The sequence below is a fragment of the Buteo buteo genome, chromosome 4 (assembly GCF_964188355.1).
Source record: "Buteo buteo chromosome 4, bButBut1.hap1.1, whole genome shotgun sequence".
Lineage (NCBI taxonomy): Eukaryota > Metazoa > Chordata > Aves > Accipitriformes > Accipitridae > Buteo > Buteo buteo.
The window spans coordinates 55279407-55407015 of record NC_134174.1 but is presented as its reverse complement, the minus strand read 5'-3'; the positions used below and the strand labels follow the sequence as shown (position 1 = coordinate 55407015).

At 49.1% G+C, this 127609-nt stretch overlaps 6 protein-coding genes across 18 annotated transcripts; 2 read left to right on the top strand and 4 right to left on the bottom strand.

The window, feature by feature from the left end:
- Positions 1–3461: 3461 nt before the first annotated feature.
- AS3MT (arsenite methyltransferase) lies at positions 3462–7828 on the bottom strand. 2 transcript variants are annotated; one of them, XM_075026289.1, is made up of 11 exons: positions 7748–7760; positions 7344–7384; positions 6708–6835; positions 6448–6598; positions 6234–6370; positions 5862–5931; positions 5540–5621; positions 5323–5454; positions 5058–5200; positions 4506–4640; positions 3462–3649 (listed from the first exon to the last, which is right to left on the bottom strand). In XM_075026289.1, coding segments are annotated over exons 1-11 (1119 nt in total). In that variant the 5' UTR covers positions 7749–7760; the 3' UTR covers positions 3462–3550. The 2 variants fall into 2 exon arrangements, with proteins under 2 accessions (XP_074882390.1, XP_074882389.1); XM_075026288.1 differs by lacking the exon at positions 7344–7384 and having other exon boundaries at positions 7748–7828.
- A 1394-nt stretch (positions 7829–9222) lies between these two features.
- On the bottom strand, positions 9223–11899 carry BORCS7 (BLOC-1 related complex subunit 7). Of its 2 annotated transcripts, XM_075026286.1 has the most exons (6): positions 11743–11898; positions 11226–11237; positions 11082–11144; positions 10572–10615; positions 10112–10132; positions 9223–9643 (listed from the first exon to the last, which is right to left on the bottom strand). In XM_075026286.1, the coding sequence occupies exons 1-6, from the start codon at positions 11881–11883 to the stop codon at positions 9592–9594; spliced, it is 333 nt and encodes a 110-aa protein (XP_074882387.1). In that variant the 5' UTR covers positions 11884–11898; the 3' UTR covers positions 9223–9591. The 2 variants fall into 2 exon arrangements, with proteins under 2 accessions (XP_074882387.1, XP_074882388.1); XM_075026287.1 differs by lacking the exon at positions 11226–11237 and having other exon boundaries at positions 11743–11899.
- Positions 11900–12685: 786 nt separating this feature from the next.
- CYP17A1 (cytochrome P450 family 17 subfamily A member 1) lies at positions 12686–16478 on the top strand. Of its 2 annotated transcripts, XM_075026971.1 has the most exons (8): positions 12686–13227; positions 13771–13909; positions 14489–14718; positions 14947–15033; positions 15142–15351; positions 15607–15776; positions 15861–15964; positions 16210–16478. In XM_075026971.1, the coding sequence occupies exons 1-8, from the start codon at positions 12910–12912 to the stop codon at positions 16476–16478; spliced, it is 1527 nt and encodes a 508-aa protein (XP_074883072.1). In that variant the 5' UTR covers positions 12686–12909. The 2 variants fall into 2 exon arrangements, with proteins under 2 accessions (XP_074883072.1, XP_074883071.1); XM_075026970.1 differs by having other exon boundaries at positions 15142–15776.
- A 6316-nt stretch (positions 16479–22794) lies between these two features.
- On the bottom strand, positions 22795–83187 carry WBP1L (WW domain binding protein 1 like). Of its 4 annotated transcripts, XM_075026284.1 has the most exons (5): positions 47772–48060; positions 45701–45888; positions 37662–37764; positions 26614–26775; positions 22795–25164 (listed from the first exon to the last, which is right to left on the bottom strand). In XM_075026284.1, the coding sequence occupies exons 2-5, from the start codon at positions 45764–45766 to the stop codon at positions 24425–24427; spliced, it is 1071 nt and encodes a 356-aa protein (XP_074882385.1). In that variant the 5' UTR covers positions 45767–45888; positions 47772–48060; the 3' UTR covers positions 22795–24424. The 4 variants fall into 4 exon arrangements, with proteins under 4 accessions (XP_074882385.1, XP_074882383.1, XP_074882386.1 ...); XM_075026282.1 differs by lacking the exons at positions 45701–45888; positions 47772–48060 and adding an exon at positions 83061–83187; XM_075026285.1 differs by lacking the exon at positions 45701–45888 and having other exon boundaries at positions 47772–48058.
- Positions 83188–86620: 3433 nt separating this feature from the next.
- SFXN2 (sideroflexin 2) lies at positions 86621–93539 on the bottom strand. 4 transcript variants are annotated; one of them, XM_075026969.1, is made up of 13 exons: positions 93487–93529; positions 92201–92459; positions 91743–91913; positions 90530–90628; positions 90297–90372; positions 90134–90219; positions 89401–89461; positions 89261–89327; positions 88872–89183; positions 88651–88700; positions 88293–88342; positions 88005–88052; positions 87269–87599 (listed from the first exon to the last, which is right to left on the bottom strand). In XM_075026969.1, the coding sequence occupies exons 2-13, from the start codon at positions 92359–92361 to the stop codon at positions 87500–87502; spliced, it is 1281 nt and encodes a 426-aa protein (XP_074883070.1). In that variant the 5' UTR covers positions 92362–92459; positions 93487–93529; the 3' UTR covers positions 87269–87499. The 4 variants fall into 4 exon arrangements, with proteins under 4 accessions (XP_074883069.1, XP_074883067.1, XP_074883070.1 ...); XM_075026965.1 differs by lacking the exon at positions 88872–89183; XM_075026968.1 differs by lacking the exons at positions 88005–88052; positions 88293–88342; positions 88651–88700 and having other exon boundaries at positions 86621–87599; positions 92201–92373; positions 93487–93539.
- A 144-nt stretch (positions 93540–93683) lies between these two features.
- Positions 93684–120822, top strand: ARL3 (ARF like GTPase 3). Of its 4 annotated transcripts, none has more exons than XM_075026279.1 (6): positions 93684–93812; positions 103413–103556; positions 104689–104805; positions 109670–109720; positions 111678–111863; positions 120531–120822. In XM_075026279.1, the coding sequence occupies exons 1-6, from the start codon at positions 93810–93812 to the stop codon at positions 120576–120578; spliced, it is 549 nt and encodes a 182-aa protein (XP_074882380.1). In that variant the 5' UTR covers positions 93684–93809; the 3' UTR covers positions 120579–120822. The 4 variants fall into 4 exon arrangements, with proteins under 4 accessions (XP_074882380.1, XP_074882378.1, XP_074882379.1 ...); XM_075026277.1 differs by lacking the exon at positions 120531–120822 and adding an exon at positions 117535–120498; XM_075026278.1 differs by lacking the exon at positions 120531–120822 and adding an exon at positions 114120–117527.
- Positions 120823–127609: the final 6787 nt, after the last annotated feature.

Below are 127609 nucleotides of genomic sequence, written 5' to 3'. Positions count from 1 at the left end.
GCTCTGCCCCGAGCCGCCGTCGGTGCCGTACGGTGCAACGACTACAGATTCGGCCGTCGCACTCCGGCCCCCGGGCACCCTCCGCCCCGCCGGGCACCCCGCCCCGCCGCCCGGCGGTTCCTTGGCTTTGTCGTTCGTGCGAGCAGAATTAACCATTAAGCACAGAGCCGCGCTCCTCTCTCTCGTCGCCGCCTTTTGCTCAGCCCCCCGGGGCACCCCCAGCCTCCTCAAGTCAGGCGAACCCCATGCCGAGACTTGGCGTGAGTGCAGCCGGGGCTTTGGGGCTCCCACTGGGGACGGTCGAAGCCTCCCCAGGCGCTCCGCTCCACTCGTCCTTAGCGCGTGGATGCACGAAGGGCTGATGGGCCCCGATTCAGGGAAAGACCTGTAATTTTGGTGTGTGTTTATGTCCCACCGCCCAAGAGCCGGGCTGTTTCCGAGGCCTCAGCTGCTGTGTCACAGCCCCGGCTGGGGCAAAAAAATGCCCCACGGGCCAGCCATCGCCACTCCACTTTCCGCTAGTGATGAGCAATATACAGCGCGGGACACAGTTTAGCATCCCAGACAGCCAGAGACAAACAGTTGTGGGAGCACCCGCTTTGGCTCATGGTGGCCGAGACTGCATTTTTGGTTGAGGGTGACCCTTTAGGGGAGGTAAAACAGCCTCCCTTCCACTTAAGTGCTTGGGAAATGGAAGAGTAGAGCATTGCGCAGGACAACCCAATACTGCAGGGAGCAGAGCACAGTGCTCTGGGGGCTGTAGCCACACACCTTTCCTGGTCCCAAACCTCATTCAGCTTATCCTGGGGGAGTTCTGCAGGTCTGCTCCCCCAGGGAGGTGAAAGATGCCCCTGAGCCACAGTGACTCCCTGCTAACCACAGTGAGCCAGGACTCGGGAATCTCTTCCCCTTCACCTCGGGCTGAATCAGAGCACCACAACCTACATACGGCTCCTGCCCTCACCACACCCTCCCTGCCTGCAGAGGAAGGACACCAACGCTGCAGAGCTTCACAGTGGGAGAAGGGGATTTGACCCATCTCTGCAGTCACCAAAACACCCAGACCGGGGTGTTGGACAGATTGGTTTGGGGTTCCTCACATGGGACGGGGCTGCAGGACCTCCTCTTTTCATGGCTTGGGGGCTAAAAACCCCAAGGCTGTGCATGCACAAACAAAACCAGGCAGACAAGACACTCCCACATCCACAGCCTGGTGAGGACCCCTACTCTAATGCTCAAAATTAAAGTCAAGTCCTCTTAGCTGCTTCCTCCCAGAAATGCTGAGAATTTGGAAAAAAAATAGTGCTATGCAAATGCAGTGGCATTTAGCTGTGGCCTTTTTCTGTATGCATGTGAGGGGGGGACCTCGCCGCAGGCGCCTCTCTCCCCAGGCAAGCTGAAAGGCCGCGGCAGGGACTCATGCCTTTTTAATGAAGGGGTTTGCAGGTAGCACCCCCTGCCCCACCTGCTCTTCCGTTCGTGCTGGGAAGGCTTTCTTTGATAGCAGGAGCTAATTGCCACAGACCTCCCAGGATGGGCTGTTTAGGGACTTTGAGGAAGTCTTTGTAAGTAATCGCAGAAGAGAACTATGTGGGAGAGGGATTAAACAGCATCTTGGTTGTGTTTTCAGCAGGTCCTTCACAAGGTCTCAGCGGTATGGTCCTTCCACACAATTTCAGAGCTCCTCTTGCCTCCTGGGTCACAGCCGCCCCCATGGCTGGTCTGCCAGGGATCCCTACCTGAAGCCAGCTCATACATGCCCTGCTGACTCCAGATAACACCAAGGTTTATTTTATTTTTTTAATCATGGTGTAGCTCTAAACCCAACAACCTAACAAATTTTTGTATACCCAGTAGGTCAGACTCGGAGTCTCATCCAAAGCCAAAAGGACAGGCTTGCAAGGCAACTTTCCAGGAAACCATATTTATGGGCACTGTTTATATGTTTAATCTCTAAATTGCAAATTAATCGCTCCCCTATTTTGCTGATGGGAGAGGACAGGTTAAGCATTCTGGTCTGTCATGCCTGTTACTGGATTTCCCATCACCATGTGACAGATGGGTGTTACCTGACTGCTCACGCTCTTCATTCCAGATGTTCTGGAAATGCCTCCTTACCACCTGGGCTGTCTTCACTTGCCGCTACTGCTACTGCAGAGAATCCTTGGCACTTGCCCGCGTTTCTTTTTGAACTGAAAAATTTTATTGTTTGCTTTTTATCTTCCCCCATGCCACAGCAAGGTGCTGTTTAAACGGCAGAGAGGGGAAATTTGGTCCCTCCTGGAAAAATCAGTGTTTGAGGAGGGGTGGAAACAGTCCCTCATTTCTAAGCTCCGCTGCTCACCCAAGGGCTCCGTCACTGCTGCTGTTCAGCAGCTCCCAGTCTTTCCCAAATGACCTCTGCGGGTCAGGGCATGCGGGATTTGCACAGGGCAGCAGGGGCGCAGCCCATCACCTCCCACCACAGCCTCGAAGCCCTCGCTCCTCGCTCCTCGCCCACTGTGGGACACGGTCGGCCGGATTTCTGCTTTTCCAGAAGGGCTGCATTTCCCTGCAAAACTCTGCAGGTGCGATGCTTGCAGGGGACTCGGGGCTTTCCCGCTAGATGGAGTGCGGGGGAAAATAGAAACCTCAGCGATGCTGCACAGGGAAAAGGAGAGCAATTCCTGTCTCCTGGAATGGGCTGTGGGGCTGCAAGCGAGACAATGCATGGGGAGCTGCGCTGGGGGCAGCCCCCGTCCTGAATGCAAATAACGGGGGACATCCCTCTGCACCCTGTGTGCCATGTTGAGTTCTCCATGGAAAAGCAGGGCCAACCGAGCCCCCAGGAGGTGACGAATGCTTCTCGCCCACCGCCCTGGCGAGATGCTCGTTTGCAACCACGAGATGCTCATTTGCAACCACGTTCTTGAGCCGCTCACCCCGCTGCCAGGAGCTGGCATGGACAATGCCTAGCGGATGCCTGCAGCTCCCTGCGTCTGGAGGGTTAGCATGGGGAGATCAAAAGAAGAAAACAAGCAACTGAGCTGCTTAGTGCTGTGCCTTTCGCTTCTCAGAAGCATTTGCGTCTCGGCTGCAGGCTCCCCAAGACCTCAAATTGGAGCCAGGCTCATGCAGAGGGGTGCATGACACAGGGACAGGCCCTGCACAGCACCAGGGCCTCCTTTTGCACGCCGCTTTGCCAAGCTGCCTTCTGCAAACGTCTCCGCTCTGCTCCGTGGGCTCAACACCAGCACACAGCTGTTGCCATCCCACGCACAGTGACCCACAACCCCTTTCCCTGCCGGCGTGTCCAAGCCCTGCAGCCACTGCCAGCCCCATAGCGAGGGGAGCCACAGGACAGCTGCCCATCCTCACTGCAACCAAGCACGACCTGCCCCACCAGCCCCAAAAGGAAAGCACAGCACCCCACGGGCCCCGTGGTGCCGGACTCAAGCACACAGCCTTCGAGCTTGGCCATTTATTTGCTCTCTGGTGGAAGCCGCGTGCCGCTGGGGCCACATCCTCCTGCCCCACTGGCATTCACCAGCGCGGGGACATCACTCACTGCTCAACAGCACCCTGGGGGACCACAGGTGCCACCGGGACGGCAGGCAGGACCTGGGGCCGCCAGCCGCTCCAGCAGCTGGAAGGGATCACAGATCTTCTCCTGGAGGTTAGAGAACAACCCGGGGCAGGATCAGGCCAGAGGGAAGCAAGAGGCACATGGACAAAGCAGCATTTACCCCCCACTCACTCCCAGCCAGCGGGGCAGCCCAAGCAGACCCTCCATAGCTAATGTGGGGGCAGCCCCCGGTCACTCCAGCTGCTTTTCTCTGCTGCAGGGAGGAAGCCAAGAGCTCCTCTGGGACTTTGGCTCTGCTTTTATCTGAGAAACGCCTCCTGCTTGGACAGGGACCCAAGAACATCTCCCCCTCCCCAAGGACAAGGTTGTGTTTCAGGGATGCGCAGCTGCAGGGCCTTATCTCCCTTGCCTCTCCTGGCCCATCTACAGGCTGGAGGGACCACTAAGGAGAGGAGGAGGGAGGCTTCCAGCAGATAGAGGTGCTTTGTACTGCAGGGTCAGGGCTGGCAGCCAGGGCCAAGCTCACATCAGCAGCTGGGAGAACAACGGATAGGAAGGAGCTGCAGGGATGGGCCATCACCTCTCTAGGGCAGGCTGTCTCCAGCCATCTCCCCACAGGAAGGATGCCTCCCCTTGGGAGACCTCAGGCAGTCCAGCTGTGAGCCTCAGCAGCCCCCCTGGACATGTTGGAGGGGCAAGACTCCTGGTGCTTAGAGCAGACCCCCACTTTGGAGGGCTCCAACCTGTGCTGGGCTGTAGTTGCCCACACTCAGGCACCAGGCACCACTCTCGGTGCCCCATGGGCTCCTGCCTGGCTGAGAAGGACTCAGGTCTCTTGGTGTCATGCCATAGCCCCTCTGATAGCCCAGGGCAACTCTGATGGCACGGGACACCCATGTCCCCACCCCTGAACCCAGCCGTGGAGCTGCCTGCTACCAACCTTCACCGCCTTGAAACAGCAGCCCTGCGGTGCGGCAGCGTTGGCCCTGCCAGCTTGGATCAGGAACTTGTCCGCAAACCTGGAGCTCCGCAAGATCGCAGCCATCTCGGCATCCACATCTACCACCTCTCCTTCCTGGGGGCAGAGGGACAGTCACAGGGCTGGGGTCTGGGATAAGTGGCCCAGAGGTCCCCAGCCACCCAGCCAGATGATGGGGAGAGCGAAACAGGGGCACAGCCTGGCCCAAAACCTTAAGAAACACCCACAATGACCAAGCAGCTGGCTTCAAGCCCTCCTGTGAAGCCACCATAGATGTCCTGCTCCTACCTTCACCCCAACACAATGCAGGGGTCTGGCTCCCTTTCCCACCCCTGTTTGCTCCTCTCCTGGTTTATACAGCCCCTTTGCTCCCGCCCACCACCCCCTCTCCCAAAGCTTACCCCCAAAATCACAGAGGATGCTGCTGAGTAGCACTGTTCCATCAGCTTTATCCCATCCCCACAGACCAGGACTACCTGGCATCCTGGGGAGCCCCAGCCTGTCTCCCCGTACCTTGAAGGTGAAGTTGGCGTCAAACACCAGCTCTCGCTCGTGCCCCACGATCCCACCATTATAGATGACCTGTCCTGGCCCGGCCTGGCTGCTACCCGGCAGCTTGAACAGGCGGAAAGTTGCAGAGACAAAGCGGCAGTCACCTGCAAGGTAGATGTTGGTGGGCTGGACACCCAGCACCCAGGCTGGGAACCAGCAAAGCCTGAGATCCCAGCACAGCTCCCCACAACTGCCTGGAGTCAATGATCCCTGGTCAGATGCTCACCAATGATGCCCTCCAGCTCCTTGTCAACGATGGTGATGGGGCTGGCGGTGACCAGGCACGGGGGGCTGAACCCCACCTCCTCAGCGATGCTGTACAGGTCTCTCCAGTACAGAGCTCCTCCCAGGCACTCCCCTGGCACGAGACCGCAGACACGGGTGACGAGGCAAAGATCTGGTCCCCCCATCCCGTGCCACCCCCATCCTGGAGCCCTACGCACCCCACAGCACCCTGTGCTTCTGGACGGTCTCGCTCAGGCGCTGGCTGGCATAGACATCACTGAAGTACATCTCTCCCCCAGGCTGGAAGGCAGCAAGGAGTGAAGGGAGATCCCCAAGAAGCAAAAGAACAAAAGGGGCAGGGAGAACTGGGCACCCCCCAACACTACCCTGCTTGGAACCCTCTGCAGATGTGCCCTCCCCTGGTCCCATCCCACATCCCTGCCTTGCTGGATCCCGTTTGCTGCATCCCAGCGGCACCCCGACAGCAAGGCCACTCCAACTCCCCTCCGCTCCCGCTGCAGGCACCGGCCCCAGCATTACCTTCAGCACGCGGTAGGCCTCCCGCAGCACAGCCCTCTTGTCGGGGGCAAGGTTGATCACACAGTTGGAGCTGGGGAGGAGGAGACCGAGGCTCATTTGCACCCTCTCGCACACTTAGCACCACCGGCTGCTGCACATCCACCGGCTGCTGCATGTCCCGTTGCTTCATGCAAGATTTGCAGACGCTGGTTTGACCATGAAAAGGGCAGTTTGTATATTCTGAGGATCCAGCCCAGATTCTGCCTTGGGATTTTACCTTTCCTAACATGTGCTCCTGAAGCAGGCAACCCAGTGGGATGCGGACCCAGACCCCAGCCCATGGCCCCGGGCAGCAGCAGGACTGGGGATGGGAGTGCCCTGCATGGTACCTACATGACAATATCGTAGCTGTCATCGGCCAGCCCGGCATCACGCAGCTTCTCCATGTAGCCCTGGAGGAACTCCACGTTCGGCTTTTGGTAGCCAAACTTGTCCATGTGGTAGGCAACGTGCTTCTTCGCCACCTCAACCTGGGAGGAGGAAGGGAATGATGGCGGGAGGATGCTGGTGGGACAAGGGGAAGCCCCGGCTCCGTACCGTACCGTACCTGCCCTTCGGTCATGTCTATCCCGGTGATGTGGCCCTGCTCCCCAACCAGCTGGCTCAGCAGGTAGCAGTCTCTGCCGCTGCCACTGCCCAGATCCAGGATCCGGCATGACTCCAGGTACTCGGGGATCACCAGACCGCAGCCGTAGTACCTGGGGGGATGCTGAGCTGAGCTGGGCAGAGGTGCCCCCACGGCGTGGTGGTCCGGGGGGGCTGCAGCCCATGGGGACGCAGCAATGGAGGGGAGACCCTGGGGTTTACCTGGCTACCACCTCCTCATGGACACGCTCCAAAGCATCTCTCACCGCCTTGGGAAGGGGCCTGGCCGAGGTGACACACGCACTGGTTTTCAGGTCATCTGACTTCTGCAGCTCTTTGCCATAGTAATCCTGAGATGGGAAGGACAGAGGCCACTAAACTATGGCAAGCTGTGCCCTGGGAGCACCCCGTGCACCAAAATGTGGGGGGCCATGCCTGCACTTGGCTTGTACGTGCCCCCGGTGTCCTCTGGCACTGTCATTTGTGCCCAGCTAAAAATTAGGCTAACATCAGGCATCCCTTTGCCCCTATCCTCCCTGTCTCCCCTTGCCTGCATGGAGAGATGTGTTTGTGCAGCGAGGGATTTAATTCCCACTTGCAGTAACTTTGCAGGCTGCAGGCACCATTTCCCCAGCTCAGGATGAGTGTGGGGAACAAGGGCAGGGAAACATCGGGTTGCTCAGCCCCCCCTCCCTGCGGGAAACGGGACCAAAGCAGCCGACCGCCCCTAACGTTTTTATCTGGGCCCTGAAACAAGCTTTGTCCTCTGAGCGCAGCAGGCATCCCGGCACAGCCTGGCCTTGGCCCCCCCCGTCCAGCCGCCCCGTCCCCCCGCCAGCTCCCACCCACGCCCCTCACCTGCACCTCCCGGTGGATCTGCTCTCCGCAGGGGGTTGCCACTGCAACGGGATCGTGGGGCTGGTGCCTGACGCCACAGTGATGGGCACTGCGCCAGGCCTTCCCGAAGGCCCTGAACCCCCCTCTTCCTCCAAATACAGGAGCACTTTTTGCCGTCCCCCCCTCCCCCAGCAGTACCCAGGGACACCCTCCTTAACTTGCAGCCTAGTGGGATGCTCCTGGGGGCACCTGACAACATCCCCCCCAAAAAAAAACACCCAGTCCCAGCTGCCCTGGAGAGATGAGCACCCAGAAAATTCCCCGTAGGACAAATCCACCCCCCAGCTTGGTAGAGAGACCTCGGCCCCAGGGATACCCCCAGGGAGACCCCAGCACCCCGCAGCAAGGGCCCTGGGCTTCCTTACTGCCTCCAGCTGCAGCGACTCGGCCGGACTCTGACCAGCCTGGGCCACGCTCCGCCCCGGCACCCCGCACCGCCCCGGCATCCCACACCACCCTGGCACCGGCTCCTGCCTGTCCCAGACACCGGACACACGGCCCCGTAGCCTCCCCGCAGGTCTCCAGGCACGGTGGAAGGAGCTGGCCCTGCTCCCACGGAGGTCACGTTGCCGTCACCCACAGTCCATGCCTGCACCCACAGCCCCAAATCCCCCCCTCTGTCTCCCCCTGCCAATAGCTCTGCACCCCCCAAGCACTGTCCCTCCTCACCCCAAATGCAGGGAGAGCAGTGTTTAATGCCGCACGGCTGCTCCGGCCCTCCAGAGGACAGGACCTTGGACGGGACAAGCCACCTGCAGCAAGGACACACTGCAGCTGCAAAGAAGCCCCCAGAGTTGAAGCACAATGGTGGACACCAGGGGGCAGAGACCCACCGTCCCAGTCTCCCCCCTGCACAGGAACCGCCAGCGATAGCATCCAGCACAGACTGCTGCGGTTTGGTAGTGTTCAGGGCAGCTTTTATTCCCAGCAAGTGAGTCACAGCTTCTCCAACAGCTCAGGGAAAAGCCTCATTCCCACAGTGCATCTGCAAAGCCGGGGATCAGGACCCCTCCCAAGGCAAAAATACCCCCCATGGCCCCTGGGCTAACAGTGGCAGCTTCACGGGGATGCAGGAGCTGTGGTGCCACCAGGTGACACCCAAACAGGCAGTGGCACCGGAGGGGACGGTGAAATCCAGCCCAGAAGGCTCTGCAGCACAGGAGCCAAAGCCCAGCAGCGCTCCAACAGGAACGTGCCAGGCCGATGCCCACTCTCAGCCTGCCTTCTCCTATCAGCTGATGAAAAGCACACTCGGGCAAACAAGTGCTTCCCGTGCACTCCAAGTGCTCCAGATAAGTGACTTACCAAAAACAAGACACAGTATTTATAGCCTGGGCCTGATGTCGCTCCCCGGGATGTGAACGGGAGCCCGGTCTCTAGTCCTCCCACACAGAGCAGTGCAGAACTGAGCACACCAGCTCATGATGTTCTCCTGCCTGCTTCCCGGCCGGGCCTTTGGATACCTTCCCAACCAGATACAAACACACACCACAGCCAAGGTTGCTTCACCAAGAGCTGGAGCAGCAGCCCAGGAAGAGGAATGCAGTTGAAGGCCAAAGGCAGCGCAGACCGGTTGACAAGGGGATGATGTTCCAAACTCTGGCAGAGTGGAAAAGAAGATAACCTCCGAGCAGCATGCTGGCCAAACCATGTCCAGCTGGACCAGTGAGAGAGGTGTGTGCCCAGACTCCCGCTTTCAGAAATTCTGGCCTGGAACTGACACCTCAGTCTGCACTGAAGCACCTCTCTCACCCACCCAGGCACTTACAGCTCCCGCTGATTAACATGCCCTAAATAAATTGCACTCTGTGCCATCTCTGTGTCTAAATACAGACCAGTGTCAAACGGCAGGCGCCTGTATTTAAAACCCACAGCTCAATTTTACACATTTCTTGCCGAGGGTGCTGGTGTGGGCTGAGCACCTCACACTACATGGGAAGTAAGCAGACACAGGAATTGTTGGGGGGAGTGAAGGTTCAGGTAAGTTTGTTTCAGTTAGGCGCTGGCGAGCAGGCGAGCATTCTGGAGCAGAGACACAGATGGAGGCATGTGAGAGGGGCCCACGTGCCCACAAACACAGACTCTGCACACATCCCAGCTGACATCCAGCACCATCCAGACACAGGTCTGAACCCCAGGGTCTGGAGGGGAAAGGACATTTTGCTGCCCTCAGTGCCAGTCAACATGTCCTCATGCCTTCGGTTATGCTTCATTTCAGCAAGTGACTCAGCTGGTCCTGTAGGTTTGATGACTGCTCAACGCTGGGGACCAAACAAAAAGAGGTTCACATTGAGATCTGCTCCCCAGATTACGCTGTGCTGCCTGTGCCCAAGGGACCAGAACAGCTCTAGTGCTGACACTACAGCGAAGAGAAACCCTGGGGTTCCCCAACCCACCTCCATGTCCCCACAAGGCAAACCTCATTTTGTGCACCCATAAGCAGACAGCTCTGCTCTACACCACCCTCATCTCCTATCACAACCAACCTCACAAGCTCTATCATGTTAATGAAACAAATGGAAGGTTTGGTACAAATCATCCCTTCGCTCAAACTCCCGTTTCTTCACAATACTGAAATACTATCCCGCTGGGCCCGCATCTGCTTCAAAGGCAGCTGTAAGAAGCTTTTTGCTCCGTTTTCCCCCACCCTACTCTATCACTTCTCCCTTTCCATCAACCCCACACATGTCCCCCAGGTCCTCCTGGCATTCCTTCAGCTGAGTACTCACTTCTTCTGAATTGCTTCTTGCCTAGATGAGAAAAGGAGACAAAAAGAGCATTAGAAAAATAAAATCTCAGCAACAGGGTTCATGTTTTGTTGAAGAAAAGCGACTTGATCAAGGGCTCAGGAGGCCAAAACCCCAGTGTGTTTCTGGATTAAGTCCTGAGAGGGCAGCAGCGGCACTGGCTTTTCCCCCTTAGTCCTAGATGCATGACACACTCTCACAGGAGACACAGTGCATGGCAAACAGGAGGCAAAAATCTCAGCTCCCATCCCAAAACAGCCTGAGCCGTACCAGTGGAGCTGGAGAAGGCTGGAAGATCCCAGCTCCAGGGTCTGCTCAGCTTTGAGGAGCTGTGCAAGAGGGATCGGTCTGAGTGGGCTTCATGCAAACTCTTTAAGTAGAACATAAAGGAATCGAGGGATCCATTCAGCTCCCCAGACAGAACATGCTGTCCCCTACTTACTGGTACTGTAGATGAGTGGTTATTATGGCCATTTTCCTTAAACTCTGCGGAGAACAAGACAAAGAATGAATGTCTGATGGGAGCAGTTCAGCAGAAACACAGGGCAAGATGTCCCAATGCCCCAGGTTGTTCCTCCAGCACGGCCATCACTGTACCACTGCACTGCCTCCAAAACATGCCCCCCCCCCATATCTGCCAGCAATGGCACACTCCCCTCTTCTTTCCCAATGACAGCCACTGACACCAAGTGCTTCATTTCAACCTATGGTCCCTCGAGCTTGCCGGTAGAGATGACACAGCTTAAGGGCTGGCTTGGGCTGCAGAACATTGGAAGGCCAGCACCACACGTGGGTTTGAAGAAGGCCTAAATTATTCTGCCCACTAGCCCTGCTGCCCGAACTCACGTATTTCATTTCAGGGCTCCAGTAGCACGTCTGCGTATCTGTTCTTATAACCCTCCTCTCCTGTCCACTAGAAACACTGTTGCTCTAGCAGATAAACACAGCTTACATCTTCCGAGTGCAGGATAGCATCTTCTTGCATCACCATGTTTCTAGCAGCTTGACCCAGGAGCTAAAAGACAAACGCACAGACCAGACTGAGAGGCAGCAGCTCTGCGCTTCCCGAGACACTCGTGACGGCTGCTCAGCACACCTGCACGCAAGACTGACAGTTCGGGGACTCATGGCGACACGGTGCGAAGTTTGTGGGGAGCGCGGCGGTGCCGTGCCCACCCCTCAGAGCACACAGGCTCAGGGGGAGCCTCAGGCACCGCTCCAGCCTGCCGCTCTGGAGAGACGTGAGGAGGGAAAGGCAGCCTCCCGCCTCCCACCACCTCCCCAGCGCTGTCAGAGGCACCCGGAGCCCGGGGGTGCAGGCACCCGCGGCCCAAGAGCCCACCGGCGGTGCCCCGCCGGCCCAGCCATGCCCACAGCCCGCTCCCAGGGATGCCTCCCCCCCGCCTCGCCCCGGACTACAGCTCCCAGCATGCCCCGTCCCGGACTACAGCTCCCAGCAAGCCCCCCGGCGGCCCCGCTCGGCTCTGCCCAGGGACGCGGCCGGGCCGGGCCGGGCCAGATCGCCCGCCGTCCCTTACTCCTCCTCGCAGGCCTCCCGGCCGCGCTGCATGCCGGGCCCTGTAGTCGGCCGTCCGACAGCGCCCGCCGCTCACCTCGGCGCTGCGGGAGCCCTTCAGCACCTGCTTGGTGAGGGCGATCACGTCGGTGCCGCAGCTCGTCACCTTCTCGGTCAGGAGCCCCTTCACCGAGTGGCCGAAGCGCGCCTGGGCGTCCGCCGCGCCCCCCGCCGCCATCTTGCCCGCCCCGCCTCCTCCCGCCGGGCGCCGCTACGGCGAGCGCCGGGGGCCAGAAGAGTCGGGAAGGCGCAGGGCCCGCGGCGGGCGGGGGCACGGCCGCGGAGGGGCCGCCTCTGCCCGGGGCCGGCGCCCTCGGGGCTCTTGTCCCCCCATGGCCCCCCCCCCAGGACACCTCAGACTCGGACATCGCCCCGGGCGGGGACCCCCCGAGGCTGCCCAGCGCTGCCCAGTGCTGCCCGAGGCTGCCCAGTGCTGACCAGAGCTTGCCCAGTACTGCCCGGGGCTGCCCAGTGCTGCCTGGGGCTGCCCAGTGCTCACCAGGGCTGCCCAGCACTAACCAGGGCTGACGATCAGGGCTGACCGGGGCCTCTCAGCATTCCCAGGGCTGCCCAGTGCTGCCCAGGGCTTCTCAGCACTCCCTCGTGCTTGCCCAGTGCTGCCCAGTGCTTGCCCAGTGCTGCCCAGTGCTCACCAGGGCTGACGATCAGGGCTGACCGGGGCCTCTCAGCATTCCCAGGGCTGCCCAGTGCTTGCCCAGCGCTGCCCAGTGCTGACCAGGGCTTCTCAGCACTCCCCCGTGCTTGCCCAGTGCTGCCCAGTGCCCCCATCCCCTCCCAGGCACGTCGAGGGGCTCCCAGGCTGGGGACTGACCCCAATGCCCCATCAGTCCGCAGCTGCGCTCGTGGCACCCAGGAGAGACCCCGAGGGCTCAGCTACCCCAGCACCCCTCACCCACCACAGGGCCCTGGGGACAGACCCCGAGGACAGATCCGGCCCTGGGCGTCCCCTGGCCCGCAGCCCACCGGACACGGCTCCCCCATGGCCACCTGGTGCAGCCATGGCCCCGCTGCCCTTGCTCCCCGCCGGGTGACCAGCTGCAGAGCTGGCCGTGGGCCCAGCGCCCGGTTCCCCCTCTCCCCATCCCCCCGATAAGGAGGCGAGCCCGCCTCAGGGTCAAGGCAACAACTCCGCAGCCGGTATAAAGGCTCCCTGCGCTGCCGCAGCCCCGCAGCCGGCCCCATCATGCCGCTGCTGGGCATCCTGCTCCTGGTCCTGGCCCTGCTCTGCGCCTGGGGACTGGCACGCCGGCGAGCCACCTTGGGGACGGGGACAGGTTTGGGGCGACCGCGAAGCCTGCCGTCCCTGCCGCTGGTGGGGAGCCTGCTGCAGCTGGCCGGGCACCCCCAGCTCCACCTGCGGCTCTGGCGCCTGCAGGGCCGCTATGGCAGCCTCTATGCCCTCTGGATGGGCTCCCACTACGTGGTGGTGGTCAACAGCTACCAGCACGCCAGGGAGGTACTGCTGAAGAAGGGGAAGGCTTTCGCCGGACGGCCCCGCACTGTGAGTCAGCAGCAGGTTTCGGGGGGGCCCCCTCCCGCTGCGGCTTGGGGTAAGGTGGGGGATGCTTCCAAGAAAGGTGCCGGGACCCAGCAAGGTCCCTCATCCCGCCTGTAGCAAGGCAATGGCAGGGGCAGCCCCTCTCTGCCCTGTTCTCCAGGGCAAATCCTGCATATCCTCCATCCCGAGGGTGCCCGTTCTTCCCCTGGGCTGGGTGCATCTTGGGGCATGGGGATGTGGGTTCAGGGGCTCTGCACCTCCTGAGTTTCCTGGGCACCCCAGCCCCTAACCCTGGCATCTGTGCCCAAACCTCTCCATCAGTCCTTGGGGCGGGGGAAAAGCAAAGCTCATGGCCCAGGCTTTGCCCACCAGCGCTAACCACCAGCCCCCCCAGACCATCCCTGAGATGAGATGAGATGAGATGAGATGATGAGATGAGATGAGATGAGATGATCATCCACCCCTCACAGCATCACCCCTTTCCAACACACAGCCCCTGCGGGGCTGCCCTGCAGTGGGGTGACCCCGGGGCTGCCTGTCCCACAGGTGACCACGGACCTCCTGTCCCGGGGGGGCAAGGACATCGCCTTTGCCAGCTACGGACCCCTCTGGAAGTTCCAGCGCAAGCTGGTGCATGCTGCCCTCTCCATGTTCGGGGAGGGCTCACTCGCCCTGGAGAGGATCAGTAAGTGCCCCCCACCAGTCCCCAGGCTTCCTCCCCGCTCTGTCTTCCTCCCCGCTCTGTCTTCCTCCTGTGCTTGATCTGGGTGGGACTTTTCCCTTCTTTGTACCCTGATCCCCTGGGAACCAAGGGGAGACTCATTGGCTCAGCCCAATCCCCCCAGCACCCCCTCAGTTTGCCTAGCAGGGGCTCGGTCCCTCTCCTTCCATCCCCAGTCCTTTACTGACACCTCTCCCCATGTGTTTTTTGCCCTGAGCTTTGGCTCCGCTCACTCACAGCTGGGGAAACTGAGGCATGGAGCCAGCTCCCGGCCCCCTGGGCTCCCCACTCCACCCAGGAGGAGCACCAAGCTGCATATGGAGACTTCCCTGTGCATCTCCATCCTCTCTGCTCCTCCCCAGCACCCAGCATCATCCCTTCTGCCCGTCCCAGCCCCTGGAGGCTCAGCCCTGGCTGGGGGGTGCTCTCTGTAGCCTGCACACCCTGAATGAGCTGGGGACCCGTCCTTCCACCCTCCAGCTGCCCCCTCCACCGCCTTGGCTTCACCATCACCCCCTCACCTGCCTCTCCCCTCCACCCCAGTCTGCCGGGAGGCTGCGTCCCTGTGTGAGACACTCAGCGCTGCGCAGGATATGGCCCTGGACATGGCTCCCGAGCTCACACGGGCTGTCACCAATGTAGTTTGCTCCCTCTGCTTCAACTCCTCGTACCGGCGCGGGGACCCCGAGTTCGAGGCCATGCTGGAGTACAGCCAGGGTATCGTGGATACTGTGGCCAAGGAGAGCTTGGTGGACATCTTCCCCTGGCTCCAGGTGAGCAGGGACAGGGGGGCTGCCTGTTCCTCTTACCTTGGACGAGAGGAAGGAGCTGGGATGTGTCCTGCAGGAGGGGGCTACCTGAGCACCCTGGGGTTAGGAAGGTCCCTGCCCCAGTATCCTACAAGAGCCAGTAACCTGGTGGGCACGGAGCGACTGCCTGGGGGCCTGCAGAGGCTGGGCTGAACTGGAGCCCCTTGCTGTAATGGGGCTTTTCTCCCCCAGATCTTCCCCAACAAGGACCTGGCCCTGCTGAAGAGATGCCTCAAGGTCCGGGACCAGCTGCTCCAGCAGAAGTTCACCGAACACAAGGTGCCAATGGGGCCAGGACAGGGACATGCTTGGGAGCTGCAGGGTGCTGGAGCTGGGGTGGAGGGGACTGTGCCCAGCACAGCACAGCTGATGCGTGTTCTCTGGCAGGAAGCCTTCTGCAGGGACGCCGTGAGGGACCTCATGGACGCCCTCCTGCAAGTAAGGTTCAGTGCTGAGAACAGCAGCCCCTCAGTGCCAGGGCTGGAGCTGACTGATGACCACCTCCTCATGACGGTAGGGGACATCTTTGGGGCTGGCGTGGAGACCACCACAACTGTGCTCAAATGGGCCGTGATCTACCTTCTCCACTACCCTGAGGTAGGGTCTGCGCCCCACAGTGGGGGGTCTGGGCTCCCTCCGGCACCAGGGACATCGTGGGGGCTTTGGGGAAGGCAGGTGCCAAGAGAAATGTCAGGCTTTGCAAATAAGCAGGATCAGATTGTGGGCATTTTGCTTCTGCCCTGCACAACCTGCCAGGACATGCTGGTGATGCTGGGTGAACCCCACTGCTACGGGGAGCCCACACACACAGGGTACGCCCTACTCTCACCCCAGCCCTTGTTCCCCTCCCAGGTCCAGAGGAAGATCCAGGAGGAGATGGACCAGAAGATCGGCCTGGCACGTCACCCCCACCTTAGCGACCGCCCGCTGCTGCCCTACCTGGAGGCCACCATCAGCGAAGTGCTGCGCATCCGGCCCGTGTCCCCTCTGCTCATCCCGCACGTGTCCCTTGCTGACACTAGGTGAGACCCCACAGGGCACAGCTGGGACACGGGCAGAGAGACAGTGGGAGGGAGCGACCGTCTCACTCTGCGTTCACCTTGCAGCATCGGGGAATACTCCATCCCTAAGGGCGCCAGGGTCGTCATCAACCTCTGGTCTGTGCACCACGATGAGAAGGAGTGGGACAAGCCTGAGGAGTTCAACCCCGGTGGGTTGGGTGCTCCCTGTCCTCCTTGAGGGGCAGAGGATGGCAGGGTGGGTGCAGCAGGAGAAGCTGAGCCCAGGGCAAGCTAGGTGGTGGGAGGTCGGATCCTGCTCCCCCCCGGCTGGGGCATTTGCACCGTCTCTGCTCTTGCAGCTCATGGGAGGGACACACATGTGATGAACTTGGGCAGGTCTCAGACAGAAAGGATGGATCCCTGACGATGCCCTTGGTGCTCCTTCCCTTTGCAGGGCGCTTCCTGGATGAGCATGGCCAGCACATCCACTCGCCCTCACCCAGCTACTTGCCTTTCGGGGCGGGGATCCGCGTCTGCCTGGGCGAAGTCCTGGCCAAGATGGAGCTCTTCCTCTTCCTGGCCTGGGTACTGCAGAGGTTCACGCTTGAGTGCCCCCAAGACCAGCCCCTGCCCTCGCTGGAGGGCAAGTTTGGCGTGGTGCTGCAGGTGCAGAAGTTTCAGGTGAAGGCCAGGCTGAGGGACGCCTGGCGAGCGGCCTCGTGATGGGGACGAGCCCTAGATCCCGAGCAGCGGTGGGATGGGGTGGGACGGGACCATAGAGGCTATGCCCCGTCTGCCGCATGGATGCGGGATTGTCTGGATAAAGTTGTTCTCAATGCAGCTTGGCTCCAGCTATTTTTTGGGAAGGCAATGGAGGAAAGGGGGAGGTGGGAGGGTGCCGGAAATGTATGGTGGCCCCACAACTTCATGTGAGTACTGGGCTGAGCTGGGAGGCTGTGTGCTAACACAAACAGCCCCTTTGCACCCCCAGGGATGTGGGGTTGGGGGCCTGTCCAGAGACAACCATGACCCATGGAGACCAGCCACCCACATAGCTGGTGGGGGGGAGAAGGCCCCACCCCAGCCAGGTAAGGGGAGAAAAGTGACCAGTGGGCAGTTTGAGGCTTAGGGGTGCCCAGGCTGTGCCCGGTGGCTGTGACCCCAGGTGGGTGACCCTGGCTGGCCCCTGCCTCAGTTTCCCCACTAAGAGTAGGGAGAACAAACACAACATGGGCTGGGAGCTGAGCCCACCATGGGGCAGGGAGAGCTCCCCCAGCCCTGCCGGCCCCTGCCCCATCCCAGGACAGTGTGCCCCTGCCAGTGGGACCCCTGCCTCCTCCTTTTGGGGAAAGAGAAGGAAACAGCTTGGAGGCTCCTACAGTTTTAGCTCCCACCAGGCTCCTCTCCCATGGTATGCAGGCACACACGCTTCTGCCGGCACGTGCAGGCGTATGCACATGGGTGTCTGCACACACGTGTACTTACAAGCGTGTGTATGCACACAAAAGCACAGGGATGCATTTATGCCTGCTGGCACATGCATACATATGCATGCCCATATGTGCTTGCATGCACACATGGATACATGTACACATGCACACATGCAGCCCCTTCCAGAGGGAACATGAGCACCTCGTAGGGCCGCAGGGCTGTCCGACCCTGTCCTGTGTGTGAGGCACTGCGGGGAGGTGCAGGCAGCCCCAGCTCCAGCCAAAAGCAGGGGCTCCCGTTGCTCAAGAACAGGGAGGAGTACCCAGAGGCACCCAGACCCCACGGACTGAGCTCAGCTGTGGCCCCCCCAGCACAGCACCTGGGTGCCATGGAGCTGGGGATGCCGACATTCATCGTGCAGCAATGTGGCATCTCCCACCTGCACGGTGTCTCAAGCACCGATGCTCACTGGCTGGATTACGGCCGTCACTTCGAGCAGCATAACCTTCCTGTAACGCGAGGGGCCGTGTTTGCTTTTGCCTAAAACCACCATGCCATGGAGAGCAGCATGCAATTAGGTTTCTGGTTCTCTATTACTTGACCTCTTAATATTTAACTAAATAGCAATACAGCTATGGCTTAGGGCACCTGGAGGGAAAGCAGCCAGGGCAGAGGGGAAAGCCCCGCACAGTCCCGGCACAGTGCCAGCACCCCCAGCTCTGCACACACCTACATTTTCCCCCTTCTCTCTTTCCCCCTGCCCTGTCTCTTGCTAGCAGGCAGGAAAACTGACATAAAACGTCCCCACCACTAAACTTTTACTCCGTGTGTGAAAGTGTATGGTTTTTTTCGAACCGCCAGCACTTTGCTTTCACCCAGCCTCCTCACCACTTGGCATCTGATGCCAAATGGGTCCTGTCAGCCCATGGCACGGCACAGGGACAATGTAGGCAATGCCTTTGCAGCCCAGCACAGTGCTGGGAGCACCTTCCCTCCTCCCAGTCCATTCTCGTGGGGGCCCAGGGTGGTAGGGAGGAGCTGGAGGAAGAACCGCCATGCACACACGTGGCCCGGGGGCAATCCTTGGGGTGATTCGTGCAGCTGACCCACCAGAAGCGGGGCAGAGGGGAGTGCGGTAGCAGCCCAGCCCCGCTGCTGCTGCATGGAGTCTCTCTTGGCTTGTAAGGGCTGATCCCCACACTCCTTCCCGCTCCCCTGACCGTTTCCATCGCACCAGGGATGCTGCTGGGTTTCCAATCCCTCTACTTCTGCCAGCACAGCCTGAAGCTGGGTGGGTGAAGGGGAACTGGGCTCAGAGCGGATTTGGGGAAAACTTTGCTAAACATGATGCTCTGGGCCTCCCCAGGGACTGGCACCTCCGTGCCAGCCTGGTCCTGCCCCTGCCCCAGATCCTGGACCCAGCAGCATGTGCCAGCAGGGAGGCTCTTCTCCAGTCTCCTGCAGTCACCAGTAACCACGGCATCGTGATTCCTCCAGGAGCATGCGCCCGAGACCTCCAGCACCCCTGTGCCCCTTTGCCAAGGCACTGCATTTGCTCTTGGTAAGGGAAGGGATTTTCTCCTTGCCAGTCAGCACAGGGCTGGCACCTTGCACACACATTGCCATTGCCAAGGCGCTTGCAGCAAGGTGCGCGCATTCACAGCAAGCGCTCAAGGCCAGTGAGTACCTTGAGGCAGAAATGGGGACTTTGGGACTGGGGCTGTTTCTAAACCTGAGGACACTTCCAGCCACAGACGCTTGCACAAAGCTCGCGCTCCGGCTGGGTTTCCCTGTTCGCCAGGGCCAGCACTTGCTGTCCGTGGGCCTGGAGACCAGCCACACGCCGCAAACTCCGTCACGCCAAGCCCAGCCCTGCCGCGAGGCGTCTCGCCCCCTGCCCCAGCCTGCCTCCTCCCAACCGGCCCACTGGAAGAAGATGCCGCCGCAGGGGGTTCAGTACCCAGCACCAGCTGCCCGGCACCTTGCGAGCTGGTAAACAGCCGCCAGCATGGCTGCTCCCCGCTCTGGGAATGGGCAGAGACGCTGCTGAATCATCCGGCTGGTATTCATGTCCTGACAACTGCTCTGGGGCCACGGAGCTGCACCCAAACCCCTAACCCCACCAGACAGCTTCACCTGGGCTGCCAGCGGCAGGGCAGTGCCAGATCTGGCCCACGGTGGCCTCCTCCCTCCTCCCACCCCCCTGAGTCCCCTGCAGAAGTCAGGGTCCCCTCAGACCCAAGACATGCAAATCCACCACCTTGGACGAGCCCTTTGCCTTCGTTCAGACCTGGTACCGGGCAGCCCAGCGAATCAAAAACTGGGGGGATGAGGCAGCTATGCCCACAGGAGACCCTGGAGGGGGACCTCGGCATCTGCCACCAGGTTTTGGCCGGCTGAGCATGGGCAGCCACTGGGAACACCAAGGCTTTTGCTGCTGAAATAATCCTGCTGTTGTATCAGCTCGGCCTGCTTTGGGTCCCTGCCCTCGCTCTGGGGCCACTCGGGGTCTTTGCACGAGGGGAACCAGGACGGGATGGAGCAGTGCCAAAGGGCTGGGAGGGCAGCTCGGGGGGGGGCAGGAACCAGCAGCTCTGTCTCCCTGTGGCAGAGGAGGTCTGCAGGAGAGGAATCAGTGACAGTGGAAAGGATGAAGCTTTTTCATTCACAGCTGTTCCCACACTGTACCCCGGGTACCCACGAAGCAGAGGCACAGCTTGCCGAGGCGGGACCCAAGGGCACCGGCTAAAGCAAGCCCAAGCCTTCCCGTCACACAAACTCGTTTTGGGGGGCACGGCCACCCCCACAGTGCTCAGCTGACCCAGCTGCACTCTGGGGCTCAGCTCAGGAGTCCTCCAAGTTTGAGGGGCTTCCCTTTGCACCAGGCAGCAGATGGCCCCGGGCTGTGCCGGAGAGCCTCGGCCGGTGCAGGAGGAGCGGGCGACGCTCAAAATACCTGTGGGCTCTGCAGCGGGCAGGGCGCCAGGCGAGCTGAGTAAGCACAAACCTCAGGACACAGCTGTTCGCCAGCCGAAAACAAATCGAGAAACAACCCCCGGCAGCCTGTGACAACCCCCCGGCCCAGAGACTGCAGCGTTTGCACCACTGCCTCGACATCCCCGGCGCGGGCACCAGTCCCATCTGATAGACGCAGAGCTGTGCTGCAAAAGAGGGGGGAACCAGCTCTGACGAAGAAAGGCGACTCGTCCTGGCCTTCCCAGGCTGCCCGCTGTGGGATGCTGCGGGGCTTGCCTCCAGCTGGGGGGCTGCCAGAGCGTCCCCCCCTTCCCCACCTGGTCCAGGCTTTTCCTATATAAACAAAAGAAAAAAAATAAGGGGGGGAGGGGGTAAGAAAACCATCCCCAGGCTGCATTGCACAGGGAGGGTGAGCGAGGGCTGGGAGGCAGCAGGCTTTGGGAAGAGGCAAAGGGAGTTTATTCACCGGAGCCGGACTGTGCCCCGGCTCCCTGCCAGGCTCTGCCAGGAGCGGGTCGCCGTGGATGAGCCCAGCCGGGGCGGGTGTAGAAGAGGGTATTTTGCTGAGGGAGCCCGGGCCACACAGGGCACGAAGCGAGCACGGCCCAGGCTCTCACTGCTCAGGCACGTCCCGGAGGGACGAGGGGCAGCTGGGGAGCCCACAGCTCCCAGCGCCGGGCAGCACGGCCTCACGCTTTTGGCAGAGCTTGCCGATTTTTGCTTCTGTCCTGAGGCTTGCTCAGGCTTCCTGCCCCAGGAAGTTTTTGATGACTACACGTAACACAGAGGCTTAACTGCACCTCAGCCTTCCTTAGCCTCAAGTTAGGCAGGTAGGAGCTCTGAGAGCAGGCTGCCAGCAAGCACCAAGACACAGAATTCCCTCCTCTTCCTCCATCTTCAGCTAACACCAATCCATGGGGTTGTACAAACATGCAACGATACGGTGCAGGAAAATCTCACGGGTGTTCCTAAAGGCAGAGTTTGCATCGCTGGAGCCGAAGAGTCCCTTGGGAACACTGAGGCGATGCTGCAGTACCCACCGGTCCCAGGAACCCCCGTTGTGCCCAGGGGACCCTCTCGCTGAGCCACTGCACGGTGCTCTGCAGTGCCTGTCCCCAGGCAACACACCCCAAGGCCACCAGGACACCCACCGGGTCTCTGGCCTCGGAGCCAATTTCAGCAGCTAAAAACATGCCGTGTAAGCACCACTGTGCTGCCATGGACTCCGGCAAAAACAGACTTCAGGTATTATTGGCATCAACACTGAAAGCACATTGTAAAGAAAAACACCGAGCGGTGGATTGACACTAATTTGCTCTCAATCATGCCGCATGGTTTGCAACTCAGTTTCGAAATGACGTATTCAGGACTCCCATAGAACACTCACCCCTTATAGCTGGAAATGGGTGGGTTTTGGTGCTCCGGTGTTACAGATGCACACCCGCCCATGTCCTCACATCTCCAGCATTTTACGCCCACAGTGTGTATTTGGAGAAGAGCTCTGTTTGGGCTGCATTGGCTTTCTACAAAGGGATACATGTGAGGATCAAGTACCTTTCTAAAGCTCCAAAGCTGGAGCTTTGGGAGTCCTGTGCCTGCTCGTGTTTTTCCCCCTCAAGAGTCACCAGCCAGAATGCCTCTGAGGAGCTCACCTGCCCTGTGTCCTGCCCTGCACCACTCCTCCTCCCCACACCAGCTGCCCTTGGTCCAGGTCTAAAAGCCTGAAGCCCCAAGAGCCACACTGAAAGTCCTGCTCCTCCTCAGGCACATGTGAGCTTAAGAGACATGGTTTGTGCCCTGTTTATGGTCTTCAAAAGCCTGAAAACCTCCAGGAGTCATGAAACAGGCACACCACTGCTTCTTCCTGACTTTTTAAGATTAGAAACATCAGCTTGGCTTACTGGCACTCACCTCTATGTCCAGAGAAGAAGTGGGGGGTTCCCCCACCCTTAGGGGGATGGCAGTAAGGCAAAAGCGGAGATTTTTGTCTTATGCCAACAGAAATGTTGGCAAAGGGTCTGCCACTGGCACGGGGCCATCCCCAGGATTTACTGCAGTAAAACCCCACTCCGTAAGGACTGATGTGCTTTTTAGCTTCCTCTGTGGTGCGAGGAACAAAACCAGGTGCCAATACGTAGAGAGTTCCTAGGGGTGGCACCGGAGTCTTTAATTCTCTTCTCAAAAGATACATGGGGTCAGTAAACACAGCTGGAAGCGACCAGTCCACAGGCGGCCGCAGTGCACAGAGAGCCAGCCTGGCTCTGGGGCAAACACAGCCTCTCTGTTACCACTCATGCTCCAGGCATCCGGGAACAAGGTCTCCCGAATCCAAATCAAAGTCCTTCATTCTTAAGAGCACCCTAAGACACAAAATGAAAAGCCATCTTCATCAGTTTTTCTGATGGAAGAGACAGGCTGTGACAGGCAAAGGAGTGAGATTCTCCTAAACCTTGTAAGGTAAAAGTGCCCACCTCAAATGTGTGGGTAAAATACTGAAATGAGCACCACTTGTCTTGCTCTGTCATCTGTATCCAGCACAGTGCTACATACCTCCAGTTAAAAAAACAAAACCACAAACTAAAGAAAAAGCTTGTTCTTAGCTCACAAAATGATACACACACACATGGGCAAGTTATCAGAAAAGGCATTATATTTTGGTTTCCACCTTATTTAAAACTGATTTTGGTTTTCAATCAATCAGATCTTTCTATGTCTGTGTTCAGTTTTCAATTTTTTTTCCCCATAACAGTAATGATCTGGACGATCATAATTATAAAAGGGATGGGGAGAAAACCCGAGAACAAGATACATAGTCTGAACTGTGCTCTCTTGCACACGAGCACCCTAGGGAATGTTAGTTTCAGCTCTTTGTGGTTTTTTTTTCCTTCAGGTTGTTACTAACAAAATCTCTACCGTTTATTAAAGCAAAGCTACAGTAAATTTTCTTGCAGTCTTACAGCAGGCTTTCATATTACCAGTAGGACTCGCATGCATGTATTGCAGTCACACACACACGCTCACAGACATTATACAGTAGCCAGTTGCCACCATAAAAAAAAAAAAAAAGAGAGAGAGAGAGAAAGAAAAAGATAACAGACATTCATTTCTTTTAAGTGGTCAACATTAGAATCGCACCAAACTTTTGGATCAAAAAAAAAAAATACTGCACAGGTCTTCCACATCTACATGGTAAGTCATCCCTTTGCAATGGACGGAGCTCTCGTCTCCATTTGTTCAACATGCATCGCTGAAGCTTGAAGGCACGCTGGCCAAAGAGAGCCCTGTTCTTTTTTTGTCATCTTAACTCAAGTGTGCTGCTCTCAGGGTACAAAAAAAGGAAAAAAATAAAGCCAAGCCCTTTTGCAGCACACCGGGAGAAGGTCATTCGGAGACCACAGTACTTGGAAGGCAGCCCAGCTGCCTGGATTCTACTTCTAACTGTGCTCTTAGAGGCATTGAAGGAATACACTTGTCTTTAAAAATGACATATAAAGGCAAACTTCTGCAAACCCTTTATTTTCAAACTGCTTATGGTAGACTAACACTCCTTCTGGAAGAAACTGGTCCTTCAGTCATCATCTTCAAGTGGGAAATTTCCTACCTGCTGTCTTAAACACTGAAGCACCAGAGATTATAGGGCTGATGTGTTCAGGCATTCATCAGCTTCAGGAAAACTTAACACAAAAAAAAAAAAACAAACCAAAAACCAAACCCCAAACAGACAAACAAAAAAAACCCCACCAAACTAAGATGAAAATAAATCCCCAATGCCTCAAGAGCACTATATCAAACCAGAACTCTTGGGCTACTGACTGCCGGCCCTGTCAGAAGCTGCTTGCTTCTGGGAAGACACCTGGAGGTTGAAGCCTTACGGTGATTTTGCATCCTCCCAGGGTGAGATTTGCTGAGCTTTACTGATTGCGAGATAAAGCAGTGTTTCAGAAAACTAAAACCAACAAACTCATAATAACCATCACCAAAATCACCATTGGGAAAATTCCATTTGTTAGAAGGTCTCATTGAGAAACATCAGTCCCTGCCCTGCAGAGCAGGATGGACACGATTAACAAAACCCAGAGCGACCCGTCCCCTGCAAGCCGGGCCTTCGAGGACTAGTCCCCGAATTATACTGGAGGGGAGAAAGAAAAATAAACTAAAAAAAGAAGATTGTATCACCTTTTCCTCCTGTTAAAGTTTTAATCCTCTTATTCCACTTTTATTTCTTTGTATTTTCCCCCGATTCTCCCTTTCACTCTGCCACCTTAGCTGGGGGAGTTATTGGTACAAGAGTTTGGAGAGTCCTGCTCATTTATTGTGTTCAAGAGTACACACACCGGCTGCCGAGGCAGGTGGTGGTGGCTGTGTTCACGGTGCTGCTCTTCCACGGCATTAAAAAGCCCTTCCTCCTCGTCCCCGTGGGGGCGGCCACTGCAGCTGTCGCAGAAGTCCAGGGGCCCGTCCAGAGCATCATCAATGAGCCCGTCGAACTCCTTGAGGTCGTCGTCATGATGGCCCCGGTTGCATACGCAGACTTCGATGCCTGAGTCACCGGTGAAACGGCGCTGCCTGCCCGGCGTCTTGTCCTTCACGTCGGGAATGGCGCTGCTCTGCTCTAAGCTCTCAGAGCTGTAACCTTTTAGCAGTTCCTCCTTGCACTCCGTATCCTTATCGGGACCGGCCCTCTCCACTAGCTCGGCTCCTGTACTGGTACCGCCGGGCTCAATGCTTTGCATTTTGGCAACTGCTCGCTCGACCAGCGTGGTGGTGGAGGGCTCAGGGTCCCCAAGGCCCGGGGACCCGGTGTTGTCAGTACTGCTGTTATTGCCACTGGGTGCTGCTGAGCTGCTCTGTGCTGGCTGCAGGTTTCTTGGCGTGTCCGGGATTGTGCTACTGCTGCCTGCTGGGACGCACTGCTGATGTAAGGCACTATACGGTGGGGGGGGTGTCGGTGGTCGGTTCACGACTTCCTCATAGGGAGGTAGTAAATAATTTGGCAAAAACCCTAAAAGTGGGAGACAAGGAGGAGAAGTTATGTCATGAACAGCTTATCTCAGGAAAACAGTCATTAGTACAGGTCAGTATGTCATTTGTGACCTACCAGGACCTTCCCACTGAACAGCTCAACAGGCTTTACAAGGGGTGCCAAAACTTGGCCCAAATGAAATGTGTCATGTTTTAAAGAAGCGGTAGTCATGGCACAGGAGGGCACCATTACAGGAGGAGATGGACACAGTTGGGAACAGCAGCCTGATCTCCTGGCTCTCAAGTCTATGCTTAGGGCTACCAGGTGAACCTCCCACCACCACCAACACAGCTCCATAAACCACACCAAGGGACAGCCTGCATTGGCTAAAGAGAACAACCTGGGAGATAACTTGCCAGCCCTCTCCAACACTGGCTCTCAGCTGAGTTTCCACTTTCAAGAGTAAAGATTTCATCTCACAAAGCTTTGTGCAAATATGAAGAGACATGAGCAGTTAAAGGAACTTAAGATCCTGACTTTTGGTTGTTGTTTTAGTGCTGGATTCAGTTTTTCTGGTGCAGTCAGAATAAATTGGCAGTGGTGGCAAGAGAGTGTGGTTTATTTTACTTACAGCTCCTCAAATCTATGAAAGATTTTCTTTATTTCTTAAGAGGCAACAAAACAGTCTATATAGACAGAATGGACTTAAATGTTGGAAACATTTAAAGACAGCACTGCAGTTTTTCATGTGCAATTGGGTATCCCCGGGGCTGGGGAAGAAAAGGCTGTTGGGGATTATTTCTGAGGTGGCTGCAAGAGTTTAACAAGAAAAGCAAGTTCATACATGCAATTCAACAGTCCATTGCAGGAAACTCAGTTGTGGTACCTCCAGTCAAAAGGCCAAGACTTGCTGTCCTAGTACAGCATAGCATGGCATGAAGGAGAGCACAAAGTGATTGTACTTTCCCTGAGCTGTGCACAACAGCTCCTTCATGCGAAGTCCTAGGGCTGCTCACCAGCAGCATGGTCTGGGAACCGCAGCACAGGGTGGGAGCCGGCGCGGTCCCTGCTGAGGCACCACTTCCACCAAGCCTGTGTGACTGCATTTCATGAAGCCACTTCCCACATCTCAGTCCCACCAGCAGCAAGTGCAGGCTGGAAAGGAGGAGCATCCATAAAGTCCTGAATGAGCTATTTTAAGAATCTTCCCAGAAGAACACCCAGGGAAACACTGCACTCACAGAGCCAAATCAAGGGTGGGTGTGAAGGTGCTGTAGCTGGTGTAGTTCAACTCCAGACTCAAGGGGGCTCAAATGCATCCAGCAGCTGGAATATGCCACCTCCTCTCTGCAAGCCAAGGTTAGGCAGCAAAGCTGCCCACCACTTCTTGCTGAGCCCAACCACTGCTCCCCACTTCCACCCAACACAGGAAACTCACTGCTGCCCTGCTCCCCACAACCTCCAGGAAAAATGTTCCGAGATACGTACGGAAATAAAATGGCAGGGCTGAATAGTTATGGGCTTCACGGTAAGCGATCAGGTTGATCTCGTGTTGCCGCTGCTGGGCCTGGAGACGATGCTTGGTGCGTCGGTGATGGCAAACACAACAGCAGCTAAGGATGATGATGATGGTCCACACCAGCCAAAACCCTGCAGCGGGGGAGAGCAAGTGTTATCCACAGTGCAAGAGCCGCCTCTAAACCCAGGAAACCCCATGACGGCAATGGAGAAGATCACTGTAAAGCCTGGATCTGAACCCCGCACCACTCCAAAGGCAGAAATTCATGTTGCGCCAGGAGGCTTTGACATGGACGTGCTTGCGTGGGTGACTGCTACTCTGGCAGTCTTGACAGAATAGGGTAACTCTGTACACACTTTGGTACAATGTGGAGTATGTTCAATAGGTACAGCTCTGGAGGAGAACAAAATATGGAGACAGGGCTGAGCTCCCCCCCCCCATCACTCCCACCCCTTGGATATCATTTCTTCCAGCCAAAAATATGAGCAGAGCTGTGAATAGCACTGAACTTGTCTCCCACAGCCACTTCAGTTTGAAAATAACAATCAAGACACAAAAGACACTCTGCAGATTGACCACAGAAGAAGAGAAAAACCCCAAGCACTATGTTTTGCTTTTGTTTGCACTGCTCTAATTCCCAGCCCAAATCCTTCATTGTTATGTTTAACAAAAACATACTCTTTTTACATAAATGTCTCAAAATATTTTTAAAACTTATTTTTGTATTCAATGTCTTAAATTATTCAAAATTAAATTAAACTAGCCCCCCACTCTGAATCCTCAAGAAACCTAACTTCTGCTCCATTTGTGGTCACAGCTGGTTTGTGTGTACTGTTGTACCATACGTACACTGCTCCTTAAAAGGGAATTTTTAAAGAGCACTTCCTGAATTTTCTCCACTGCCTCCAACATGTGGAGTAACTCCCCCTTTCCGCAAATCCCCCTTCATGCTTGCATACACTAGAAAAATGTTTCCCAGACACGCTTCAAAGAGCTATAACATTCACTCCAGATTAGGCTTTTGTCTCCTGCAACTACAGCCCACAGCTCTACCTGCCTCAGAGGTGTCTGTAATCTCTACCTTTTTTAAGCCCAGTTTTTGCAGCTAAGGATACCAGGATAGCCCCTGCTTTAGAAACATGTAGGCCTGGCAACCACTCCTAAGCAGAGATTACAACACCATTCTTCTTTTGGTAAGACCGCTGCCACTCTTCGTTATTCCCAAACGGACAGAAAGAAGAGTCCTTGTGCTACAGCCCATTTTCAGCATGGCCATTCTGCCCTGTGAGATCAAACTGCTTTTTTCTCCCCAGTAAAAACCTCTAGTCCCACCTTTACAATACCTTGATGTTTTCAGCATCCCCTGCTGAGTTAGCGATGTTTTCTCTGCTAAGAGCTGGGTGGGGAAAGGTGAACAGTTTAGGAATTTGAAGAATGAGAGGAGTATTGCTCTGGCTCAGGACAAAGTGCAATCCACCCATATCACCCATCTCAGAGCCCCGCACTGAGCTGTTTGTAGGTGAACTGGATAGGCCGTATCGTGCCTCCGAGCATTTTGAGGAGGGACTTTCACCTCCCTGTGTCGTAACCCAAATTCTTCATGTATTTTGGCACAGCAAACTGAAATCTCTCTCTTGCCTTGCACAAGCAATTTCCCTAATGGACTGGATTCCGCCATATACCCGAACTTATCAAAACCTGCTATCAAATGAAGGTGTTACATGCTCCATTTTTTTTGCTTGGCTGGGAAATCAAGGTTCCTAGGCTGTTTGTCTAGCCAGCCTGCTCAGCTGTACCATGAAGGGCAGAAAGAAGACTGTGATCTTCGCTCCAGAGAAGCAAAGGACGAAGCACTCGAGATGCCCTCTGCACTTCCTTCAAACTGAGCTGAGAAAGTGTCCACTACCCTCCAAACACCCTCCTGCTTCTAAAAAAGTCTTTTTATATAAGCTAAAAGGATTGGTCTAGTCCACCCTTCCCTCCAAAGCCAGGCATTTGCAACCACCCCTGTAGCCCCCCTCACTACTAAAACCTTGGCACGCAAACCCAATACACACTGTCTCGCAGTTTGAAGACTCCACCAATACACTTTATTTCTTGCTAAGAGAAGGTCCCTTGGCTCTTGCTTGCTGAAGAAGCAAGAACACACTCATCAAAACCAGGTCATTAGCACAGCATGCCACCATGCACTGAAGCAGGCCTGCAGTTCATCTTCTAAGTACTCCTTATTTTCAAAGAGCAGTCCGTGATCATGTGTTCAAAAACAATGGAAAATTACACCCAGCTATCCAGGGATTTTAGCTACAGTTATGAAAACAGATGCTTTTTAACACATTTGATCATGTCCTTTCCCAAGGACTCTAGATGCAATGGTTGCAAGCAGCACTTAGTTAGTTAAGATGTCCTGGAGAACTGCCACTGTTAAGCAATCTCAGCTGTAGCAGCCGAATTTTTCTGCAGGGAATAACTGCTCCCACCCAAGCCTGCATCCAGAAGATTAAAAAAGTATTTCTTTAGAAAACTTCTCTACCCATTCCAAAGAAATCCCAAAGTGCTTTGCAGACAAACCAATGCACAAGCTCAGAGTAGGGGTCAAAGTAAGCTCAGCCATTCCTGGGAAGACGTGCGGCAACTCTGTAAACAACAGGCAGTAACAACATACAACAGTTCAGGATAATAAATTAATGTTGGATCCTACTGAAACCGCAGGTGGCATTTTAAGTAAACAGACCATAATTTACTGGATTGCAATCTGGCCATGGTGCCAGGAACAACACCTCCATTCTTGTGCAAAGGGTTCTATGCACGCTCACAACCACAAATGGATGAGATCTGTTGTTTTTCATGGGAATTTCCAGAAAAATAACCCACTAATACCACTTACTGCCTGGTTTCATTAACCACTGACACTTCCTAGAGCTTCTAGGAATTACTCAACCCCTGACTCGGCGTGAGCCCAAGGACTTGCCTGGATGATCACAGGAGGTCAGCAGCATGTGCCCACACCGCCACTTGCTGGCCTGGCTTCTGGCATCCTCTTTAATGGCTTTGGCCCCACCTTGTCACACAACAGCACATCTGCACTGCAGGGCTGAAAGCCCCCCCCTCAGCGCATAGGAAGCAATAGGATGGGACACCCACAGGTGCTGAGGCACACGAGGGGCTCCTTGGTTGTCGCTTGAGCAGGGCTGCCAGCGGTGAGGTGGGGTGCAGCTCTGGCTGCAAGCCCAGCACGGCGTTGGGAGCCCAGGGCCTCCATAAAAGGCTCTACAACATGCCCTAGCCAGAAGTTTGGGCACAGCTGCAATTTTGGCTGCAGAACAGAAAAACTGTAAAAGCCTAGCAAATATATAGTATGGTCATTTATTTGGAGTAAAGCTATGCGTACAAGGCCAAGTGCAATTGTAAATATTATGTCCAAAAGTATGGAGCGAACAGTGAAGATGTCCAGGGCTGAGCTGTGCATTTGTACACCTGGTGATGCTTGGCTTCAAACCAGCAGCAGGGAGGTTAGCCGAGCAGACCACTGGCCCATGCACCCAGCGGCTCGTTCAGCAGGAAGGGAAGCAGGGGAATTTCAAATTCACCCAAAGACAACACTACATGAGCAGGAAACGTGGAGTGAGCACAGTAGCAGTACATGCTAACACCTCATTCATGACAAAAGCAGGTACTGGCTCTGCCTCATGCTGAAAATGGGTGAGATGTGCGAAGGCAACAGAAGTTTGGCATTAAAAGGCCTCTAAAAGCTAAGTAAAACTAGACTTCTAGTTGCCTTCACTGTCCCCAGAAGCCTTCCCCATGCTCTTCAACACGTGCCTCCTTCCCAAATGGACATGAGCTGGTTTTCAGCTGCATTGTGCTCAGCTATCGCTGCAGTCACTGGAAAAGGAGAAAAGGTTGGGATTCATTGGGCATCCTGAGCCAAGTTTGCCATTAAATGTCTGAATTGAGAGAGAGCGTTTCCCACTGCCAACCTGGCAGTGACTGCTGGGAACAAGAGCTTGCAGCAACTTGAGGGCAACACGACAGGCAGAGAGCAAATAGGGTCTTTGGAAAAACAACTGCTGATGGACAGTATCGACAGAAGTGATGCACCAGTCTGGAGCTAAACAAGCACCAGGGGGCCATCAGACTTGAAGGCAATTTCAGGCTTGCTCTTGGTTTATGGAAGAGTCAGAAGTTGAAACACTCTCCAGTCCAAAAAAAGGCTCAGTCCTGAGAAACACTGCTATATTTTCTGTCAAATTCACTGGTGATGCCAACGGGTGGATAATGACGCAACCAATCGGTGAATCAGACACAGCCAAGGAGCTCACTTTTGCCAAGCGATTTCCCTGCCAGAGCATCAAAACCTTTCATAAAAATAGAGAAGTACCATCAACCTCTTAACCAGCATCAGACAGGCTCAGAGCTGTAAGCTCTACATGAATGCTAAGCTCGGAGTCAGAACAGGAGCTGCAGAAAAACCTGGGGACAGAATTAGCTCCCATGAAAGCCATCTCTTGCAAGCAGAGGAAATACCCAAGAAAGAGAAGGCTGCTATGTTTACAGCACCCTTGGGAAAGGGAGCCCCATCACATGGTCATGCACCAGAGGTGTTTTCTACCAGCTATGAAAGAACATGCCAGGCTTAAAGCTTGAAGAAAAATCTTTCTGGGACATTGACCATAGTTTTGCTTAAACTTAAGAATAAAATAATTTAAGAATAAAAAAAGCTGGGAGCAATGTTCAGTCTGATGCTGTACTGTATTTGCTGCCTGGGATGTTGCCATCAGCATTCCCATTGAGGGAAGCTCCTTTTACCCTGTGCAAAATGGAAAATGTTTTCTGGAGCGTTCCAAGGGTAGGAACAGAGAAATCTGCCCTCAAGTTCATGGTAAACTTGGGCAAATGCCATTGCTCTGTTGGCAGGAAGTCTCCTAAAAGCAAGCCAAAACATACTGCAAAGTGTTTTTGTGTCTGCCTGACAAGCATCTGGGTAATAGCTTTGGCTCCATGAGAGCTGGTTCTGAGCAGAAGTGGGACAGCTTCATTGACTAAAAAGCAATGTCCCAAATGGGGGCCTCACAGTCAGCCATGGCTGGAAAAAAATTGTCTTTCACAGGGCCAATGCTATCATCAAAAATAGGAGAGAGATTTAATTGTTACCACAACGTGGATGCAACTTGGGTTTAATAGTGTCCTTGGCACAGAGACCGCATCGTCTCCTGCCACTTCAGACATGAGCCTGTACGAGTCAATGCTGCTGCTCAAGAATGCCAAATGAAGGATCCAGGCCATAGGCCTATGAACATTTTAAGAAGGAAAAAAAGAAGCTGCTGAATGACGTGGTCCTCTCCTGCCCATCTCTTCCATATCTCCTGCTGCCTCCTCCACTTCTTCTTGTGCCAGCACAAAATTGTGCACAACTGTGGTTTGAACTGGTTTGAAGGAACCAAAGCAGGTTGAAACTTATCTGCCAAACACAACAGTAGCAAGAGAAAGACTGTGACTTTCAGTGACAGTTTTATGTCAGTTTAAAATCAATGGAACTGCAGTCCCAGCCTGACCACATTGCAGGAAAAAGTTACTGAATATTTGTAGAGTACAATGGCAAAAGAAAAAAGCTGAAGACAACTGCTCCAACTCCTGCTCACTTGCTCCCAGACTGGTCTACCTCCTTTTGTCTGAGTTACATTAACTGCAGCTGGTTTCTAGTTTTCAGAATAGTGTCCAGTACACATGGTACACCCACTGCCATGAGGTAAGACGGAAAAAGACAGATTTCAGAAAAATACTTTGCTTATCTTGCAATGAGAGTCAACTTGAGGCAGTAAATCTGCAGACACTGTTTTTATGCCTCTCTCCTGGGGAGGGAGCCTTTGAAGAGCAATTGCTCCTGTGCTCCAGAAGACATGTTTGTTAAGTCCAGTCAATTCCAGCTGACTTGCCCCTCCCAAGACATCTATGTTGGTAAAACGCATGTTGAACAGTGGTCTAACAGAGATCAGAGGGGAACATCCAGCTGAGACCATGTCCAGAACATCTGGGAACAAGATCTGGAGAACAGTCTGCACCAACAGATCTGGATATCTGGTGAGGAGCTGGGTTGGAGGTACACAAGGCAGGGGATGAAACAGCACCAGCAAGCTCTCTTGCCTTTCCTTGCTGTTTAACACAAAGCAGGTGGAAGCAGGCCACACAGGGCAAAAGTCAGTATCTGCACAGTCAGACTATGCAAGACAGCTTGCCTTCTCTTTTCGATTTGTGAATTTTACCGAGCCACACCAGAACAAGTTTAAGATGATTTTGCTGTCTGGATTAGGCTACAAAAAGTACAAGGAAATCAGGAAATAACTCCTTTGGTGACCCTATTTATCATGTTTCTGCATGGTTGTGACATCCGTTTTGTTTGCCCTATAGTTTCAGCTAGGCTTTGTCATGGGAGAGTTATTGCTGAAGCACCATCTGAGGAGCAACAGCAGCCGAAGGTGAAGTTTGATACACCTAGGAAAGAGAGAGCAAGTACAATCATGCAGAAGGCTGGGTGAAAGGCAAGGAACAGGGCAATTCACTCTCTGAAAAAGGACATAGTTATACTGAAGAACAAGATAACACTGGGTGAGGAAGAAAACACGGGACTGATGTGGTGTTTGAGGGTTCTGCAGACTGCAGTAGTCTTGGAAATGAATTCCTATTATAAAGCTGACCTGGAACATGTGTGTGGTACAGCAGTTGCTTTAGTTTTAGCAACTAACCGGATCCTTGCCAAAATTTTCTGGCAGCATGCTTTTTGGGGAAAAGAGCTGTCTAGAGATTCCAAGGGGAAGCGTGCAGAGATGAGCAAAATGTTCAATATCAGCAAAAACATCAACTGTGCTGCCTGCAAACAGAACATTTTTTCCTGTACAACCCTTCCACTAGGGCCCAAATGGTCAAGATCTTCTCTTCTTTTTTTTTCTTTCAGAAACAGAGGGGCTCAGTATCACTGCTAAAGCAGCCAAAATGAAGCAAAATAGGCATGTCCAACATCTGATACTCACTCATCACAAATGCTGGTTTGTTGTAAAGTACCTAAACGACCCAAGACCAGCTAAGCCCTCTAACTTTGATATCCTACAACTGAGATCTTCTGCACGTAGTGACCAGATGCCCGTTTCCATGCTCCATGATTCCTGAAGGACAGTGTATTATTCTTCCAAACACACCATGCAAAATACTTTCTACAGCTTTGCTTGCTGTGTTCAGAGCCTCTGGAATCGTCTAATTTCATGCTGGTCCTCAATAGGCAAGGAGAGACATGAGGATGGATGTCAGAAGATCTGGATTTGGTTTTCAGTCCAAATTATACACTTAAACTTGGGAAAATCCAGAATGTCTGAGCCTTAATTCTCAACCTGCAAAATGCGGGAACTGCACTCCATGATTACCTTCTGTCCTGTATTTTGAAAAGTGTTTTTTTGGAACGTTTAAGCAATAAGACACCTGTCAGGCCTGGACAAAGGCGAACACTGGAAAACTCCAGCAAATCACAATCACATCATAACAGACTTGAATAAAAACTGTTAGTAAGAAAAATCTAGCGGCTGCTGCCATTCTCCCGAGACCACAATCTCCCCCTTGGGGAGCATGAGATCTCTGGGGAGCTCAAAGAAATTGTTAGGCTAAAATGTTGAGCAAGCTCTACCACCATCCAAATAAACACCTTTCCCTATGTGAGGAAATGCTACAGTAAAGCCCCTTCTTCCCTTTTACTTTTTATGATTCTATTCCAAGAAAATTAAAAGACATACTGCACTTTTTTCCCCCATGTTACTAGCTACCAAGCTTGAGCTAAGAACTAATTAGACCTTTATGTAACTATTAGACCTATATATAAAAATCTGGTTATAATTTTATTATTTGGCAACATGGCACTATTTTTTTTTTTTAATAAGAGATGGGGTGGGGAATCTGAACCGGGCTGTTATCTAATTTTAAACACAGGCTGTCCACCTGCTTGGCATATCATGTTCTCCATTCCTCCACTCCACCCCTTAACAAAATAATACCTTGATTTTGCATCCTATTCCACTACCCTCAAGGACTGGTTTATAATTACTGCAACTTTACTTGCTGTCTAAAAATGTTGAGATCAGCCATTTTCAAAGACAAACTTCCCTGAAATTCTTAAATGGGGAAAAAGATCCTTTTTACAGGAAAAAATCCAAGTGGCCACAAGACAGGATCACATTTCAGAAGGCATGTCCAGCAAAGACAGCCTAGTTTTCTTTTACATTTCAAATGCCACCTTCCTCTGCTTCTTCTCCCCACAAAGCTGTGGTGGTAAATAAATTCAGGATTTAATTCAACAGGACTAGCAAGAACGTCTGTTTTCAGGCACACAAAAGCACCAGTGGTCTGAGAAGGTCAAGAGGAGCAGAAAGTTCTCAAAAGCTACTTCAGTACATGCATACACTGGTTAAAATCAAAACACAGAACAATCATGAAGCCATACTTAAAAGGTGCTGCTAAGTTAACTGTTCATTAACCAAAAGTTATTATTAACTTTTAAAAAGCTAATCTATTCCCAAGCACGTAAAGCTGTTGCTCTCCACACCAATTCACTGCTCATATTAAGACTATTTACACATGCTATAACTGCTATTCACCTTGAAGGTCTTAAGACTACCTCACCACACATACCTACCAAAGATACTCAACAATTCCTGGAGCAGCAGATAAGTTCTGCAGTTGTGGTTGCAAGCTCTGGAACATGAGTTTTTATTTAACGGACATGCTCCCCTTATGCCTCCTCCCCCACCCATCCCAGAAACTTTTTTCTAACACTCATAATGGCAAAGCAAGCTTTGAAAACATTAACCAATTTTAAATCAATGTTGGATGTTTGCCTGAATTTGCAGAAAGCCTTGAAGAATAGGTCTCATATTTGCATTATTCGCCTCATCTCAGTGTGGTATACGATGCTCTACAATGCAGAAGGAATGTGAATCTCAATGCAGAAACCCATTCCTCCCAAGGAACCATACAGCAGTGCATGCCACTAATATGTTTATTCCATGATTTCAGCATGACCTGTGTGCTTGCCCTAGAAAGAAGCCTAAAATACTCTGCTTCCTTCTAACACAATCTGGTTTTATCTTCCAAGAACTTTTATGATGCAGCCAGGCACTGCCAAGTATAAAAGTCTGTGCCATTCTGAGAGCGCAAGGATAGTTAAAGTAAAACCATTCCATTAAAATGGCAGGGGGCTATTGTTCAGACTGTATTGTTTGTATGCAATTCAATTAAGCCTCTCTTTCAGGACGTCCATGGGAGAAACATGGCGAATGTGCAACAAGCTCTGGTGTGCAGCTGTACTCCATGCTGTTGCTCAATTTAGATCCTGCTTGCCACAGAGTCTGTAAGCCCTTGCATACATGCATCTTCCTCTACATTTCCACCCACACAAATCCAAAACTGGGTCTGACCTTCCCCACTCTGCTTTGCCCATGCATCCCCATAGAGTCTGAGCAAATTCCAGCCATCTGTCCTGCCTGTGCTACCAACTACTACGATCTGAACCATGCAGACCAAGGCAGCCATGTATCCATGCCTGTTTCTCAGCCTGTTAGGGTCCCTGGAGCTGCCCCCTGGTCCTGAATTATTTCTTGAACTGTTTGGAGACCTCTGAAAATAAAGCTGCTATAAAACGTCTGCAATACATTAAAATCCTGCCATTAGTATTGACACAGCCAGCCACTGCAGTCTGATGCACAGTGTGTCTTGAAGGAGTCTATTAAGAGTCCTGTTTAGTTTACAACCATGTCCTCCATGCTTCCCTTAATTTGAAAAGCAAAAGAATGTTTCTAGACTAAAGGATGAAGTGTCAGCTATTCCTGTCCTTGGATCCAGGTTAAGTGACAGTCTTCATATGTGTAACACATTTCCACACACACACTACTTTGAGAAAGTGAAACTGTGGGCACAGCAAAGGAATTAAGTAGATAGCACAGTTGCATAAAAGCTACAAGATACCATTGGGTGTGGTAAGAAACTGTCTGCAGTCTCTAACGTGGGGGTACAATGTTCAGAGTTCCACATTTCCAAATTCTGGGAGCACAGACAGATGCCTTCTCAGCCTGGGCTCCTAGCAATACAACAGCAGGTCAACATCAATGTTCAACCCTTTGTGCTTCTCCTCAAGAAAGGAAGACACTAACAGGCCAGCACAACTCTAAAAGTTTGCCTTTAAAATTCAGCATTTCTTACTTTCCTATCCTTTCAACTTCCCATTTTTCCATATAGCTTTACCAGAGTTTTGCTGACCTGCTTTGACCTGCCTGCTGCCATCTAAAGGAACTTAGCAGGTATAGTCACTCAACCACTCACTAGAAACATAGGTAGTTTTAAAGCCTTTATTTTGGGAAAGAGGAGGTAAGAGGGTCTGCAATGGGCAATGTACATTCCTCACAGCCCGCAGCATTCAGCCACTGTCAGACCAAAAGATTTGCCCAAGACCCTCTCCATGCAAGGAGCTGTGCTCCAAACACAATGCATCTTGAAGAGAATAAATGTCCTGGCCCCCCTCCTTGAAAGTACAGCCTTAAAAAGATAAATCAGATTTAAACTGTCATTCTTGCAAAGAACTAAAACAATAAGATGAAAGATACTGAATTAATTCTCTGTTTGAGTGTCAAACTCTAGCGTTGTGCGTATCAGCATTTATCCCTCAAGCGTGGTTTCCTCACTCACATACAATGTTATTTTGAGTACCCTCAGTACTGCCCAAATCAGTGAGAAGACCAAACAACAAATCTCCAGTCACGAACATGGCAAAACAACTCATTGTTCATCAAAAAGCAGGCAATGCCCATTGTAACAACCCTATTTCCCTTGCCTTATCAGGTCAGCTCTGGTTTGTGTTGCAGTGAAATGCAATGGCAATGCATAACAAGGGCTGAATACAAAACCCCGGGACACAAGCCAGACCTGTAGTATGGTATGAGAGCCATGCAGATTAGGAAGGGAAGCCATACAAAATGGAAGGACTTACACCAGAGTTCATAGTAGTAGTTGCAACACTGGGATTGTCCACAACAGTGGCCCGTTTCACATATGTAACTTTGATTGTTGACACCCATGCAGGTTTCCTTGTCCTAAAATTAAACAGACACACTTTTAAGATGCTTTGTCAGTATCTTCTGTAAATGTAATCTTTTTACTCAATGATCTGCAAGCATTTGAAAAGTCACAAGTTATGGTCTTGGGAAACTCTAAAATACAGAAAGAGGTTAAAATACAGCTAAGGATCACCAAAAAACATAAAGGACTGTTCCAAAGAAAACCCCGTATCTCCAAACTCATGAGTTACATTGCTTTAGCATCTAGTCAGCACTGCTTTCTCATCATCCCTTTCCTTTTCCATTAAAAGTTACCATGGTTTGGGAGCCAGGCATTCTCTTAAAGAAGAGATGTCATTTGTTCCACATTTTACACAATATAGCTGCATTATTGGGGCTGAATGCCAAGTGGAGGAAACGCATTCATAAACAGAACATTACAATTTGAGAAAAGACCGCTTGGATTCATTTAGATCTAAATGATAATTACACTATGTTCCTGTGAGATTCCAATCTAAAATGATTCCTTCATAATTAGCCATGTGCTTTATATAAGATCAGCATTCCTGTAAAACTTCCTGGAATAGCTAAGTAGTCCAGGAACAGAGCCAAATCAGCTGTCCTGTATCACCCAGCAGGTCCTCAGGACACTTCAGATGGAAGAGGACTACAGTGTGAGGTCTCAGTCCCCTACATGGTGCACTGCTTCACAAAAATCCATGTTTTCCTGCTAGTTTGAAAACATGGGTGGGAAAAAGTACAAAACAACACAGGAAACCAGAAGCATTTTACAGGTTGTGGTTTGTACATCCTCTAATAGGCTTTGGGGTAGCCTGGATGTTAGAAGACACTACACAGTTTCTTAAGAAACAAACAGATTGTAATAAAAAACATTGGTGTTGCAAACCAACCTGTAACAAAGTCTAAAATTTTCACTTTCTTTCATGTAAAATTTATTATAAAGCAAAGAAAACGTGGGGAGGTTTATACTGAAAGATGTGTTGAAAGAATTCATTTTATAAGTACTGCCCTTCAAACAAAGAAACAAACAAAAAACCCAAACAAAAAAGCCCAACAAAACCCAACCAGCTAAAAAGAGCAGCAAACCCAACCAGCAGGCTGCAGGAATGTACATTGGTGGATCCCAACACTTGCAGAACTGCACTCTTCCTCTATTTTATGTGAGTGCACCACAGCCACAGTTCTCACAAGCCTCCATGGAGTCACCATATGTGCAAAATACAAAGTCCATTTCAACTGATGGACCGCCTCACTGAACAAGTGATGTAAAGCAGCAGTTTCAATGCAGAAGAGTCCTGCACCAAGTTCTTAAGGAGACTCAGTCTATTTGGAGATCTGGGGGAACACCAGCACTCCCGCAATATGCAGTACCCTGGTTGTAGCCGCACCTCTCCAACACTGGGCCTGTGGGTCCCTCACTTGAGCACCTATATTACACCAGCAACACAACTTCTAAAAGCAAAACAACCTCCTGCCACCTAAGGTTCAACACAAAAGATTCCATGCTGCATTTTTCTCCTAAGAAGTCACACCAACTTTTGAAAGGGTTTTTTATCCTGTGAGAGCACAGTTCAGCAAACACAACTCAACACATGACATACTGCTTCCCCTCCTTCCACAGGTATCATGATTTCCACAAAAGGCTCTAAAAAGCACCAATGGGCCATCTCCTTAAAACTCATCCACAGAGGCGACAAGCTGGAGGGGTACCTGCCTCCTTTTTCCAGGAAGAGAACAACATGTTGCTGGACAGACCAGTCCAAGTGCTTTACTACAGGTAGCTAAAGCAACATTTTATATTGTTGCCTTGAGATGCTGCATGCCAATAGTAGACACAATATTCTCCTATAGGGTAAGGAGGTGTTTCCATCTCTAATTGCAGTGGCTGGTAGCAACTTTTAGGAGACACTGTTGAGCTAGCACAGCATGCCTGAAGCACAAAATGCTATTCATTCCAAAAATTGCAATTTCAATCAGCAAAAGAACTAGAAACAGGACACATCTATTCTTTTATCTGTTCTTATTAGTTTATTTACACTTTTCCTCATTTTTGTGGGCCTTGCAGAGTTAATATAACTGATGAACAGCATAGATTTTGGCTCTCTTATCTACAGAATTGAGAAATTAAGATCTCATTGCAAAATTGCAATCTTGTTGATAATGCACAAGCCAGAAAGTGACCGGCTGAGGTCTGCAGTTGTGACACATGAAGATCAATGTGACCTGTTGAACTGGCAAATGAATCACGTGGAGCTGGTGAAAGAACAGAGTCCCACAGTGCCATTTCAGGAATCCCTCTGCATCACAACACCGATCTGTCCTTGACCACCTGTGCTTACTCCCTCAAAATTTGTTCCATTCAGTGTTGTCTGTTTCAAAGAGTAGCAGTAAGGAACACATCCGTGTCTTTTTGCAGCAGCAACCTATAACAGCTTCAACATCACTATATTTTTCCCACTTAAGAACTTGCAGCAGTCCTGTTTTTAGATACTTTCATCACATTATCCTTTTATTTGAACTTCCTGACTCCCTCTTGCCAACCTTATTATATTGGAAATGATGTTTCAACAATGCCATATGCTTACATGCAGGGTCGCTTCTTGTTAGCCCAGCTGGCAAACAGGTCTACGCAGGGATGGGTGCACATGTTGAAGGGATGGGTGCACATGTTGAAAAGAAGATCCTCAGCAGCTAGGTTGGCATTCTGCAGGTTGCTCCTGCCTGCTTTTGGAGATCAAGTCTCAAGCAACATCCTCCTTTCCCATCTAAAGTAGAGTTCAAACCTTACTGTCCAGAGCTTCTTTACATACTGACCAAGAGAAGCCATCTTCTTTGCTAACGCGTAAGCACTTGTACCTTTGAATAATCTCGCAGTTGGCTTTCAGCTCCAGCAGTTCAGAAAGTCCAGGGTTTTAAAGTCCTTGCAGTGCCAGCCACTAGCCATGCTCCTCAAAGTCCAAGCAGCTCCTCTTGGAACATTTCCGCAGCCCTCTGCCAGGCCAGCCACCAATGGGTTTCTGGGAACGTGGAGCCATCAGACTTGGTGCCACATATCAGACCCAGAACTGTCACCCTTGTTTCCAAACACTTTCACAGAATCAAGGAATAATTTAGTTTGGAAGGGTTCCCAGCAGGTCACATGGCCCAACCCCTGCTCAGAGCACGGCTACCTCCAATGCTGGGTTACTCAATCTGGTACAGAGAAAGTGATAAAACGTAAAGGCAACAAATCTTCGGAAAAAGTCTACTAGGCAAAGATTCCAGTACAAGGAGAGCATTATTTTGAGACATGTTACAGGTGGCTCCTTTAGATCGAGTGTTTCAGTCTCCTTCCCTCTCCCCACTTAAGTCAAGACTGTGAAAAGCTGAGCCACTGTACAGTTTCTTGCACTGTTTTGCAAGCCAAGGAAGAGGTTATGCACTGCCATCGGTACAGGCCATGACAGAGACTGTGACATTTTTTGTTAGAAAACTTCTGCCTACTGCCAAGCACTTCATTCAGGCTTCAATTTCTAATTAAATCCCAGCCTGCACTTTTCATACCATCAGTGTTGTATTATTTATACTTCCTTCTCCCATTCATTCTTTGTGTCATATGCTGCCAAACTGTAACTACTTAAGACATATCAGCAATATAGTTATCTATAGGCTAAATGTCTTCTGGGAACAATACCACAAGTGCTTGTGCTATGAAAGCACACTATTTCTTCTTCCACACCAACAGGCATGGACAAGGCACAGGACTGAAAGAGTAGTTTTATAGGTAAGACAAGTATATATGGGGGAAAAAAAAAAAATCTCATAGAAGCAAAGTTGAAGCACTCAACATTTCATTGGCCTGCCTTTGTTTCTAGTTTCCATTGCAAGTAGCACTTCTAACGATAATTTTTTAATCACTCTTAGCAGCGTGGAGTTTTTATCGAACTATTACAGTGGAGCTTAGGGGTTTTTTAGGTAGTCTTATGAAAACAAGGGAAGGGGAAGGTTTCTTTCTGAAAGCACTTTCTTCCCCAATAGCCAGTGGTTACCACATTCCAACACAGGCTTCCCTGCTGAAGGACAGTCTTGCTTTCTCGTTGTCCAGACAAGCACATCCCTCCCTACCAGCCTTTGTTCAGCTAACTGTATACGCCTCCAGACAGGATTACTAAGCACCATCTACATGGGTCTGCTCTCAAAGAGTGTTCAACTCCATTAGAGCAGAACATTCCTGTTTTGCAACTAAGAAGCCTGAACATGCTATCCGTTATCTCCCACCTGCGAAGCCTATAAGATTTCCAGCTAATTCCAAGGTATTGGCTTTGTCCTGTAAAGCAGTACGTACTCTAGGCTGCATGTCCATCGCTGCCTCCTTGGCATCATCCTAAGAGCTGATGCAGATCTGAGAAACTGCAATCACTGGATCCCTGAGACACACTCCAAAGCCAGGAGGTTTCAGGAGAAGGCTCTGCAGTGCTGGAATCTGAGTTCTCTCCCCATCCAGTCCAACAGAGGCCATTTGTTAAACCTGGTGCAGGCTCTTTCTCATGAAACTGGTTGAGTTGGGAAGACCTCATCTTTGTGTGTTTGGAGAGTCTCTCTATTTGAGATGTGGCATTCTGGATTAGTTTTCACTTGTCATAAACTTTATAAAGCAATTTTGAATAAAAATAGTATTTTTTTTAAACTCATTTTCTTGTTGATATTTGGCATTTGTGATAAACCCACAGCCATGCTGGCAACTCGGCCAGTAGCACGTTTTCGCCGTCAAGTGCTTTTACAAATAATCCTTAAAATATCCAGCAGTGGTAGGTATAAGAGAACTCAAGGCAGTGCCATATGTTGTCACATCTGAAGCTATGGCAAACATTAACGTCAGTGCCAGGGAAAAAAGCCAATTATTTTCTCTACCTTCCAGTTTAGTATTGGACCTTTACTGGAGGTCTACGTGACAAATTAAAGGCCAAAATCTGGGGCATGGTCTAGACAGGAGGTATTCACGGAGGTCTGTAGGTTGGCTGAACTGCCCCTCACTGCAAGAAAGGATGCAATCAGACCTCCTTATCCTACTTTTGCAGTGATTTTCAGTATTAAATGGTTGGGTTTAACGCCCATAAATCTGTTAAGTTTTATTGCGTCTGGAGCCAGTGTAGGAAATGGAGGGAAATGAGAACTGACTGACAGTGGAGTACCATTATGATAAAAGGATGAAGGCACTTCACATTTTTCTACTCTCAAAAGTCAGCAGTTAACCTGGGAATATTGTTGCTGTGTTGAAAAGGAGAAAGATGAAGATGAGCAAATTCCAAACCGGTGTGGCTATTTTCCAAGCTGAAAATTAATATGTGCAACTGCAGCAACAAACACCACAGCCCACGCTCAAAAGTACATAGTTGGCAGCGAACCACCTACAAAAGATGACTCTTCAGCTGGCATTAACCAGGTAACCAAAACCAGCAGTGGCTGATATCACGGAGATCTAATAACCATTTTAACTTTTTGCTCTGTCTCCTCTTTCCACAGAAATCCAGCCTCTGTTACCCTAAATATGAGCACCTTGCATTTATATAGCCTCTATGTGTCATTCAACCTGCCAGAGTATCTATTCATCCTGACCTTCGTAATACACAGACACCCTGGAAAACACTTTGAAATGTGACTTGCATGTACTGACAGCAGGTTATATGCCATTCCTGTCTGCTAGGATAGCCAGTTTTTTAGACCTACTCTAATTTCCTGTTCTCTCCAAACTTTGGTATAGCATTTGTCAAGACACTTAGAAGCAAATTACTATTTGAACTGGAAGAGATGGGGATTAATAATGGAATGACAGGGGTGAGTAAGGAACTGAGTAACAGGCTTACAAACAGCAGGGCACAGTAAAAAGCCCAGCAGCAGGCTGAAGGGAGACTGCCAAACTGGCATCTGCTGGAAGGCAAGATGCTACTGGTTTTAACAGGACTCAGGCTCAACCTGTGACCCCCCAGACCTTCTGGTTTCACGGTTCTCACAGGGGACTTTGGTAATAAGCATCTATTTAATAATAATAATAATAAAAAAAAATAATCCTGACCCAGTTACTTCACTAATCTCATTACTCGCAGGCAGCAGTCCCTTGCTTTCAGTATCCAGCCGCACCCGTAACAACAAAGCAGGACGGATTTAAGTAAGTGACACAATCTTCAGAAAAACGTATCAAAAATATGTATTTTGAGTAACTCGCAAGCTGTATTTGAACCATATATATTCTTTAAGCACCCAGAGTAATAGAACAGAAGTGATTGTCAGTATCTTAAATACGTTAGAATTAACCAACAGGAAAAACTGTATTTGATACCCACTATTTATGAGTTATCACTTGGCTTTTACTCAAACTCACATATCAGACCATCACTAGTGTTGGTTAGCCAAGCCCATCAGCAATAGCTCATGAGAATGCAAACACAAAGCTCCCAAAGAAAATGAGCATCTCTGTCATAAGTGACTCAAGTGGTAGTTAAGTTAAAATTGCTGCTGAAAATACTAGGCTGGAATGCCAAATCTTGCCATCAGGTTTACTACAATTCCTGGTTTGCCAGCTGCCCCCCAGTTCCTAATCAAAATTCGTCTTAAATAAAAAAAATCACTAGATCCTTTCAGAGAAAGCCAGTAGGTGGGATTACAGCAAAGACAGGCAGAACCGCAAGGGAACCCTGGATCACCAAGGCAGCTCAGGACTGACGCCCACCTGGCTGAGCGTGCACCAAAGCCTCCAGTCATCTCCCATCTTCATAAATACTACACTTGTTAGTCCTTTGGAACATAAAAGCAGAAATCCACCATCTAAGCAAGTGCCATGCCTTTGGTGGGTTCAATTTAACAAAAGCACATAAGATTGGTAAAGATGAAACCCGGCTTTGATTGCTGGGAATTACCGGAACCTCAGTTGCCAGCCCCTGCCAGGACAACAGGGGATAAATTCCTGTAAGCCTGTCTTATGACAGGCAACTGAGGCCAGGAAATAAATCAGGTCTGGACATTTCTTCATAAGACACCCACCACAAATTTTGTTTTGCTGAATGTGGAAAAAAAATGTGTTAAGTGCAAACATCCAAATACTTACAGCATAATAAGTGGGGGAGGAATGATGCCTCTGAGCTGTCCCAGGCACAATAAAGATCTCCAAAATGGGAATTCTAATCCACAACATTTATTGCTTCGCTAATGCCAACGTCAGGAGAATTATATTTAAATCACCACGATTAATCAGCCACAGCAGACCCATCTTCACCCCCAGCGGATTCAGAACCTCCAAGGTTTTATTAACCTTTATCTGACGAACAAATTGGTTTGTTGCAGCCATTTATCTTGGAGAAATACTCCAACAATCTTTAAAGGAATACTGTCCTTTTACAGATCATGGACACTTTGATGTATTTCACTGAGAGCTGGTTTCATTTTTGTTTATCACAAGTTTCACTTTCAGACTCCAAGAACTGCACATTTGCATTTTAAGCACCACCTCAAAGTGTTTACTTCCTGCGCCTTGCTAGAAGGTTCCCAGCTGTAGTCCCAGCCCTTTCACATTAAAGATAGATGCTTCTAGGAAATTACAGCTTTGAGGAGGCTGTCTTGCATTTTGTTGTTTTTAACCACCGAACAGTTGACAACACCAAAAATTTCGAGCAGTTAAAATTAAAACTGAAAAGGTTAGGAATCCAACATTTTAACCCTTTTTTTTTTCCTTTTTACATTTATGCATAGAACTAGATGAACGTGTTCAAGCTTCCACCTGCAACCGTAAGAGGAAATGCTCACTTAAAACTGAAAGCTAAGCTCCTCTCTACAGTCATGTTTCCTGGGACAGGACCTTTAAACACCCACATTGCACTGATGTCAGATAGAGCTGACCTAGCTTTTTAGGCATTTAAACATCATCCCCACGGCAACAAGAAAAAAAACCTCAACCCCAAACCAAACACCCTATTTTTACCATGTGTTCGGCAGTCCATCTGCCATGCTGCAATGCCACTGGGTCCCAAAGAAGAAGTGAAGGCATATTCAGGGGAACCAGTTGTTCAGTGCAAGGGGTCCTGGGGAACCCAAAGTCTCACCCCGACTGTTTTGTCCTTGTCACGCAGGTCACAGGAGGGGACCCCACTCGGCATCTCTTTCCTGTGCCTGCGAGGAGCAGCCCAGGATCAGCAACCCTTGTGTTGACTGGGAACAACGACAGCAAAGGACATCCCAGACAACCAAGCGTTTACAGTCCCAGTGCAAACACAAGAGACAATAGAGTGACGAGATGTTCCTGAATTCCTCGCACACTTTTAATTAAATAACACTGTTCACTAACAACCCTTCCCCCCCCCCCTTTTAGAAGTGGAAAAAGAAATTTCTGAATACTATCTGCATGCAGCACACAATAACAAATATTTAGATTGGGTTTAAGTCTAAAAATTATTAAAACTCAAAAGTAATTAAAACTAAGAAAAGTTCAAGCAGCTCCACAAGCAGCTCTTTTCCACTATATCCTTCATCAGGGGATAAAAATAGTCAAGTGCTTTGCTCTTGTGTTCTTGAGGCAACACCTTTTGTCTGCTTCCTGTAAATGCCTCTGTATCAATGCCGAAAAGTTACAAGCAGAGAAAAAAGTACCATCCAGCCCACAGAGATAACCAGATGTTCACAGTTTGAGCAAATGAAGCTGAATTACACCTAACTTCTGATTTTACACCTTATGCAGCCCCTCAATTGTCCCAAACAAAAGTCTCGTCTCTAAAACAAAAAGATTAATTTAGAAATAGGAACTTTAGAGAAAAACACACCTGTGAGACTCAAGCAATCTCAACATTTAAACCAGCTATGTCTCACTGCAAGTGGAGAGTTACCTAAAGCCATTCAGCCTTTGTGCCCCAAATTTCCCTTGGTTCAGTTCCGAGGTTTTTAGGGGAAGTCTCTTTGCCCTGAGTGCTAGCAAGTGAACTGTTATTATAGCTATCGCACTCAATTACAGAAGGTCATTGTGCTAGAGGTAGTTTCTTATGTAAAACTGTTTTCAGTTCAGCTGGGGCGGGGAGGGGGCCTGCATTTCACCAAAAACTGAACTGATAAGGAAAAAGAGACAGCACTGTTTACTCAGCAGTGTGCTTAAGTCCTTTTGCCTTCACTTCTGAACAACTGAAAGTAGGTAGTTTAAAACACGCTACGGTCTAATCTTGGATATTTAATTCTAAATTAGAAACTGCAAGCAGCACTCTGATATCATGCAATATCTATTTATTGTGGATTACAGATCCCAGCAGTGCTGGGAAGAGTTTACAGTTAGATTCCCCTACAGACGTGCCTCCCAGACCAAAAAAAGGGTTTGCTCTCCCCAAGCCTAGGAACACATAGTTGGCATCTCCACCAGCGGGGAGCAGCTGGGCAGTTGCTACTGTTTCTCATTCCACTCGACATTACCAGCTATTAAATTATCACAAGTTTCTTGTTCAAGCTCGAACTCTCCCAGAACAATTAAAAAGTCACCAAGCTGGGGGTCACAGCCTGTTGCCATTTTCCATCTGGTGACCTTTGTCAGAGATTATATATATATACACATATATATATATATATATAAAATGTCTCTTTTTTTTTTTCTTAAACCAAAGTTTAGCACTCAAAATACTGCCGGCACAAGAAAATAGTTCAAAGTTTGCCATGTACTTAAGCAATGTAAACACAATTCCATATTAAGAAGTGTGGAAAGTACCCTAAACCCCAACCAAACAAAAACCGCACAGGAGCGTGACACAAAGAGCCACTCTGCTGCAAAGCCTACAACAACAAGAAGAGAGTTTCTTTCCCCAGCTTGCAGTTTTGCTCCTTCCTCGTTAATAAAAGGCGGCTCTCACGCTACTGCGCTCCCCGATCAAACGCCATGGGTGGGGAAGCGCTCTTTGTACGGTTCCGTTTGGGGAAAGTCAGAAATCATTTCCTGGGGGGGGGGAGCGGAATAAAAATAAAAGCCACCAGTCACATCCTCCACCTGAGCGAGCAGCTCCCACCGCACCGAAGCCGGTTACCTGTCTGAGACCCAGGAGGAAAGGCATTCTGCAGGCTCATCCTCCGCACCAGCGCATGGGAAACCAGGGATTTAAAGCCCCACAGCGACCATTTCCTCATCGGCTGTGGGCAGCCCGCTCCTCCGATCCTATTTAAACCAGGGCTTCCTCGGCTGGGAATGCAAAGTAAACAGGGTCCTGGGACACTGCACGCACTCACTGGCTCCCCCTCCTCCTCCTCCCACTCCCCGTGACATATCTCAGACACAGCCCAGCCGGGGTGTTTGCAAGAGGGAAATGACATCAGGTCGGGCAGTTCTGAAAAAAATAACCAAAAAAAAAAAAAAAAAAAAAAAGCCCTGAACCTTAAGACAGCTGCTGGGTAACACCAGGCGGCTTGCTGCAAACGGGAGCTGTGTGCGGTTGGGCAGCGCTGCCTGTGCGGACCCTGGCAGGCAGCCGTGGAGGAGCAGAAGCGCTCTCCTCCCTGCTAACTGGATGCCGCAAGTGGAGGGGAATCTATTAAAAACGTTGGCAAGAGCCGACAGCTCCTCAGTCGTGATTAAACCTCGCTAAGCAAAAATAGACATTTAATCTATTTTTGAGGAGAAAGCTAAGTTTGATGCTGCTTGCTGAACTGCACTGGAGCCCTAGGAGCAACCACCATGGCTTCTCCGAGTACCTCCAGACCCCGGCCAGGGACCTGGGTAAAGCCTCCACAGACCCAAAGCACTCCCATGCCTTCTTCTGCCTACCACCATGGCTCCATTTTTTCTGAGCACTGTTCAACCCTCAGCCTCCCCAGACAACAGCCGTCCCACTAAAGAAACAGCAACAACTCCCCTGATTTCAGCAGGATCAGGACTGGGCCTCTCCAGCGTCAGACAGGTGATGGGAAGACATTTTAATCCACCTCTCCCCAAGGAAAACGTGACTAGCCCTGACAGAAGTTTTCTCATTCTACTTGAGCTCATTTCAGATTTTCATGCCAAGGGGCAATTAAGCCTTATAAACAAATTTATCATCTGGTGCCCAGGATGGCATGTCTTGTTTGTCCTCTCCTAAGCAAGGAGTACAGCAAGTTCCACAGCCGTGTAGGAGATGACACTGCAGAAGGTAATCTAAATTTAACTCCCTTTTCTACCTCCACTTTGAAAGTTCAGCAACCTCTTTTTTTCCTGCTTCTCTTTAATCAGCAGCTGTCCTCGTCTGTCGGGGGGGACGGGGACTGGGACACCACCACCACTCCCACATGCCCCAGTAGCAGCTCCACGGCTATTTGACAGAGGGGCAACTCCTGTTGCTTTTGGCTTCTGGTTTTTGGAGCTTGACACATTAAAATATTTGACGAGGGAAAGAATATATTTTTTTTCCATAGAGAGTTGACCGAATCCCTTTTTTAGTAGCAGTTTTAACAATAATTTCAGGACTTCAGAAGAGAGAGAGAGAAACCACATATAATTCTTACAGATGCTACTTTGCAACAGCAGGAAAAAAAAAAGGGGAAAGGAAAAAAAAACCCAACACAGAACAGAACTCCCCCCGCCCCCGACAGCCAGATAGCTTGCAGCAGTGTCAGAAAAAGACACCCATTTTCCACATGCCAAAACCCCTCAGTGACCACTGTTGGTGCCTCCTCCCTGCCCAGCCCGGGGTTGTTTCCCAAATGAGAACCCCACTGTGGGTGTCCTCTACACAATTAGGCTGTGAGACTATACACAAGTATTACTTGTTTTTACACCAACTTAAAGGCACCATATAAACTTGCCATTTAAGGTAAGCACATCTCTGTTTTTCCTAAGAGAAAACAGGCACATAAGTAATTTCCTGGAGGATACAAAACATCAGCATTAACTAGCATCAGCCAGGCAACGGGATTTTCCAGCTTTTGTGCTTTTGGATCAAACTCTCAACCTTTGCTTTTCCAATTCTATGGACAAACAGCAGTGATATAAAAGGGCAGCTTTCTGTTTTAATAATCTGTTCTGTGGCCTCACACTGTCCTTTGAAATACTGATTTTGGCTGTTGCTATCCAGAGCCCTGGACTAGGCAGTTCCCAGGGCTGAGCCAATGCAGCAATTTCTAAATCCCTACTGTCAGAAAGAATCTAACTTTAACCACCCGCCTCTCCCCCAGCACATACTCAAAAGGCGAAGTGTCATTCCAGATCTAAGACAAGTTGTGAAGGACTATCAAAGGCAGTAACTTAGCAGAAAAGCAAAAGCATCCTGATTTACGTGTGAATTTAGCAATCCTGGAAAGACTGACACAAAAAAGGTGGTTTGCAAGAGGCATTACCACATTTGACTGCGGCAGCCACCCTCTCTTGCAGTCTCTGAGTGACAGCGGCCAGTAACAGGCTCCACAAACTCTGCTGTAGGTGACTATGGAAAAAGCCCTGAAGGGGGGAAAAAAAAAAAAAAAAAAAAAAAAAAAAAAGAAGCTGGACAAGTTAGCTCATACCCTTATAATACCTTAATCAATACACTTAGAGCCTTTTCAAAACACCTAGGTTCTCCTAATCATTGCAATTTCTTTGGATATTCCAACTGGTATTATTTTACGCCCTCCTCTTTTTTTAAGTTCTTGCCCCAATGCTTTGTCTTGCGGCGATGAGTTTCTTAGTGGTTGTGAACAAATAGTTCCTTTCATCAGGAGTGAATTCACCACCTTCTAATCTGACTTTCATATTATTAGCAGGTGGGAACAGAAGTCCCCATCCATCTTCTCACCCATTCATTACTCTGTACCTGTTAGCTATCTTCTTATAAAAGATATCAATCTTCCCTATCCTCTTAACGTAAAATCTTTTCCCAAAGCCTTCACCTGCTTATTGTCCATTTCCAAAACCTTTCTAATTTTCTACTGCTCTCCGCTTGGGGGAAACCAGAGCTGAAATAATAATTATTTTAATGAAAGTAAGAGCAGCTCTAAGGCAGGCTCAGCACAGGTTTCACCTCCTTTATACGAACCTGGAGTTTAACATCTGCAAAAGCCACCCATCTATGACACAAGAGTGTGTCTATCCAAGCTATCAACCAACAGAGCAAACACAAGTTTTTAAAGTTTGTCTGTAGATTAATCTCTTGAGGGCTCTGAAAAGTCAAGGCTAATGTCAGGACAGATTATGGGATCTACATTATTTTGAAAATTTGCCTGTTTAGGCAGCCACCAAGCATCCTTTTTTGGCATGTCAGTGTGGATCCCACTACAGGATAATGGCGAGCAAGTTTCTTTTGAAAAAGAGGGAATAAAGACCTCTAGGCTTTATCAGTCTGTAATACTGCTCTCCTGAACATGTCATCTGCCCCAAACATGGATGTCAAGTAAAGGATGCTGCTTAACATCTTCACAAGCCTAACACACTGTGCCTCGTGACCTCAGATATTAGCATGCAACTGAAGTAGATGACGGAGGTTGTTTGGGCCATTTTAAAGTTGCTTTCCCTGTCTGATGGGAGATACTTGCAAGCAGGTTTAGTAACCCAGCAAGATACAATATCCATTTGGATACCCCCTGAGGAAACAGCTTGACCTTTAGATGATCCAGTTACGACAACACTATTGGAAGAAAAATTGAAGTTGCGCAGCTCAAATCTGTCAGGCTTGAAGCACAAGGCTACTCTCAGTTGCTCCATTATTAGAGTCCTAGGCAGGGAGAGGTTTTGAACAGTAAATATGGGTGGTGTGTAATATCCCCTCAATTAAACCTTAATACCATGGTTCTGCACCTATATATATATATATACAGATTGACCATAAAGTTGGAACAATTTTATCTAATGACTCTTCCATTTGCCCCAGTGCACTCTGTTATTTTCATGTTGGTAACAGGAGCATCCCTGGAGCATCAGCTATCCATTTTCATTAGTCAGCCCACAGCCCTGGGTGCTAGAACTGAGACTATACAAGTCTGCCAGGCACTTGAAATAAAGCGTGAAAGAAGCAACCTGAATGAGGGTGACTTTATCTTTGCCCATCCTGGAGGTGGCTCTGGGAATAAAGAAAAAAGGGAAAGAAACATACAGAAAGGCATAAAACCAGATCTGTTTCTCTAGAAGACAACATCCAGGAACAACCAAGCTCTATCTGCCTTGACAGCAAATGTTCTGAAGGGGCTTGTTTGCTAGCAAAACCAGCATAAGACATTGGGAGATCACCAATGCTGGAACAGCAATGCAATGCTAGATCTGCCTGGAAACCATTTCTGGCTGGCCACCTGCCTGCAAAATCTGCCCAGTTGTCGATTCCTGAAGAGTGAAGGGCCACTTTCCTACCCTAATGGCGCAATTACAAGAACACAATGACTTTCCAATATGAGGACCAGGTGCCCCGGGTTCACATAACATATAGCATTGGCACTGCCTACAGAGAACATCATCAACAAATTCCAGAGGACAAACAGGAACAGGTCAGTCTGATAATTTCCCAGTACCTACAGGACCAGGAGTATCGACTCTATTGCTTAGGAGACATATGGTCCAAAACAAACCTTTCAGACCCCTTGTGTCTAATACTACTGTATTATTTAGGAGTGGGGTAAAGTGGGTCCCCCGATTTGCATGCAGTTCAACTACAAAACAAGGACACTGAAGTCACTTGCACTTACTGCTTTTCAGGCCAAACAGACTTAATCATTGTTAGAGAGAGCAAAGAATAACTGCAGGAAAAGACACCATACACGTTGGAACTGACTTGTGAGCCAGTGCTGCAGCCAGTCTGCTGGATCAATAAATTTTAATGTGCAATGAAGCACAAGGGCTTGTAGTGGTTAGAATGTGTCCTTGGGCAGGTCCCTCTTCCCTGCAGCCTGTCACCACTTCTGTCAGCCCAGTGGTTTAGAAGTGCAAGAAACTTTTGCAGCTTACTAAGTCAAGATAAGCAAATAGCGACAGTGCATTTCAACCTCAGTGCTGTCACCTATCTTTTTCTCAGAGTAACTGGTTAACCAGGGAGGAAAAGACTGTGCTCTTCAAAACATGCTCAGTGTTGCAGAGAGTCCCAACGGCAAGATCTCCTGCTTGATTCCAATCAAATCTTGATTCCAGTTGAATCCTGAACAGCAACTGTCAGCCAAGCAGGCAAGTGCAAACATGCGCCACATCCTCCACCTGAAAGCCACGCGTGAGCCCTGAACCAAAGTAGGGGGTATTGCAGAGGAAGCCACTACCCACTCTGTCACCTGGTATTTCAGCAGGAGCCTGTCCTCCTCTTCAGTTTTCATATGTGGGTGAAGAAATACCAACAGTAAAGCACTTTCCTTTGCGCTTTTGTAGAGCAAGCAATCCCTCCTCTGAAGCTGCTGTCTGTATTAAGCTATCATAAGAAGGGTACTCAAGAAAGGGCAGGGAGTGAACAAGGGGTGGATGTGTAGGGGATACCCAAGAGGAGTCCACTCCAACACCCATCTGACAGAAGAGACAAGAGAGGCCACATCCAGGCTGTTCCAGACACTCCTACGCACTCTGCTGTTTAGCTGATGGGAGAGTGGTGGCAATGAAAAGTCCAGACTCCTCCTCTGAGACCAAAATAGTTTTTGCTAAGTGTAGCTTGAAATTTTCATCCCTCAGTGACATTGTTTCTCACTGCTTTTTCCCCAAGGAGAAGAAAATGATAGCCACAGGTCCAGCACGCTTTTCTTCACAGCAAGAGTTGTAGCCAAGCCAATGTAATTGTAACACCAAAGACTATTTGCATCATCTATCTTGTATGACCACTGTTTCAATACCCAGGCCTGCCATTCAGGCCCAGAAGTCTTAAAAAGCTTTAAAGTCCTTCACCACTGAGGCAGAGGGGGACTAAGGAGTTGAAATTGCCCCACTGAAAAGTGACACTAAGTACTTCAGTGCAGATAGGGTCGATTCTGCCTCTTTAGCATTCCCACGTTTTGGGCACCAATGTCAGGCTTCAGTTTTCGTCTGGAGTGGGTAATGAAGTCATTGGAAAGCCTACTCAGCTTTCTCTGAGCCTGCTGGCAGGGGGAGAAGGAGGAGGGAGGGGGGCGTTCAGCTGTTAAACATTTGACGAGACCGTCTCCAGGAGGGCTAGTGTGTCTGGGGTGGTACAGGGACACTAGCCTGGCTCCTTGCTTTTTGGCACTACAGCTCTTGTTTTCCTTATGCCCGTGTACGCAAACAGGACCTTTGGTAACGGCTCAAGAGAAGATGATCTGCTCCAGACAGGGAAGAAGGCAGAGCCTGCAGACAGTAACAGGATCCCCCATACATGGAATCAAGACGCTAAGCGTCTGTTCTAGTTTCAGAGTCTTGCACCATGTGGGTACCAAAAATACAGCCTGTGTGTGTCCTTTGGTCACATCATCATAGGAGACAGCATTGTTCCAAAGCTGCTTACCAGCACAACCTTGATGGAGATCTTAGATGCCCTACTCTTAGAAGTGCTATTTGTTTTCTCTCCAAATGACAGCAACTCACTATTTTTAGTGTTCATCTCATGTCTGCTTGGCATTTCCCTTGGGCCTTACCCTTGTTTCACAGTGTTGGTGCCAGCTCCCACGAAGCGTTTTTTTGGTGCCAGAGGGGCTGATGCCAAGTCTGTCTGTCTTGATGCCAAAATGGCAGCTGGCTTTATTGTTGAGACAGGATTTGCCAAAGCTAACAGCACTAGTGCTAACAGTACTAGTGCTGGGGTGAGTAGCATTGATTTTAAGGTTTTCTTTTTCCTTACTCTTCTATTGCCTCTAGATTTCATGGGATAATGCTGCTCCAAATGACCTCCTGGGGTCCTAGAAGATGGATTTTTCATCAGGGTCTAAGGCAGCAGTCAGTCTTAACTCACAGGTCCTCAAAGAGAAGGATACTTACATACATGGAGCAATTATCTGGGATGCAGCACTGCCACTGTGGGGCCCAGCTACACAGGACCAAGCCCTGCTGCAGATCAGGCAGGGCTTGATCTCTTGATCTCTCTCAGCCTGCAAATGTGTTTAAAAAGAACATACCACGAAAACAGAGAACCTGCTGAAGATAAGGGCAGTTACATGGCATTTCATCACCAAGATATACCCAAGACAGAAGTCTGGAGCAGGAGAGGAGGGTCAGGGACCAGCCAAATTGCATCACATTACCATGACCAAGACAAGAAAACCCAGGAAAGATCATGGCCATTTGCACTCTCACAACTGCCACTCTGTGAAATGCTACCATTCAGATAAAATCCAGTCTCACACATGAGGCACAGGCATGTTGACCGTGGGAAACACCCACAGAGCTGTGAATAGATAGCACGTCATAGGTAATCACACATGTACAGATGCATGTAATCTGAAGTAATGGTATCCTGGCAAATTAGGAGTATTTTCATGTTAATCTCTGCTACTTTTCTTATAAACCTAAAAACCACACCTTGTTCAGAAACAGTGGTGTCAAATGGGCATCCAATCGCCCAAAGATGCTCAGCTCTTTCTTCAGGAACGGTGCAGTTAGTTAACCTGTCAAGAGGTAGACAATTGGTTAAAATGGCTTTCTCATCATGTAAGACTTCGCTGAGGGATCTGTTATGCATACAGCCTGGTCAGATCTTTCTGAAGTTTGTTGATCTTTTCTGAACTTAAGTTTACATCTTGAACAAATTTAGAAAAAGCCCCCAAAATCCCAGCAGTCTTGTTTTCCTCAGCTCATTTTTACAAGAAAGAGGTTCTTTTACTGAGTTCTGAGAATTAAGTTTTTGTTTCCAGCAGAACACCACTTCTATATGGCCTGTACCCTTCTTGAGAGAAACAGATTTTCTGGGAAATCCTTTAGGAAAAAAAAGAGACATCAGCAGCTGCCTCTTTCTGAGCACCCTTCTGGATATTATGGTTTGATGTTACACAGCAGAGCAATATCGCATAGGTTATGCTGAGACAAAGAAACGTCCTCAAACTGCCCTATATACGTACAGCCTCAAGCACTTTCCTACTATTATCCCCTGGACTTTACACTCCAGGCCTTGCCATGGCACCTACATCCCCATAGGTGGGTTCTGGGTTGCACAGATGACTGGGTTTGTGGTACACAAGCCACAAACAACTGGTTTAACCAAGCCTTCTTCCTCTTAGAAAATACACGTGGATCAAAATGTGGCACTCCCAAAGTTAAAGGTCTGTCAATTAACCCAACGGGCTGTACAGTACCTAGAGTTTTACAGGATTTCTGTTATCTAGCAGTAAAGCAAACTCATCTGAACTGCTACAGGTAGGCTGAGGCTCATAGTTTGTGGTTAGAGCCTGGCACAAATATCAGGAAAGAAAGCCCTTCCACATGGCATGGTCTGACTAGCAAAAAGACAGGAAGACTGCTCCTTTTCCAAAATGAAAAGCACTAAAGATCATATACATATATCTTCATATAACCAAAGTGAAGAATTAAAGAAAACCACAAGTTTAACTATTAAGAAAGCACAATACCACAAGCATTTAAAATATCACAGCACAACAGCGTTAAAGACGTTACTTTTAAATCACTAGACAAAACTCTAGAGAGCTATCAGATCTTAACCTCCATGGTTAAAAACTTCTTTAAACATGCAACTTTAGGGAAAACCACTTCAGAAAGCCTCCTCTTAAACACAAGCTCGTCTTTTCTAATTTGAATTACTGTGTTGCTTAGGATTTCTCCAAGTACTTGGAAGAAAAACATGAACTCATCTCTATTTTGAAATAATGAGTAAACAAATATAAGGAATAAACAAACCAGCACAGCATATGGTTAAGTGCAGTTTCAAGCTGAGTTTACCCATGTCTCTGAAACAGCAGGAAATATCAAGACCTTAAAGCCTACTCTCTCCCCTGTTGTAGTACTGGTTCTGCTTTGGCCCACGTCTTTACCAGGAAGACAAGAGAAGGTCCCCAAAAGGCCACACACTTTGTTGCTCTACCGACCAGAGGGGAGAGTTTTTGGGACTGCCTCAAACAGGAGAGCCCTCAGAAAGCATGATCTACACAAAGTAGAGAGCTCACAGATGTAGGTTTCCAGGTACAAATAAAGTTGGTTTGATGCAAGCATATAGGGCAAAAAATTCAATGCCTCCCGTCACCAGCTCCTCATCCTGCTCCATTTTCCCTCTCTGCAGCTATTTTCCCTAACTGTAAAACGGGGAGAGTGCCAGAAAGTTGTTTGAGAGATTACAACCGCTGGACTCTAAATACAACTAATTGTTATTCCTTCTATGCCTAGCAGAACTGCCACCGGTTACCCAAATATTTCCTGTTGGGCTCAGCTCATCTGGAGGCCACCCCTGGGACAGCCCGCAGTTATGTAAGGAACAGGCGGCTGGGAGGAAGCAATGTCCCAGTGTCATGTTTCAGCACCAGCCATGGCATTACGCAGTTTGCGCTTTGCTTAAGCATTAAAAGCACTGGTGGCATCTAGAATCACAGCTAGTTTCTAAATTTCAGTGATGCACCTGAAGGCCAGGTGGTTTTGCCATTCCAAGGGCAGATACCTTCAACACCCCACTGTCTTGCTCCCCCGTCTTCATTGGCATCTGTAGGGTTTCCCCCTTAGGTATATGGACCATGTGCTCCCCTTGTGTGCATAAGCATGCTTTATTTCATATAGTTCAATGCCCAATAATTAAAAACTCATTTCAGCTTTATCTTGGGAAGAAATGCTGATCACCATAACCTGCCTTTATGGGTATTATCTTATCCCAACTGCTGTAATTTCCATTAGTGCTTGTTATTCCACTGGCAGATAAAGCAAACACTCCCCTGGCTGTAGCAGGGTTGAAGGAGTACAGGGTGACCCGCACTGCTTTACCTCTTTCACACATTTCTCTGCAGCAAGGTTGCAGGCTATGGAAAAGAGAGAAGGCTAAGCGCTTGCTAGAGAAGGCTAAGCGCTTGCTTTCTTCTTGCTAAAGTGTGGCTTCCAGACATGCATTTGCTCTAGGTCACATTACCAGTGGCCTCTTACTCCTGCAACCATTGTTTTCTTTTAAATTCTCCCATAGCATAAACCAAATAGTCCATATGCATCTGTGTAAAAAAACCAAAGCAAAACCTGATTGACATCCTACCTTTTTACAGGAAGGTAATTGGTGCTAATTAGCATCACTGCAGTAAAATAGTAAATCTTAAAAAAAAAAGCCAAAAAGCCCCAAAGCCCCCTCCCCCAAACTGTCAGAAGCCAGTTATTTTCTTATTCTTCAAAAGAAGAACAATATACATGTCATCCTCAGCACTCAGAAAGCTCAGACATGTGTATGACTGTTGAATGAAGAAACTCTAAGGAAATATTTTCAGTTTTTAGAAATAGTAACTTCTGACACAACATAGGCTCCTACAGTAGTATTTTTCCCCTGAAGCAGGTAGTTTGGGGAGTAGGAATTCTGAACATCTCCTTTGGAAAACCAGGACCAACCCTCCTGTCCTGGAAACAAGTGAGAAAACTGACCACCAATTTCATCGCAGAGACTCAATCTGCACCTTGTAAAGTCATCAGACCATTGAAAGAGACATCTTCCAGGTAAACATACATAAAGAACTTAGGGACAGACAGCAATATTTGTGAGCAGGATTTAATTACAGATTTAATTACAGACTGGCCACTGGACTGCCCTCCTTTCAGCACTTGCTCCTTAACACGGGCTTCAAGCGTCAGGGCTGTTCGAAAATGAAAGATGCAAACCCAGAGGCTCCAGGCTGAAAGGCTTCTCAAGAAGTCACCCTGTCAAACTGCTCTAGGAACAATTCACTGCACCCAAAGCGTCAACATTTCTCTAACCTATTCTTAAGGTGACTGCAATCACTAGTGTTCCCACTGCTTCAGCAGGCAATGTGCTCCTGTGCTCGATGTTCTTCAAAAATGAGGATGTTCTTTCCCATTAACATTTATTCAGGCTTTAGTGCAAGATAAGGCAGTAATTTCTTCTTCTCCACTAAAAACAAGACAACTAATCACAGTCATCTTCTTAACTTAGCTCACCTGGAAAATTGTTCTGTTCCTCTAGAAGCTCCTTTCAGAAGACAAAAGTCTTTTCTTCATAGACTACAAGGATTAAATCATAGTTGTACTGCTTTTCTCAGTCTGCAACTTAAACCCATCTTAAAATGTGGGATACAAAATGGTGCGTATCACTTACTAGCACGGAGAATTACAAAATACCTGTATAGGACACTTCTATTACTATATCATTAAAGATTTGGTGGATTTTTTTGCAACAACTGCACTCAAATTCTGATACATCCCCAAATCCCAGACTCCCTCTATTTGACTTTCTCCATCCAATAAGTACTCTGCACTATTCCTTCAAGAAAAGTGAAACAGCTTCAGATTATTTCTTCAAGTTGCTCTACTGTCTTAAAAAAACATACACAATGCTCCATCTGCATCTCAAGTGCTTTCTCTTTGTCTGCCAAACTGTTGGCACAGAGGCAGAACAAACCCATCCAGGATCCCAGTCACCACCACAGACTACTCCTTAGCATATATTCCAGTCACTTAATGAACCCACTGCATTACTATTTAATCCTGAACACAGATCCCTACTCAGCATCCCATAACCAATGTGCTCCCTCACTCAGGTTGGGCTGTAAAACATCCACTGAATCAACCAAATTAAATCCCCCCCTCCCCCCCATCAGGCTGTTCCTGATAAGTCCACACTGCTTGTTTCCTGTTGTCTTAGAGATGTTTATAAAGCCTTCAAGGATTTATTCTAGCACTTTACTAGAGACTGAAGCACTTCACCATTTTCTAACTTTTTCTTCCTTATTCTTTTCCTTTTAATTTGACCCCTTTACATTTAGTATTCATTTTAATGTGTGTAGAATTACAGCCAGGAGGTGCGTTGGGTTTTTTTTCCCCTCAAAAACCAGAAAAGCAGCAAACCCTGTCAGTCTATGTATCAGTTAGAGTTACTGTTTACTCACTTTCCTCATTAAAATTTAGATGCTTTTTTTTTTTTTTTACATCTAACACTGTATTTGCAGAACCTTTTCTAAAGCCTTTGTGTGTTCCTGCTAACTGCAACACAATTCTTACACCAAAGGTGAATTATACAAACAGTATAATGTTTCAGATGACTGAATTTAGCAGATGATTTTAACATCAGCAAAAAATAATGAAGATGATAATAAATTTCAGGATCCCTTTAAAAGGCAGGTCTGGCATGAGAAATAAAAACATTAAGACTTTTTAAAACATATACCCCATTTGTGGAAAGAATTCCAGCATAAACTGACAGCATGACTTTATCTTTTAGAGTGTCAGCACACAGCGGACTACTGAAGTCTAAGCTCACACTGAGTTGAAATCACCGTGAGGAAAAATAAGTGACCATCAAAAATGTCCCCAAATTCTTGGGAAATTCAAAACAAAGTTTCAATCAAAAAAGCTAAAGCAATCTTTTGTAAATGTAGAAACTTATTCGTGAAATAGAACTTTTATCTGCCAAAGTGATCCAGCAGAACCAGTGGTATTCAGTGTGTCCCCCATGCACCAAGAGACCCTTACAGATGCTTGAGGGATTCAACCTGGAAATCAGATCAGTAACAGAGGTGAATCATGCAGCTTTACTATTGGATCAAGCATGCTGGACAAGGTTTAGTTCTCTAATATGCAGTTAGTGTATGCTTGAGCTGTGCAGTTGGAGAAAAGTCTTTAAGCTATTATTATGCCTTATAGTTGTGTAGCTCTGAACAGCAGCTGAGCCTCTGTACTTCTCCTTTCAAGGCAGGCTGGAGGAAGCGCAACCCTGCTGCTTCCTCATTAGCGTGAAGTACTGCTGTCAAATTGTCTGCAAGTAGCTTTTGAACTACCCTGAGGGATAACCAGACCTCCAAAAACTCAGCAAACACATGGAAAATGCTCCTTTCTAAACTCCCCAGGAGCAGAAAGATGCACCAGTGGCTCCTACAGTCTATAAATTGCAACTAGCTTGCAACTGTCTGCTGCTTACAGCAGCTCTTGCCAGATTCTCATTCAGGTCCTCTACTTTTGCCTCTCATCTAGATGAGCTGGAAGAAATTTGGATGCACACAGTTGCCAAGGATGTCCCTTGTGAGTTGCATCCTCAGGTATGAGAAATGCCACTAAAGTCAGGGGTTTGACAGAGAGCCCAGATCTTGCTGTAATGTGACAACTCTGCCAGAGCCATCCTGCCAGTCTATAAATCCCAGTATTTCGCACTTAAGAGTGGAATCTGAAATAAGATTCTCTTATGATGGACAAGCTGGTGGTCTAGAAGGTTTTTCTTTTATTTCAAAGTGTTGCCCTAGGTCAGTTGACTACACAAGCAAGGAGCACAGGCACACATGCTGTTGATGTACCACTGTAGATGCCAAGCATTCAGTAAAGGCAGTAACTGCTAATGCCAGAACAAAAGACAAGACCATTTTCACAAGTAAAAGAGTCCCCCCACAGACCCAGTTTTACATGGATTGTGCCTAGCACAAAACAGCCACTTTTTCATAGTGGAGACAGATTTATTCTTGGCAAAAAATTACATGGTGGGTCAGATCTCTCAGAGACACTCTGGCATCTTCAAGAAAGGTCAAGAACTTCCCCCCCATAAAACTTACTGAGAAACAGAAATGAAAGGACTCCTCTCTCTATTCAATAGCACAGATTCAGATATTCTGTCAAGATCTGAACACTTTTGCCATGTCTTTTCCCAACAGAGCCCCAGACTCAAAAGCATTCTTGAATATGAAGGTTCATATAAATTTACCAAATTTGAGTCAGAAAGATTTTCCAATCACAATCTACATCTCAGCCAGCCAGCAAAAACATGAAAATCTGGCAACTAAAAGAAAGGGTATTACCCAGTATATTCCCCCCACATACAAACACTGAGAGCTGAATAAAAATTTGTTTTGTAATAATTTCTTCATGGGACAGTTGATCTTCAGTGATCTAGGAAGTTGTGGATAAACCTCAAGAACTGAGAATGTATTTGGTGCATATTCTCATTTCTCCCCAGGGAGTCTTGATCTTCAGAGGAATATTAACATGATGTAAAATATTCTGCGGACTGTTTATAACCTAATGACTCCACATGTAACCTTAAATGCCATTCTGCAAAGAGCCATGTTCAGCAATTCAAGCAGGAGAACGCTAGAGCCTCTCAGGCAGACGACTTCTATCGCTCTTTTAGCTTTGTTCAAGCAATTTCACATAACACAGTTATCTTATACTGGTATCACCAAACACTGCTCAGAATCAAGCTGACATAAAACTCATGGTTGCATTATTAACTAGTAAAATCATTCCAAGGACTTGTGTTTGGAAATGTCTGTTCACATATACAGCCAAATCTGAAAATCCAGCTTCAGTTCTTACTTAAACATTACTTAATGGTTAAAACTAGCATTCTTCTGGAAAAGAGATTTTGAAAGAAATACTCTAATCCTTCATTAAAAGACAAACGTGAAAAGCATATGGTTCCCACTGGGTATGCTTATTGTAAATCAAGTTACCTTTCTGGAAACTCAATATGTATTTGCTAAATGAAAACAAAACATCTCTTACGGCTTCACAATTAGAATTTAAAAAGCCAGATGCTGCAGAGAGTGAAGTTTTCTTCACAATGTTAGTTTACCCAGTTATACATCCTGAAGGCTAAAAAAAAGTATTTAAGGAAGAAAGAGTGTTACAATCTGTGAAGTTAATATTTGTGTTAAAAATATTCATGGAAAAATCTAGCTGTTTGCTTTCCAGAAGCCACTATTTGGTCTCTTCTATTTTTCAAATTAGAAGAGGCCTTTGCAGAATTATAAATAAAACACTGAAAGCTCCATGTGACTTTCCCATATGCAGTTTTTCAACAGCCAAGTGATTTCCCCTATCCCATCCCCACTGTTTCCATACCAAGGCATGTTTGCCAAGTTTCAAGTAGAGAATTTTTAAGCCAAATTTGTAAAACCAAGATGATAAAGATTTTGTTAATATCCTTTGATCAGACATATACCTCATAAGACGAGTTAAACTGTGGAGGGAAGCAAGACAGGAAAAAGAAAGATTGTATGTTTTGCCATCCATTTACAAGGAATGTCTTTGTGTCATTATAGAAGATGTGGGAAATGGTGAGAATGCCAACATTAGCTTCTCTGACTTTTTGAGAGCAATCTATGTAGCCATCCCACTTCTGCATGTGTTCTAAGACAGAAAATACTCTCCACTCATTGAACAAACAAACAGACCTAACCCAAAAAGTGGAAGAGAAGAGTTAAGAGAACATCTCAGTTTTATTCCTCCAGGGCTACTGGCAGATACAGCAGACAGTAGGATTTTCCTGTCTGCTGCTTTCCTGGTTGCCTTCATTCCCACCACAGTATCCAAATATCTGAAAGCCTAACATCCGAATGGCTCCAATGCTATGCATCACATCCAAAAAGCTTGCAGAGGTGACCTGAAACCAGGCCTCCAGCTTTCTGAAGGGTGGGACACCTGGCCGCATTTACAGGGAGCAACACAGCAGGTCATTCTGAGCCAAAAGGAGACCGCAGGCAAGGCTGAAGCACACATACTGGGACAACAGAAAGGATTCCCTGCCAGAGCAACAAGCAGAGGGCGAAGTACAGAACTGGCAAGAAAGTCACCTGCCACATAACTTTGAGACTGCCATGTTAGACTGAATGCCCCAAAGCAGCAGTCAGAGACGTATTCTTCCCAGGACACCAAAGTATTTAAGTATCTCTTTTTCAGTCTGAGCTGCAGCACAACATTCATTCTGACTAACCTCACTTTTCCCCTTGGATGAGGAACACACCCACAGTACTATCTTGATCAATGCAATCATAAAAGGTCCTTCACTGCAAGCAACAGTTCAGTAAAGCACACCTGGCAGCATGACAAAAACCCACACAGGGACACCTTGAAATTCTCACGTTCGATTTGACCTACATCAAATCTTACCAGTATCTAAATACTCCTTTGACAATGGGAGTGGAAGAGCTGTGGCTGTCGGCTGGTGATAACCTGCAGCTTCACTCCATGCAGCCCACGGTCTGTGTCATGAAAGCGTAGCATCAAGACTTAATATGTTAAGACACTGCATGCACACCAAAGGGGTTTGAAAAGCCTGCTCAACCCTCATGAAAGAGGGTGCTCTCTGGCCCTACTTACAGCCTGAAAAGCAAGGGAAAAGAGGTTCTGTCTTTATTCTTTGCAGTCTTGTTCAGCCATGCTCGACGCCTGCATGCCTCCTAAGTTTATGGTTACCGCCTGTTGACAAATATGTTCTTCTGCAATCTATTTCATCTATTTTCAAAAAGACAGAAAACATTTTTTAACATTAGCCAGGTTTTTTGCAACACAAGTTATGGCCTTTATATGGGACTCCAAATAATTTGTGGTCCATTCTCAAACTGTACTGGACTTCATGTTTGGCAAAGTCACTGTTTTCTATTCTTTTCTTTTCCATCAGCAGAATAAGAATAGAATTTACCATATCAGAAGTGCAGTCAGAGTCATTAATGTTTATAGATAACATCTATTACTTGACACTGCAGAAAATTTGACAGGTACTTTCATGCTAGTTCAGTGTATTAATGTTTGTATAGGTATTGAAAACAACCAGAATTCATACCTAAGTTAAATAAAAGATCACAGGTTTCAGAAATGGACATCCCACAATTAAGTTATTTGCCTGTAATGAGGGAAAACCAATACAAAGTCATCCCATTTGTGAAAACTACCAGTTGTTGATGACTACCATATTTTTAGGGCCAATCTTCAGAGAATTATCAGTAAAAAAGTGGCACCTTCCTTTTATTTACCCCATCCTAGACCAAACATATATTAAAAAAAAAAAAAAATCAAGATAACCATATTTTCTTTTACTCTTCCAGAATAACAAAGAGACTGAAAGCATAATTCACTCCAATAATCTTCTGTAAAGGAGGATTTCATTGTTAACTGTAGTAAGTAAATACCAGATTTAAATTTTCTCTTGCAACTTGCCAATCTTGTCATGACTCAGCTCAAAAAAAAAAAAGTTTCCTTTGCACTTCAGTAACTTACCTCTTTTAGTCTCCAGCAAAAAGATGGATGATAATTTAGAGATTCCAAGCCATGCACTGTTTCTGGCTGAAATCACAGTTACAAGCCAAAAAGCAATCAGAGACTTAAAATACAGGCAGAAATTGTTTAGTGGTTGGTATTCCTTTGCTAAGGCAGAAGTTCAATACTGCCTTTATAAAGCATCAAAACAGAGGCAGAAATATGCGCTCTATGCTTCTGACATACTTGACTGTAACAGAATATTCTAAGTAGGAAGTCATAAATACATAGCCAACAGTCTCTGAGATAACGAGCAAAATGGTAGCAATAAGTGGCATCAGGAATGAAAATGAATGATCTCATAATTTCTCCCAAAGTGCCAAGAACTCAGACTTCCACATGACTGAAGACTCTTTACAGAATATACACATATGAAAACGTATTAAGACCCACAGGACTGGAATCCTCATCACAAAGTGCCACATTGATAACTCAAGTTCTACAGGAGGTGGGGGTTTTTTTCGTGTCATTAAGTATCTTTTTTTCCTGTCTCCACACCTCACAACCCACTTTTTGTGCCTCCAAATACCGACAAAAGTCACCAGCGATCTCCCATGGCAAGATATACTTGGGAAGCTATGCAACAGCCTTTGAGGTGGGGAAGTCAACTCAGATTCTAATTTCTCAACTCAGGAGCACAAAGAAACAGAACGCTTGTACCAGCTTTCACATCTCTCTTCTTCACATCTTGACGTCTCTGCTAACAGATTCTAACAACCAGGACACCAGAATTCATACTTCAGCAGCTTCAACTTCTTTTCTGAAGGACTCCAGCTATTGATTCCTGATACGCTGCCAAGCTGGTCCCTGAAACAAGCCAGAGAACGCTCAGGAAACATTCAGGAAAAGGTTGGAAGTAAGAGGTGGTTGCAGGCAGATCCCAGCACAAAAGAGGTCATCCCATGACTGCAGGGATTCGCAAGGCTTTCCATATCCCAACACATCTCTAAGAGATTGTGAGGACTTCCCAACTTTAGAATAACAAATTGACAAGGAGGGGCCATGAAGCTACGAAAGCCCATGTGGCTGAACTGAACTATTTCAAGCTCTCTACAGACTGGGGAATGTACAGTCCGATGAGTTATCCTAAGTACCAGATTTTAGTCTAAACTGAAGTCCACACTTCTCGACCAGAAACCTGAGATTAGAGGTCGGATTTATAAGTGAAGCTTTATACAAAGATGCTGATGTGAATGCTAGAAGAAACAAGAAAAAAAAACCCAACGAACCAGCCAACCAACCATTATTCTTTAGAAGAGCAGCTGCCTGGAAGAATTTAAGAAATAAATTGTCCAAAAGTGTTTCAGTTGCCATTCAAAACACTCTCACATTGCATTTCCAATTTCAAAATCTCTTTCCCTTCAAAGTCTATGTCCTCCTATACTTTCTTCAAAGGTTCTTGCAACTTAGAAGTCATAGGAAAGCAGACCCAAAATACCAGACTTGACTAATGCATATGCTTTTCTGCTAGGTGAGGTCACCTTTCTGTATTCCATCTTATGCAGCAAGCCACACACTCCTCTGGTAAGATGCTACCTTCACTCCTTCTAAAGCACCATGTATGTTGAAAATCATATACAGATACTAACACAAGTCAAACAGGATTTTCTGCTATAGAAAAACCTGCTTCTAGTCTTTATTCTCCACTTGAACCCATAATTCTGAATAGCAAATGCTCTGTTTTTAGTTTAAGCAACTAAACATAAATCCTGATGAAAGGCATTAGGAGTAGAAAAATGCCCACTACCACTTTGGACTAGATTTGAACTGGTGACCTAATGATGTGACACTCAGTAGTTCTTTAACTATCTGTGATAACAGAGCTTTGCATGAGCAAATACTTAAATCCCAGGAGATGGTACTTCCTGGTAAGAAAAAATGTTAGATAAATGAAATCTTCAGAAATAAAATTGCACAAATCTAGAATCTTTTAACAAGCAAGAAAATACAAAGAACAGTCACCAGATTCCTATGAGTTTCTGCAAGATCCTTATATTACAAGTACACAACACACAACTTTGTACCAGAAGTCAGTACTTGCAAAGCTCAGCATTTGCTACTAGACTGGGGTAAACACAGCAAGTCCAAAGAGTCTCCCATGGCTTTAGAAATGCACTAAAAATCAAGACACATTTTGAATCAAAATGCACAAGTAATTCCACTTTCAGTTAATGTATTAAAACCCAAGATCTTTATGATCTGTTCAAATGCATCATACCAAAAATATGCAGAGCCTGGCATCATAACACCTACCCTACCAGAACTACTCAGGGTCTTTGCAATCCATGAACCTTGCCTCAATATCCTGGTGCTATGCCTGCAGAGGTAGGTGCAAGTCCCAATGAGGCAAGCACGTTTCTCACCTGGTGTCAAAGAGGCATCAGCTGAAAGCAGCCATCAAGTTTCCTCTTGAAGTGAAGCAACCCCTAATATTTTATTAGGTTGTAAAAATTTCACAATGGTACATCTGCTGGCGAGGCGGAGAGAGCCAAAAGCACAATTAACAACTCCCATCAGAGGGTAGATCCTGTTTAACATTTTAAAAGAAGTATTGCATATGCGCATGTGCTCCATTTCATTGGAGAGTCTCCACACAAAGAACTCACCACACAAAGAAATCTCCTGATCAACAGCAATACCTTTAATCTCTCTGACAAAAAATAATACTCCCTTGCATAGCCATCAGTCCCTCTCCCTGCACACATAAGTAAACTCAACCACAACTGTGACCATTCCTACAAAAAGGCTCTAGAGAAAAAGCATCTGTACAAACAACCTTCTGCCTGCCTGGGGGATGAGTCCTTTTGTTGGATCTTTTTTGAAGCTACAGATGCCCTACGTTCATTCAACCACCCTGACCATACCAGCCAAACACCTTATGCCATCCACATGAAGACAGTCACGTTCTCCAGTTTGTATCCAAGAGGTGTGCAGTTTAGGGCTTGCCAAGAATAGTTGCTTATCCTAGTTAATTTTAACAATATCATACATAGCATTAAAATAGCTTCAAGAAAGGAAAGAAAAATGTAATATAAATTACAAAGGCAGGTGATGAATCTTCCAAAAACATCCAAAAAGATCACAGTAAAAGCTTGTAAGGGTGAACAACCTGGTTTCATAAACATGCTTCTGATTAACCCTTTTGCAGCTTCAAAAAGATACGATCTCTGTTGTTGCTAAGCATGTCTGCCAGAGCTTGCCAAGGAAAGCATGAGCAAGCAGCTTCAAAGGCAGAATGACGTACCTATAGCAGTAAACCCTAATCCTTGCTGTGGAAACCGCGCAACTGAACTTAGTCATAGAAAATGGGATTAGAAATTCTAAAACAAAACAAGGGGTTGAAGGAATTAGCAGTCATCCCAAGATCATGTTGAAAATATTGAGCAACATTTAAATAATAACTGTTGTCAAGGTTGATAAAGAGGAGAGTAAAACTAACATCTTGCACAGGAAACCTTTAGCGGATGGGGATAGGAACAGGGTGTCTGGGTCAGCCTAAAACCTTTCACACTGACCCTGGATGGCGGTTTGGCAAAGAGTGGAGGTGCCAGAAAGCACCCCAGCCATTGCTCCTAGAAATTCAAGTGCACAGAGCCCTAGCGAAAGGTTTCTGTGATTTGACGATAAGAGACATGGCATGGATTGAAGCAGATGGTGCTTTGACAATCAGTGATGGCTCATGTGCCACCTGCAGGGGCAGAGGGAGAGTATCCAGGAAGCAGTTTGGGAAGCACAGCACTATTCTTTCCACAGTTCATAATGTCATGCAAACACATGTATACAAGAATGTTGCAACTATCCAAGTAACCCTCTTCACTAGCGTCATATAAAGCACATGGCAGAAATGCAGAGGTCAGGATTTCTGAGGCAATTCTCCAAGGAGACACAGTTAATGGGACTTTCTGAAGTTCCCTACATTTCTTGCACTGTAACTTCCTGGACAACAGCATTGAATATTTTCCAGTGACTGGACCTAACCCAAATTACATGTTTACACAACCCATGTGAAATTCAGGTTTTGATGAATGTGTGTTTTCATTTTAGGACAAGAGCTGATTTTCTAACTCAAGACAATCTTTCAAAAATAAACCATGTCTGTGCATAGGGTCAGGATGCCTAGAGAGATCCTAAAACAACAATTAGTTTAAGTGAGCTTCACTGGCCTTCTCACTACCAAAGCAGCTTCATTAGCAAGTACCAAGTATTCAACTCCTGATCACTGCAACAGATGAAAAAAAGAGAACACAAAGACTTGCATCAGGAAAGGAAAGCAGTGGCAGGAACAAAGGAGACATGCAAGGAGAGAAAAGAATACCTTGAGAAAAAGAGGCAGACTGTCATGATCTGAGAGCTGATGAAATCTGCTCCCAGTCGACCATAAGGTACAAGCCCACAGTTCGATGACAGAGAGCATATTCTCCCTTTGATCACTCTCCAGTGTCAATGGAAGCCCACTGGGGCTTGAAGAGATATCAAGTCTTTGAGAAATTAATATCTAACCTAGCACACAGACCATTAATGGAAGTAGAAGTGGGTTTCCACTCCTCCTCCCCAGGCCCAGGACCAGCACTTCCATTTAATGAAGTGTGAGTGGTCAGATTTCAGCGACCTCCCTCTACTTTCTCTCTGTCCAGACATCAGGCTCTCCTTTCCTTTAGAAAGGCCTCCATGCCTCCCTCTCACCAAAATGAAAAGGAAACAGGACAAGATAGATACCAGGTGCCACAGTGTACATGCAGTTCATGCCAAGCAATACAGCATAGGGCTGTCTAAATTCATGGCAAGAGCAGAAAGGCTGTGTTATCTTTTATTTACCATTGACGCTGACATATAAGTCTTTTCTCCCTTGCAGCCTCACAGATTCCAGCAGAGCCCTGCAGATGAATGACCTTGCAGCAACAACCAACGGCACAATATTACCAGGTAGTTTCCAAACCAAAGATTGTGGCAGTTTTGAGTGGAGAAGACTGGAAACTGCTTACCTAGAATCTCTACAGCGAAAGCACAAAGACACTCAAGGATCACCCTGTAGAGCCCCTCTGAAACCTCAAAGGTAACCAGACCTGCTCAAGGACCCAGAGAAACTATGCAAAGATTCAGCTTCCACCAGCAGCAGTATCCTGATCAACTAGCAGAGCCTCTTTGCTATACTAGGACAAAAAATTAAAAGAAAGGATAGTTAGGGCATTTCACACTCTGCTCAGTCTCTTCGAAGATGAAAGCACATAGGAGATTTTTTTGTTTAAGTACTTGCTTAGAAGTTCGGGGGGGGACGGGACGGGGGGGGGGGGACGGACGACACCTCTTAGCTTTCCTTCTGTATTTAGGCAGAGACTTTTTCAGTATTTCCAGCGTTGCGAAATGGGAGACAGAAGAAAACAAATCTACTTTGACTACACAGAAGTGCCAACCAGAAAAAAAAGCCACAAAAGCTTGTATAAATACATGCACATCCCTAAAACCAGAAACACCTATCAAACAATGTTTAAAGTTTGCCCAAGTAAGAGTCTAACTGAACTCTCTGTACTTGCTGTTAAAAACAATTTTACTCAAAGTAATAACCAGGATTCAAACCAAGTAAGAAATAATGAACTTGTTTTTAATTGGTTTGCAAGAAACTCAATTTGCAAATGCTACCCTTAGCCAGCTATTGAATATACAAGTTGATAGAGCCCAGAAGGCACTGTGATGAGTGACTTAAGTGGAGGCACCCTACACCCACCAACATTCCTGCTGAATGAATGTGAAATCTGCAAGAATTGCTTTTATTTATCTTACTAAAAGCATTTCTTGGAAGGGCTGGGAAAATTTATTTCAGATGGATTTTTCAGCTGAGAACAAAGTTGTATTTATTATAATTATGCACTCTCCAGTGTGGCCTGCCTTGCTGAGAAAGAACATTAAATTCAGCTGTGCACAAACTCACGGAAGTGACCTTTTGAATGAAAATGCTGCAGCAAGAGACTTGCAGAGCATTCTCACTAAATAATAACCTACTGTCTGCGACTTGCAGATTAGTGCTCAGACCACTGATTTCAGCTGCTACTTAGAGAGGCACAAGTCCCCATGAGGTCAATCAGCTGAGAATAAATCGTGTTTGCTGCAGATTACAATATGGAGAACTGTACTTGGGAAACTATTCATAGTCTCCAGTCCAATATGATTTTATGAACTTTTATTAACCATCATGCAGCAGCATAACCTTGCAAGGCACTTCAAAGAGGTCTTTTCTGCAGGACACCCACTATCTCATTTAAATAAGAGGATCAAAGGTGTTATTGACACAAACTGAACAAGCTCTCACTTTAATGAGAGCAACAAATGCAAGGATGAATACCCACCACCCGGGCGGAAGTACCCTGCTCCCTCTTTGTAGAAGGACATGAGGATTATCTGAAAGACTTCTGCTGTACGGAAAGCCCAAGCACCTGGGGATGGAGGCAGGTTAGCACTGAAGAACAAGGAAGTCAAACTAGAGTGTTCATTTCATGACCTAAATGAAAGGTGCAATGTAAAATAGCAAGAGATGCAAGACACGTGCTTGTTTGGAAATGGAGGATGTCCTTTTAGTTTGCAAACATAAAATGTCCTCCTTAGACACAGCAGATCATCTTACACTTTGCAGAAAGGTTGGGTATTATAAAAAGTATCCCATCCTGTAAAGAACTTAAAACAGATGTCTGAGCCTTCCCAGCAGCTGGGTTGCTGGGTAGTCAAATTCCCTGCTGCCAAAGAAAGCAAGGCAAGCTTGCATGCTGACGTCCACATCTCAGGGGCAATTGGAAGCCACTCTGCCTGCCCAGCCCAACAACATCCCACAATGGACAGGACCTGCTGGCAACCTGCTCCAGGCTCCCTCTCCTCTTCACTCTCCAAGCTATGCATGGCAGGCTCTCGTGGTTCACGGCCATCCGGACTTTGGTATGCAGTTCAAAGATCTAGAAAAGAGACTACCCTGTTCTAAGCATCCGAGGATTTTTCAAGCCAAAATGCAGCTATCAAAACACTCTGTGCTGCCAGTTTGGGTTCTGTACTCCCTTTTCAGATTCTGTGTTTGCATTTCAGCAAGCTCACTCTCATCTCACAGTTCTGCTCACTGAACCTGCTGGTTTAGTCCCAAGTCTGCATCTCTGCATGCTGTTGCCTCCGAGGGGGAATACGATACAAGAAATTCAACTTCTTGACTTCACTACAGAACCAATTAACTGAGAGTTGCAAAGAAGGAAAAGCTTTTGCTTGGACTATTCATTTTCTATGCAGTGAACACAGCACGTGCAAGTTGTGAGGTGTGTAAAAGCTTGATCCTCATGTGTCTTCACACGTTGATTATTTGCAGTAATGCTTTCCAGACAAATAGAAGAACAGTCCCCACTCAAGTACAGAAGAAGCCAAGAACAATGAAACTGTATCTCAACAATTAGGTAAAGTTTGACCATAGTACTTGAGGGCATTGAAAACCTTTGGACCGAAACCTCACAGAAGAAAACCAGGAGTTTCTTGGTTAACAATTAATAATTTAGACCTGAAGACTCTCATCCACACCTCCAGCTGAAGAGGGAAACTACACAGTATTTATACACCTGGTACTACACAATCTGCCGGTATTTTGATACAAAACCCTGTAGTTCATAGTACATTCACCATTTTAATGTCCCCACTTTAGATGAGAAATTTCAAATTACTTTCTTAATATCATGTGGTAAGCCAGGATCAGAACAGAAGAGTTCTTGCAAAAAGTACTCAGGTGTCAAAGGAAGGACTCAGAAGCACACTGTGGCTTTTAAAAAAACATTATTTTTTACAATATTTATAAATTCACCCTCAAAAAAACCCTACCAAGAACTAAACCCAAGAAATTTCCTTTGAAAACTTGTTTCTTCCATCATTTACCTTTGCACTAATCCTTCAGATTAAATAAACTATCAAGACACTTCACCCTCAAGAGCCCTCACCACTGTAGAATATGCAAGATGCCTGCTGTCAGGACAGGGAAAAAGAGGACAAACACAGAAGCAGTGTAAGACCTGTAAATTAACAAGTTAATGGGTTGAACCAGATAAGAGCAGTATTTGTAAAGCCTATTTATTTAAAGACATTAGTTAAAAGCATAAACAAGTTTTACCTTGCACCCTGTCCTGAAGGAAAGGAAAGTGCCTTCAGAAGAACTGTTGGCAGGCAGTGCCTGTGCAAGAGAAGAGCTAGTGATAAAAAGAGCTCTCATAGCAAGGATACAAATAAACAAAATCTAGGGTCATTCATTAAAGAGTCTGCCTCAACTTGTAAAATACCACTAGAACTTAAGGTTTCCATATTTGTAAAATTAACTTTTTCTGTATTAACAGCATGGTAATGGTTACATCAACAGCAGCAGCTCACCCAGCCTTCAGATTACACTCATGAAAGGCACACGGTTTTATGGACACAAATACACCCTCCATTTGCCCGGTTGCAGAAGATCAAGATGCAAGTGGCACAGCACCCAGCCAGGCCACTGTGAACATCTTGTCTAGTGTTGTTTTCCTCTCCTGCAGATCTCTACATTCTCAAGCCAAAGCCAAAATATTCACTGCTTACATACACAAATTCAGTCCTGTTCTATTAGAACACACTGAATGTATTTAATCCCCTGGTTGCACTTCTAAAATCTTTCAAAGCAGGATCATGGTAAGAAGAGTTTTAGTTACACACTGCTAGATAATACGACAGACAAGAAACCATCAGTGCCACTCCTTCTGTTCCCCAAAGTTTATCTGCTCCGTTAAAGGTTGTGGAAAAAAAGGAGATTTGTCTGGGCTTTGTCCATGTGAGGAATTCAGCAAGCCCTTACATTTCTTAATCAGCCTGAAGTTACATGCCAGCAAAGGTGAAACAAGGCAACAACAGATTTGTCTGGTCCCTCAACCTAAAGTTTTCCTGGCACAATGCTTCTCAATAAATACATAGCATGCTGAAAATAAAGGAGGACTGCTTCTTCAGCAAGTCCATCTAGATAAAGCAGACTATAGGTTTCAGAATGGAAAACAATACTATGAAGAGCAAAATCACTCCAGACTTCCTGAATTCATCTTTTAACACCAGGATGATCCTCAGACTTTGCAGTCAAGGGACGGGCCTAAGAGCACAAATTGGGTCTGAGAAGAAAACTCCTGACTCTCATTTCCACAGGCTAACCACTCTCTGGTGGTTTAGTATGATCACATACTCTGGGAAGTACAGAGTTACAAGGACAGAGCAGAAAAGCAAGAAACTCGGTAAAACAATGAACCACAAACAAGAGAGTGATATTTAATAATCAAGTACGTGAGATGCAAGAATTTCCTAATAAGATGGGTAGGAAAAAGGAGCAAAGCATCAAAGAGAAAACAATACAGCTAGGAAAAGGAGGGGAAAATAAATTAAGAGCTCTTATTTTTGACACTGCAGTTTAAGACAGGCTTTGTCGGAGTCCAAGTGCTAAGTGTCAGTAAATGGAGACAATCAGCAATGACAGATGTCAGCAAGCCTGTTTTATCTAAGCTTCAGATCACAGGAGACTGGAGAGTCAAATGCAAGCCGTTTGTGAATTTTGCTGCTTCTAAAAAGAAGTCAAAACAACAAGGTAATTTGAAGACAACACAATACACGTGCAACCCTCCTCCTCTTCTTCAGCATTCACTGTTTGAAAAGCAGTCTGCAAACGAACAAATGAGACAACCAGCAAGGAAAGGAGGAATTCATCACACAAGAGACCCAGACATGAGTCATGACCTTCACATGCATTCAGGTAGCTGCATTAAATGCTTTCCAAGCAGAGAGTAAAGGTCTTTCATATTATATCTGAAGGAAAGTCATTCCTCCCCCAAAGAAGGGTGGGGTAGGGGAGGACTTTTGGTAATTTTCCCAATATGATTACAATTGATACACAAGATGAGATGAAGTCAGCCCTGTATCACGGCCTTGAAGATACGCTGCCTTCTTAGAAGGTTTTGTCCAGTTTTTACAAGACCTCTGTACAATGCCCACGACCTCCTCCAGCCCTTCCCCTACCTCCTGGCTCAGACTGACTCCAGCTGCTGTTCAGCTCTTTCATTCCACACCAGTCACTCCCAATTTTTGTTTAGCTCAGCCAGACAGCTTTAAAAGGTGCTTTTGCAGCAGGTTGCTAGCTCCATGGACCCGATTTTCTGCCCACAACCAGTGAGATGGCTGTCACAAGGGATATTTTATGCAACAGAATGGCCTAATCTTCTGCCGCCCATGGCTTCTTGTTGGCCATCAGCCACCACCTGGGATTTAAAAAGGATCCTACATAGAGAAAGAGGTTTTAAAAACTACAACTACTGATACAGTATTAACAAACAAAAAGCTTATTACAAAGAGTCAGGAATACAGAGCTTGGCAAGGGCGAGTACTTCTGCATATTTTGCACTCTTTCCTTATCAGGCTTCTGGTGTGGCTGCCACAATTACACCATTGTTTGACTGACAGCATTATCCCATAATGTCTTGATTATGAGCTCCGGTTCCCTATTAAGTAAAAAAAAAAAAAAAAAAGCCTCTTGTGGACAACAGTGCTCGACCTGCTAGTCATACCTGTGTGCTAGGACATAAGAGAAAAGAGTGAATCAGTTCTGCTCACTAAAAAGCCTCTGCACCGTCTGCTGGCATGCCATTAATGTTCGAGTCCTCTCCCCACTTCCAACAGGCAATGCTTGACACTTTTACACAGGGAAAGCTCAAGAAGGCTGGTGAGATTCCTGGCAAAACACTCTCTTCATAACTGTTTCTACAGCTTATCAGCCTTTTCCCTTTCAATTTGCTGTTCAGCCAGCAGGAGACAAAAAAAGAAAAATAAAAGTAGTTCTGTAACCACTGGAGCTCCATAAAGCTGACCTCCCATCAATTTGTTCCACAAGGCTGATTGACTTTGCAGGCTAGCAAACTGTGAGCTCCAACTGAAGCTTTTCCAGAAGCTAGGGCATATATCAAGTCAGTCAATCACGGACTCACAAATTTCCCAGTGCTTAATAAGCTTGCAGCTGTAGCTTCTCACTCAGTGATGCTTCCCTGTTTTTTTTTGGGTTTTGTTTTTTTTTAAGGTCTCACTGTGCCTATCTGTTTTCAGGAATTCTGTTGAAATCTTACACATCTTTGAGGTCCCTTCCTATCAAATTTGGTCTAAGTTGGCCACTGACTTCAAAATTTATTAATGGGGAGATAGACACCGATAACTACATAAAGCTCACCTTTTCTGTGAACTATCTTTGCACCAACAAAATCCGTTTTCCAGCTAAAGTCACTCTCTGTTCCACTCCAGTACTTTTGGAAAATCAGTACCTTGACAAGCTCCCTCAGTCTCAGGTAGAGCCAACACACAATCAGTTTTTGCTTTGATCATGATCCCTCCCTGATCTCAAAAACCAAAACCAAACACCACCACCATCCCCCACTGTGGACCTCTGCTCAAGTTGCCTCTGAAATTTCTCTCACTGCCTTGCACACACCAAAACCAGAGATGCAATAAAAACATATCACCAATAAAAGCCACAAACTTCCACCTCACAGTAATGCAGAAGATTAAAGAGGAAAGAAGAAGGGAGAATCCTTTTCTTTACTGTTAGCAGGTCTTTCCTTTCTTGAGGCGAACTCTTTCCTCTGCTAGTCCTAAGGTCCGCACTCAGGATCCCGAGGTCTCGAACCGCCAGGAGAAAAGGAAAGGTCCCTGTTCTCCCTTCTTCCCTAAACCCAGCACCATACAGCTTGTCAGTAGTGGTAGCTGCTCACCATACCCACCCTACACCTCTGCAACCCATTATCAGCAAGAGGCCAGCAGCATTTTAAATGCCAAAAGCTGTGTCCCCTGACGCACAGGGGTTTTCTTCCATGCTCAAGCGGTCACACCTGCTAGCAAGCCACCAGTGCACTGTCAGTGGTTGAATTTATTTTACAACAAACTGGCCTAAAAGTGCTTGGGAAGAAGGAAGAGTCAGGAAACTGGATCTAATTCTCCTACACAACCCAGCTCTCACATCCTTTTTTCTCTTACTGGCTTGGACTGACCTCAGGCAATGCCAGGTGGATGGATACTGGCTCAGCGAAGGAGGCCTGCAAACCAGCAGCACCACAACCTGCCTCCACACAAAATAAAGTCTCTCCTTTCTATTTGCAGGTGTTGTTCAGGGCACAGCATGCCAGGAAGCACTGGCCACCCTGGCATTTTAAATGGGTTGGTCTGTTGCATCAGTCTGCCAGCATCACCTCACTCTGCACCCCAGCAAGCCCCCTCATGTAAAGCACTCCATTACAGTTTCACAAGCTATTGCAGAGACTATAGCTGTTGTCTAAAAATAATACTGGGGGCAGTGATCCCACTGATAATCACATCATTAGAGGAGAATCAAGTTCCTCCTTGTCCAAGCAGATAAACAGCAGGTCTTTGCAGCATCTTGAGCCTTCCTTTGCAGCCAAACAGTACCTGTGACATCACGGAAAAGCATCATTTGGGACTGCCACACCAACACACTTCTTGTCACAGGCAAGGTATGGGCATGCAGTTCCTGCTTGGCAAGCCTGTTCTCTCCAGCCAGCTGTTACTTCAGTCACGTTTGTTACCTGCACTGTTCACAGGCTCAGCCATGCAGACAATCGACTGCCAGGGCTCCGCTGCCACAGCTCCCAGGTGTTGGCATCTCAAAACCTATCTTCTTAGCTGCGAGTTTTCTAATCACATAAGACAGCACGGGGAAGGAGGGACCTGACTTCCCCCTCAACATCTCTCCATGAAGTCATCCAGGAATCCCACACTCCATGCTCGCTTTCTTCCAACTCGGAAGCACAGACCAAAACCTGGTGCAATCAGGTTGTCCTGTAATGTGCAACAAGCATGTCTACCCTGCTATGACTAATGGCCTTTCTGAGATTGTCCCCAGCCCTGCCTCAGAGACTGCTTTTGAGATGTCTCTGACATGCCATGTCCCTTCCTCATGTTACAAAAACAGCAGTGCAACCCTGGCAGGAGCAGCTTGCCCAGTCATCTTGGATTCATGAACCCCCTGAAACAAATGCAGGACAGGAGCGCGTACAGCCATAAAGTCACCAGTTAAATGCATTAATAAGCTGAGAAGATACTTATGCAGCTAACTGGAAAGGGCAAATTCTTACCCTGTAACCTGTAAAACAGGGCAGCTCGGATTAGAGGAACATCACCAAACCTAGTACCAAATATGCATGTTGTCAGGAGACAGAACAAAAGGCCACATGTAGCTCAGCTTTACTAAAACTGCAGGATGTGCCTGACAAGGAAAGGTTTGCATAGGCATAGCCATGACCAAAGGGCACAGCACAGGCAACACTGGATGGAGAAGTAGGCCAGAAGATCACTAGCCCACCACTAGCTTTTTGCCACAAGCTAATGTCTGTTCAATCCTGCCAGTTCTCCCAATGTGACTTAAGGGGAAAAAAAAGGCAAAAAGAAAAGGTGGGTGGTTTGCTTTTACTAAATATACTGCCCATTACCTCAGAGGATGTCCACATGTTTTCAGATTACAAAGAAACACAAACTGTTCCCTACTTAATGCCTTTCAAATACCACAAAAAGAAACACAAAGGCGAACTTCAACATAACACTCGGTTAATACAGGCTGACAGAGCTATATAAAAGAGCACAGTTCCCACTTTCACCAGCAGGAAAGCAACTGCTGAAGATGCTTAGGGGAGCAGCACTTCTAGCCATCAAAGTGAGCGGTTGATGGGTATTTTAGCCAGGGTCGAGTAACTACCATTGAAATATGGCCAAACATTGAGCACACCCAGCCCTCTGTCCCACTAGAAGGGCCGATGGCTGTCCATCACTTTGGGCAGGATCCCTGCTGCCCTGCAGCAGCTGCCCAATGGCACTGCACCCAGCAGAGCCACCGCTTGGGGACAGTCAGTACTGGATGCTGCCGCTAGCCAGACGGGGCTGACCTGGCCTGGCCCTGCCTGGCTTGCAAGGCTGGGAGGATGGAAAAAATCCCCAACCATATCGAAACAACTCTGGCAGATGAAACTTTCCAAGTTCCCCCGCAGCATAGCACAACTCCACAAAAGCTGCCCAAGTTTATTCTTAAGGTAGTGTTATATTTTTGTTAATTAATATTTGGAGGGTGGCAGGGAAATTCTCAGAAAGGCAATGACAGGTCCCAGTCACGGAGTTGCTTTGACTCTCCTGAAGGAAACAGCCACACTCCTCCCCAGGATGCATCGGACACTTTCAGACCAGGCTTTCCATCTGCTGCACAGCTGCAGAGATGCAGGGAGAAATTCTTACAGCATTGTGTGCAATTGTGAGGGCAACTCACAAACAAAAAAAAATTTAATGAGTGGGAAAGCCTGCTATACAGATGAGACACTAGTTCACGGTAGTATAATCATCACGGTATGAGCAGTCCTTAATCCAATCTGCACAGTTATTTAGAGGTTCCTGTTCTGAACAAGTACAGGATGTACTTTGATCTCTGCTGCCTCCTGCCAAAACTGTGGAAATTAGCAAGCCAAAAACCAAGAGTCACAGACAAAGATATCATAGCAGACAAAATATATCCTATAGTTATACAAGCAGCTCTCCTCCTGAATGACCTGATGCATTTCAGGTGACATAGAAGTGCAGTTGCAACTAATTACCTTAATCAAAAAAGTTGTCTTAAATTTACAGATGAGGAGATGAGCCTCTCTTACACAAGGATAATTGAAACTTTGCTGTTCAGTTCACAAACTACCTCAAGTGATGCTCTGAAAGGGCCCAAATGCAGCCAAACTCTTGGATGAAGCGTGGTTAACTCCATATTGGTGCCATCAGAGCTGTGGTCACAGCTAGAGCACAGCCTTGGACAGAAACTCTTGTGTTACAGGGGTGTTAGCCACAGCGACAGTCACGCAGAGTTCTTCCTTAAAGCAAGGATCCGTCCTCTTTGTCACATACAATGAATCATCCCTCCAGTCACAGTACTTCAAGCGCACTCTTTAATTTGGGATGAAATCGGTCTTTAAGAGCATGCTTCTGTCGGATTTTGGCTCAAAACCACCTTATTAGAGAAAGACAGATTCCGCAGACTTGTCACATAGTTAACATTCACTTAAATCTCTTGTTTTTAAAGAAAACAACAGTTGAGAAAACTATGTGATAATTAAGCTGTAGGCGTGGGAAGCAGACAGATAGTTAAGGCGGTCAAATAACCTCTACTCTGCCCTGTAGAGACAAACTACAACAGAAAAATGATTAATGTTCGAAGGTTTTCATTACAAATTTGATCAAGCACATTTTAAAACATACTAATTTCTTATTTCCTCATTTCCTTCTCCCTCAAAGCAAGAGGGGAGCACCCAGCTAAGGTGTGCAGTTAAGGCTATACATCTACAGTCACAACTGAACATGGCTAGATTTCTTCTTTCTGTGACGTTTATCTTTATTTTATTACATAATTGCAATATTTCTGCCTGTAATCTACTGATAAATGCTTCAACTCCAGTTAACAGAGTTTTGTGTTCTGATTACAAGTGAAACAGCAATGAATAGTCATAGAGACGGTTAAACAACTTGGACTCAGGATGGTGATGAGCTAATTATCTTCATTCTCCTCCATCCACCACCCCAAACAAGTCAGGTCTTTGAAGATCCTAGGCAGCCTGGACTTATTTTAACCTGATAAATCAGACCCTCCTCCAGAGTACAGCGTGTTCTCGGGAATGTTTGTTCAGTGCGGCTAGGCAGTACAGCTCCACCTCCTGAATTATTTAGAGGACACATTTCCTGCAGCACCTCCCAGCCTTAGACCACCAGGTCTTCGGGACAGTTTTTACAGGCGAGGAGGCATGGACCCTGAACAAGCTCCCCCTGACAGTAGAAGCAAGCAGGGCATGGCAAATGTCTCCAAGGTAGATGGAAGGAGGCAGCAGTCACAAGAGGCAGCACGGGCAGGAACAATCGGGAGAGGACAAGAGGCAAAAGCTGTCATGGTTTCAGCTCTTGTCTACAGGCCCGTCAGCTCTGAGGAAATCAGGCTCTAAGGCAACACCACAGCAAAGTTTTGTTACATGCTCATTTTCAAGATCCTACATTACCCCTGTCATTTTTGAGTGGGTAGCTCTCAATCTCTAGTATGCAGTGAGATAATACCAGCCTTTTGACAGACAGAGTCTACATTTAAGATCTAAAATAGACTGCAAGAGTTTTATATAGACAAACTATGAAAAGAAAAGGAGTAAAAGATGCACCTGTATCTAAGTGCTTTAAAGAAAACACAGACCGCCAAAGCTTTTCTCCTCCACTCTCATGTATTGTACCACTCAAGACTTATTATTTTAGGATTACTTCTGGTGCACTGACTGGAGAGGATATCCACAAGTCATGTATGCAATTATTCCACAAGCAACCTAGCTGTATGATTGCTTCCACGCTTCCTCCTTTTTCCTTTCCTCCTTTTCTACTGCCTACTCCATTCTACCAGCTCCTTGACTGATGTATAAGCTGTAGAAGACAGGGAGCATCTTTCACAGTCTTCAAAGCAGGTATGGTATTTTTATTAGCATGTATAGGTTTGAGGACTTTCACAGCTTCTGTACAGATAATCCTACCACTTGACCACTGCTCACAGCTGGAATACCGCAACAACCAGAGAGCAAAGCGGACCTGAGATGTGCTTATATATGCTTTGTGTGTGTACCTCGGCTCACAGATGAAACAGAGCAAGCACTAGGACTTCCATCTGTAAAAACAGTTGTGACAATGTGGATAACACACGGTTCAACACAATCCTGCACCTGGGTCCCTAGGGCAGCAACGGCCAAACCTTAGCCTCCATGCAGCTGAAGGAGATTTGGGATGGCACTATCAACAGGGAATTACACAGCTTTTAAAGTAGATCTGGTGCTCTCAGTACCCTAGAAAGAAGAAGGAAATTCAAGAAGGGCATAACATCTGTAGTCATAGACTAACTCTTCACCTCCTCCTCCTGCAGAAGCACTGGGAAGTATTTCAACGGACCTCTTCCAGAAGGGGCACCCCCCAATCTGCACCCCTGTAACATTAAGCACCACACAACCCACAGCATCTGTGACCTACAGTCACAGATCAGTATCTCACCAACTCAGACCTTCAACAAACACAAACTACAATTTGTACCTTGTAAGTAATACACCACATCAAATCAGAAGTCATCATATGCAGTCTATGTTCTACATAGGGTGAAAAAGACATCTTGACTCCATGAACAATAAGATGCAGGTCGCACATAGGTTGCTTGGCCCAGTACAGTCCTCTCCAAGTGACACTGAGTGTACAGATCAAGGTGGGAGAGGTTTACAGGTGTCTACACTGGGGGACCCAAGAACATCACTGGAGATCTAAACGGTACACATTGCAGTATAGACAGAAAAGAGAGTAAAGAGATTAAGAAAACAGAATCAACTTCATTCAAAACCTTTCCAGGCCTGAAGAAGGTAGTAAGCGGGTGGTCAGAGCCTACAAAGACAAGGACTAGTTCTCCTCATCCCAGTTGAAACTCATTCCCTCTTCCTTCCCCCTGTGCAGAGGCTTGCACCGAACCTCCCCACACACCCCCACCACAGTTCCCACCGCGGGAAGACCAGCTCACTTGGCCTGTGCAGCACTAATTAAGTCCCATTTCCCTGCCGACCCAGGTCCTCTGGCCAGCTGCCCCACGGCCACCCTTCAGCTCATCCCAAACCTCCTCCAGCCCCGTCCCCTCACAGGCCACCTTCTCCCCTGTCGCCAACCCCGAAAGACACACACGCCTCCATCCGCAGGCCCCCGCGCACCTGCCAGCTGAAGTCTTCTGCCCTCACCATAGCCATCCTTCCCATCACCTCCAGTCAACCACCATCAAATACCTTTCTCCCACGTCCTGCACCCACCCTGCCATACAAAGCACCCCCGAGAGGCACTGCCACCCATACCTAGATCCCTACAACACCTCTCCATTCCCACAACACACAGGCACCCCCAAACTCAGGTCTCTGCATCTCCTCCAGCCTCGCTTAAGCCAAGGGGGCTCCCCAAACCTTAGGCGGGCCCCCAAAAGCCTCTTCCCCCAGCCCCAAGAGCCCCATGCACCCCATGCACGCTCCCACCCCCGCCAGCCCAGCCTGACCCCCCACCCCAAAGGCCACCTCCCTCACCCCGGAGGGCACGGCCCCCCGCGCTCACACCGCTGCCCCCCCCCCAGGCCTGCGCGCCCCCCACGGCCGGTACCCCGCCCCAGGGACACAGCCCCCCAGCACGGCGCGACCCCAGAACCCCCCCCAGGCGGCCCCCCCAGGGCAGCCCCTACCTGGGCAGGCTCCACGCTGGCGGGCAGCCCCTCGGGCAGGGCCTGGAACAGCAGCAAGGCCATGGCGGCGCGGAGCCTCCTCGCCATCCCCCCCACCCCCCGCTCCCCGCCTCCCCAGCCCGACTGCGGCCCGGGACGGGAGCCGAGGGGGCACCCCGCGCCCCGGCCCGCCCCAGCCGGTCGCCTATTGGGCTGACGGCGTGCCGCTTGCTTCGCCAGTGGCTGAGCGCGCTGTCGCTTAGGGCAGAACCGGGAGGGGCGGGGTCTGCGCGCAGGGAGCTGCCATCTTGAGTGTGGCGCACCGGAGAGGGAGCCTGGAGTGGGGCGAGGACTGCCATATTGTGAGTGGCGGAACTGGCTGGGGAGAGGTGTGGGGGGCTGCCCCTTGGTCCTGCACCCCCAGTGCAATGCACCCCCGGGGGCAGAGCTGGATACTGCAAAAAGGGGAGTGCACAAGCACACTCTGGCCTGCTACGGCCTCCCTGACACCCCAGTGGCAGCCAGGCACTCATCCCCCATTCACCTGGTCACATCGTGATCCCCACTCGGCCTCCTCCCCAATGCACCCACAGAGACCCCAACCCAAACAGCCCACCTGAACCTGGGGCAGACCGGGGAGCTTGACATGGAAAGGGTGCTAAAATGGCAGCAGCGGCATGGGGCTGGACTGGAGGCAGCCGACAGGCAGACACGTGTTGGTACCAGCCCCATCGGGAGACAGGAGCAACATGGAGAAGAGGATCTCCCACCGCAGCTGGGTCCCAGCATGTCCCCACACAGCCATCCCTCACCCAGGCTGGCACTCCTCAGGAGGAGTGGGGGCACCACTTGGGGTTCATTCACAGCTTGGGGGAGATGGCCTGGGAGATGTTTCTGGGACAGTGACAGAGGCTTTCTACACCACTGCTCCTGGCGTGCCAGGCAGCCTCCATGCTGGATTGGCACAATTAGGTTTATCAGATGCTCAGCTAACACATTAAGAAAAGCCAGGAGAAAAAGAATCGACTTAGCAGCTTATCTCCTACCCTGGCATTTTTCAGTTGGGGCAGTACTTGAGGCACACCTAACCCTGCTGGATCAGCTTGGCCGCCTGCTGCTGGCATGGGCTGTCAGGTGTTAACCCATTGCACATGCACCCTGCTTGCTCCTCTCTCCATAGGCAGCCAGTTCACCAGCCTCCACCAGCCTTTGGGCGAGGACCACTGAGCCAAGCCTGCCTCCTGGGGCTGCTGATGCCTCAAAGGAGACCCCCAACCTCCCATGCCTCCCCAGCCCCTCCCCAGGCTCCGCTGCAGCCCAACATGATGTCTTTGATCTAGTTATCATTTGAAGGGTCGTTGTAAACATGCTGGAGCACTGACATTTTGGCCATGCACAGTTATTAAAGGAGCTTTATTCCTGTTCCCAGCTAGCCCTGAAATTAGAGGCACAGCAGGGAGAAGGCTTCCAGTCCACAGAGCACGGGATAAGCCCAGATCAGGTGTGACTCATCACTAGAGAGCAATTAACACTTGCAGCTCTTCCCAAACAGGGATGAGTCCAGCTCTGACTCCTGGTAATGAGGTTTCCTTCCTGTTGCAGCAATGGGAAATGGAGGAGGGCTGGCTGAGCCACCCTTGGCAGCATGGGGACTTGCTGCCCACAGCCTGGCTGTGACCTCTCTGCTCCCCAGCGAGACCAAGGCAGGCCATGGCGTAACTGTGGTTTTGGGGAGTGCAGGCAGGCACTGGCTGCAGCGACTATCTCCCGACACTGGAGTGATGTGAGCTTTTGAGATGAGTTGAATCCTCCGGGGGAGATTCCAGCTACAACCTAGAAACCTAGAAACCCCGCTGAGCTAAACTGTCAGCTGGCATAAATCCATGTCGATCTGAAGAGGGAATCCACTGCTATAAGCTCAGGGGGGAGGTCTGGCTTGAGGGTGGCTTGCTGATCCTCCAAGCCCAGAGCAGCCCTCTTCCTCTGGCCAAGAGCAATGAACTGCAACATGTCCTGCTCCCCAGGGCAGGGGGAGAGCTGGCATGAGATGGCAATAGCTCTTCAGAGGGTCCCTCTGCTCCATTGCCCCTCTGGTATGACTGGGGGCAGGAAAGAAGGAGTGACAAAACCACTGAGGCTTTCCCACCATGGTCCCAATCTTGGTTTTGGGTGGATGCTGTGCTGGCATCACTGGCCGCAGAGCCCCCTGCCCTGCTGGGAACCCCATGCACTGCAAACGTAGGAAGGATCAACAGCAAGAGCGTGGCTGTGATGTGCAGGGGAAGGGCAGTTTTAGGGTGCTGCAGCACATTGTTTTACACTCATCACTATGCTCCCAAGCAAGTCAGAGGCACCTTGGACCCAAATACAGCCCAGGCTGCTACAGGTACCCTTCTGAAAGTCCTGAAAGCAGTTTTGGGTGTAGGGCAAGAACAGCTTGAGTTAAGGAGCTTACGAAAAGCAGAGAGCAGAGATGTCTCCTTGCGGCTTCTTCCCACTCCCAACAGGAGTGACATCTGTTTCATTTCATGTGCTTATCTATTATTTTAATTGCGCATTAACAAGAGATCTAATAATGCCCAGGGAACAGATACACAAGTTTGAACACGTTTTCCTACTTTCCGCTGACCTATTAATTATTTCAAAGCTCTTGTGCAGCTTTCTAGCTGTAGCTACATGCGGTTGGAGACTTTATCCTCTGCCTGTTGCAGCTTGGGCAGAAGCAAACCTGCTGTGGATACAGCTTGGCCCTTCAAGAAGTAAGTTTGGGGGTTGGCTGCTCTCTCTGTAGGAGCAGAGTGGTTAATGCCAGAAAGCCCTTTGGCTGCAGACCCTGTGTCTCCACTCGGACATGCGGCTGATGTGGGGATGCTGCTGCCCTCGGGGATCTGACACATATTCCTGGCTGGAGGGACAAGCATGAACCATCTGCCAGGCCATGGAGCTCTCTGAGCAGCCACGTCATACGGCTGGTTAGAAACATGCTTGTCCCACCAAGGGATGTTCATCAGCAAGCAGAGAGCCTGGATGCAGCTGGTTGAGGGTGGGGACTAAAGCCCAGGACTTGGGCTAAACTCTGGGGCTCCTTCCTCCTCTGAAAATAGGCTGCAGCAAACTCAAGCCACTCTTCTTTGGGGTGGGAGACGCCTCGTGGCAGACCCAGGTTAGCATCATGCAAATGCTGCCTGGCCAAGAAGACAAACAGCACCCATGGGTGTAGGAAGGGTCACCCAGTGTCATCCCCCCAGTTCCCCCAGTAGGGCAAGAGTCACCACGAGCACTGTCACCTCCCTTTGTCACTTGCCTCAGGACTGTTTGCAGCCCCAAGAACCTCTTGGGGAAGGCTGCATGGGATGCCCAAGGGTTTCAGAAATCATGCCAGCCCTTGCAGAGCCTCACGGCTCTTCCTCCTTCTCCTGGCCCCTGTGCTGACCCTCACCCTGGTGCTTGGTCAGTCACAGAGCCTGCACCTTTCCCTTTCAAGGCAGGTATGAGACCCATGTACCAGCCCTGCCCAGGGAACCAGACACCCAGAGACCAGGCCAAAGCAGAACCCACAGCCGTTTTTTAAAAATCACTGTATTTTATTTTTCAACCCTCCTCTGTGTCGTTTGCAGGGCTGCTATTCAGAGCCTGAGTTAATGCCTTGACAGCTTTGTGACTTCTTGTCTCCTTCCCCCTCTCCCAGGGGGCCCAGAGTCGACTGTGCCCCAAAGCTGCAGGTCCTTGGTCCTACCGTGAGGACAGTAAGATGCAGTATAAGGGTGATGGCTGGCTCTTGTGCTCAGAGGAATGGGTAGATTGCAAAAATTAGAGCTTAAAAACAATTAGCTATTTCTCTCCTGGATTGTAGCAATTGCAAAGTGAAAAAAACCTGAACCTGAGAGCAAGGAAGGCATGGTCCAAGCATTGGCCCCTGGACTTTGGGGTGTTCCCTGTACAGAGGGGACAGGTCCCTTCCTGACTGCCAAGGTGTGGTCCAGCTCTTGGTAAAAGGCCACTGTGGTGGTTTAAGGCAGCAACGTGGTTTGGTTCCTGGTACAATGGCAGGGCACCGGCTTTTGGAGGTAGGACTGTGCTCTGAGCCCCGAGGGAGAGAGCCTGATGCCTTGCAGAGCCAAGCCCAGTGACCGCGCAAGGCTCAGACAGGCTGGGTAGATCCTCCTGCACAGGGCAGGAGGAAAGCAAGGGAAGTGCAGCCATTGCCCAGGGCAAAAGGGACATGGGGAGTCAGGGACACAGCCAGCAGCAGATGGGGGGAGGCTCGGAAAAAGCCGAAGTGCTGCAAGCTGTGCACACAGAGCCAGATCCTGCCTCTCCGGGGGAAGGACGCAGCAGAGACAGTGCTGGGCTGGGGGGCAGATCTGGCTGGACCGTGCCTCTGAGCCCTGCTCAGGGGACGTGAGGCTGGTGGTGACAGGGGTCCGGAGGGGTGTGATGGCTCCTGAGGTAGTGTCCGTTCACAGTCCCTTGTTAAAATAGACGTACGGCACTTTGTCCCCGTGCTTGGCCACGATGCTGTCATGCAGCTCCAGCTCAAGGTCAGCCAGTGCAAGGGAGCTGTGGGGAGAGGGGATAGAGACTGAGACGCGTGATCCTCCTCCCTGACCATCAGTCAGGCCACCCTCCCTCCCCATTGCCATTTGAGGTCCCCTGCAGTCCCTGGGATCTTGCAGGCTCACGTCAAGACCCACCACCCATCCCTAGCATCCACCACTCCCAGTGCTGGGGGGCAGAGAGCTGCCCATGGGGCTGGGGGTCCCATTGCTCCCAGCACAGAACTTGCAGAGCAGGGGAGGCACAGGTTCTCCTGCTGCCTGGGGCACCAGCATGTACAAGCAGGCGCTGCCTTGGGTTGAAGGGTGCGTGCCCATCATGCTTCTCCTGGGATGGGCAGAGAAGAGCTAGGGGAGGAGGAAGGCTCCTGAGGTCCCGCACAGGAGGGGGAAGCAGTGGGACAGGTACCATCTCTGTGGGAACAAGGCACAGGCTGCCGGCACCATGAACAGGAGGCTGTGGGACAGAGAAGAGCCAAGTGTTAGTGTTGGGGATCGCAGCCCATTTGCCCCCCGGCCACAGGGATCTCAGCCCAAGAGGTGTTGCTCATGCCCCACCACTCCCAATAACTGGGGAAAGCCCAGGCTGAAAGGCAAGCAGCTTTGTAATCCCCTGCTGGGAAAGAGGTCTCTTTTTAAGCATCCCTTGGAGCCATGCTCCAGGCACCCACAGGCATTTGAGCAGTGAGATACTTACAAGCCCCCGCAGAGCAGCACCTGCAGAGGCCCGTGGAGAACCCGGATCCGCTGCAAGGGAAGAGCCAGGAGTGAGTCCCTGGCCTTGCCACAAGCCCTGCTCACAGGGTGGGGAGACTTCTCCCCTCAACGGGGCTGAATGCCCAACACCTTCAGGGTGCCACCAACCCCTGCCATCCTCCCACAGCCTCTCCATGTCGCTTGAGAGACCTTTGGTGTACCAGTGACTTGAATAGGTGGCAAAGCAAGTCAGGCTCTGCAACTCCCCATTTCATCCCCAGCATCTTGGCGGCTGGGGAGCAGGGCTGGGGCACCACAGGACCCACTGGAAAACCGTGGCGGGAGAAATGTGGGCTCACCTGCATGAAGGGGAATCTCTCCAGGCGCTCCATGATGATGGGCAAAATAACTAGGTGCAGAAAGAAAAGGTAAGCCCCCACACACACACAAGCCAGCCTGCACGGCTGCCCCAGCAGGACCATCCTCCCGGAGCCATGGCAGCAGCTAGCTGTACTGGGGGCCACTGGGTGTTTGCTCATGGCAGGGACCTGGCACAGGATCCCCATCCATCATCCATCACCTGGCCAGCATGGTCCATGCTTCTCGTGCTCCTGTCCCTCCTGCCAGGCTTGCAGCACAGCAAGGGTCGCGTGAGGGCGAGGGGATGCCGGGCTGCGGGGTGAGGGGCCAGGGCCAGAGAGCGCGAGAGGCGTCCTTGTGGGCCCCAACTGCTGTGGGAGCACCCCATGTCCCCCACGGGCTGTGGGTTGGGATGAGGAGGGCTGGGGGCTCAGAGGACTCTGATGGCAATGCCAGGATGGCTCCAACAGCGAGATGAGACCAAACACCACCTGGGGTGCAGGGCCACCCTCCCTCTTCCTCCTGGGGGAACCTGAAGCAGGGGAGGGCGAGGCGGTGGGTCCCAGGGCAGCGTCCAGTCCGGCCCCCACCCTCCTGCCCTGCACTTACTCATGCCCGGTGCCGCCATGGTGATCCTGGAGACCACAACCTGTGCAATGCCCTTCGCAGCCGCCCTCTGCAAGCAAAAGCAGCAGGTGAGCCCCAGCCACGCCGTGCCCCAAAACCCGGACCCCCATCCTCAGACTCACCCTGGAGTGGCCGAGCTCATTGTTGTCCCTGTCTGTCACCATGACCCCATTGATGATCTCCCTGGAGGGGACAGGCAGCTGTGAGCGGGGGCCGGGACGGCGAGGGAAACGGGAGGACGCGGCAACGGGGTGAGGGGGTGCCAAGGGGGTCCCCTGTGCTGTGCTGGCACAGCAGCCCTGGCTGCCGCCCGCCCTGGCCCCAGGGCACGGGGCTCCACCGCCCCAGGGCACTGCGGTCCCCGGCCCAGCCGATGCTGCCATCTTCAGGGCACGGCTGCGAGCAGGGTCCGGCCGCTCGGGGGACAGACACCCGCCTGAGACCCGCGGCTGAGCCAGGGGACAGTTCCCCACACAGCACCCCAGCTCCCCCCCGTGACCCGCGGGGGACCCCGAGGAGCAGACACAGGTCTCCACATGGGGCCCGTCTAGGGGGTCCCAGCGCCGGGACATCGTGGACTGGGGCTCTCCCATGACCACACGCAGAAAACCCTCGAGTCTGAGGGATCTTCCAGCCCAGACCCCAGACCCCACCTCAGCCCAAAATCACCCTCCTGCTCCGGGCAGAGGCTGAGCCACCCCAGCCGGCACCCTCCACCAGAGACCCAGCGCCGCAAAACACGCAGCCCCCAGCTCACCTCCCGCCCAGCCTCCCACGCCCGGGATGGAAAACCACAGCAGTGTGATTCGGAGGGAGCCGGGTCCCTCGAGCACCCCGGCCATGTGCAGCACTTACTGTTGTCGCATCATGGGGATATTGACACAGTTGGCAGCAGCCACGGCCGCGAAGGGGACCCAGCGGGCCAGCAAGGGGGGGGCTCGCTGTGGGAGACAGGCTGGCATCAGCACGGGAGGGCAGGATGCGGCCGGCTGCCCCAGCCAGCCCCATCCTGGCGTACCTTGGTGTAGAGGTTGAGTCCCACCGCAGTGGCTAGGGCTGTACCGGTGGCCGTGACGTAAGCCACCCCGATTTGCCTGGACAGTGATTTCCAAAGAAGGGAGAGAACAGAAACACCAACTCTGACTCGATCCTGTTCCTTCGGCACCCAAGATGGGGCATGGGGGGTCTTTATGGGGCATCCAAGGGGGTTCCAACACAGAGGGTCCCCATCCTGTGCAGGGGCACGCTCACCTCAGCGAGATGGGGGAGGCGGCATTGCGGTTGGTGTAGTTGACGATGGCGTTGAAGGACTGGTTCACCCACTGCCAGAAAACCACGGCGGGCACTGTCCTGCAGAGGGAAGGGAATGGGAAAGCACCCAAGGGCTGTCAGGGATGCCTGGCCTGTGCCCATGGCCAGGCTTGTTGGGGGGACAGCCAAGATACCCTCGATACACTTGTCATGGTGTCTCCCATGGGAAACTGAGGCACTGTGGCAAAGCCACGAGCCAGTGGCAGAGCTGGGAAATGACCCCAGGAGTCCTGGCTGCTGCAGGGCTTTGGGGAGCACAAGAGAAGGCCCAGCCCTGCGGGGTGCTCAGTCAGGGGTGGGAGACCCAGCTCTCAGCAGGGCACCAGCCATCTTGCTTGGCTGAGATAAGCCTTTGTCAATAGGAGCGGCAAGGAGGGGGCACACGGGGACAGAGGCAGCTCTGGGGTTGACCAGGACACCTGGGCTCCTACCAGTGTCTCAGGGACACTGAGGTGGGGCAGGAGAGGACATGGGGAGATGTGGGTCTGAGCAAGCCTTGGGATGCAGGAGGGTAGAGGTGGGCTGGAAAGAGGGTGACCCATCAGCACTGGGAGATCCCCCACCCAGGCTCGACCTCACCAGCAACTGTCAAACAAGTCCAGCAAACAGGGGTGGGATGGGATGGGATGGGGATCCACTGGGAAAGGCAGTGTCTGCCCCACTCAGCCTCTGCGCTGGGGACAGGATCGCTCACCCCCCCAGCAGCCATTTCAGAAGGGAAATGCAGGAAGCTGTTGGCATGGGCTGGGGAGGCTGGAGCAGCCTGGCCTGGGGGCACATTTGGTCCTTGGTTTCAGGGACCGTTATGGTCCACGGAGCAAGAGCAGCAGCCACACAGGACCTGGCTGCGTTAATCATTACAGGGGCTCCGGGAAGAGCTGAGCTGAGGTCAGGGCAAAGCAAGACCATCCCCAGCCATGCCAGAGGCCGGGAGGATCCGTGATGCTTCCACCACAGGCTGGGCGCTGGGGACAGGGCATAGGGACACAGGGCTTGGCCACGTGATGCAGGCAGACACAGCAGCCATGGGCAGCCTCGGGCAGCAGCCAGCCCCAGAGGAGGCAGACTGGCCGTGCCCTGGCTGTCGGGGACCCCTTGAGGGGCTGGGAGCTGTCAGGGCTGCGTCCCCAGCCCGGCATCCCCAGCAGCTCACCGGTAGAACTGGAGCATGCAGCCGGTGAGGGCCATGCCCCCCGGCACCTGGAAGGACATCCTCCCGATGAGGTTCATCTTCTCGCCGCTGTCAGGGTGGAAGGCTGAGTCGTACAGCTTCTTGGCGTAGAGCAGCTGCTCCTGGCTGCTTCCCGGCGGCACCAGCCCGGCCCTGCAAGCCCAGAGCCTGTTGGTGGGAGCCACGCAGACCCACCGGCACCTGGCACCGCTGGGGCACGGAGCCCTGGGCGCCAAACATGAAAGGCAGAGACTTGCCCCAACTTGAGGCTCCTGGGAGAAGCCTGGGAAACTCCCCCAAAACCACCTCCGATAGATGTTATGTCCTAGTGCGCCTGCTTCGGAATGACTGCCTCCATCCCCCCACAGCCCTGCAGGGTGGTCGGGTATGGCCATGGGCATGGGGATGGCACCTGACCCGGCTGCACCCCTGCCCCTCACCTGCAGCCTTCCACCAGGGCCTTGGCCCGGTCCAGCTCCTCCTCCGGCACCAGCACGGTCCGCGGGTCAGTGATGTTGAGGAAATGCTTCAGGCGTCCCACAAAGGTGCTTTGGTCCCAGCGTGGGGCGTCGATGTTAAAGCCAAGGGGGACAGCAGCCATTTCAGCACAGGTCTGGGCAGGGCGAGAAGGTGGCTCGGGAGGATCCTGCCTCGCTTGCCCGTCGAGTGTGGGCCTGCCACGGCCACAGGAGCGCTTAACTGGGTGAGAGCCGTGGCAGGTTTATATTTAACGGGAAAGTTGGACTTTCAGCAGCCCTGAGCCCAGGAGCCTCCCGCACCCCTGCTGCCGGCTGAACGCTGCAGCGAGGCCACTCCTTCACACACCGCCCTGCCTGCAGGGGGTCCCCCCACTTGTGCTGCCCCTCCCCCAGCACCTGGCACCCCCTCCTCAGGGTGGGACCGTGCCGTGCAGCACTGCGGGGCCCAGCTTGCCCCTTCCACAGGGCTGCACAGCACCACCCTGCGAGCGCTCCCCTCTGGGGCATTACACTGCACCCCCCCACTCGTGGGCACACGGCATGGCACTGCATCCCCTGCACTGGGCTCTATGTCCCCCAACGGCACTGCACATCCCCATGGCAGTACACTGCACCCTCCCATGCCTGTGCTGCACGTGCCCCCGAACACTGCCTGCACCCGCTGTGGCACTGCACCCTCCTGTGACTGCACTGCACAGCCCCACCGATAACTGCATCGCCTGTGGCACCACACTGTACCCTCCCATGGCACCGTACTGCACTACTGCACCACACTGCACCCTCCCATGGCATCGGCACTGCGCTGCACTGCACATCCTCCGTAACAGGGACGTCACACCTCTGCAACGCTGTCGTGCTCTCCCGCATACCACGATGCTGCATCCTCTGTGGCACACACTGTGCATCCCCCCACAGCGCTACATGGCCCTGCACGCTCCCTGTAACACTGCCCTGCACCCCCGTGGCACTGCACTGCATGCTCCCCGTAGCAATGCACTGCATGCTCCCCGTGGTGCTACACCACACGCCCCCCTTAGCACTGCCCTGCCCTGCCCTGCACTACCCTGGACACTGCCCGTAGCGCTGCACAGCACCCTCGCGGCACTACAACGCCCGGCCCGGCCCGCCCCCCGGCACCGCACCGCACCGCGCTGCGCTGCATTGCACTGCACCGCACTGCACCGCACTGCATCGCACTGCACACGCCCGCCCCGCGCGCGCCGTGCCGCGGCCCCACGTGGCCCTACCTGCGGCCCCCAGACCCCTCGCGCGCCGCCTGCCGCCCACGTGGCCCCCACCTGCCCCCGGGCTCCGACGCGTGGCCGCCCTCAGCCAATCACAGGGGTCCCAGCGGCCGCGCCCATCTCCCCTCGGCAGGGTCGGCCCCCCCCCTTGTGCGCACGCGCCGGCCGAGGGGGCGGGGCTAGCCGCGGGCTGTGGCGCCGGGCTCCGCCCCCTCCCGCCCGTCGTCGGCACGTTCCGTACGTACGGCGGGAAGCGCTGACGCTCTACGTGGCGGCGGCGGGTGTGTGACGCAGTTGCCCATGGTAACCCCGGAGCCGCACAGAGGATGGTGAGTGGGGCGGGGGGTGCCGGGCCCGCCGTGGGCGGCGAGGCGAGGCGAGGCGAGGCGAGGGCGGGGGGCCCGCCCGGATGGGGACGGGGCCCCGGGGGAGGCGGGGCTGGGCCCGGCGGCGCCCGCCTGAGGGGCCTGGCAGGCCTGAGGCCGGGGGCACCCACCGCGGGGGAGCGTGGGGTAATGGGGGCCGGAGACACCCACCCGGGGGTCTGGCGGGCCTCGGGCCGTGGGGCCGGCGTGCCCGGCCGGGGTCGACGGCAGGCGCTCTGGCAGGCCTGGGAGCATGAGGGCTGGGGACACCCACCCGGGAGGTCTGGCAGGCCTGGGATCACTGGGATCGGGGGCGCCCACCCCGGGGGAGCGTGAAGGCCTGGGGCACCGGGGACCTGGTAGGCCAGGGGCATCCAGTGAGGAGGGCATGGGGGCCTGGGTCCATGGGGGCTGGAGGCGCCCAGCCAAAGGGATGCTCCTAGGGCTGGGGGCAGTGTAAATTTGGGGCCTCCAGCTGTAGGACACCCTGGTTAAAGTCGGGGTCTTGGTGGGAGTTGGAGGCTATGGGGGACCTGGGGAAGGGGGTTGAGTTGGGTCTTGGCAGGGGCTGGGAGGCTTGAGGATGCTGGGGGCGGGGGGGCTTTGTTGGGATGGAGTCAGCCTGCCTGGAGTTGATTCAGTCAAGGTGTGGAGGGCATGATGGAGGGTTGGGTGCTTGGGTGGGCTGGGGAGCAGAACAGCAGTGGCGCGCTTGGCCTGAGAAGGGAGGGAGCAATGGAGAAGCCTGGTGAGGATGGAGGACAGTGCTGAGGGACAGTACTATGGAGGGCCTGGCAGTATCTGCAACTGTGAAGGGACACTGGACAATTTAGCCAAGGTGGGAAGGGGCCATAGTGGGGCTTGGATCCTGGCTACAGGAGTTGAGGGAGCTATCGGATAGCTTGCTGAGGTGGAAGGGCCGGTTGTTGGTAAACAGCCTTAGAAGGGGAGCTCAGTCATGGCAGCAAAAGCCTGGATGAAGAAGTTGGGTGTTCAGGGATGGATAGGACTGAGGCATGGTGCTCAGGGGCTGAAAGAAACCTGCCAGTTGGGTGGGATAAACAGTCTGGTGAGTCATGGGGAAATCCCAGTCAATGATGGCTGGCTAGGATAGTTTGCTGGGATGTTGTGTGCTCTGGGGGTTTCTGCCAGAGGCTGGGGACTTCAGTGATAGTCTGGGCTGAATAGAAGAGATAAGAATACACAGTAGAAAGGGCTGGGAGTGGAGTTTTGATGCTGATGAGAGAAAGAGAGGACCCAGAGAGGAAAGTAGTATGGAAGGGGAGAATTGAATTGTTTGAGGGGGAACAATGTGGACTGAAGGGAGGAATTGGGGTCTTGGGTGCAGCGAAGGATCTGGTTAGGGTGGAGGGCAATGCTGGGAGATGGGCAGGGTGGTGAGGGTGTGGTGTAGTCTGAATTGAGGTTGGGGTAAGGTTGAATGATGGACTGGGGTCTTGGAAACAACTTGGGTTTAGATGCTGGAATAGTTGGGGTAGGACAAGTGGGATGCTGGCAGAGGCCAGCAAGGACTGGAAAGAAGAGTTGGGGCTGCCAGGTGAGGGGTGGTAAGAGAGAGCTGCAGTAGGTGAGGGAGCCACTGCTGAGGATGCAGTGGTGTGCAGAGAGCACAGGCAGAAGGAAATAGCAGTGAGGAAAGAGCTTTCCCAAGGGCAAAGCATGTTTTGTCCAGGAGCCCTCTGGACACAAGCTGGATTCATGCAAGTGGACAGCACGGGAGGAGGCGTAAGCAAGAGCAGCAAAGGCAGCTCCTTATCTTCACTGGGTTAATTCTGGCTGTGTCCCCACCTGCTGGGCCACAGAGAAAGAGATTGAGATAAGGTCTGTGGGATCTGCTCTATTTTAGATCAGTCGATGATGGAACATGTCACACCAGACACCGAAGCCATCACAGGATGGACATCTGCTATAAAGATGAGGGCAGCTGCCTCCAGCAGTGCAGTGCTTTGTGGGACACATTTGGCCTGCAGCTGCTGCTGGCCAAATCTGTTCTTCTGCCTTGTGATGTCTCACGATAAGCTGGTGTAGTCTGGGATCTGGCTGCTGTTACCCGAGCGCTTTGTGTGTGGAGAGGGCAGACTGGGTGTTTCCCAGTGTTCATGTTATTTGATACAACATTTTACTGCCTCTTTGTCTATTTTCCATTTCTGGGAGTTACTTTTTGAATTGCAGCCTCTTGGGCAGGGTGGGTGGCACTTTGGGGTGCCTGGTGGACTGCCTGGGCTGGGTAGAGGACTGCAGAGCTCTGTACCATCTCTCTAGATTCTCAACTTTCACTAAAACAGAATAACCCTTAGTAGTGGAAACTCTCTGAAACACCAGCAAATATATCCAAAGCAGCTATGGCAGCCTGGGGGTGTGGGTCAGCAGTCAGAAATGATCTAGACAACTTGATGTAACAATTTACTGCTTGTCATCTGAGCCGTGGTAGCTGCCCATGAGCATGTTTCTGGCATGTCATGGCTGCATTGGGAAGTGCTTAAACCCCCTTCAACGACTGCTTGCTCCAGCTCCAGTGATAAGAGGGTTAATGGTGAGGTTTAAATTATTTCAGTGTTCATCCAAGTGAGTAAGTACAGAGGGGAAGTGTCTCCTTCTGCAGAGCATACCAGCATTTCTCACAGCTGTGGGGCAGGGGTGGTAGAAGGTCATAGGTGGAGCACAGAGGGAAAGATAAGCCATAAAACTGCGTAGCATGAGGGATGTGTAGCATTGAAGTCTTTGGCGCCGTTAAGCAGCATCTGTGGTGGGCGCACAGCAAGGGCGAAGGGAGGCTGCTACATGAAAGGATACGCTGCTTTCCAAAGCTTAGGAAATGCTGTGTGAAGCAGAGCTTGTGGCTTCCTCATCACTGTAATAACAATCTTTAACGAGTGAGATGGTATGTTATTGATAGATAGCAGGGCCAGAGAATGGCCGGTGTTTTTCTAAAACCATTGATTGTAGATGACATCATTGTGTCAAAACCAGGGTTGTCAAAACGTGGCCCCATTTTACAGCTGAGGAAACTGAGTCATGGAGTGTCTAGTTGACACTAGGCAGATCTGTTGGAGAGGATGAAATACCAGCATACCTAAACGCGTAGTCGGGCATCTTTCTTCTGGTCTTGAGCTCATGTTTCTAGCAAACCCAGCATCTATCTGTTGCCTTCTGTAGGTGTACCTAGTACCCAGAATTTCTTCCTTTTGTCCCTTGTTGTTTGGCAGTGAGGCTTTATTTAAAATGGCCCCATTAAAATAAATGCTTTCAAGAGCTTTAATAGTGCCTTGCTGCTTTAGTTTCCCAGTACAGTTCCCTGTTATGTTTTTGGTTTGTTTTACTGATTGCTGAGACATTGATATGAGAAATTACCTGCAGATAGGACAGTATAGCAGGAACTGGCCAAGACTTTCAAGTTCTGAAACCAGACAAAGACTGCTAACATAGTCCGGTACTAGGCATCAACTCTACTCTGCGCAGGGCAAAGCACTTCCTTCAAACTTGCTAAAACCAGAGGAGTTTGATTTTAATTATGAAAGGACAATTCATGCTGGTATTGGTTAATATACCAAACCAGAAAATGCTGTGCGACCTCTTTGACAGAAAACTATGTTAGTAGGTTTGAGCTGGAAAAACTCTGTAGGTGACTCGACTCCATTAAATTTTGGATTTCAGTGCAGAAAAGAAAGTCTGCATTGAATGACACCATATGGTGGAGACATGCAGCAAGCAAATGATTTTTTTGGGAGTTTTGCCAGAGTAAGAAGTATTGAATAAACTGTGCTCAATAGATTAATTTACTTCAGTTGTATTTTGAAAAAGACTGGGTGATTTTATGACCATTAGTGACATTTGCAGTTCTGCAGCCGAAGATAAAGGTAATCAAACATCATTCTTCAGGGCACCAGCTAATCAGCGCAGTTGTCAGGAAGGACTCCCCTCCTCCAGCTCTGTATATGCAGGATTGCACCCTGGATGACAAATGTAGCCTCAAATATCTACTGCTGAAGGCAGGATATTTGGCTCAACTAAGCCCCTTGTCCTTCCCCATGTCAGCTTTTCCTGTGTGACTTTCTGAAACCATCATGTGCACCCTTTATCTTTAACTTATGCTTTAAAAATGGTGAACTGCTACCGTATTGCTTACAAGTAAATTGTGGGCCAGAGCTGCACTAGGTGCTGTGCAAGCAGAACACAGAGATGTTCCCCATGCCATGGAAATGCGGTCTGTCTGAGGTGAGAGATAACCAAGCGATACGAGTAAGGAAAGTCCAAGACAGGTTCGAACTTGGCATATTTGCCACCTAAACCTCATCAAGGATTGTAGGTGTGGCAGAGAAGGAATTCACAGGAGAATCACGGGATGGTTTTATGGATATTTTGCGAAGTTTCTCCCACGGTTGTAGGAAAGGCACAAAGGTTTGAGAATAGAGCTCAGCAACGCTGGGGCTGGCTTTGCAAGCCATGGGAAGACAGGAGCCGTCAACTCCACGGCAAACATGCTTGGCTATGAAGGGCCTTGAGGGTGAAGACAAGTGACTTGTGGTTGCAGCAGCAGGGAAGAGGGCATCCGTGCAAGGATGTAGAGATGGGGGAGATGTGGTCACAGTGGCAGGCTGAGGTGCTGAGCTTTGTGGCTGTATTGCATCTCAGTGAATTGATTTGATTCTAGCTAAATATCCACATCTAGTAGATAAGCAATTGCTGGTGACTGAGGGTGGTTTTATTTTAAATTCATTATCTGAGCTTTGTGGCTAATAAAGTTAAACAGAATACATTTACTTCTCTGTCCTAATAGGAATCAACTGTGCTCTGCAGTGGCTTGTGGGCCATGCTTTATCCATGCCCTGTATATCCAGTCCTCAGTATGAGGGGAAATTGTTCTTTCCATTATGGCTTTATATTGCCAATCTGATACAATATTTAAACAGATTATTGCAATGCTCTGTTTGTCCCAAACCAATTTTTGCTTTGGCCTATAAAGTGAATCTTCCTTTCAGCGGCTTCTGTGGTACAGGATGTAGTTACATGCATCAACTAGTTCAAAAGACCCATATACAGCATGGATTTAAAGCTGAATAAACCCACAAACCCCTTAGCTAGGACTATAAATGTCACTGTATTTTTATATATGTCTGTTTTTTTTTTTAAGAGAATAGGATTACTGCATGCAGCTATAACTGAAAGTCCTTTGATAATTCAGTGGGTATTTTAAACCTAGCAATGATATACTTCCATAAAACCACACATCCCTGTTTTCTGAAAGATGCTAATAAGATGGTTAGCTTTGCTTTCATGCTTGATATGTTTATGAGTGCTCTTGCCCATTTACTTGCATCTCTGAATTTAATGCCCCACTCTGATTTCATAGTAATTGTCAGGAGTCTTTTTTTCTTTTTGTATGTCCCCACTCACTGTCTGGAAAATGCAGTCTCCTCATTGCTGACCCCATCAGTCTGTCTCTTCATGGTGCTTGTAAAGAAAACCCGCTCCACCAAGGACAAAGATGTTTTTAAACAAGCCAATCTGATATAAAACATAGTTTGCTTAACCCAGAGGTGACCAAGAAGCAGTTGCTGGCTGACTGTGCCCAGCCTTGAGTTGCTCCGTATGGCTGCCCTTCTCCAAAGGCTGCACGCGCTGCCACGCTGTGCTGTTCATTATCTGAACAGCATCTGCAGTTCCCTTCTCTGTTACAGATGCCGCAGTCTGCTTAGTTTTGTGCAAATGACACGCTGCCCTTATACTCCTCTGAGTCTGCCCTTATACTCCTGTGAGTTGTCTCTGCAGCTCCTCAGCCAGCTAATGTCTCCACTGTCCTGCTTGAGACTTGTCCTGCTCCTCATCCGGGACAGCCCAGTGAGCGAGTACCACTGGCCTGGCTGCCGTGCAGGCATCCTGGGTTAAGTCCCACCATTGTGACTTTTTTTTTTTTTTTTTTTCCCTGCCCTGCTTCAAAGGTCTGCTCCTCTCCTGTTGCTTGTGAGCATCCTCTTTGCACCAAATTTTCCCATTTCATGGCTTTCTACCTGACATCTCCCATCAATAACAAGGGGTTGCTTTCTGACTCTCATCAGCCTAAGTTAGTTTCAGCGTTGTGTTTGCAAGCAGAGAAGTGCTTGTCCATCAGTGTGTGTGCAGTAAGGGCTGCTTGTCCCACATAGTGGTGGCATGCAGCAGGGAACTCAGCTGAGTTATTTTTTCCAGTCTACTAAGCTGTCAGGAAATGCTTTCTGTCTTCCTAGCCAGTGTGCTCATAAGACCAATTAAAAAATAAATCATGTTAGAAACCCATCTGTATATGGCTTTCTTTAATCTTAAATCTTCACTAACTAGAGGGAAATGATGGGTGCAAGTTTTACATAATATTTACAAAATAGTAACAATCATAGTAACCAATACTATTGTTTGGCTCTTGATTTAAGTTCTGTATACAGACCATGTAACCTATGCTGGCAGCTACTGAAATAAAGTCCACTTCTCTATGTTGGCTTGCTTGTCTTCCAGCCTTTTAAATCAGCTTACTTTATACCTTAGAGAATACTTTTATTTCTATATATATCCTCTCTTCTATTGGCTACCCCAGATAATCCTGTGATCAGCCATGCAGCAGTGTCACTTGAGTAGAATATGGAACGATGCTGATCGTTTTCTCATAGGCTGTCATACTAGCCCAGAAATAGCATCTGTCTACAATGGGAGAAGCTCTATTAACATTTACAACTGTTCCTCTTCCCGACCCCTGAGAATTGCTCCGTGGTAGATAAGCAATACTTTGTAATACATTTCTTTGCGCTCAGTATTTTGGAGTTGAATTCTGAAATATAAAGGCTCCTAATCCTGATCTGCTCTGGGATACACTGCTCTGCTCTTAGCGAGTGGTGCTGTGAATAGGATTAGCATTTCAACAGCTTCTTTTTTTAACTGTGAGCAATAAACTAAAATAATAGGGCCTGATTCAGAGCGCTCTGAAGTCAGCAGTAGTACTTGGGCTGGTGTGTGTTGGCTTTGGGTCAGGCCCATAAGAATGGGAAATTCAGTGTTTCCCTGGAAAGGAGGGAGAGTGTGTGAATTTTAGAGTTCCTGCTCCTGTGGGGTCTGTCCACACTGAGCTGAAATCCATGGATTTACAAGCCAACAAACACAACTGTAAATTTGACTGCAGGTGAAAAGAAAATGTGTTGCTAGTCATGCAGTTAAAACTTGTGTTTTTTAATGATGTCAAGGGCACTTAGGACATGCATGTAAACAAGTAAGCATTAGCGGTATTTCTGTCACTGTTCCTTTTCTCTTCCCTCAGACGTGTGGAAGTACAGACTGTCATCAGGGCAGAACATGGGTTGGGCACTGCGGCCGGGGAGATGAGCTGTTGGGTTGGGAGGGCTTGCAGCGACTGGCTGCACTGAACACAGCCCTTGAAATTCATTAGCTACGGGCCCATGGGTGAGAGCCAGCTGTGAGCATCTGGCCCTCAGGGCTCAGCATGTGATGTTACAGGCCTGTACGCTTCAACTAAAAGCAGTTTGGGGATTTACTGTGCCTGCACACTGCAGGCATGGCACCTTCTACCAAGCAGAGCCTGTTCCTGATTAACAGCTTTTGAGTGGGGCCTGGATTCCAAGTTTTTTACCAGCCTGTTTATGAAATAGGTGGCACCCTGAGCCTGCTTATTGGGCTCTAAGACTGCAGTTTTGCTGTTCCTTGCACAAGCTCTGCGTTTCTGAACCTCAGCTTTCCACTGTGCTTTTTAAAAGAACAGCAACAGTGGCAATCCTGCAACTTGCTACAGATATCCTTGAAACCCAGTTTTACTAAGTTACTTCTCTTCTCCCTGTTTCTTACGCATCCTGCGTGTATTTTGAGCTGTCTGGTACTTAAATGGAAAACTGGTAAATTACTTGCAAATTGAAAATGCTTAGAGGCATGGATCAAATCTCACATGCATTTGAATCTCACTGTGTTTTCATCCCGCATTATTGAAAGCTTTGGCATCACAACCTGTAGCACTGTGTCCTTTTCAAATCACTCCCCACCTTGGAGCAGTGTGATGAGTGGTCAAAGGCGGTGGTTTCCAAATGGCTGAGGTGGGGCTCTCCAGGAGTCGGCAGAAGGGCACTGCTACAGATGGGGGACGTGTTGCAGTGGTCACGGTTGTACCGTGTCCTGCAGCTCTTTATCTTGAGGACAGGTTTCTGATTGCCATGATCTGGAGGGGATCGGGAGCAACCTTCACGGCTTAAATAGTCCTTGGCTCCCAGCAGGAATATTTAGAGGGTGTAGTTCCTCATAGCAACAAAGCACTTCATGACATTTAACTGATTCACCCTTGCAGGTTGACAAGAAGCATTGTCTCCATTTTGCAAATAGGAGAACAAAAAAGCTTGAGAGATGGGCCCTGTGGGCCCAGGTTTGTGCCGATATTTGAACTTTGTTCCTGGCTGTGGGTCTTAGTGGGCTTCAACATGGGAATTGTCTGGGAGAGACTGAGCAGGAGTCCTGAGGGCTCCAGAAAGGGCTGTAGGTGTATTCCTCTCCCAGATTTGCTCAGGCAGATTAGTTGCAAGAGCATCTGTGTCCCCAGGCTGGGTCTCAGTGTGGTGTGTGCCGCTCAGACTCCAAGGAGCAGTCCCTGCCAAGCAGGGGTTGCAGAGCAGTGTGGCAATGTGTCCAAGGACACCCAGGCAGTCATAGACTTGCAGCGTGCTCCTGTGCCCTTGGCTGCAACTGCCCCTCTTCTGTGGGGCTGGGCTGGGCTGTGAGAACCTAAGTGGGGTGATTTGCATCTCTCAGTTACGTGCCAGGATCCAGAATATTTTTCCAGCCATTTTAGAGAGGCGCAGGTCTCTGAGAGGCGGCACTGACAAAAGCTTGGGTGTGCTGCTATACTGTGCGCGGTTGTAAATGAGCTGACCTGCATATTCTGTTTCCTAATCCTGAATGATACTGTCAGCTCAGAGAGCTGAGCCTGGCTAATGACTGAAATCCACTGTGCTTTTCTTAGCGAGGATGTGTGGTGATCTGAGATAGTTGTTAAGTGCTACATCCTGAGAATCAGAACTGCACATGCCCCATGGGTCCAGCATGTTTTAGACAGATAAACGGGGTTTTAGATGATCGGGGAGTTACTATGAAAAGAACTGATGTCAGGTACATAGTAACCTGCAGTTAACTAGGAGGGAGATTAAATTAATGGGGTTTTCCCTCTGATAATGAAGAGCTCACAAGGACTTGGTTTGCAGCTCCTACACATGATATGCCTAGGCACTATCTTCCTGGCACAGGGAATGCCGAACAGCTGTGTGACGAGCAATGCAGCCAGTGTTGCACCCCACTGAGCGACCTTTGTGCTGTCTGAGACCTTGTCGATACTCTTTGAGATGCAGGAAAATAGGGGCAAGGGAGAGGAGTAGAAGAGGAAATGGTAATAGGGACTGCAGGAAGGGGTTCAGGGTGTCCTGGGATCCACTGCCATACAGAACCCATTTCAAGGGAGGAGGACATGGCATGGTGGGAGGAGACAGTTGGGGGTGGAAATAACAGCTATGATCTCTCTTGCGGATTTAGGGTTTGCTGTCAATCCTGCGTAAACTGAAAAGCGCCCCAGACCAGGAGGTGAGAATCCTCCTCTTGGGACTGGATAATGCAGGCAAGACCACACTCCTGAAACAGCTGGCATCTGAGGACATCAGCCACATCACGCCAACACAGGTGAGGAAGGCCTTTCCCTGCCCAAGGCAGTTCTTGTGGTCCCTTATTATACAAAGCACTAATGATTCAGCAGAGTATTTCAGTAAAAGGGGGAGCAACTGGAGCCTGGTGCACCATTAAGTTTGTTTGTTTTTTGCTTAAGAGGAGGCTCCCTGAAGGAGCCAGAGAGCATCAGGCCAGATCTGTCAGGTAGTGCAGAAGTGGACGAGTGCTGTGGAGTTCTGCAGAAGGCTTTTGGGTCACGCTAGGGTTGCATGGATGAGACTTTGTTCCTGTTGCCCTTGCCAAACAGGGGATGTGTACAGGGGATGCTGCAGCACTTGGGCAAGCCCCTGTCTCCTTGCATCTTTTACCCAGCCAGTTCCAAGGATCCTGCATATTCCAGCACTCCCTCTCTGATGTCTCTAGTCCCCTTTCTTGGAGCCTTGAGGTTGGGGAGAGGGATGTCTCTCATCAGAAGCACTGCAGCATCGCTCCTGTGTTGGCCAGAGGAGGTTGCTAGAGAGCTATGGGAGATGGTTCCCCTCACCCTGTAGCTGCCTCCCAAAGCTCCCAGCCCTGACACCCCAATTCCAAGCCCCAGTCCCCTGGGTGGTGTGGCAGCATGTTGCAAGTCCATGCCACATCCTGTTTTTCTACTTGAATGCCCTTTCAATTGGTGTTCTAATTGATGAAATGGACCCTTCAGACGTGCAGCTGTTGCTCTTTTAAGCCCGGCATTAGCTGTGTCGTGTCGAATTGAGCTGAGACCTCTGGCTTCACGTTAGCTGGGACTCTCTACTCGGCTTTCACAAGCTCAGTCCTGCTTCTCACAGTGCCCTTGTTTTCTCCTTATCTGCAGCTCTCCCACCTCTTCCTGCACCCACCCTGTTGAGCCCTCCCAGGGCACTAACTGTCTCTGTAGCCATGACAGCATCAACCCTTGACCCAAGAACACTGTCAAACTGATGGTTTGGCAGCTGTGTTCACTTTCACCAGCACCTCTCCCACAGCCGATCCATCTTTGCGGCTGCCCAGCCCATCTCGCTGCATGTTGCAGGCATGGGATATATAAAGCGTTAATGTCTGCCTGCATACGTGATCCAGCCATTCAGGTTTATGCTCTATGTGGCTTTGTTTCTGTTCTTTCCAGGGCTTTAACATCAAAAGCGTACAGTCTCAAGGCTTCAAGCTGAATGTATGGGACATAGGTGGACAGAGGAAGATCAGGCCGTACTGGAGGAACTATTTTGAAAACACTGATATCCTTGTGAGTATTGGCTGCAGTTGAATGCCGTGTTCATGCAATGGCTTTCCAAGGTCTCAGCCAGAAATTGAGGAACAAGTAATGTAATGTCCCAGTCCTCAGCAACACCATTGCCATTGTAACAGGAGTTACTCTGAGTGAAATGGCAAGATTGGTTGGGTGCAGTAAGAAAAACACAGTGATGTTTGGAGAAATCATTCAGTTGTATGTTTTTACTTTCACAGGATGGTGCTGGTTATAGCCAGTTCCTTTTCTCTCATCTCAGTCTCCTTCAAATGAAAGAACATTAATAACTTGTAGTTTGCCCATCTATAGCTCCTTTCACTGGAGACTCTGGAGGCCCATCATGCATATTAGTGACTTAAGCCTCATGTGTAGAGGTAGGTCAGTATGGTGCCTTTTTTTTTCTAGTTGGGGAAACTGAGGCACACCAGAATAAAACGCTATGTCTGGCATCAGATAGGAAAGCTTCTGGCTGAGGGACACAGAAAGAGCCCTTATCTTTTCCTTTGGTCCTTTTATCATAAGACTGTCCTTTAATGTTTTTGATATCTTAGCTGTGATTACCTTACAATTAGCTACAGATGACTACAATTATATTTACAATGCAGGACCTTTTTGTTGCCATGCCAGAGCATGTTACCCTGGGACCCTCCAAGTGCTGTCCTGACTAGTTTCAAAGAGCACCTCTAACATGCAGCTATGTGTGCCAGGATGAAGGCAGACTGGGGGCTCCAGGCCTCTCCCCACTCCAAGCAATATTGCCTATGGGAGCAGAGAAAAGGCAAGGTCTGCAGGACTCCCACGGGAAAGCGGGAAGCTCTCTTGGAAAGATGCCCTTCCTCCCTCCTGTCACACACACATGCTCACTAACGTGTTGGGAGCTTCAGTACACTTCCACAGAAGGATCAGAGCCACTAGGAAGAGGATTCTCTGCTCCAAGGCTCATGTCGGGGTCCTGAAGGGCCTGGCTGCACCTGCATATTTAGAAAGCATTGTCCAAATGAAGCCATTACTTAAATGGGACTAATAAACCTTCAGTAATCTCTTGGGCGGATCCCCCTTTTTCAGCCATAATTTGGAATCTGATGTTTGAGGGCAGCCACCACAGCGTAAACCTGGTTGGTTGCTTTTGCAAAGATTAATGGTGAGATCTTCCTAGGGGAAAGATCTGGGTTTGAGAAACTAGCAGGACACACTTCACGTGCTCCTCTGTGGCCATCAAGAAGGGGAACATGGCATGGCTGTGAAGTGATTGTGCCCATTGAGTCCAAGCTCTGCAACTGTGTGTGGTGGGGAGGCAGTAGGTGTGCAGATCAAAGTCAACACTGCAAAGCAGCAGCTAGAGGATCTTTGCCTGCTATGGCAGGTGCTTGGGCTGCAGAGACTGTGCAACCACAAAACAATATCTGGAAGACTCCACTGGCAAAGGCAACGAGCTACATCGGCCTGTGGGCTTCCATCCTTCCCAGTGTGTGCTGCATGGGAGGTGCAGAAATAAAGATGAATTTGAAGACTGAAGGTGATGAAAGCAGTTGTTTTCCCTGCCCTCCTCCCACCCCAGTTAAAGCAATGTACAGATAAAACCTTTCTTTTCATATGAGTAAGAAAATGGGTAGATAGAAGCAGAATCAGTTTGGGGGAAGCAGCAGTGTGAATTCAGAGGGAATAACTGGTGCGCACATGGACCTGAACTCCCCTGCCTGCGCTTCGTGCTGACACCCAGTCACAGACTGACAGCTGTTGGCATGTTAGTGCAGTGCTTTGCTATGTCCATTCACACCAAAACTGGGATCAAGTATATGCTGATGACTCCGTCTTCTGCCAGCCCTCACCCCTGTTTTAGCCAGTAATCTTACCCTCTGACAAACCTGGTGCAGGTTGTGCATCTGTAAATTGAGCCAACTTATCCCTCAATGTTATTTCTTCATCCAGTCCCACCACTTGCAGTTTCTGCCCAACCCACTTACTCCAGGTTTTGTTTTGGCATGTTGCTCAAAGGAGGCACCCAGCTTCACAGGAATTTCTTTCTCAAACTCCATTTCTCCAACATGGTATATTCAATGGCTGTTCAAACTGGCGAACTGTGCAACTGAGCACCACAGCCAGAAACAGGCTCTTGTGTGCCCCTGGCCATAGAAGGGAGGTGGAAATGAGATACACTACAGTTCCCAGGACCCCCTGCTTCTGTCTTCTCCTAAACCATATTACACAAAGCAGAAAGGACCCTTTAAAGAGTATTAAAAAGCAGGAAGTGATTGCAAATTCAAATCCATGCAGGTGCCTTTGAATGAGAGCTTGGTCTTGCATCACACACCTGTGATATTTGGAAGCTTAACCCAGGCAAATAAGGTGTGGATATCTGGCTGATTGCATATTCAGACAGGCACCTGCAGCTATTTGGCACAGTGCTTTCTGGTTTGGAAGTAGGCACTCTGCACATACTTTACCTTCTCTGTGCTGTGCTTTTGTGGCTTTTGCCCCAAGCGCTGTTGCCTTCAATTCTCATCTTCCAAAATAGCTCCCTAGCAAGGAACAGAGTGGTGCAGGAGAAAGCCTGGCTGGTTGGGACTCAGAGCTCTTCCTTGCCAGTTAGAGAAGCACCGTAATATGGGAGGTGCTGCCTTTCATTTGAGAAGTAGCACTCAACTATTGCATTCATGTGTTGCTAAGCTTCCCCTGAGATGTCCCAAACAAGGACAGATGACAGTCCAGTTTCACCCCAGAGCACAACTGCCAACCTTGCAGCTTCTTGTGGGTGTCAGTCTCTTCTTCCAAGTGACAAGTGATAGGACAAGAGGAAATGGCCTCAAGTTGCGCCAGGGGCGGGTTAGATTGGATATTAGGAAAAATTTCCTCACTGAAAGGGTTGTCAAGCATTGGAACAGGCTTCCCAGGGAAGTGGTGGAGTTGCCATCCCTGGAGGTGTTTAAAAGATGTGTAGATGTGGTGCTTAGGGACATGGTTTAGTGGTGGGCTTGGCAGGGGTAGGTTAACAGTTGGACTTGATGATCTTAAAGCTCTTTTCCAACTTAAACAATTCTATGATTATTCCTTTCTTTTGGTCCGTGTTTCCTACCCCAAATGGGATGCACAGAGGTGGATGCTTAGGCGGGGCAGAGAGGACGGGTGTGGCTGATACAGTATTGGTGCACGTACTTGGGATCACATTGTGGGGAGAGGCTGTATGTCATGCTGTGCCTACAGGCCTTTCCCCATCATGTGGCACCAAGTGCGTTTGCTGCTGACGCATCTCCACACAGCTGCGTCCTGCCCTGCCGCATGTCCCCCAGCCTCTGTCAGTGTGCATCAGCCTGGCCCTGGGAGGACCACAGACCCCAAGTGATCAGCAGAGAGGTCTGAGAGGTTGCTGGGTTACCTCCTCAGGCCTGGCATACACATTCTCCTGCTGCGTGTTTGGTCCCATTTCAAACAACTCTAACGCTGCTCATTAAGGGAGTGCCTACAGTTTAATAGATATTGCTGCTAGAGATCTTCCCTCCCCCTACTATTTGGTCGAAATTATCCTGGAAGCGTGGAGTCTTATGCTGAGACTGCCTGCAAGGATGCCATTTATCTTGATGGTGGGGTGCTGTGCTCATGTATTCCCTGAAAACCAGACTGACACTTGCTCCCTGTAAGCCACCAAAGAGCATGCAGATGATGTGCTAGCAGCTTCAATCACCGCTGATGGGGAATGGCAGGGACTGGAAGCAAAATGCTCAGTGTTTGTCACCAGCCCTGTCCCTGTCTGCTGTCCCAGCGCCCTTCTCCTTCAAAAACCTTCCCGTACCAAGTAATGAAAAAGGCATACCAGGCTATTCTTGCCTGAGTGTTATACTGAGGTTCCCTGTGTCTTTAGATGTAGCTTGATACTTGTACACTCTGAACTGCAGTAGCATTGCTAGGGAAAAGGAGGGCTGCTGGACTTACTAATTACATATTTAGGAGGTCCTTCAAGGAACCTTTTAGCCTGTGTGAACCTAGAGCTGCCTTTGCTGAGAAGGCTCATTTGCATTTACAGAAAGAAATCAGCACATGCCATGCTGCTTGGAGAGGGTGGAGACCCCCTCCTAAGGCAGGGAGCCTATGGGCTGGGGGGTATACTGTTCTCCATACCAGGGGACAGGTGTCTGGTTTGGATCTCCTTGTGGACCATGAGATGTGGTGCCCAGCCCTGAGAGGGTGGCAGGACTCTGCTGTCAGTCTTTGTGAGCCAGCTGCTCCCTGTCTTGTCCATCATGCTGGTGGACAATCTGGCAGCTGAAGATGGAGTCTTGCAGGCTGGATTCAGCCCTCTTCCCCAAGCACCTGCTCCAGGAGGTTGCAGTAGAACTGCCTGATGGAGAGAAACTCAATGTCCCCAATATATTCATCTGTCCCCTGAGTGCCATTGTGTGCCTTGGCTTATTGAGGAGGTGATGCATCCTGCTAGAGGGCAGCACGGCATAGTCACACCAGTGCAGTGCTTGTACACTGTTTGCTAGGGTGAAAGACCATGTCTGACTCCCCAGGTTTTGCCCTCCTGTGCTCAGCTTCAGCTTGTAAGCCGGTCATTTGAAAAGATACCAGGCAGTCTCTTGTTCTCTTCAGGTAACAGATGCTGTGGAGATGGTGAGAGCATCCCCAGTACTGCCCCCAGCTCCTTTCTGATCCTACCAATGTGGCTGCCCACCCCCCCCAGCTTTAGAAGAGGTGGTTCCTCTCCCTTCAGAACGTCATGAAGTTTTGTCAACATTTGCTATAAATAATACTGGGGATCTTTGTGCCCAAAAGCATAATTATTAGGCTCAGCTCACTTAAGCGTGTGATACTGTGGAAGAGTGTCTTCTGGGAATAGTAACTTTTCCTCTCATTTCTTTTTCAGATCTATGTCATTGACAGTGCAGATAGGAAGAGGTTTGAAGAAACGGGTCAGGTAAGTTACTTATGCCCAGCTTCCTTTGAAGTAACTCAGTGCATCTGAGTGCCCCTTTCTCACAAAAGTTAGGAATATGATTTTGTTGTTTATGAGGGAAATTTGCATTTCAAGAGACTTGCCTTTCAACATCAATGCAGATTATTTTGGTAGATGTGAAACAAGGAAAATAGGTAGCCTAATTCTGTTTAAATAGAACGGTTTTCATTAAAGTTATACAATAATAGCAAATGGAGCCTAATACTGAAAGCAAAAACTTCTGTAAGTCCTTTAAACCTTGCCAAACCAAGACCCTGAGGAATCCTATTTTCTTATTTACAAAGTTGAAATGGAAATCATATTGACTTGATTGTCTTTTGGATGTAATTGAAAAAAACCTAAGAACTTTGTAAGTAGGACTGGCCAGAAAATAAGATTTCCGTTTTGCAAAGTTTTGATGTTTTGTAACATTTTGTGTTTTAGGATGGAACAAAAATAGGACTTTTGAACTTTCTTTTGTAAAATTCAGAAAGTGATGGTGTCCTAAAATAGATAGCAACAGATTTACCTCCCAGAAATGGGAGATTTAGTTGAAAGCCCTCTGTTATGCCTGATTTGAAGGAGGCACTTTATCTTTTGCCTCTCAAGTATCATGGACACACCCTAACAGCTGAACTGTTGATTGTTCTAGGCGTGGGGGGAATCTTTCCCCTGTTGGAGCTATTTCATTTTATATCAGTAATTAAATATTCATTGGGCAAAAGACAGGGAGAGGAAGCAGAAGATTAGAGCACTTGCCTGAGTCAGGCGGAGTCAGCCTGGACCCCTTATATTTCCGCAAACACTTTTGGTTTCAATAAATCAGCCGTGTCAGATGAAAGACCTATTTTGCTGAAAAATTCCCAGCCAACTCTGTTTATAACTCCATTCTCTCGTCCTGGTTTCCAAACCAAACATTGCTTTTGGGGGGATGGAGTCAGATTTCCACTGCAGTTTAGCATCTCCCCGACTGCACTCATTTAATCCAAAAGTTTCTAGCCAGTGGATGAAAGGTGTTAGGGCGATATCTGAGAGCAGGAGACCTTTACAGCTAAATAAGGAGCCCACATAAATCTCATGTACTCATCTATCTGCAATGCCAGCAGTCCCTACAGGTTCAAGTTCTGCTGGGTTTGTCATATGTTCACATAGGGAAGTGACTTGAGACTGTGTACTTGTTTCACACAAGGCCATTGCACAACCCTAAACATGAAGTATTTCAGCCATCGTTGATCCACTGCAGATTCAGATTTGACCTATTAAAAGAATCGCTTTGAGTCACCCAGTTTTGAAGGAACAAACCCATTTCTCAAGATGCCACCCAATGTATGCTATGCACATGGAGCCAAAATCCAGCTAGTAAAGCTGATCTAGCTTGTCTTCAGCTAGCCAATGCCTTCAAAAGCATCGGCACTTTCTTGTGGGAGGGAGATTTCCATTTCTGGGGGAAAAAATAGTCCTCTCCTGCTCAAATTGCAGTGTATAAAACTTGGAACAAAACCCTGAAACTCATTATTAGCAAAGATATCAGGGCTGGTGTTAACGGCTGCTCAGGTACAAATGCCAGTCAGGCAATAACTTAAGACAGATTCCTCATACTGCCAATTTACATGGTTTTTTGCTGTTTCATCAATTTTGGTCTCCTGGGAGCAGGGACTGGTAAAACACAGAGTTGTAGCCTCTAAGGCAACTGCTAATTTCAGACCAAGATGAAGATTTTTGTAACCTGTAATTGGAAGAAATAGCTTTTGAACCTTGGGCAGAGATGATTGTATACATTTTTGCTCTCTTATAATAAGATCTAGGTTTCACTGGAACACATTCTTCTAGCATTTGCCCTAAATATATTTCTAATTAGAGACAACCACTGGTGGTTGAAGGTTTTCTTCCCTTCTCTCTCTCCATTTCCCCCCACCCCACTCCCTTGTAAATGATATAGGAGCTGGCTGAGCTTTTGGATGAAGAAAAGCTTAGTGGAGTCCCTGTGCTCATATTCGCTAACAAGCAGGATTTGCTGACGGCTGCCCCTGCTTCAGAGATTGCCGAGGGACTGAACCTACACACAATCCGGGACAGAGTCTGGCAGATCCAGTCTTGTTCAGCTCTTTCAGGAGAGGGAGTACAGGTGAGGCTCTGGAGAAGGCTTGCTGTGCCAGCAGGCCATCTGTAAGAGATTGTTGTCTGTTGATCTGCAGGGTGGGGCTGGACCGGCTGCCTCACGAAGGAGGGTCAGTGCAGCCAAACCCTTGCAGTGCAGAACACAGGGGTTGCGTGTCTCGTCGCCTAGGCAAAGGGAAGGGGGAGCTGTGGGCCCTTGGGATCTCTCCATGCCCCGGAAAGGGGAGAGTGATTGCCTCCCCACCCAGGACCCCTTGGCTGAGCCAAATGAAGACTGATTTATTTTAAAAAGACTGCTGTCAGGTTAATAATTTTCACAAAACCAATCATCTTTTACTATTAACCCCTTTGACTGTTACAAGTGTGCACTTCAGAAATCTGATTTATCTTCGCTACTAATGTAATTCGGCGTTTTGCTCAACCCAGGTGCCAAAGAGAAACTGATCAATTTTTCTGATCCAGAGAAACAGAAGAGTTGTGCACGGGCAAGGACCACTTCTAATGGCAGCATGTGGGGCAGCAAAAACCCACCGAGGGGGTTCAGCTGTGTTCCTGTGCCAAACTGTAATAGCTGTGTCTTAGGCTCCTGTGCTGTAGCCAGTTTCTGCAGTATAGTAGCTCTTTGTAATGTAAATGGGACCTAGGTTTGTTTATTTCACTCTTAGGCTTTCCTGAATTAATGAAATATTTGCAGTGCTCGCAATCTGAGCAGTCAGGAGTACTCCTTTCACTGATATTTAAAGAAACAAAATGGTGAAGACATTTATCTTCCTTGCCATTTCAGTAAAACCTTATTTGCAGATGCTACAGAGCTGTTCAGGATAGTCAGATCTCAAGCTGAGTATGAAGAGTTGCAGAAGAAGCCCACGATACTGAGTGGGCAGTAAAATGGCAGATGAAATTCAATGTTGACAAGTGCAAAATAATGCACATGAGGAACAACAATCCTAACTATACACATACGACGATGGACTCAAAATTAGCTGCCGTTACTCAGAAGCAGATCATTGGGAACAGTAGCTTAGTGCTCATCAAAGGCCAGAGAGGAAAATCAAATGCTAGAGAATTATCAGAAAGCAAACAAGAAGCATCCCAGAAAACATTTCTTTTGTAGCAGAATAAAGGTATGGTGGGCCCATACCTTGAACATAACATGCATTTCTGCCTCTGCCCCATCTGAAAAGATTGTAGTAGTAGAATCATAAAGTCCAACAAAAAATTAGTTTGAAGGGTCTCCAGGAGATTTTTAGACCAACCTCATGTTTAAAGCAGGGATAACTGCGAGTCTAAAGGAGGTTGCTGAGGGCCTTGTCCAACCACATTATAAATATCTCCAGGCATGGAGATTCCACAGCATCTCTAGGTAACCTCTTCTAGCACTTAACTACCCTCATCAGAAAAAATACTGTCTGTATATCTGCTCAGAATTAGGAAAGATTTGAGAATCCTCTGTCAAGAATGATCAGTAGCACAGAATGGCATCTGTACACAGGGATAATAAATAAATTAGGACTTGCAGCTTGGAAGAGAGAGGACAGAGAGTGGGAATGCCTTCAGGATTTATAAAATAAGGTATAAAAATGTCAGATAGACTATATGCTATTTTTCATGTTGCTAGAGGAAGGGTGTTCCTAATTAAAGAATCAGAAAACAGCTTAAAAGAAATAAAAATAAGTGCTTCTTTGCAAATTGCAAATTGCAAGTAATTAAATTGTGGATCTCATTGGCACAGGAGTTGTGGAGACCAAAGGTATCAGTTGGTTCAGAAAAATACTAAGTGAATTTCTAAAGAAGAGATCTGCAGACAATCACTGACCACTAAAATCTGGAGGCAGCTTTTGAATGAGGAACAGCTTGGGCCATGGACTGGGAGGGAAGAACAGAGCAAGGGAGATCCTGTTCATACCTGTTCTTTCCCTTGGCATCCAGAAACGGGATGCTGGCCTGGAGGGACCATTGGTCTGAGCCAGTACGGCAGTTCTTCTGATTTAAAATTCTTAACCTGATGTTTAGACCTAAACGGAGTAGATAGATAGTGTCCTCTAAAGGGCCTGCCTTTAGTTAGCTAAGATAGATACAAATTCAGCTATGTTGCAGCCAATCTTGTGAGAGGCTTCAATTCTATTTTGAAGTGGTGGTGGTAGAGGGAAATGCATTCCACAATGGCAGTGTATGTTCAAGTCCAAAGAAATGTGATCAAGAAAGTGAGGCTGCAGTTCACAGGGTTGCAGGTAGGCATAGGTCACCTTCTTCCCTCCTCTAGGCTCTCCTCCAGTTTATAGAAGTCCAAATAAGCTCTCCAGCTGTGAAGGGGCAGTAAAGTGGCAGATGAAATTCAGGGATGCGTGTTGGATGTGGAAGAATTAAATGATAGAAAGTGGCACTTCCTGTTCGTAAGCTTTGAAGAATGCCTCCTCAAGCTGATCTGTGGGCTCTCTGGAGTGGGCTGCACACTTCTTCATTGATAGTGCCTTCTTACTATGCCTTCTTCTTCAAGTACAGTGCATCAATGGAGTAAAATACACAGCCCAATACCTTCTACCAGGGAAATGAAATCTGCTTCTGCATTCACTTCCAGAAAACAGAAGACAAGAGCTAAATAAAAGTATTTGCAGGCCTATATATTTTGTTCATCATGCTTATCTAGACAAATTAATTTAGATGCAGGCCAGATAACATCCCGCTTTGTTGTCCGCAGTCTCATTGCCCTAAATACTGCAGCTTATTCCATAAATGATTATTGCATAAAGGTCAGGGAAGTCACAAACTCTCTACAGCTTATAGAAAAAGAGTCCCTCCATTTCTCTTCTGCCATAACTCCAGCCCTGTCAAATGGGACAGCAAGAATGCCAAGCTCTCCATTTCCTTGGAAATTAATTGAACAAAATGGTTTGGTAGATGGCTTTTAAACTAAACCTGGATCAGCCCAGGAAGAAATGGTGTCTTCAGTCCTGGGACTCTTAAGGAGAGGTCAACATGCTCAAAATTTAGGGGAGTCCGAGGAACTTTTTTAAAGAATGAGATTAAGAAAAATGTTTTTGAGGATCATGGTGCACAATATCTCTACCAGTGGCTCAGAATGGGAGCTTTCTGTGTAGTTAAATCTGAGGTCACTGCTTTAAGGACTTCTTTGAGTAATGACAATGAATGACAGCAAAATAAATGAAGACGTGGAAGCATCAGGTATTCAGAATGAAAGCCAAGGAGTGAGCACGCTAACCGTTGCTGCTGATGGAATATATTAGCTAGAGTAAAACTGGGGACATTGCTGATGGATTTTGCAAGGAAGTGTAGTGGCGTATCTAGTACTGAGTACATGCAGGAACAGAGTTCATAGGGGATGATTTTTGTGATAGCTTGAAGGAAGAGCAATGAGCAAAGATAAATAATGCCAATACAGGAAGGAGAAATAGTTTGAAGGTCATTTAATTAGTTTAGCTGCTAGCACCATGGTGTATAGAATTGGGTAGTTAAGACTGGGGATTTCAAGGTTAATGAGATTAGATTATGGTTAATAGAATGATATAAATTTAGAGAATTTAACTATTATTTGAAATGGGTTATTTAATAAAACTGTTAATTAAGGAGGAAATCCATATTGTCATCTTCTCTTTTAAAATTAACCATTGGGGACTCCGGAAAAGGGGCCTAGCAATGTCCTGGGCAGGCTCAGAAGAGAGGTGACTGGGTTAACTGGAAACCCCATGTAGTGTCCTCTGAACACCAGCTGGTAGCCCCTCTTATGCCAGCTGAAGACTTCATTACCTTGTGACTGTAACCATGGGCAGCACTTCGCTTATTAATCAGACTTCATGCTGCCATTGCGGGAGGAGCAGCATCTCTCATGCTTAGAGGCTTTTTCAAGCAAAATGTCTGCTTGGGTATGATTTTATCCTTCAGCCCTAGTTAGGAAAGCAGGAAAGCCTTTTCTCCAGGCCCCAGCCATTTGGGCTCTGCCTCTGGAGCAAAGTCCTGCACCAGCTTACACGAAGACCCTTGCACAGGGTACAGTAACCGAGGGAGGTGATTGCCAGTATCAGCAGAGAAACATAAGGGAACTGTTGCCTCACAGTGGCTCTCTGGTGCCACATAGGCTCTCTTGGGGTTGTGTTTTGTGACCAGATCTCCACTTGAGTCCTTGGTGCACAAAAGCTATGTACATTCCACCCTGGCCAGCTGGGGTGGGGTGAAAGCAGGCAGGACTCCTCTGCTTTGCAGCCTGCCCTCTTGCTGGAGGTGCTATTAAGGGGCAGGGTGTGTATTAAACATGACTCAAGGCTTTGGACTGGTCCGTGCTCTGCAGCTTCTTACTTGTCTGAAGGAAGAGCCTCCAATCAAGGCAGCACGAGCTCAGCCTGCCCTGAGGAATCATCCTCCAGAACGATGCTGCAGAGTATTTGTGTCCGGAGTCTCCCAAGCATTATGGCCCCCTGGAGACCATTAAAAGCCAGTGGAACTGAGAGTAGCCACTAAACTTCTCTAATTTATGCCAGAGCTGGTCTGGCCCAAAGGACTGTGGGAAGAGCTGAGCTGCCTTCTCCTCCCTGGCTGTTTCAACCCAGTTGAGAACGAAGCCCCAAGACCTAAGTTACGCTGATGCTGCGATTCAGCACTTTTGTAAGGGCAAGATTCAGAACAGGACCCCCTGGCAATGTTGTATCCCCAGAGCTAGGTTTTGTCTTAAAGATGTCTTAGCCAGGGCAGGCTAGATGGGGATCTTCCACATCTTAACAAGGTTCTGGGGCTACTTGTAAATGTAATTTAAAACCAATTTCGATGACTGCAGCTCTCCTGGGGCAGGCAGAACCAGTGCTTGTTGAGGAAAAGCAACCATGTTTACAGATTGCAGGGCAAAGTCTTGTGATTTTTAAGCAGGGTAAGGAGGGAGTCTACAGCGCTGCATCAGGGATACAAGGTCTCAGAGGACAAAAGAAAAGCTTGCACCCAGGCAAAAAACAATGGATAATGTACTTGCGGGAGCCTGTAAAAGCCAGCCTGTATGACTGGAGGTGCAAAGAAATGACAGATAATGAAGGCACAGTCCTAGCTGTGCAGAGGGAGAAGAAAGTGACAGTTAAAATAACGCATACCAAAAACGCTAGAGATGGAGAATTTTGCACTTGCCTGACCCAATTTGTTATGGCAGACAGAGGATTACATGAAAGGATTAAGCTTTGCTGTCCTTAAGGTCACATTAGGGGTCACAAGTTTGTGGTCTTGCCTGATCCCTGGCTTGCAGGGGAGCAGAAATCGGGAGGCTTTTTATGGGGTGGAAAGGACTTGTTCGCTGTGTTTGAAGTCAGATTACTTCACTCCCATAACCACAAAGCTGATAATGCAGAGAATAAGCAAGCAGTGGGCTAATCTCAAGCAGGACTTTTTATTTCTCCTGGGGAAGGCTCTACCAGTCCTTTCCCAAAGGGCGTTAGAGTACAACTCCCTTGGCACAATAGCAGATGTGACTGCAGCAAGGCGGGGTTGTGCCAAGCAGCATTTCTCTGCAAGGAGCATTATCCTCTTCCCTGGAGTTCTCTCTCTTTGCTTTGGTAAAGTTTGCTAGCTGCTTCTTAAGGAGCTAAGAGAGGCAAAGCTGAAAGATCTGAAATCTTTCCCTGCTAAGTTTTCCCAGGGTTGACTTGAGGCTGGAATACTAATATTGTATCCATCTCCATCCTCAGAGTACCTGCCAATGTCTCTGTGTCTCAACAAAGCAGCACAAGGACATCTATCAAGATCTAAATGTTACTGTAGGGATTGTACTTTCTGCACAGAGCCATCTTTTAAGCATGCAGATATAGGGACAGAGTGTGTAGGGACAAAGGATGACAACAGTTGACTCCTTGTGGACTTGACTCTTTCAAGCACTGTTTCCTCCTTCCCGTGTGCCTTCCCCATAGCAGCTCTTTGTGTTTGTAGCAGCTTCCCAGGATTTCTCTCTCTTACCAACCCTCATCCTGCTTCAAACCTTAGTTAGAAAAACCGCAAACATACCTTTAGTTTCTTTTGCTTTCCCTTGCATTTGCTATTCTCCAGAGCATTTGGGGCCACTGCAGAACATCCCCCCCCCCCCAACAAAGTTGCACCAGAAGCTACAGCTGTAGCTGCAGTGTGGCTGAAGATGAGGAAAGTGTCTCACACATACCTCTTTGATACAACACACGTAGTGCTGAGCATGTTCATTTTCCCTTTATCAGAGTCAGGCAGGGAGATATTTACAATTAAATATGATTTTTCCTGTCTATTAACTCGTGCCAGAAAAGAGTTTTTTAAATCTATTCCAGCTTTAAAAGTTTGGTGACCTACTTACGTATTTCAAGCCTGTTTGGAGTTCACCTTTTCTCTTGCATTTTGCTATGTCATTCTTTTGCCCTCGTTATATGCTTGATGCAGCCAGGCTCCCAGCCATGGTAAATCCCATCATAAACTCTTGCTTTATGACCCTCGCCGCACTGGTGCTGAAACGGTTTGTCTTTCCCCTTCCCGAGCTCCTGAATGGCAGTAGGCAGAGTTTTAATCACTGTGAATTCAGGTTGTGGTCAGATTAGGTAGAAGATAGGATGCGTGTTTGTTGTTTTGCAGTGATGTATTGTTTCTGGGATTACTGTGCTGAATAGCAGAGGGTGTCAGCTGATATTTATTACTTTAAGCTGTCTCAGCTGTTCTGGTTCAGCAAATAAACCTACATTCAAAATGAATGAGGAGCTCTGCTTGCCTTGTATGCCATGATGTGTGCAAATGTGATTATTGCTTCCGAGGCAGGGGAAGCTGAAATCATTGTGGGAGCATTTTTAGTTATTTATTTATTTTTACTCTTTGCAGGCAATCATGCAGATTTCTAAAGCACACAATCAAGCCAAAGGCTTGACACCTCTCCTCCTAGCCCCATTGTTAAACCCTGGCATTCCTCATGCTGGGAATCGCTTGCTCCCTCTCTCTCTAAAGTGATAAGCTTTAAACCACGCTATTGATTGCTTAAGGCATTACATGTTTTACACCTAGGTTATCAGTGTTATTGAAAGGGGAAGACACAAAGCTACTGGGCCTTAAAATGAATCTATCTCTCGTCTTTTCCCATTTGCTCTGAGGATTTCAGACAATTTGTTTTACACTGATCTCTGCTGTGGAGATAAATAAATGAAACTGGAGACATCAACCCTCCCAAGGTTAGAGTTAGAAGTGTTATTAGTGTAGGGCCTCATGTGCACCCCAGGACAAGCTGGGCTTGCTTTTATTCTTTATTTAATGCAGCAACAAGGGCTGATTTCAGAAGTTGCTGCTCCCCTTCAGATAAGAAGTGTCACATAGCGCAGCTATCAAGGTGAATTGGTATTTTCAAGTGAGAACCTCTCTGCCTCTGATTAAGCCCTGAGGACTCCCTCTCTTCTCTCTTAACTCTTTAACTCCCCTCCAACATGGCCACCACCTTTGCGGCTGAGGGACAACATGGAGGCATGGCGGTGGGTCTCAGCTCACCTCAAGGGCCTGCCGTGCTGTGCTTTTGGACATCTGTCCTTGGGGCGCTGAGGTCCTTGGCAGCCTTCTGGCAGTTTGGGGACAAGGTCGTAGGAAGCCAGCGACACTGCTGCCATGGGGCTAGCAGTGATGCTAGCCCAAATGCTCAGGTGTTTCTTAGGGTCTAACTATTGTTTTAATGATCCAAAAATGACCATTGAACATAATACAGTGAAATCCCCCCTCCAGAACTCCAAGGTGACATTTGCCCGATTTTCAAGCACAAAGATGTGCCACTCTCCTCTCATCCCCAAAACCTTACCTGCCTTCTTTCTGCCCTGACCCTCCCTGTTGGCAGAAGTACCTCGTAGGCAGGGTAAAGGTAATGGATTTGATGGGACACAAATATGAGGAGATTGTGCATCTTGCATTCCGTTGCGTGCATCTCACAACAGATAAGTGACAGGAGCAGGTAAAATGTCGCTTTGCCCTTCAATAGCGTATCCCATTCTGGGATCTCAGCAATAAACTCATGATTTGGGTATTCACAGCACGAGTGTTACCATCCTGCTTGCAGTGGTCAGAGATGTTGTGCACATATTTTTATGGAAATACTTTGAAGAGTATTATCAGCCTCTTAAAACATGACCACATCTATTCTCACTGAACTCCTGTGGGACCGCTGAGGGCCCATTTTCTGTGGGGGCCCTGAGGAAAAGGGAGCAGGGTCCAGGTCCAGTTATTGCAGTGGCTTTCATGGATCTGGAGTTCAAGGCTTGCAGCTGAGCAGAGAATTAGAGCTGTATTCTTAACAGGGAGCTGACTGCATAACAAACAGCTGCCTAAAATCCATGGTCTCAAAGATAAGATGACTTGCCCGAGGTTACACAAATCATCTGTAGCTGAACCTGGAAATGAGCCTTCATCTGCCACTGACGTACCTTGACTGCAAAGTGATCCTTCCTCGAAGGACCTACACATAGCGACATGATGAGACAATGATACTTTTTATGGTCAGATGAAAGATTTATTAACCTGTGTGTGACAACATCTACTGAGCAAGAAAGCACTTATTTTTTTAACCCACAGCAGTTTTGGGCACAGAGGGCAGGTGGGGTGTAGATGAGGAGGCAGAACACAGTGCTTGCAGAATGGCGGTTGGGTGGGATTGGGGGATTCCTTTTCCCTTTGCTTGACTAACATTACCTTTCTCTGTCTGAAGGACGGCATGAATTGGGTGTGCAAAAATGTCAATGCTAAGAAGAAATAAAGCGTTCTGAGCTGCATGGAAATGGAGGAGCGGTGGGAGCAGAATTCTAGCCTGAAAACACTAATTTGCTGCTTTCTGACCAAATGTTTTTCCATCTGTGCACAGCTACAGCTGTTAAAAGAAAAAAAAAAAAGAGAGAAAAAAGGGAACAACATCGGTTAAAACCTACTGCTGGATTTGGAACTTGACCCGCTCTTTAGTATCGTTTTTTATCCCAATAAAGGAATTATATATTTCCTCCCTATGCATAAATAGTATTAAATGTCTGATTAGCAAGCAAGTTTGTAAGCAGAAGGAAGACTGTGATTCAGTGTGGAGCAGAGGGAGTGGCGAGTTACTGTAGTTGCTTAGATGCATAGGACCTGCCCTATATGTGCGGGTTTCTGGTTGCTGAGGACATGCTCAGGTGTCAGTCACAGCTTCCCCTCAGTGACAGATAAAATGCGGTTGTGTTACCAATTGTGGGTAGTTTCTTAAAATAAAGCTGCTAAGGAGTCATTTGTGTAATGAGGGTAGAAGACTTCCACATATTCTTATAGCCATAAAAGAGGAGTTTGATCATAACGAGGCACTGTTGCATTGCGACACCGCTGTAGAAGGGAAAGAAGGGTTATATGTGTATAATTGAAGCTCTTTACAGTTGGAATAATGCAGCATGAGCATGCCTAGGGCTTTTCTCGCAGCTGAAGGAGAATTTAGCCCAGCATTTCACCTTGAGCCAGCAAAAACGTTCTTCCTACGTTCAGTAAGTTCCATATGTGAGATTAGTCTTGATGTTGAACAATCCCTGTTGATTTTCCCTTGATGTTAAGGCAACTCTGCAGCAAAATGCAATTAAGTCCATGATTACTTTCTAGAATGAGATACCAGGTCCCAGGTTTCCTTTTTGAAATGTGCAAAATATATTCTCCTAACCCCCTTCCTCAGCAGGCCTTGCCTAGCCCTTCGAGGGACTTGGGGGACTGCCCTATGGCAGGCTGGCTGCCCAGGGCCTGAGGTCCCCCAGCCCGGTGCCGTCTGTGGATTGCCCTGGTGGAGAGTAGGAGCCTGATGATCGGCAGATGGGAGGCACTCTTTAGAACGAGGATTCATTCTTCCCCGAACTGGCTTTCCTCTAAAAGAATGCAGTTGCTGAAATAGGGAAGAGAATTGTGTTTTCCACCTCCTCATCCCTGATTCAAATCTAGCCCCAGCTGACAGTGAGCAGGAGTCATTAGCACGCCAAAACAGCCATGTCCTGCATGAAGCGAGCTTGGTGACTCCTGGGCCAGTTTGTAATGCACAGATGGTAAAATAATCCCACTGCCCTGCTTGCCAGCTTTGTTTGCTGCCTGCCTGCAAAAGGCCAGAGAATGACTAGGGACTGCATTACCCCTTCCACCTCTTGGAGACGGACCGGCGGGCAGTATGGGGAAAGCTGCATGTACTAAAGCATGTGGCTTTACCACGCGTCAGCGAGTTGACTCATGGACCCAGGCAGACGGCTGACACCCCTGGAGCTCCCAGCTCTTCGCTCCTCCCTTCCCCTGAACATCTCCACCTCACAGCAGAAACATCTGCACTGTACGTGAAGCAGCCCTTGGCCGCCTTCGTGTTACAGCCCGGCAGATTAAAATCATCTGGGGCTGATTCCGGGTCCCCCCATACATCAGGATGTACAGTAGCGGTTCAGGGGTTGATCTGCCTGTAGTTCAGCTGTCTTTGCTGTGGCTGGGGGCAGAGGGACAGCTGGGACAGCAACTGCTTTAGCAATCCAACTTTAATCTGCCTGCCTCCGTGAGTCAGCACCCTCCGAGTGCATCTGTCTCCAGCACCGCGGCAGGACATGCATGCCGGAGTAGCACAGCCTTGCTTTAAAAACCAGACGACTGGGGGGGGAGGGAAGAGCAGGCTCAAGTGAGTTGTTAAGCAATCGCTAATGACACAAAGTGACACAGCTCCAGCTTTGCATGGATTGAGTAAGGAGTCATAAGATGAGGAGAGATGTTCATTTAAACATAGCTGGTTCAGTGACTCCCCAGCTGCAACAGCTTACCAGGAACGCTAGGAATCTGAGCACCTGGGCCAGCCCAAGGAGGAGAAATGCATCCTAGCATCACCTTTTCCTTGCAATTAATGCATTTGCCTGATGCAAGCACTGTAAAGAATTGCAGCCCTTTCTTGTAGGCATGCTTTGTGCTGGCTGAGTGGCAGAGCTTTGTGACAGATACTCCGGAGCTTTGCATGTGCCTGCACTGCATGCCAGATGCAGAGCGAAATGCTTGGGTACCCCTCCCCTGGCCCAGACAGGACAGAGCAAAGTCTCCTTGAGGGCTTGGGCATTGATCCTTCTCACTTGCAAGGGAGTTGACTTGGTGCTTCCTTGCTCCCTGCTTTTTGACCAGTGGCAAACTTACCCTGTGACACCCCACCTGTGCCACAGTTAGCTTTTTGGATCCAAAAAGCATCCAGGAGGGTAATTTGATTTTTTAGGCACACACTGGTTAAACTTGGAAATTTGTGTAAAGTAAATATATAGTAATTTCCCTATCGCTCTGGTTTGGAAGGAAAAATTGCCTTACTGAACTCAGGATCCAGAAGTGTTTGCTGGCTCATTCGTTATGTTTGGGAGTAGCTACACATGTTGGTTGTGTGCATCTGTACCAGCCAGAGCTTCACCTGTAATCCAGTAGATTAATTTGGTTTACCTGTGCCAGGTAGTAAGAGAGGAAGACCATGATAGAGCGAGGTGTGCTGGGAAGATGGAGTTGGAGGGTTAAAATTACTTAAATTACCCTGCAGTCATGGCTGTAAATGCTCTTTGTATTGTAAACATCTCTCTGTGCATGGACCTGGTGAAAATGTAAAAGGATTTGAGGTTCTGTTCACTTGCTGCTCCTTATGTGAGTGCATTTACATCCGCTATACCCTCTACAGGGCTCTCCTCCCTTGACAGCACCTGGCTAAATACCACCCGTAAAACTGGCCGGGGCCAGCCAAAAACACCTGCTGCCATTCAACGAAACCCCTACCCCTCTCCCAGCCCTTCAGCTCCTGTTTGGTTTATGGCAATTACATATGCAAGGCTTTGTCCTTCCAACTCTGTCTACTTTGCCCTCCTTTAAGTGAGATTCAGGGGAAGCAAACCGTCTCATTGGTATGGGTGGAGCTCTGCCACACGTCGCATCAATTCATAGATTTTTAAAGCCAGAAGGGACCGTTATGTTCCTCTCTCCTGACCTCCCGCATAACACAGCCCATTAAATGCCACCCCGTTGGTGCGGTGACTTGCGGTTGAATTAGAGCACCTCTGGTAGGAAGACACCTGGCCTTGATTTAAAGGCTCGGAGTGACAGACAGATTCACCCCAGGCCTCGAGAAGTTTGTCGCAGGGGTTAATTCCCCTCCTGCAGGGAGTTTGTCTCGCTTCACTTTCACATCATTAAATCTGGTTTTACCTTTGAGATAGATGAAAGATGCCTCTCCTGCCCCTTTGTGTTCTCTGGGGGTGAAGAGATGATGGAGAAGTGACATTCTCCAAGGGCACATCAGAGAACGTGGGTCCAAGCCCCTGCTCCGACCACAACCGCTGGGCCTGAGGACTTTTGTCCTCCGGCTGCAGCCACGTCCCCCCACTGCAGCTCTGATGGAGAATGTCTCTTCTTGCCCTTAGAGAATGCCTGCCAAAGCCTCATGCAACCTCCCATTTTTCCCCCTACCAATAACGCTTCTTGCACGTTAATGAATTTTTTCCTCTGTCAAAAATGTGACTGATCACCAGACTTTTTTATTAAGCATACTGGGATAAGACCAGCCCACTCTAACTCCCCCTTGCCCCACAGGGCTCTTCTGCAAAGGCAAAAGGTGGCGGCTGTTGCATTCCCTGGACTGGCGGGGTCCACACAAGCTCTTTCTTTTATGTTCCCTTTTTGAATTTCACCAAAAAGGGGTATTTGCAATATCTGGTCATGTTGTTACTCAGTGTATAATTTAGATGTCTTTGTCAAAAAAAAAGAAATAAATTAAAATTTAGTAGAAAGACAACTCGTGTTTGGGGTGATCCATTTTATTCGACAGGCTCATTTTCCCAGCAGTCACTTGAGGACTGCGTCTTCCCGAGGAGTCAGTCTGTGAAGCTGCTCTTCCACCGCTTCCCTCTGTCTCCCCATCAGAGACAGTTGCCGGTACTAGAAGTGGTCAAAACTGTTGGAAGAAGCCTTTTCCCTTTGGATTTTCACATGTCCAAAACTATCAGAAAAGCCAGCCAGCGAGAAAGGCAAACTTTGGGAGGATCTTCTTGTGTCAAGAATCATTTAATAGGGTAAAAAAATGCATGTCATGAAACACGTTCCCCACTGACCTGGCAGGAAAAGGGAAGGGGAAAAAGAAAAGCAACAAACGATTTGGGTTTGGTTCAGTGAAGCGGGGTTTGGAGGGGGTTTCAAGGGAGGGAAGTGAATTCTGGGGTTGTTTCTTTCCAACTAATTTGACTCATTACTGTTCCTGCACCACTGGGATGGGCCAAAAAGTGGGAAACTGTAAGAGCTCTTTAAAGTGTCAGCTCCCTCCCTGCACAGCCAGGATGCCTGGAAGGCTGTCAGAGCCGCTGGAAAAAAACATTATAGGTGGTCACACTTAATTTCTTTTCTCTTTTTTTTAAGGCACGCTTTATACCGAGTCCTGGTATTTTTTCAGCAAAGTAGGAAATAGTTTTTCATCTTGTTTGCCTAATGGATTGGATGTGAAAAATATTTCTCTGGCAAGTGAACACCCTGAGAGTTGTTTGACTTGTCACGATGTTATGTATCGGCCCCTGCGGCCCGCTGCCCCTGAAGCTGCCGCGCTTCCCCTCTCCTGTTGCTGTTTACGGTGGGACATGCTGTAATTTATGGTGAGGCTGCGTGTGACCTTGCATGCATCTGCTTGAGCGAACCGCAGCTCCCTTCCCCGCACAAGCCCCGCTTTACATTCACATGATGAATTTAGTGCTCCCGAAAGGACAGGGAACCGAGTGGACTGGATGTGGGGAGGGGAAAAAAAGAAAATAATAATAATAATCCACAGCCTGAAGGAGAAATAAACACTGAGATTTTTGTTCCTCTTTGACCAGTATTTCCCTGTTGTTTATGGCCTCGCACCCCCTGGCCGACTGCCTTTATCAGAGCAGAGAAATCGTCTGGGGCCGCGGAGCCGGAGATGTCAGCCTTTGCCTTTCTCGCTGCGTGAGCATCCTCCAGCCCTGCCGTGCTCTGCCGGGGCACGTGTCGGCGAGGGGCAGCCGGACCGATGGCTGCGGCAGTGCTCCAGCCGCGTTGCCCACCCACCCGGGCACCCACCCAGGCGCTGCACTGAAGCTTTTTAAATTTTCTTTTATTTTGTTTTGTTTAAGTGCAAACAAGCTTGCACCGCAGCCTTGTGATTGGCTCCTGGCTAAATTGCAGCTTTGGGCTCAGTTGGCTGAATTTGGGCTTGTTGGATTTTTTTATTGCAATCTGTTCACTTATTTCCCTTCCCAGTGCCGATTGGAAGCAAAACTCCTGTAAAGCTGCAGTCGGGCTGCGCCCGTGCTGGGGGATGCCGTCAAAGGCTTGCTGGGAGCAGCACGGGGTGGGGGGTGGGGTGTGCCCCCTCCACATTTCCTATTTAGCTGGCTGACCAAGATGAATATCTATATCTTTTTTAACGGGAAAAGGGAAAAAAAATAAATAAAGTCCCAGTTGGAAGAGGAAGGGTTTGAAGGAGCCCCTCTGCTTGGAACGTGCCGTGACCGCGCAGCTCTGAGCCGCAGCCCTACGCGCAGCATGGCCGGGCAGCCAAACACGGCCCCGAATAAATAATCCTACGAGGAAGGGAAGCTGTCAGGTAGGTGAGGGCCCAAGACTGAGCTGCATTAGGAGCTGGCAGGAACGCCCTGCAAATAAATCATCCAGATGAGAGGTATTTTTAAATAGAAGTTGTCCTTGCTGCTTGGCTTTGCAACCTTTATTTTGTGCTACCGATGGGTGCCGAAGCCTGCAAGCTTTAATGCTTTTCTGGCTGGCGGAGGAAAGCCAGCAGGGGCTTGGGGTGCCAAGGGGGACGCTGCTGGGGGGAGCAGGTCCCCCCCGTGCTGAGACCATTGCCCGTGGGCTGGGGACACTGTGCGGTCCCCAGCCCGCGACAGCTGGGTCCTGACCGACCAGGCAAAGCCCGGTGTCTTGGGGTGGCCGAGCCAGCTGTCCTGCCCCGGCTCCGTCACCCTCCCTGATGTCAGACAAGGGGATTTGTATGTATTTTGAGTTCATTTTTATAGCCGTCACCTGTGAGGCCAGCGCCAGGCAGGGATAACAGAGGGGGCCACGCCGTGGGGGGCCGGGACGGTGGCATGGGCACGGAGAGCTGGTCTGGGGGAATGGAGAAACTGAGGCACAGCAAGCTCTCTGCACCCGGGGGCAGCGCTTGGTTCTGGGACCAGGCAGGGGGCCGTGGCCGTGGCTTGCGGCCGCTTTTGGAGCCGGGGAAGAAGCTGCAGCTCTCGCAGCCCCGTGGGGGCTGGGGGGGACGCTGAATCGGGTGCATTCAGCGCGGCACAGCTGGTGCGGGCTGCGGGGCGGGGGGGGCCACAGTTGCTCCTGACACTTTTGCCTCTGAATGTGATGATAAACTCCCTTTCCCGATTAGCGCTGATCCCTCTGCCTCCAAAACAGTTGGCCCTAATGAACATACGGCCCAACAGCTGTAAGCGGTTATACATATGCATGGATATATATATTTATCCCCCCCCAGCCCATCCATATATACTGGAGATCACAGCTGTTGCTATTCTTCCTTGCAATGCAGATCAGACACTCTCTCTCTTTGGAGTCTTACTTGACCTATTTTGCAGGCGCAAGATTTTTTGTGATGATGATTTCCCCAGTTGGTGCTTTTGATTCTGCCTGAAACATCTTGATTGAAGGCAAACAATGGCAGCTCCGGCAGCCGGCAGCGCCCCGCACCCACGCGCCGCCCCGGCCCCGCCAGCCGCCACGCGCCGGGGGGGAGCCGAGGCACGGGGTCCGGCCGATGATTCC

Coding starts and splice junctions, on each gene's coding strand:
- AS3MT (XM_075026288.1), bottom strand. CDS start 7,828: ATGCCGGGGCGGTGCGGGGTGCCGGGGCGGAGCGTGGCCCAGGCTGGT. Junction 6,371..6,447: donor TAGACATGACCGAAGGGCAG/GTACGGTACGGT, acceptor TCCTCCTCCCAG/GTTGAGGTGGCGAAGAAGCA. Junction 3,650..4,505: donor GCTGTTTCAAGGCGGTGAAG/GTTGGTAGCAGG, acceptor TCTAACCTCCAG/GAGAAGATCTGTGATCCCTT.
- BORCS7 (XM_075026286.1), bottom strand. CDS start 11,883: ATGGCGGCGGGGGGCGCGGCGGACGCCCAGGCGCGCTTCGGCCACTCG. Junction 10,616..11,081: donor CTATCCTGCACTCGGAAGAT/GTAAGCTGTGTT, acceptor TGTTCTCCGCAG/AGTTTAAGGAAAATGGCCAT. Junction 9,644..10,111: donor CAAGAAGCAATTCAGAAGAA/GTGAGTACTCAG, acceptor TTTGGTCCCCAG/CGTTGAGCAGTCATCAAACC.
- CYP17A1 (XM_075026970.1), top strand. CDS start 12,910: ATGCCGCTGCTGGGCATCCTGCTCCTGGTCCTGGCCCTGCTCTGCGCC. Junction 13,228..13,770: donor TCGCCGGACGGCCCCGCACT/GTGAGTCAGCAG, acceptor CCTGTCCCACAG/GTGACCACGGACCTCCTGTC. Junction 13,910..14,488: donor ACTCGCCCTGGAGAGGATCA/GTAAGTGCCCCC, acceptor CCTCCACCCCAG/TCTGCCGGGAGGCTGCGTCC.
- WBP1L (XM_075026282.1), bottom strand. CDS start 83,147: ATGGCGAGGAGGCTCCGCGCCGCCATGGCCTTGCTGCTGTTCCAGGCC. Junction 26,776..37,661: donor CTACTACTATGAACTCTGGT/GTAAGTCCTTCC, acceptor CCCCCGCTGCAG/GGTTTTGGCTGGTGTGGACC. Junction 25,165..26,613: donor AGCCCTGCCATTTTATTTCC/GTACGTATCTCG, acceptor TCCCACTTTTAG/GGTTTTTGCCAAATTATTTA.
- SFXN2 (XM_075026968.1), bottom strand. CDS start 92,361: ATGGCTGCTGTCCCCCTTGGCTTTAACATCGACGCCCCACGCTGGGAC. Junction 90,629..91,742: donor TGCATGCTCCAGTTCTACCG/GTGAGCTGCTGG, acceptor TTCCCTCTGCAG/GACAGTGCCCGCCGTGGTTT. Junction 89,328..89,400: donor ATGAGCTCGGCCACTCCAGG/GTGAGTCTGAGG, acceptor TTTTGCTTGCAG/AGGGCGGCTGCGAAGGGCAT.
- ARL3 (XM_075026277.1), top strand. Junction 104,806..109,669: donor TTGAAAACACTGATATCCTT/GTGAGTATTGGC, acceptor TTTCTTTTTCAG/ATCTATGTCATTGACAGTGC. Junction 109,721..111,677: donor GGTTTGAAGAAACGGGTCAG/GTAAGTTACTTA, acceptor TAAATGATATAG/GAGCTGGCTGAGCTTTTGGA.